Here is a 121896-nt window from a genome sequence, read left to right on the forward strand (position 1 = left end):
AATTTTAAAATAAAAAATATAAATTTAAAAAAATTATAATTATTATAATTTTATTTTTTTAAATAATTTAATAAAAAAAAATAATAATTTAATTAAATTCTTAAATTACTAATTTATTTTTTTTAATAAATAATAAAAAAATAAATTAATTTAATTTATTTAAAAATTAACTGAAATAATAAATTAATTTTATTTAAAAAAAATTTTAATTTATTTCATTTTTTTATATTTATTTTAAAATAATTTTCCAATTAAAAAAAGCAAAAAAAGGAAATGAAGCATTATTTAAACGTTAAAATTTATTCAATAAATTATTTTATTATGACTTTATTTCATTTTATGTTAAATTTGTCGTACAATCGTTGAAATAAATGAAGCAAAAATCCTGCACAGTAATTTTTAATACACAACAGTCACACATATGCGGCTTCAGTTCACATTCTTTTGCAATCAAAAAGGCAGAAAAACGACAAAAAGATTTTTGCTGGCAACAACAAAAAGTGCTCTGATTGCACATACACTGTTGTCACATACATCCATGAAAATTTTTCGTACGAATAAAATACAGAGGGAGAATAAATTCAAGAAAATTAACAGAATTTATTAGATTATATTTATGTGACATGAAAATTATGAACAAAATATTTTTCAGTATTTAAAATAAATGTGGGTCGTAATCGTAATTTGAATTGCTTCTGCATTTGTGTATTAAAAAATTATATAAAATATTTTTTTAAAAGGGAAATTCGTAGAATTGTTCGTAATTGAAATTTGAATAGTTTAAATCGCATTTTTTGATTTTTTTATCCATTTTTATATTTTTAATAAATTTTTATTTATTTTTTTTACATAATTTTATTTTATTTTTATTTCTTTTATCATTATTTTTTATTCTCTCAAAATCTAAAATTATTCTAAATAATTTTATTCTAAAAATTTTTCACTTAAATTTCAAATTTTTTTATTGAGTTCTTAAAATTTTTCTTTTGAGGTCTCAAACTTTTATCTTGAGGTCTTAAAATTTCTTCTTGAGGTCTTAAAGTTTCTTCTTGAGGTCTTAAAGTTTCTTCTTAAGGTCTAAAATTTTCATCTTGAGGTCTTAGATTTTCTTCTTAAGGTCTTAAATTTTCTTCTTGAGGTCTTAAAGTTTCTTCTTGAGGTCTTAAAATTTCTTTTTGAGGTCATAAATTTTCTTCTTGAGGTCTTAAATTTTCTTCTTGAGGTCATAAATTTTCTTCTTGAGGTCTTAAATTTTCTCTTTGAGGTCATAAATTTTCTTCTTGAGGTCTTAAATTTTCTTCTTGAGGTCTTAAAGTTTCTTCTTGAGGTCTTAAATTTTCTTCTTGAGGTCTTAAAGTTTCTTCTTGAGGTCTTAAATTTTCTTCTTGAGGTCTTAAATTTTCTTCTTGAGGTCTTAAAGTTTCTTCTTGAGGTCTTAAATTTTCTTCTTGAGGTCTTAAATTTTCTTCTTGAGGTCATAAATTTTCTTCTTGAGGTATTAAATTTTCTTCTTGAGGTCTTAGATTTTCTTCTAAATGTCTTGTATTTTCTTCTTGAGGTCTTAAATTTTCTTTTTAATGTCTTAAATTTTCTTTTTAAGGTCTTAAATTTTCTTCTTGAGGTCTTGAAATTTCTTTAAGATCCTAAATTTTCCTATTAAATTTTGTAATTAATTTCAAAGTCTTATTTTTTCGAGATAATCGGATAGATGAATACCATAAAAAAAAAATAAAAAATATTTTAAATACATTTTTAATATAAAATAAGAGCTTTTTCCCAACAATGCTCATCAACAAAGGCGGGCAGCTTATTTTATAAATTTAAAAATTGCTCAACAAGCAAAAATTTTTTTGTCATATGAGTTTCCTCCCTTTTATTCAAACCAGAAAAAAATATTTCGGTAAAAATATTTGGAGTGCTTTCTATTTACTTTATTTCATTCAATTTTCCAACAAGGCCCTCATTGTTCAACTTTATTACATTCATTAAATAGATAATGTTTGAATAATGATCCTCTCATTATTCAAATGTCGTACTCATTGTTTTTTCGGCTCTGAAGTGGGAAGGAGGGAGGGAACTCTTTTTTTGTGTACTTAACTATTTACTTTTCCAAATATTTTGACTGAATTTGAGATAAAAATCACAAATAATTAGTGCGTTGTGTATGTGACATCATTATGGGCACAAATATTTATCATTTTAAGTGCTTTCAATCAGAGCGAGAGAGAACGAGAGAGACTTTTATGCCGGAAATCAAATGTGATTTATCGGTTACAAGCGTGCCAAGCTGCTGTTGTCTTATCGACCATCGCATAAACTGATCGACTGGCGACGTGATTTTTTTTTCGTTCGAGTTATCGAACCAATCATGTCAAAAAAAATAAAATAAAAATCCGTTTATCTTTTATAATGAACTCTCGTTCGGTTCAGTGTGGCGTGGAGAGGAGTGAAGTAGTAATAAAAAAAGGTCTCTTATTATTATTATTTTATTTTATTTTATGTCAAGAGAGAGAGAAAGAGAAGCTGAGTGTACAAATGAATCAATTTTGTAGATTGCCGAGAAAAAGATACAAGAGCAACGATAAATATTTTGTGTTAAATGAACCGATTATAAATTTAATAATAATGTTCGGAGGAAAAGTGTGTATCGTTGACACATGTCACACAATCGACAGGCATTTCTCACGCTCCAATATACGAAATAATAAAAAATGATAATAATACATGGAACACGTACCGTTCTGTGACTGCGAGTAGAAGTAAAAAGCTTATGGTTCGTTTGCGCCAAGAAAGCTTGTCTAGCATCGCTCCCATGGAAACTTGATAAAATTTTATCAAGACATTTATATTGCTTTTCATTCTTTTTTTTTCATTTTGCTTCATTGTGATTCGAGTAGTTTTGTGATTATTTGTTACAACGAATGATTGGCTTTTATTGTAAAAGTGATGGAGATGACTGGTCATTTAATTACATTTTTCTTAATTTATTGTTTTTATTTATTTATTTTTTATTTATATTAAAAACAATGTTTTCATGATTTTTAACGAGTTTTTGCTCATTTATATTAAATAAATTCAAAAAAATAATAAAAATAATAATTTTTTATAGTTTTTGTTTTTAAACTGAATTAAATTCAATGCCATAAAGTTTTATGATCAAATTTTTTTAGAAAATTATTTAAAAAAAAAATTCAAAATTTATAAATTCGACTCAATATAAAATTACTAAAAATTTTTAAAAATATAAATTAATATTTTTTACCTAAATAAATATTTTCTTTAAAATTTTTTGAAATCTATGAATAATTTTATTTTTCGTGAATTTTTTAAAATATTTTAAATTTAAAAATTTAAATGAAAAATAAAATAGTTTTAATTATTGTCATTGGAAAAAATATTAATTAAAAGAAACTAATAATATTTTTAATTTTTTTCATAAAATATTTATATTAAAATTAAATTTAATAAAAAATTTAAATTTGTAGATAATAATTTTTAATTTTTTAATATTTTAATTTTTAAAATTAAATTAAATTTAAATTTAAATTAATAAATAATAAATATTTTTATTTTATTTTCTTATATTTTTATTATTTTTTAATTTAATTAAATTTGTTGAAAATATATCAAAAAAATTATTTGCTGTTCATATCAAAAAAATTACCTTAAAAAATTGAAGAATTTAAAACTAAAATTTTCTCAAACCAATAACATTAAACATCTCATTTACCACAATCCGCTTAAAGACGAGACATTCCTCATAATTATGCCGTAATATATGACAAAAGCCTCCCCTGCAACCGAACGACAAACGGAAACTGGATGGGAAGAGTCCTCAATTACTCCAGATGAAATATTTGCCTCACATTATTAATGATTTAACAAAAACATTCCCCATTTTATTTTATTATCATTTTTATATGTGCTTCATCTGCCATTTATTTCTGACGTCGTCTCCGTCGATTTCGCATCTCCAGTGTGTCATATCGCACAAAATCGGAAAAGCAGCAAGAAGACGCTTCAATAATTCATTTCGACATTTTTCTCTGCTTTTCCAATGCGAAACGTACCGATTTTTCAAAAAAAAAAAAAAGTGAAGTGTATTGTAAATAAAGAGCAAAAGAGGGAATAAAATCAAATGTTTTATTGTTCGGCTCTTCCACGCCGCCGACACAACGACAACAAGGAGGTATAAACAAAACAAAAATCACAATAAAAAGCAATAAAATTTTCTGTATCACATTCCTTTATAATAGTTTGCTTTCCTTTCATTTATTTTTCTCTCTTTTTCTTTTGTGCGAAGGAAACGAGAATTTTTTAATTCCTATTATATTATTATCGAGAAAGCCGGAGAAAAATATCGGAATAAACAATAAGAACGAGAGATGGGAAACGATAACGTCAATATAATTGATAACTCGGAGTTGTGATTGCATTGTCTTTGGCTGAACGAAGCAACGGCAGGAACAAAAGTTTTGAAAAGAAAAATGTGTCTATAGTTGGTAATAATTTATAATGATGAGATGTTGGGTAAGAGGTTAAATATTGTAGCATTATTTATTATTTTTCTTTTAAATAATGAAAAACATTTTTTTAAATATAATTTGTTCTTGATTTTTAAGAGCTTTTATTAAAAATTAAAAAAAAAATGAAAACAAAATTAAATAATAAATTTAATTTAATTATTTAAATAATTAATCTTATATTTATTTATTTAAATATATTTTTTTAAATGTTTTAAAAAAATTAATAAGATTTTTGAAAATTTAAATAAATATTTTGATAATGCAGAAAATCAAAAATTTTATGTTAATTATTGAATAAAAATATTTTTAGAAATTTAAATAATACATTTTTTTTTCACATACAAAAGTAAGTTTTGACGACAACAAAAAAAATAAAATTATTAAATAAAAAAAAAATTAAAAAAATATTATTTTGCAAAAATTAAATATAATTTTGCAAAAATTAAATATAATTTTTTTTATTATTTAAATTATTTTAATTTATTATTTTATTTTTTTTTAATTTATTTCTATTAAAATTTATTTTCTCTTTAAAAAAATAAAATTTATTTAAAAAATTAATTAAAAATTAAATTAAAAGGTTAAGAATAATAAAAAAAATATTTCTATTTATTTTTATTTTATTTTTGAATTTAATTAATTAAATAATTTATTAAAAATTATTTTAATAATTTTTTAAGCTATGTAAACTTTAATAAAGATTTATTTTTATTTTTATTTATTTATTTTTATTTTTGAATTTTACTTACATGCACTTCATAAAAAGCTTTTTAGTCTTATAGCTCAAACTATTTCTTTGTCTAAATCGCAGTCAATTGCCGCTACTTGACAAGCAAATTGACCCAGATTTTATCCAATCGAGCACCCAATGATGTATGAAACAACATTATTCCTCCTTCTCTCCATTTAAATCTCAATTAATCGCCCAGTGGATTTCGTTCTTCTTCCTCTTCACCTATTTGCCTCTTACGATGTTGTTTTTTTTGTTGATTTAATTGCATTTGTAAGTTGTCTGTTAATCTCTTGATTAGAAAATAAAATAAAATAGATTTATTTCGTTCTCTTCTCCTGATTGGAAATCTGTTTGAAGAGATGTGGTTTGCTTGTTTTAATTTATTTTTTTTACAAGACATCGAAACACAAAAAAAAAGTTAGTCAGCAAAATTCTTACAAAGTCCCGAAAAAATCCTTGGTTCGCTTCAATTGCTGATTAAAAGCAATCATATTTTTATTGCTTCACACATTTTTTTTTCGTTTCGTCAGCTAAAATAATCTGGCAGTATGGAGAAAATTACCTGTGGAGAAGAGGGATTATAATTAATGGATTTTCAACGTAATTCCAGATTTAATGAAGAAAATTCGTAGAAGAAACAAATAAATTGATGAACAAAAAAATAGCAAATTATTATCTGCTTCATATGAAGGATGGGAAAATAAATTATATTTAGGTCAATCACTTCTTGGATTTTTTGTTTTTTTTAGCTCATCTAAAAAAATAATATTTATTATTGGCAGTAGATAATTTTATATATAATTGCTATAAACTTTACAAAAAATGATTTTATGTCTTCTTATGATTTTAAGCGAAATTATTTTTTAATTTTTATTTTAATTATAATTTTTAATATTTATAATTATATTTTTATATAAAATATTATTATTTATTAATTAATAAAAAATACAAAATAAAATATATTTATTGATAAATAAATAAAATTAAATTTTAATTAAATAATAAGTTAATAATAAATTAATTACTTTTTTTATTTATAATTGATTAATAAATAAATAAAAAAAAATGAATAAATTTAATTAAATATTTAACCATTATTTTATAATAAATTTTCAAAAATAAAAAATAAAATAATTATAATTTGTAAATAAAAGTTTGCAAAATTTGTTTTTAATTAATTAATTTAAAATGTATAATTTAATGAAAATTTAAAAAAAAATTATGATAATATATTGAAAATTAAAAAATTGGGGAAAAATACTCTAAAAAATCATTTTCTTAAAATTCAAAAATATTTTTCCTAAAAATGTTAAATTTAAATATTAAATGATTTAAAAAAAAATATTAAAAAATTAGTAAAAAAAAATAAATAAAAAAAATAAAACAAAAATTAATAAATTAATTTAAAAAAAAATAATAAAAAAATGAAACTTATTAATTTCTTAAATAAAAAAAAATTATTGTCAGATTTCTCTCAAATTAACAATAAATATATTTTTTTTTCTTTCAAATGAACAACTATAATAACATATTACATGTAACTTATGAAAATTCACTGTAACAAACATATCTGTAATTACAAAATTGCAGATTTTCAAGTAATCCGATCATGTTTAGGTAAATTTTGTGACAAAATTCCGATCCGCTTATGCTAAAAGACACTAAAATTTTCCATAAAACTATGAGGTAAAAATAAAAAGGCATGTCTACCAGTAATTAGTGTAACTTACCATTATTACGTTCGGCAGCACACATAAAATCATTAGAAATTCCCATTTCCAAGGGAAAGTCTGCGGGGACACATAATTAAGTTTATTCATCCTGTCCTCTATGTTTTCGTGTGTGTGGCATGATGAAAATCATCAGATCTGAATCAAAGTAAATTATTGTATGTGTCTGATCTATTGATAGCAGTTATTGTAATGCCTCCTTTGAGACTGTGTAATGAGATGTTTAGTTTAAAATTTAATTAGAATTTAATGGACCGCATGCTAACTCTCTCTATCTCTGTCTCTGTGAGTAATTTTGCTGCAAAACTATTGAATCCAATAATAATTGCGAATATTGATTTGGTGCTAATGTAAAAGGGATTTTTGTTGCATCAGCAAGTTTTGCGCGTAGGAAGTAAATATTATTAATTTTGCATGAATGTGGCTTTCTAATGGACTTCTTTGAAGTCGATCGATTGCATTAGATTCGGGTTTTCTGGAAAAAAAAATCATGTTGAATCGAATATCAAAAACTAAAATGATCGAGTGAATTTCTGTGTGGGCAAAACCTTGACATATTATCTTATATATGACAAAATCTGAAAATAATTGATGTTTTAAAATGGAAATTCTCATGTTCAATTATATTATATCAATCTGAAATATTAGTCGAGAGACATACGGTTAGGTAAGGTAATGCGAAAAATCTTGTTCAGTATTCTATGTGAAGAGAAAAGAGATGAATTTTAGCCATCAAGAGATTAAATTAACATATTTGAGGTATTGTATGTCTTCTTATACTTTGAAAGAATTTTTTAGATCTCGATATTAACATTTTCGATCTCGAAACGAAATTTATAGATCTCGAATTGAAATTTTTTTAACCTCAAAATGCCTTTTTTGATCCAACTTGAATCATTTTTGATCTCAAAATGAACTTTTCAATACATTCATGGTTCATTTATGTCGAAATGAATTTTTTCGATCTCGAAACGATCTCGAAATGAAATTTGTGGATCTTAATTTGAATGTTTTATAACTCGAAATGAACATCTTTCATCTCAAAATGATGTTTTATGTCTCAAAAAAAGCTTTTTGTTCGCAATTAAACTTTTTAGATACCGATATAAATGTTTTCGATCTCGAAACGAAATTCGTAGATCTCGAATTGATTTTTTAAAATTCAACATGAACATTTTACATCTAAAAATGAACTTTTTTGATCTCAATTAAACCTTCTCGACTTGAAATTAGCCTCTCAGATATCGAACAAAAAATTTAGATCTCGAAATGAAATTTTTCGATCCCGAAATGAACTTTATTTAAACTCGAAATGAACGAAAATGAATTTTTATATTTCAAAATGAACTTATTTAATCATAATTGAACCTTTTCGACTTCAAATGAACCATTTAGAAGTCAAATAAAATTTTTAGATCTCGAAACGAAATTTTTCGATCTCGAAAAAAATTTTTAAAATGATCGTTTAACTTATTAATGACTTCAATTCACAATTTTTGAGTTAAAATTATGACTCAAATTCACTACTTTTGAGTTCTACAGGCAAAGAAAGCAAAAATTGAATAATGGAACAACAACTGGAGTACTTGGGAGATCACAGATATATTTTATTGATTTTAGAAATGTGATATTGCTGCGTTGCAATCGAGTGCAGGGGTGATATATCGTGTGCTACTACACGGACATTGTCTAAATAAATAAATATCCCCTTTTAAATGTTGTACACTCAGTTTTGCCCTCACACACACGTTACACAGAGCAAACTTTTTGTCTACGCCATGAAGAAAGTATCCTAAGAGGATTAAATAAAATCTAGTTTAAATTAGTTATTATTAATTTATTCAGTTAAGCCTGACTCTTGTGTTCCGGTTCGGTTTTTGCGAAACATGCTAAGTGTCTAGCTTGGACGACGTAAATCTAGGACAGATAGATAAATTTCATGAAAATACTCGGAGGACGACAAATGATAATATTAAATTTACGATACGATATTGCGGAACAGAAGGAGAACGAGTGCGGAGGAAGACGAGAGATAATATTTTTAGCAAAGAGCAGAATTCCGTATGAAAAGTGATATTCTGGAAAATAACTCGAGTAAATAAATAAAGAAATTTTGATTGACTCGAAGGTAACGTGTGTATGATGGCAGCAAAATTTTGATTGCGAACATGGGAAACAAATTTGCAGTTCATAGAAAAATATTTGCAGCTGAGTTTGTGCGAAACAAATCGAGGACTTGCTATGACAAACATTAAGCTTTGATTACGAAATTCGAATTCTGAGAAAAAAAACCATTTATATGAATTTTTTCTTCGTTTTGAAAACTTAAAAAAAAACTAAAGTAAGTCAAAAATAATTTTTTGTTGTCAAAATTTTTAACTTTTAATAAGAAAAATAAATAAATAATTAAAAAAAAATAAATAAAATTTAAATTTAAATTTAATTTTTAAAAATAAAATTTTTAATTAAATAAAAATAATAAAATAATTAAAAAAAAAATAAAAATAATAATAATAATTAAAAACTAATAATTAATATTAAATAATTATTTTTCTTAAATAAATTTTCTTTAAATTTTATTTTTTTTAATTAATTAAAAATAATTTATTAAACTTGATGTATACATAAAAAAATAAATAAATAAAAATAAAAAAAAAAATTAAAAAATTATAATTTAATGAAAAACGACAAATTTTCTCTCAAAAGAAATTATTTTATCAAATTACTCAATAAAAAAAAATTTTTTTTTTCAAAAAAAATTTAATCTCCGACAATTTTTCAACTATTTTCCTCATTTGCCATCTACCATTATAAAACACATTGTAACTTCATTGAATTGCATTGCGAGAACCCATTGAAATGTCTTCCGAGAACTCGTTATTAATGATCTGCCTCGTCGTCGTCCTCCACAAAACCTTTGCACAAAACGATAAAATATTATTGAAAGTAGTCCGGAGTTCGCTTTTGTGCACGCCGACAACGCAAATAAAGCCCCAGATCCAGAATGAATTGCCCGTTAATGAACGACGCGTCGACATAATAAAAGGGAAAAATATTGTGTGAGTTAGAAAAGTTTGTTTTTTTTTTCTTCGTGCCAACGCCTCGTAATTTCATTCGCAGAGGAAGAGAAGGAAAAACTTTGCACAAACTATAAATTGACTGACCTACAAATCCCTCGTGCAACGCGACGATAGGCGACGACGATGTTATTGGAGTCAATGAAGTTCACTAATGAATTGAATGAGTAATCAATGACTATTCATGGGCATAAAAAGCGAATGCAATTGCAAATTAATATTTGGACCACAGATTCCATGAAAAAAAAAATATGAACAGCGCAATTGACTGACAATTGGCAAAAATTCAAATTATTTCTTTGACGAAATGAAAAAAAAATCCAACCCAACCCCTTTTCGCGAGATAATTAAAAATATTTTGGAAAGAAAGTTCAATCATTACAGGCATTGTGGCGTATCTAATGAAAATTCAGGTAAAATTTCCCAATATTTTTTTTTTTCGTTTTCCTTCAAATAAAAGATCGAATTTCAGACAAACAAAAACTTTGTTAATTAAAATAAAATAAGGGGATCTTTTTCGTACTTTTTTTCGGAGTTTAAATGAAAAAGAAGGAACATTGAATGTAACTTTTTATTTGTGAAGAAATAGTTTTTCGTTTCTTTTTTGACTTTTTTCTGCAAAGAAAGACAAAAAAATGCTGCACCAAATTGATGGTTCCGAGAAAAAAGGCGGCGGTGAAGTTTTTTTTGGATGAAGAATAATTTATCGATTTTCAGGTGTATGAAAAGTTTTTCGTGGGTTTCTCGGAAAAGAGGATTGTTCTTTATTTATACCGAAAATTTTTTCGAAGAAGGTTGATAAATTTATCTTTTTTTATAAAAAAGAAATAATATGTAATAATCCGTTAAAATCCATGAACAAAAAAATTTTATATAGCTTTTAAGAATTAAAAAAAAATTGTGAAAAACATTTAATTAAAAAAATTATTAAAAAAAATAATTAATAACGAAATAAATATTAAAAAATAATTTTTTAGTTCAGGTTTAAAAAATATATGATTTAAAAATTAAATTAAATAGTTTAATTTAAATAATTAAATAAATAAAACTATTATATTAAATAATTTTCAAATAATAAGATATTAATATTTTTTTTCGTATTAATGCTACAAAAATTATTAATTTAATAAAATAAAAAAAAAAATAAATATAATATAAATTCAATCAAAATAAAAAAATCTAAAATATTGAAAATTAAAAAAAAAATTAAAAGAAAAACATTGTACCTACCTAAATAAAAAATTAAAAAAATATAAAAAAAAATATTCAAACTTATCTCAATGCACATTTTCATAAAAAAAAATATTTTTTATAAATTATAATTTTATTAAATTAAATCTCTATTATTTTTTATTTTTTTTAATATTCTTTTTTGTAATTTTTTTATATTATTTTAATTTTTTTTTCAATATAAATTTGTTTTAGAAGTTTAAAACTTCATTAAATATATTTTTTTTTAATTTTATATTTTATTAATTTTATTTTTTTATATTTTTTTATATTTTTATATTTTTTATAAAAATATTTTTTTTAATATTTTAATAATTTTATTTAAATAATTAAGCTATTATATTAAATAATTTTTAAATAATAAAATATTAATATATATTTTTTTTTGTATCAATGCCACAATATTTATTAATTTACTAAAAAACTGATTAAATCATTTATTTCTAAAAATAAATTAAAAAATTAAGTAATTTTTTGTCAAAATAAAATTAACAAAATTAAATATGAAAATTCATAAAATAAAATAATAAAAAAAAATAATATAAATTCAATCAAAATAAAAAAAATCTAAAATATTGAAAATTTAAAAAAATATATAAAAATTAAAAAAAATTGTACCTAAATAAAAAATATTTAAACTTATCCCAATGCACATTTTTATAAAAAAAAATAATTAATAATTCATTAAATTAAATTTTTATTTAATTTTTAAATTTATTATTAATTTATTGAATTTTATTTATTTAAATTTATATTTTATTTTATCTTAATTATTTTAATTTTAAATTTAATTTTAATTATTTAAGATAAATAAATAAAAAATCTTAAAAATTCTAAATTAAATGAAATTTCTAACGTATTATCCAAAATCCCTACATTTTCTTTTTAAAACTCTGAAACAAACCAGTCGCCTCCATTAAACGATCATTTGTCATTTTTACAATCATTTTGACAATTACATTCAAATTCGTACAATGACGTCGCAATTTCTCGCATTATTATTTACATCAAGGACGACATGACCTTTGTCATTCCATGTCTCAATTTAATTCCTTCCCACACACAAAAATCAACCAGAAATGACTTTTGAGTTCTCTTCAATTTCCAACAACAACAACATGCCAAAAAAAAATAACAACTTTTTAAACAATCAAATAAAAAAAAAAGAAACTTTGACAAATATCAAAATCAACCAGTTGTCGGCTGTCAATATTTTCGTTGTAAGCAAACCCATACGCGCGGAGCGATTGTGTAACGAGAGAAAAAAATTGTTTGGCATGAAATGTGCGTGTAGTTGTTTTTGTGTGTGATGGAAATCGGTAATAAATAGTATAAAAGGGCGCATGTGACATTTCCATCAGATTTTCGGCTTTGATTGTATTTTCCGTTCCATGACTCACACACACACACATGCAACAAAAGGCAACGAAGTGTGGCGAATGAATGGAAATTGCGTGGAACGATAAATAAAGGAGAAATTTCGACTTCCAGTTTTTTTTGTGTGTGTGCGAAGGATTTCGTGGAAATCTGGTTAAATCGTGTATATCTCAAAAATAAACAAAAAAATAATTAAAATTTATTTACTTTTATTCTTTTGGAAGACTCAATTATTTCAAAATTGACAAGCACGTTTTTCAACTAACTTGACAAGAAAATTAATTTTATCGCATTTTCTATGTCGTGCGACTGTTCTACGATAAAATTAAATGCCACAAACAATTTTTTCGTAGTATTTATTGTGCAACGTTATTATTTTTGTATTTTTTTGCTGTTTCCATATTATTGGACAAACAACGCAGAACCGAAAATCGGATCAGATTCAGGTGAATGTATGCACGTGATACTTTTGTTTGTTGTGGTTTTTTTTACTATTTATATTTATTATTATTAAATTTGTTATTGAATCGGAAGGAAAAAAAATGTTTTAAAATTACTTTGTATGCGAATCCAATCAAACAGTTGGAAAAATTTAAAAAGAAAAATCTAATCAATTTCTTTCTCCTTCCTTATTTTTATTTGCAGAAGTTTTCTTCGAGTTTTCTGTATTTTTTTTTTTTGTATCAAATGGAAAAAATTGTATAACATAAAATATAAATCAAAGTTGATGCACTCAAATTTTTCATTACTTTTCTCATTTCATTTCATTTCGCTCTGAAATACGTTTTTTTCCTATTTTCGTTCAAGTTTAAATCGATCGTTTTTTCTATGATGGAAACAGAAGCAAGTTGAAGGTATTCAACCACATTTATCAAAAAAATTTTTCGAGACATTTTTATGGAGTTTAATGGTATTTTGTTGATTGTGAATTCTTATAAAAAAAATAAATTAAATGAAAAAAATTAAAAAATCTTAAATTAAAAAAAAAATAAATTAAATTAAAATTTAGTTTATTTTAATTTTTTTTATTATATAATGAAACTTATTCTTTTTTTTTAATTTTAAATATTTTTGTTAAATTAAAATTATTTTTTTTATTATTAAAAAAAAATATTATTATTATTGTATTGGAATTTTTTACTTAAATCCTAAAAAATTCAAATAATTTGTTTGAATTATGCCTAAATAATTTTATTTATTTTTAATATTAAATAATATTTAATTTTTAAAAAAAAATAACTTAAATATTATTTTTTAATTATTCATAAAAATTATTTTTTTTAATTTTAAATAATTTATTTGTTATTAGTTTTGTTTTGTTTTTTTAAATTTTTTTCAAATTTTTAATTTTTTAATTTAAATTTATTAAATTTTGAAATTTAATTGATTTTTTTAACTTAAAAAAATATTTTATTAATTTTTTTTAAATAATTTTTAAATTTTTTATAATTTTATTTAATTTTTTAATTATATTATTTTTTCTAATTTAAAAAAAAAATTATTAAATTTTAATTGATTTTTTTACCTTAAAAAATTTTTTTATTAATTTTTTTTTCGATTTTTTATTAATTTTCTTTTAAAATAATATTTTAAAACTAAATTTATTTTTAAATCTTTTTTAAACAGTTTCCTCTGAAATACTTTCCAATGGTTTCACCATTTCCAAATTAATTTCCCTATAAGACTCTTCAATAATTTCATACTCCGCTCTTTCTTCAATTTTTTGTATTATAAAAATAACAAACATCACAATAACTACCACGACGAGAAATAAAAACATCGTGATCACTAAATAGAAAAATATTGTCACTACGTAATACGCCAACATTTCTCTCCAAGCCATTTCGAGATCCATTTTTAATCTTTTCACGACAACTGTTTATCACTGAATGATCAATTTTGAATTTTTTCTCCAAAACGAAACTTCAGCAATGATTCATCGCGACACCCTTCCATGACTTTTTTTTCGTTGCTGCAAACAACTCGATGAATAATGACTCAATTTACAAGTTGACAAGAACTAATTTCAGCAGGAAGTGCACTTTAGAAAAGTTGTCTAATGCTGTAACGTCGTTACACAAAATCTTTTGTTGCCTCGTGAATTAGATAGATAACTCACATTGCATTTAGATTTTGCGAGACGACAATTATTATTATTCCACACAATTTTCGTTTTTTTCACGCTAACTAAATGCTACATTAATATTATTATTTTCCAGAGAATTATAAATGCATTCGGAGTCAGATGTATACGGCAGCGAGTGAGAGATGACGAGCATACCAGTTGAAACTTTAATGGCAAAAGTTTAAAATGGTTCATTATTATTGTTGTCATTCTGTAGTGCTGTGGAAGTGCAAGAGTTTAGCAGAAATAATTGTGGTAAATTATTAGATATTTATTCATAGCGTGACCTCTGCTCTTCAACTTAAATGGGTTGGAATTGGAAAAAAAAGGTTTCCTACTGAGTACTTTTTTTTCCTTTTTTTGTAATTTTTTAAGGTAGATGAAAGTTTCAAATATGTTTCATTTTTTTTTATTTTATTTTTTTATACCACGTGACTTGAGAAATTTTCAAACCAAGAAAACTAAAAGATTTTTTTATTCCTTAACTTGACTTTAAAAAAATTTCAAACCACGTGACTTGAGAAATTTTCAAACCAAGAAAACTAAAAGATTTTTTAAACCTTAACTTGACTTTAAAAAATTTTTCAAACCACGTGACTTGAGAAATTTTCAAACCAAGAAAACTAAAAGATTTTTTAAACCTTAACTTGACTTAAAAAAATTTCAAACCACGTGACTTGAGAAATTTTCAAACCAAGAAAACTAAAAGATTTTTTAAACCTTAACTTGACTTTAAAAAAATTTCAAACCACGTGACTTGAGAAATTTTCAAACCAAGAAAACTAAAAGATTTTTTTTTAAACCTTAACTTGACTTTAAAAAAATTTCAAACCACGTGACTTAAGAAATTTTCAAACCAAGAAAACTAAAAGATTTTTTAAACCTTAACTTGACTTTAAAAAAATTTCAAACCACGTGACTTGAGAAATTTTCAAACCAAGAAAACTAAAAGTTTTTTCAAACCTTAACTTGACTCTAAAAAAATTTCAAACCACGTGACTTGAAAAATTTTCAAACCAAGAAAACTAAAAGTTTTTTTAAACCTTAACTTGACTTTAAAAAAATTTCAAACCACGTGACTTGAAAAATTTTCAAACCAAGAAAACTAAAAGATTTTTTAAACCTAAACTTGACTTAAAAAAAATTTCAAACCACGTGACTTGAGAAATTTTCAAACCAAGAAAACTAAAAGATTTTTTATTTAAAAAAAATTCAAACCACGTGACTTGAAAATTTTTTAAAAAATTTTTCAAACCACGTGACTTGAAAAATTTTCAAACCAAAAAACCTAAAAGATTTGTTTAAACCTTAACTTGACTTAAAAAAATTTCAAACCACGTGACTTGAAAAATTTTCAAACCAAGAAAACTAAAATTTTTTTTAAACCTTAACTTGACTTTAAAAAAATTTCAAACCACGTGACTTGAGAAATTTTCAAAAAATTGCTTCTACCTAAAAATAGGATAAAAATGAGATGATGAGAAAAGGAAGACGACACCACATGCCGTATAATAAAATATGATAATACGACGACTACTACCAGTAATAATCATAATATAACAATGATCATAATAATAATATAACATCAGCATCTATCTCTCGGACATCAGAAGTGGCGAGAAAAACTATGTCATATCGTCATCATCGTCGTCGTCGTTCTCGTCGGTATCTCATCAGATTAAAGTGTTGCAAATATTTTTACGGCTCCATTCAATTGATATCCTGCAGATATTATACATTTTTTTACGCATGTCGACCAGCAGCAACAGCAATACCGCCAGGATGCGTGTTTTCTGTCACATTTGGGAGACATCATTTCTTTATTGTATTGCCTCGAACGCGTCTCTTTTTTTTCTTTCTTTCTTTCGTTATTTATTGATGTTTGTCGTCGTCGTCTTGCTTGTTCCGGACAACCAGCAGCAATGCCGACGTCGCAGTATGTAACTCGACTCCGACAACGGAAGAAGAAGCAATAAAAATTTATTCATCATATTTGTGTCATGTCGCTGCGATGATAAGGAAAAAGGGACATCAACGACGATGGACCATTATGAAAAAAAGGGACTTGTTGTGGTTTGGTTTGTCATCAAACGACGACATCCGTTTGTTTTGTTTGTTGTTTGTCTGGCTGACGTTTGTTTTGCTTCCCGATCATGCGATGCACAAACAATGCAATAAGCCACGAACGAAGAAAGGAAAATCATTAGCAATCATCGTGTGGAATTGCATTTAAATTGATAAGAATCTTTTTTCATCGTTCTCGTGCCCATTACCGTCAACACAAATAACCGCCATAAAAGTGATTACACACGTATTCTGTCGCTCATTCCCTTATTGGAAGGCTTGCACACATCGATATGAGCATTCATTTTAATACTCATAAAAATTTATTTGTCTGCACAAATATCGATAGAGAGACAGAGAGACAGTGTCGAACAATTACAATGATTTTCATTAGTAGTAAAAAAACACAGTTGCAATTCGATTTCAATGCAATTTGGCATGTGTGTCTAGTTGTAGGGTGACGGCGCATGGAGGTAATAATGACAATTCGAATAAGGAAAAAGGGCTGAAAGGTGAGAATTATTACAAAATAATTTCATCAATTTTTTTTTAAATTAGAAAAAAATAATATTTATGAAAAAAAAAATTTTAAAAATATTTTTAATAAATTTAAAATTAATTAAATTATTTTATTTTTTTTTTATAATTTAAGTTTTAATTAATTATTTCATAATTTTATTTTATTTATTACAAAAATTCAAATTTTAATATATTTTTTTTTTTAATTTTTAATTAAATAATTTAATTATTTTAATTTTTTAAATTGTAATTTAAATTTAAATTTTAAATAAATTATCTCAAAATTTTATTTTACTTATTTTAAAATTTTTAATTGTAATTTAATATTTTATTTTTTTATTATTTATATTTTATTTTAAATTTATGAATTATTTTTAAATTAATTAGTTTAATTATTTTATAAATTTAATTAATTTTTTTTTTAATTCATTTTATTATTTTAATTTAAATTTAGAATTTGAAAAAATAACTCCATTCCAGATCAATTTTAAATGATTTCACATTTGTAAACTCCTCAACTTAAAGCTTTAAAAAATGCAAGAGGAGTACAAAATTGTGAAAATTTAACAAAAACTGCTTTATATTAAGTTTGAGCTTGTTTTATCTAAAAACTTTGAATCTAAAAATTATTATCTCAAAATTTTCCAAAAATTGCTAAAAATATAAAAAATTTCTAAAAAATATTTAAAAATTTAGTTAATTATTTAAAAAAAAATAAAAATTAAATAAAATAAAATAGTATAAAAAAATTAAAATAAAAATTAAAAAAAAAAATAAAAATTTTCTAATTTTTTTTTTAAATAATAAATTAAATTTTTAATAAAAATTTACTAGACATTTTAAAATAAATTAATTCTAAAATAATTTATTTATTTTTTTCTTCTTTTTGTCTTAAAAATGTAAATTTTTTTCATTTAAATATATTTTTTTCTAATTTTCACATTTTTGTACTCCTCAGCAATTTTTTTTTACCTAAAATTTAATTTTTTTATGTTTGATAACATGAAATTTTTTATTATTAATTAAAATTTCAGTTAATCCAAACCAAGCAAATCTAATAAAAATATTCCATGCAACCTACCTTCCAAACCTCATCGCCACGTATTATGAGTAACACAAAAACAATATTGTTGCAGTAGCAATAAAACCATGTTTGCATGTCCTTGTTCTCAGTTGTTGCTGTAAATATTAGTTATCTCGATATCGTACTCGTTTCGCATGTGACACGACAAAAAAAAATATTCGAAAGAAGGTCAACTCGATTTTCTTGTTTGTGCCTGACAGTCGCATGATCGAGAGAAAATCAAATAAACATTTCAACTTCCCTTATTAGACATCTATTGCGACTTTTTTTCTTGCCTGCCTTGATGGGGAATGCACGTGAAGTGTAAGCAAAGTGCAAATAAAGGAAAATCCTGTCACCGTTTGAAGTTCCAAACGTAAAAATAATACGAGTTGAATGTGACAGGTACACAATTTGTTGTAAATTTAAAAAGTTTTTCTCTATCAGTGTCGCGTACGAGAGGTGTCAGTCTCATGGCAAAGTGAGAAAAATAAAGTAAATATAATAATAATAAAAAAGAGAAACTCCTTTTCCATACTCGAATGTTGTTGTACATAATACAAGAAAAATATTTTCACAAAACTATTCGAGCTGAAGAAAAACGAAACGAGGAAACTTAGTCTTCGTTTCGTTTTTCTTCTTCTTCTTCTTCTGTATCGTGTTCTGTACTCGATATTGGCGAATTACATTTTTATTTAATAGTTGACTGTGTGCAAAGAGTCGTACACCTGCCTGGATCTAAATGGTTTTAAAAAGAAATTCTTACCTCGCGTTCCTCATAGTTTTCAAAGGAATTTAAAAAGTTTCGTATTTTATGGATTTTTCCTCTCTACTGCACGCACGTTATCGCCAACTTGAAGTTGAACTTGCCTAAAAGGACAGAAAAAACTTAAAGTTTTAATTTAAATGGAGCGTGGATGAATGGTTTGGGCAATTTCATGTGAAACGTAAAAGTGTCGCCTTGAGTCAGAGGTAAAGAGTTGGAAATGCCCACGAATTATCAGTCAGAATGACTTCGTGGAAAGAAAATAGGTTAATTTATTTTCTAAAACTTAAGCTTAAGTTCAAAAAAATATTTTAGACTTAAAAAAAAATTTTTGACTTAAGCTTAAGTTTGAAATTAAGTCAAAAAATTTAAAAAAAAAGAAGTAAAAATTTTGACTTTTGAAATATTTTTAAAACTTAAACTTAAGAAAAATAATTTTTGACTTAATTTTTTTAATTTTGACTTAAATTAGAAATTAAATTAAAAAATTTGAAAAACTTAAAATTTTTTACATCAACTTAAGCTCTTAAGATTTATAAGACTTCAGCTTATGAAAAAAAAATTTTTGACTTAACCTTAAGTTAAGAATTAAGTCAAAAGTCAATTAATTTGAAAATCATAAAATTTTAAGATTAAAATTAATAAGCTTAAGTCAAATAAAATTTTTTATATATTTTATAAAGTTTCTTAAAAATATAAACTTTTAATATTTTTAAGACTTAAACTTAATAAAATATTTAAAAAATTATTTGACTTAAGCTTAAGTTTGAAATTAACTAAAAATATTTGTGAATCATAATTTTGACTTAAGCTTAAGAGATTTATAAAACTTTAACTTAAGTAAAAATAAACAAACATTTTTGACTCAAAAAAATTTTTTACTTAAGGTTAAGTTTAAGATTAAGTCAATAACATTTTTGGCTTTTAATCAGATTTTTAGAATTTTTTTTTTTTTTTTTTTTTTTGAAAAAAAAATTAAAAAAGTAAAAATTCTTAAGCTTAAGTCGAAATAAAAAAAAATCTTAATAGAATTTTTTCTAAAGAAAAGTTAAGTCATACCTTAAGTCAAAACCTTTAAAATCCAAAGGGTAACAAAAAAAAACAAACAGAAAAGGAAAAGTTTTCGCTTATCCTTGTATTTTGTTTATATTTTACGTAACTTCAATTGAGCTTTACCACGAATTCTGAAATTCAAGACGACTTTTCCAACAAATTTCTTCTTACTTTTCAACTCACAGAACATTTGTCGATATTTTCAGTCAAATAATTCAAACCTAATTTTAAAACCATTCTCCTGAATAAAAGAATTATTTGCGAGAAAACTTTTTTTTTGTTTGACACACAAAATCCGTAATTCAGTGAATTGTAAGCGAGCAAAAGAGACATTTTCCTCTCTTATCATTAAATTATTTCGATTTTCACCAAAAACTAAAAAACAACAAAAAAAAACTGTCTCGTTAAATTATTGAACGACGAAATAAATTCACATTTCGCGATAACTCTTTGTGTCTGTGTTCGACAGATCGACTCGCTGTTCGCTCTCGACTCGTTTTTCGACAAAAATTGATAACCATAAATATTAGTATCTAGGATAATTTTGTGACTTTTTGTCATTTCATTTTTGGCGTGTGTGTATGCGATGCGAGAGCATAAAACTGTGATAATGAAAATGAAATAAAATAAAACAGACACATTTGAGAGTTTGCATAAAAAAGATAAAATCACCATTATGAGATATGTACGAATGTGACTTTTCGCTATTGTATTCGGTATGCTCGATAGATAGGTAGAGAAGACAGTGAAATTTCCAAAAAGTTTTGTTCGCCGCTGTTATCACTGACAACATCGATATGTGTTGCCGCTGTAACGATGCGAGCCTTTGTTAATTGTGCAGAGTTGATGTTTCGCGTTTGAAATGTCCTTAAATAAATTTTCCTCATATAATTTTCCTAAAATAAATAAATTAATTTAATTTAATTTTCTTAATTAAAATTCAGAAGAATAAAAAAATTATTGAATTAAAAATAAATTTATTTTTAAAAAAATAATTAAATTAATAAAATAAATTTGAAAATATTAAATTAAATTTTAAAAAATTTAGAATTAAAAAAAATAATAAAATAAATTAAATAAAATAATTATTTATCAAATTAAAAAAAATAAACAAATTAATTTAAAAAAAAATAAATAAATTAATCTTAAATAATAATTAAAATATTATTTTTTTTAAATTAAATTATTTTTAATTAATAATGCAAAAAAATTAATAAAAAAATAATTTTAATAAATTAAACAAATAAAATAAAATAAACTTAATTGAATTAAAATTAAATTCCAAAATTAAATAATTTAATTTTATTTCAATTCAATTTTATCGAACAAAATATTAGATAAAAAATAAATCAAAATTAAATTTATTTTAAAAAAATAAAAATAAAATATTAAAATAAATTAATTAACCAATTTTTAGAAAAAAATATTAAATATTTTTAACTAAATTAAATTAAATAATTAAAAATTATTATCAAATCAAATAATATTTTAAAATAATAAAAAATAATTAATAAAAATTTAAAAAAAATAATTAAATTTAAATTAAATTTAAAAAAATAAAAATTAAATGAAATCAAATGAAATAAATTAATTAAAAATAATTTAAAATAAATTATTTAAATAAAATTATTTAAAAAAAATATTTTCCCAAAATGTGGAATTTTCACAGCAATATTAAGTATATGAACACACGAAGCCATGTCATTTCACATATTGTTCTCGTTTTTCATTCAATTGCGAAAGTTTTGTGCCGTTATTATTATCATTTTATATTAAAAGTGTTATTATTTTCGAACATATGTACAATTGTATTTGAAAAAGGTACCACGAGTTCGCCGTTTTCTGCGCTGTAACATGCAAACAGTAATTTTCAGACAAAACTTTGAATATTAAAATGTTGTAAAGAGTTTCAATGGGAAAAGGAAGACCTCGTATGGCGGGCATCTTGATATCGAACTGCGAATTAAAGTTGAAAAAATTAAATTCTTTAAAAAAACTAAAATTTGAAACAAAAAAAAACTCGCAATTAATTTAATTAAAGAAAAATTATTTCAATCCACTCTAAAACTCTTATCTCTCATCCGGAATATATTGCGAGAAATAAAGATAAATTCAACCCCCCTCTCTTTGGTTTTAATGGAAAAATTATGTTATCTGAACAAAATTCCATTTTCATTTGACGACGCGTTCTCTAATTTAGCCCTAAGTACGAAATTGTTGCAAAATTTAGTGAATTTGCATGCAAATTAATGTCCATTTCGTCATTTATATGCAAATGTATATGACTGTTCTATTTTTGGGATATAACTACGATATCTATGACGACGATGATGATGAGAACGTAACAATTGTAAAATTTTATCCCAAAAAAAACGGGTTAATTCCAAATGTTGCGTCGACATAGAGATAGAATGCACTTTTAGCTCAAACAGGAATTGAAGCAAGCAATTAAGGCAGATTACAAACGTTTATTCTATTCATATTGTTGCTTCTACAGAAATATTTATGCCCTTGCTCGAATGAATATTCATCTGAAATCGAATATTTTATGCGATTTTGAAAAGTTTCACAGGAAATTTTCGACTAATGAAAGCAACTAACTTGATTTGGCGGAATATTTTGCACGTAAAATATAATTTAACAGCATTTTCTCTGATTAAGACAAATAAACAGCGAATCGTAATTGAGATGTAATTAGAGAGCGAAAAAAAAGAGGATTTTCGTGTCTTAACTGGATGTTTGTGGTTACTTTTATCTTTGGAGATGGAAAAAAATAAGAAATAAGCCAACATTAAAAGCTTCAATGGAGAAAATTAACTGAACCGCATTTTGAGATTTTTTAACCAGGTAAGTTTTTTTTTTAAATTTTATTACAGAAATTTTTTTTTTTCATTTAAAACATATTTCATAATTTTATTATTTATTTTTTTTAATTAAAAAAATTTCTTAATTCTTAATTTGATTAATTTCAATTAACATTTTTAATAATTTCTTAGTTTTTAAATATTTATTTTTTTTAAATATTAATTAATTTTTAAAAATTTAAACTTTTTTAATATTTTTGAATTTATTAATAATTTCTGAATTTTTTAATTATTTTTTAATTTAAATTTTAAAAAATCAAAAATTATTTAAAATGAGAAATAATTTAAAAATTCAGAAATTTTATAAAATTAAGAAAATATTTAAAAAATTAAAAATATTATAAAATTTATAAATATTTAAAAAAATAAAAATATTTTAAAATTAAAAAAAATTAAAATTTAAGAATTTATTTAAAAATAAAAATTGAGAAATTTTTAAAAAAATTAAAAAAAAATATTTATAAAATAAAAAAATATTTAAAAATAAAGAATTTATTCAAAAATTTAAAATTATTTAAAAATTGAGGAATTATTTAAAAATAAAAAAAAATTTGAAAATAAAAAAAAAATTAAAAATTATTTAAAAATTCAGAAATTATTTAAAATAAAAAAAAATTAAAAATTAAGAAATTATTTAAAAAAAAAATTATTTAAAAAAAAATTATTTAAAATTTAAAAAAATATAAAATTAATTTTAAATTTTAATAATTTTGAATGATGAAATTTGTTTAAAAAAATTAATATTGAAAATTTCAAAATTTTTTCAAAAAAAAATTCTTTTAAATAATTAAATAAATACAATTTATTATATTACATTAAAAAAATTCCAGACAACATGACGAGCAAAATACCGCAACCTTACCGAAAAACTCATCGAAATGCGGTACAAAAAAATACACAAGAAATTGGATTGCTAACAAAGGAAAGGATAATGTATCACATAAACACCTGCTCCAACTCTCATGCAATCATTTGTACGGTTTTGTACATTTGCTACAAACTACAGCTACAATTGTCGAAATGAGTAAAACTGAAATTGTTTTATTCACCAAAGAAAAACGACTGGAAGCAAGCAAGCAAAATAATCTTAATCTCGTTCTCTTTGTGCATGCAAAATATTATTATTATCATAATAGGGGACGACTCGTTTCCTTTTTTCCTCAGTCTCTTGTCTTTCAGGCATTTTAGGAGCCAAAGGGTGTCTGAGTTTCGCACTTCAGCATCTCGATCAACAGTTAGCCCGAGTTTCTCGAGACTTTGAAACTCACAATCACCCTTATTACGACGACGACGGTAAAAATAAGACGAAAAATGTTCTCACACAAATGCTCGGCTGTATAAATAAAAACAGATCCTATCCAACTGAACACTTATCAAAATAAATATAACAAAGTGCTTGGGCATTAATATAATATAATAATAGTAATAACAATAATAATAACGGTAGAGAACCGACCAGCAAGGAGAAATAGCATAAAACTAGATGGAAAACAATGAAAATGATTGAAGCACAAATGTATATTTTCTCCCAACTTTTCTCATTAATTTAGAGTAAAACACAAAAGTGAGTGAATGAGTGAAGAAATAAAGAAAAAAAAAATAGAAATACTTTCCCAGAGAAAATGGTTGGTGTTGGTGCTGTAGTTTGCCTACAAAAGGTACAATAACACACTGTTCAAAACTAAAGTAAGTAAGTTGTTCTATCTTCGTTCTCATTCCTGTTACCTCCTCTCGTCGCATGATGGATTTATGTTTCAGATAGAAAATAATTTGAAAATGCTTTCTTTTCAAATTAAAAATATCTTCTGCTTTTTATTATTCTTATTATTATTATTATTTGGAATGCGGCACAACTTTGTATCTGGGTTGGTAGAAGGGAAAAAAGGTATTGTTTCGAAACTTTTAAAGTAGGCAAAATTAAGGTTGGTAAAATAATACAACTGTAAAAAAGATGGCAAGAGTGCATTATTCCCATATTTTTTCACAATTACTTAAAAAATTGTAGAGAAAAAAAATTACTTCATGAAAATTGTTTTGAATATTTGAGCAAAAAATAAAAATCAATGTTGGGATTCATTTCCAAGAAGTCATTAAATTTCAATATTTACTTATTAAAAAAAATATTCAAAGGGAAATCAATATATTTTTTTTTTATTTTTTTTTATAAGCTTACAGATTTACCAAGAATTTTTCAATTGTAATTAAATTCATAATAATTTAATTTTATCTATTTGAAAGACTTTTTAATCAATTTTCATTGAGCGCATTTTTAAAGAATTTTCTAATAATAATTTTTTAACTTTTTTTTTTTAAATATTTTTAGGTATAATTTCAGATCAACCAAGGATCCCAGAAAAAATTAAAACTTCACGGTTTTTGATAAAAAAAAAAAAGGAAAAAGAAGCAGTAGACTTAAAAAATACTTGAGAGGCCAGAGACACTCTTCCATAAAATCTCGTTGCATCAGAATCTAAAATGATTTCATCAACTTTATCAACTTCAATGGACTTCAGAAAAGAATTGAAATTAAGAACGAATTGAAAAGCACTTTTTGACATATGAAAGGCGATATATATTTTTAAGAATTTGCGCTCATTTGTTTCGTCCTTCACGTTTTTTTTTATTTAACATGAAGCAAATAACTCGATTCAAATACCGTAATGTAGATAATTCTTATGGAAAAAAATCCGTTACAAATTCAAAAAATGCTTATAATTAATGGAACATCAATTTTGAAGTTAAAAGAACAATTTTTTTGAATTAAATTTTGGATTTTTTTTAGCAATTTTTTAGACAAATTTTGAAATATTTGTCATAAAATCAATAAATTAATTAATAAAAATTCATTAAAATAATTCATTCTCAAAAATTTTGTTAAAAATATTGAAAAATTTCGAAATTTCGTTAAAAATTCAAAAGTTTTACGTAAAAATGTTAATAGAACGAATTTCAAAACCTATTTTCGTTAATAGAACGGATTATTTTTTTTTCCATAAAAATTATCTACATTACGGTAATTACTTGAGCAAACTTGAAACCATCTATTAAAATTATTACAAGCAAAATTCGAAGCAATGTGGGAAGATTACCAAAACGATTAATTTTAAAGATAATCTTAATTCAATGCCAATTTTATAAATCAAAAACAGATTATCAAGCTAAAAATATTTACCAAAAGCCCACATAAAGAAGTAAATTAAATAACGAAAATTCGAGTATCTAATTTAGATCGAATTAAGCAAGAATTCGAGTTGTTTGAATAAATTCACAGACAGACGAACATCCAATAGAAGCATTTTTTTCTTTTAAAATTTAATTTAAAAAGAAATAAAAATTGTGTCATGATATTTTTGTCGTAACTTCTCAGAAAAAAATACTAATTTTTCAAATTATTGATGCATGCAAAAAGGTTAACTCAATTTCTTCAAACTTTTTTTTTCCCTCACAAAATAATATTTTCGAACGAATCATAATTTTTTTGCTTAACTCGACACATTTTGCACTATTATTTGACATTTTTTTAACATAATCTTCATTATTGAACAGATTTGAGATTTTTTCCAAGAAGTCCTCGCTTGGCTTTTTACTTTATTAAATCGATACCATTTCCATTCCTCCAAAAAAAAAAGTACTTTTTAGCAATTTCTTCCTCTTTGCTGGTTTTGTAACCACGAGCATCACACAAAGGAATGGAATATGAATAAAAAGTTTTTTCTTTCCTTTAGAAAAGAAATCCTTTGAACCTCGAACGTTCGAATATATTATGCGTACAGGAGTTGATAAGTCATTCGACGTTTATGGTAGAAAAAAAAATATATATCGATACAAAAAAGATTGAATTGAGGTATAAATTGAGTAGGATTCATTGCGCTCAATTTGCTTTATGAAAATTGAATGACTCAACTGAATAAAAAAAAATAACTGGTACGGATAATAATAGTAATCCCGTCAGTTTTGGGCTTTTTTTTTGTACAGAGCGAAGAAAAAAAAGTTTGAACAAGGAGTTAAATTGTATAAAACGAGAAAAAAGACATAAATTGCTAGATCAGCTTTAAACTTTGAGCTCTTTATAAGTTTATAACGACTTCTTTTCTGATGCAAAAGAGTTTATTTTGCGGGAAAGGCTGAATAATGGCTTTTCGACGAATGAATTTCTTTTTTCTCTTCTCTAGATAGATTGTTTTTTCTTGAATAGTACCGAACAACACGTGGCAGAGTCGCGTCGTTCGGCGAAAAAAATACATTAACTTCGCTTCATTGAGTTAATCCTCTTTTGCCGATATTTTTTTTTTCGCCATGATCCTTGGCGCCATTCAATAAATTTTCAATGCGACAACAACGACGCACAAAAAATATTTAAATTCAATTGAAAAAGTTCCGAAGCATTACAATCATTTACTAAATTTATGGATTTTGTTTCATTTTTTATTACATTTGCTCGATCCGACACGAAATGAATGTGACTCTTTGTTACAGCTTTATTTTAATGTCACAATGGTGCGGTGTCGTTAAAATAATTCGAAAAAGTGAGTACAATTTTAAAATTTATATACATGACAGTTTCAACTGTGATTATTATAGCCGAAAATTTTCGATTGTTCCAACAATTGCATTGTAATGCGATACGGCGCCATGGCCATAAAAATGTGTGCATGGAAAATTATAAAATTTACACTGTAATGGCATTTTCATGATAATAATATGGTTTAAGGGTATTTGAATTTAATGCAAATTTGTGTGGTTTTTAATCAAGTCAACATCCGACCATTTATGATTGTTTGAATATGTTTTTTCAATATTTTGACCAGATAAAAAGCCAGTAATTGCGAGTTACTGGAGCGTCATTCGTGCATGTTTTGCGGTAACAACCTGTATGTATTTTTAGAATTTTCACCAACATTTAAATAAAATTCCGCAAAATTAACCTGTAACATTACATATCTAAAACACACAAATAATTATAAGTTATTGGATTGGAAAAGTGAAAATTTTGTGTTTAATAATTTAAAAAAAATAAATTTAGAAAAACTTTTATTTCAATTTTTGAAAAATATTTTTATATTAAAAATAAATAATGGGAATTGTTAATTAAATTTAATTTTTTTATTAAATTAAAAATATTACTTATTTAATTTATTAATATATTTTTTTAATTTTTTATTTTTAATAAAAAAATTAGTAAAAAATAAAAAAATAAATATAAATAAATTGTTCAAAAAATTAAATTATTTTAAAATAAAATATTAATCAAATTAAAAAGAAATTAAATGTATATTTTAAAAAAAATAATATTTTATTTAAAAAATTAAATATAATTTAATTAATTTTATTTAATTTTAAAATAATAAAAAAAAATTATTTTAATTTTATAATTAATAAAAATAAATAATTCAGAAAAAAATACAAATTACATTATTAAAAAAATTTTAAAATTAATAATATAAAACTAAAGAAAAATAATTAATATAACTAATTATAAAAATTTAAAATATGTGCTCGCCGCTGCGTTCTGCAAAAATGTGTGGAAATAATGCATTTTATTAACTGTCAATGCTATTGTCGTCATGCGAAAAAAAAATTATTAAATTGTATCGTTGATAAGGAAAAGCTGAAAAAAATACACGGACAGCTGCAGGTTATTATTGCAATATAACTTTTATTAAATTTATAAAATTTTAATAAATATTAAATTTTATATAAATTAAAAATTCGAAATAAAAAAAAAATCAAAAAAATTAAACCAATAAACTTATTTTTAATTAAATTTAATTAAAAATTTTAATTATTTATTTAATTTAATTTAAATTTTTTTAAAAAAGAAATTTGCTTGAAAAATTAAAATATATTTTTTTTATTTGAAAAAATAATAAAAATTCACCAAATAAAATAAAATAAAAATTTTAATAATATAAAACAAAGTTACAAAATAATAAATTTCAATTAATTAATTAGATAATTTTACGTTTTTGAAGTAAAAACGATCAAACTTGCACACAAAATTGCCTTTTATCTCAAAATATGTTTTAACTACTTGCACACAAAGTAAAGACACCCTTTTGCTTCAACACAAAGGGTTGCTTAAACAATCCACTTGAGACAAGAATCCTTGGAAGCATCCTTGAGTACATCGATAAGTAGCAAAAGTGGAAAAACATCTTAAATCAGCCAATGATGACAAGCACGATGCCAATAAGGTCAAATTTTTATCAAACAACGATCAACAAAAGATAATATTTTAATAGTTTTTCGCTTCATTTTTCTTCATGGGAGACTTTGATTGTTTTTGAATTAAAAAAACGACGTCAATAATAATGATCAGCAACATAATTTATTTCATGCTGTGTTGCTGCTGTTTCGCATACCTGAACTCGTAAGATGAAAAAAAAACTGAAGCAGAAATGACAAGAACGGTAATAATAAAATAAAATATGTGCTCGCCGCTGCGTTCTGCAAAAATGTGTGGAAATAATGCATTTTATTAACTGTCAATGCTATTGTCGTCATGCGAAAAAAAAAATTATTAAATTGTATCGTTGATAAGGAAAAGCTGAAAAAAATACGACAGGAATACACGGACAGCTGCAGGTTATTATTGCAATATAATATGTTGCCAGCATGGAAAATTGAAGCGTCGAACTTATATTGCATGTCAGATGCACACGCGTCTTATCTAATAAAATAAATGTACGAAACATTTATCTTGATCAGGAACAATTTATTGAATTATTCGAAGAAAAGATGTATTTTCTGATAGAAAAAAAGGTAAAAAAATAGAAAACACGCATCTTTTGTTCCATTTAAGATTTTTGTGTTAAAAGTTTTGTTAAAAAAATATAAATTTTTAATTTTTTAAACAATTAAAACGCTTAAAACAATTTTTTGAATTTATTTTTTTTTAAATATTTAATTATTAATTTTAAAAATTTTTTCAAGAATTTTTTTATTGCTTGAAGTAAGTTAAAGTATTCATTATTTTTTTTTTTTTAACTGAAAATGATATTTTATAAAAATTTAATCAATATCTATTTTTAAACAAATTCTTAAAATTTTAAGTTTTAAGACACTTTTTTTATATTTAAAAAAAATTTGATAAATTAAAAAAAATCTATAAATTTGATAAAACTGAATTTTAGAAAAATTTTGAATACTTTTATACTCCAAAAATTGAAAAAAAAAATTAATACAAAAATTATATAAAATTAAAACTTAATTTGATAATATTTTTTTTAAATTTAATAATATAAAATTTATAATTTTTTTAAAATATTTTTTTATTAAAAAAAATATTTTTTTTATTTTTTCATTTTATTTTTTTAGTAAAAAAAATTAAAAAATTATTTTGTAGAGTATCTTTTAAATTTGTTTAATTTTCTTTAAAAATAATTATTTTATTTCAAAAAAATATATAAAAATCTATTCCAGATTAAATTCATCAACTTTTTCAATTTTTTTTTAACACATATTTTTAATAATTTAAAAATTATAAAAGCAATAAAAAAAACTTTAGTTCAGCTAAAATTTTCTAAAATTTTAAGATAAAGTGATAAAAAAAATCAAATTTGACATCAATTCTATTTTTATTGAATTTTAACAATTCAAATTTATGTTTGAGATAAAATTGTAACAAAAGACTTTTTTTCTCGAACGAAGCAATAAAAACTTGAAACCATAAAAATTTTGAGTTGAATGCGATACTGATAAAAATACTAATATGTGCACGGGAAAATCAAAATGCGACACAATATGCAAGGTATCAACTTTTTTTTAAACATTTTACGCCGAAAAAAAAGAGAGAAAATTGAATTTCACGTGTGTACTTAAACTCATTATGAGCATGCCCCACAAAGTAACGGGCGAACATAATTGTGTCAATTTCAAAGTTCATTAACTGGAAACCACATAGATTTCCATCGAAATATCGCAAATCACACCTGAGAGCATTCGTGTGGGTTTTGCGAAGGAAACCGTCTTATGTCTGTATTTCAACCGCTTATACCGGGACGAAATGGCCCCATGTTTAAAACATCATCATTAAAGATAATCGATGTCATTATACCCGTAAATGTATTCTCATTTTGTATCTCTGTGCTAATCCCTGTCTCTTATATGGAAACATTTTGCCAATCATTTTCTTCTGTGTGTGTTTGAGCATCGAGGAACGGAAAAGAAAGAACATTTTCGGATTTATCGTAGAAGGCGGCATTTTTCAAGCAGTTATTTTTTACGATGTGAGAAGAAATGCTCATTTGAGGATAATTTAAATTGATTAGCTAGATTTTTTCTCCGTGATGACTCGTTTTTTCATGCGGAAATGCCCTGAAGGTCATTTGAAGGACATGCATGTTCTAATTACACAAAAGTTACTTTAATCTGTAATCAATTCCGATAAATGAGTAAATATTTGCGTTTGGAATAAAATGACCTCCTAAAGGTATTCAGTTCACCGCAAAATAGTTGTTCGTCTTGATAGTAAAGTACACAAAGGTATTGATCAAACATCGTTTGCCTCATCCTCTTTGGCGTGTTCGTCGTCGTCGTCGCATGAGGGAGATGACTAACAAAATTTGCATTATACCCATTACGAATAATGCAATGGATAAATGTTTATCTGGAAAATCAAACACTCTAATGAATGTGGTAGCATGCAGACAAAGATAGCAATGCACAAACACAAATACACGGAGAAAGTGCAAAATTTTGCTTCAAGACATGTTTTGGCTCAATTCAATTGGAACATGCTGTGAAGAATTTATGTCTCGCATGAACTTTTATGAGTTATTTAAGGACCCGTTGAACTCGTTCTACCAAAGAAGCTTTATTTTCGTTTTCAAAGAAAAATAATTCCTGAAAGTATGCAATCAATTATTTTCAGGAATTTATTTTTCTTTGAAAAAATCTTATGAATAAAGCCTACTTTTTTAAAAATTTATTAAACATAAACCTTGAAAAAGCTTTAATAAAGACATTACAAAAAAATTTAAATAGATTCGTGAGTCAGAACTCGAGTTATTGCATTACAAAGTTTGTCTGGTTAAAAAATTACAAACTTTGTAACGCAATGACTCAAATTCTGATTCACGAATCAATTTCAAATTTTTTGTAATGTATTTATTTCAGATGTAAGAAGGTTTATGTCAAACAAAAATTGAGAAATACACATTTTTCACTACATGAGATTGCAAATTATCACAAAAAGAGAGAAAGAGATGGCACATGAGTATATTTTCCAATAACAACGAAATGAATGAAAAAGGTTTCTAGGTTATAAATCGAAATTTATGCAATTTATTGATCTATCTGGTTATGGCAAGATATTTCTTCAACCAAAATCAAATCAAATCAAATTTGCATCTTAAAAAGTCCCAGATATCTTCTAATGGGAAAATTACTCATACTGTCTATCTGTCAGTCAATTCTGAATAAATGCATGTCAAGAAATGAGCAAAATAGAGAAATTTTCGACAAAGCAAAATGCCATCAAAACTATTCTATTCAATCTATTCAAAATGGAAAATGTGGTCAACACCTAAGAATGTCTGATGCCAATTTTCATTTGATTGGAGCAGATATTTTGTCATTTGTGTAATGCACTTTAATTTGAATTATTGCTCCTTTTGTGGATGCAACTTCGAGGTTTAGTAGATTAAAAGCCCATTTTGCGATCAAATTAATTTACTTGGAATGGATTATGAACTTTTTGGGAAATTTTTGAGGAAGGAAATTCGTTTAAAAGACTTAGGTTAATTTTTTAATTAATTAATTATTAATTTTTATAAAATTTATAGAATTATTTATTTAATTAAATTTATTTTAAATTAATAATATATTAATTAAAAACAGAAAAATATTTTTTTTCAGTTAAATTTTATTTAATTAATTTAATTTAATTTTAATTTATTTTTATTTATTTAATTTTTTTTTATTAAATAAAAAATAAATAATAATTATTTAAAAAAATTCTTTCATTATAAAATATAGAAAAATTATTTTAAAATTTTATTTTTTTTATAAAAATATTTTTTTTTTATTTTTTAATTTTATTTTGAAAATTTATAAAAAAAAATTCTAAAATATTTTATAAATTTGAACAAAGTCCATACAAAAGTAATTTACGTTCATCTTTGACAATTTCCATTTTCTCCAATTTTTTTAAAAATTTTTTTTTTCTATGTTTTGGCAACATCTGAACCTGTCTTTATTTTCACATTTGTCCCTTTTTGTCACACATGTCACCATGTCGTCAATTTCTAGCCCATTCAGTCGTATTGTAATTTGGTCACCAAAAGCAAAAAAAACTTCATCTCCTTCTCTTGAATATTATTATTGCCAAACACACAGAAAAAAACACAGAGAAAAAAAATCGAGAAATATTAGAAATTATGTTAAAAAATTTTAAAAATTCTACCCACGTAGCAGTCAGGAGAAGTATATATCGACAAAAAATTGGCCTTCTTCATTATTGTCGGAGCAAAATGGACTCGATATTTTTCTATTGTTGTTCTTCGTATCCCTTCAAAGACCAAGAATTTCGCCAAAGAACGTTCTAAAGACTTGACGTTAGCAAAACGCTACCAACAAAAGTAAAAATTATTTATAATGAAAGCCGTTCATAAAGGATTTTCATGTCACAGCAAATGATTCCACATATATTTTATGCGTATTTAATGTGTCGCATTTTTCTCTTTTTTTTTTGGCTTTTCCATCTACTTCACAACTCATGAAAGCGAAAAAAAAAAGAAAAATTATTGATTGGAATTTGAAAATGATGATTATGGTAAATAAATGATGTGCTGTTCTGACAGCATTAACTTAGTTTTGGAATGTCGCATGCTTCACTTGATCGAATAAAAATTTATGAGGATTATGTGTTTTTAATAATAATTTTTTTTACAATTTTTTTTTCAAAAGAAATCAACTCCTGAAAGTATGCAATTGATATAATTTCAGAAAAATCGAAATTAATTATTTTGAGTTATGCAATGAACATTACATTTAATTTTATTAATTTTCTTCGAATTCTTTCACAATTTTCCGAATTTTTTTGTACAAAAACCTTCTTTAAAACAAAAGAAAAAAATTAGAAAAATCTTCAAAGATTTTTCAATAGCAGAACTTGAGTTATAGTATTTCAATCTAATTTTTTTAACCAAATTTTAAAAAAATTTTTTTACGAAAAAAACGTTAATATTGAAAAAAAATTTTCTAAACGTCTCATTATTAAATTAAACTTATTCCTTAATTAAATTAAGCATTAAAATTAAATATTCACGCTATTTACCATTCATCTCAAAAGACACAAATTACCATCAAATCAAAGACGACACAAAACGATATAATTTACATCAATTTACATCATCGCACGGCGCCGCCCTGATAATGATGTGCTTTATCGCACTTTAATTATACATTTTCCACTGATGCTTTTTCCATCAAAGTTGTATTTCATTTGCCGTTGTTGTTTAGTTTCCTCACAGCGAACATAATAGTGATATTTTATTACAAAAGACACAAAAACGGAGTGAAGAGTATCTCATGTGTGCGGATAAAGAGATCTTTGTGACAAAAAGTACGAGGGTTGTAATTGAAATTGAGATGTCGGGAAAATTTCTAAATAAAATTATAAAATTGGAATCAAAGGAAGTGCTTGTTGATTATATTTACGGTTTTGTGCATATCGACAAAAAAACAAAATATAGAGGAAGTCATTGTTCGACAAAGAATGAGAGAAACTGTAAAGAGATAGAGTTCAAAGTAAGTAAAAATTCTCGGAAGATGCTTATGGTGAAGTAACATGCAGTTTCTGAGAAATATTGATTTCAATATTTTTTACTTCATTTAAGCAGAATAATTTAAATTTAATTTAGAAATAATTAAAAGTTTAAATAAATAAATTAAAATAATTCATTTTTTAATATTTTTTTAAGCAAAATATTAATTTAATTATTTTTTTTAATTAATTAAAAAAAATAATTAAAATTTCAAAAAATAATTAAAAACTTTTAATTTTCAAAAAAAAAATTATTTTAATAAAAATAAAAATTAATTAAAAATATTTTTATTAATTAAAATTTAAAAAAATATCATTTAAAAAAAAAAAATAAAAAAATTAATTTAATTAAAAAAAAAATAATTAAAATTTTTTTTATTAAAATATTAATTGAATTATTTTTATTTAAAAATTAAATTATAATTAAAAAAAATAAATAAATTAAATTAAAATTTTTTTATTTTAAAATAATTAAATTTTATAATTAAAATAAAAATTAAATAAATAAAAAAATCAAATTAAATTAAAATAAATAAATTGAAAAAAAAATAATTTAAATAAATTAAAGCTGAATATTGTTAAAAAATTTTTTTCAAATAATTATTTTAAAAAAATTATTTACAAATTAAACATTTAAAATTAAATAATTATAAGAAAAAGAAAAAATAATTGAGGTAAAATTTTTTTTCGACAGTACCTACATAATGAAAAAAATAATTTGAACAAAATTTTAAAACTAAAAGCAGTAAGTAATTTTATATGTACTTTTTTTAATTAACCGCTACAAAATAAAATAATTAGATAAACCACAACCAATTAAAACACTGTTAGAAAAGTAAAATTTTAATTGCAATTCACTTAAATTTATACATTCTTATTATTTTTCAATTGTAAAAGAGACAATTTTGAATTTAACCCTAATTGACAGAATTACAGACAGACTTTTTATTGCCATTAAAATATTTTTGAATTTTCCATTTCTGAACTTAAAATTAAATTTCCCGCTTTTGCCGTTTCTTGCATCATTTAATTTCTAAATAGAGTCAAGCATGTCGTTTTTCATTTTGCACTAAAAAAAATTCAACTTTTATTTTCTCTTTTCTATGATAAATTTCGTACCTACTGAGCAAACATTTGAAAAAAAAAATGAGATAGTCGGAAAGGATTAATTTCTGTCACACCACAAACACCATTCGATCTACTTCGTTTCTAATTTTTGCTTTTTCACACGAAAAAAAACGTTCATTTAAATTCCTTTTCTGACCATTTAGCTTCACAAATGCTTCAATTAGGGCACTTTTGTATGGTTTTCGGTCATATTTTTGCACCGAACGAGAGACAGAAAGAGACACTTTTGATTTTGTTGACATTTGAATTTTTTTGTGCCTCAAAAAAAAATTTTTTTTTTCAAAGAGAGTGTTTCTAGCAAAATGATGCCAATTGAAATTTCACAATAAATCAATTGGTGAATATGAAATTTTTTGCAGTAAATTTTTTTACCTTTGAAAAAATTTTTTTTAAAATACTTTGAATAAACTGCGAGATTTTTTTCGTTTCACGACAAAAAAAAAACAAAAAAAAAGTTGTATTGATAACCTGATAAAAATGCTTTGTTCCGACGAATCCGCAACAAAACAATCGTGGTTCTATTCGTTTTTTGTGTATTTTGTGCGAATGTACTCCTCGTTGGTCCGCGTACTTCACGTAAAAATAATAATAATAAAATCAATGGTAAAATGAAAAACGGTCAGTATCTCCGTTCGATTTTTCGTTTCGCTTTTGTTATAAATGCAACTAGCCAGCCAGCACTCGACATACCGCGCGCACACACACAATACAAAATCATATCGATGTTGTTATTCGTACTTCCTAAGGGAAATAAAATAAAATTTATTTGCAAAAATAAACTGTTGCACAAAAATATTTACACGACAGAAACATATGCAAGCTGTTTACGATTTATATATTTTTCATTTATCTGCGAGGAGGATGGAAATATATGAGTTCCTCTATTTTTTTTTTTCGTGTTGCTTGGAGAGGAAATCGTTCTGTACAAAAAATAATATCAGAACTATTGTGTTTTAAGTTTGAATAAAGATTAATAGAAATTGAAATTTTTTTGAATAAAAAATCATTTTTCTTTTTTTTTAATTTTAAAATATTATTAAAATATTTAAAAAGTTTAATGAAATATTTTTATTAAAAATAATCTTTTATCTATTTTTCATGTAAAATTATTTAATAAATTCAAAAAATATTTATTGAGGGATTTTTTTTTAATTTTTTAACATCTGATTAATTTTTGAATTAACTGAGTAAATTAAGAATTTTATTAATAAAATAATAAATATAATAAAATAAAATTAAATAAAAATATTAAATAAAATATAATTTTTTTAATTAATTTTAATTTTATTTTTTATTATATTTATTATTTTAGAATTTTATTAAATTAAAAAAATTATATAATTTTTAAAATTTTGGTCCATAAAAAATCTAAATCCATAAAAAAAAATTATTAAATATAATATTAAATTTAATTAAAAATAAAAAGTAAAAATTTTATTAATTTGAAGATTTTTCAATAATTTACATGATTTCCTCATGTTAAATAATAATGTTAGAAAAAAATATTATCCGCAAATTTTCACTTATTTTTTAATAATTTTTTTTTCTAAGCGCTTAAACTAAAACATTACATAAATGCATTTAAAAGTTTTCGTTTTGTAATAATATTGAACAAATTTCCTCTAACAATATTACATCAAACCGTCAAATCCTTAAAAAAAATCGTTTGTTATCTAACAAAATTTTTACTTGATGCGTAATCAGCTTTTGTTGAGCTCCCGTTCACATTTTAACGAGAACCGAGAAATTTTTAATTGGACATTTTGTAGTTACCATTAATTACCAGTTCCTCACCAAAGCTTTGCAAAGTTAAATAAATCATCTTTTGGGTATGTCGTCGTTGTCATCGTCGTCATCGCTAACAAAGTTCAGAAGTTGAATTGCACAACGACGAATAACGAGTTAGAAATTCAGTCCCTGCGGTTTGAAAATGGAATAAAATTAAAAAAATTAAATGAAACCAATAGATTATTTTTTTTTCTTTGAAAGGAAAATTTTAAAAGTTGCTTTAAAAAAAAATTTAAAATTAAAATAAGAGTAAAAAATAAATAAAATATAAATAATTTAAAAAAATAAGTTATTGTTTACTTATTCGACATTTTTTTTTTAAATTTATATATTTTTTTAATTTGAAAAAATAATTAAAACATTTTTTTTTATAATTTAAAAAATAATTTATTTTTTTATAATTAATTGAAATAAAAAAATAAATTCATTAAAAGCATTTTTAAAAAATAATTAAAAAATGTTTTTCATTTTTTTAATTATAATAAATTAATTTATTTTTTATAATTAATTGAAATTAAAAAAATAATTTTTTATTTTATTTTATTAAAATAAATATTTTTTTCATAATAAATTAATTTATTTTCAATTTTATTTTATTTTAATAGAATTAATTATTTAATTTAATTTAATATGAATTTTTTCAAATTTAAAAGTCAAAAAAAATTTTTTTTTTATTTTTTATGATTTAAAAAAAAAGATGGATTTTTAAATCCACAGGGCACACACACATGTGAAGCACATCCTTTTATAATTTGATTAAATTGATCAAAGGCAGCTCTTCTTCCGTGCACATTTGTGTGTTTGTGTCATCACATCTATGCGCTCAGACGTTCGTTAATTAAATTTAAATTCATTATATTTCCTCTTTGACTTTGTCGTTGAAAAAGTCTGCTCGGCATGCGAAAAATACAAAGTACATAACTTGATAGATGGAATTAATAGCATTAGGTAACAAAATGTGTGTGTGTGCGCATAATATGCATCAAAGCAAAACTTTTTTTTCCTCCTGCTCCGATACTTTTAGTGTAATTAAATGTACATTTGTGATGTTCATCGACACTCGAGATCGCGCTCGAAACTAAGTGTAACTAATTTTTAAATTTAATAAAATTCCGTTTCGCGTGAACTCGAGGTGGTTATGATTCTCGTTTGGGAAAGGAGTGACATCAAAAGACATGTTTATGGCGATGACATGCTGCTGAAAAGTGCCTTTCGGGGGAAATATTTCGCACAGCAGTTCGCACGAAGTACAAATTATTTTCAATTGAGGGTCATTCAAGTGAAAATAAACATGAATTGATTTAGGTCATGCATGATATGTTGCAGTTTCCTACTATACTACTTGGATTAGTGCAACATTCACTTGTGGTTTAGATTTCTTTTTTTTTCATGTTAGATGAGTATTTATAAAAGGAAGTGACGTAATGTAGTTGAGGAATTTATATTTCCTTGTGATGGAATATAATTTTACATGAATTGAAATTTTTTACTTTAATTTTTTTTTTCATTTTTTATTTATTTTTTTAAATTTAATATTTTAGATTTTATAAATTGAATATTTTTTTTTTGAGTTAATTAAATTAAAATAGTTAATTTAAACAAAAAAAAATAAATAATTAATAAAAATCAATAAAAAAATTAAATTAAAATAAATTAATATTTTTAATTTTTTTTTTAATATTTTTAATATTTAATTAATTTTTTTTTTAAATACTTTGAATATTTAATTAATTTATTTATTTAATTTTTTTTGAATATTTATTTATTTTTTGTAATATTTAATTAATTGATCTTTGAAAAAAATTAATTTCATTTTAAACCTTTTTTCATTTTAAACTTACATTTTACAACAATTTTCCTTTTTTTGAGAATTTCTGTACAAACCTTGTAAAAATGAAAAAAAATATTAAACGTTTAAAAAAATAAATTGAATATTTTAAATTGAAATTAAAAAAAAAATAAAAAAATAATTATATTGTTCGATCTCATTTAAAATATTTTATTTTTAAACAAAATTTCTGCAAAAAAAATCTAAAAATAACTAATACAATCTATACAAAATATTTATTTTTAGAATAGAAAAATTAATTAATTTTTAAATTATTTTTTTAACAAGAAAAATTAAATAAAAATTATTTTTAATAAAATTTTTAATAATAAATTTTAAAAAATTATCATAAAAATAATCTAAAAAACAAAAATAAAAAAAATCCGCTCCCGGCTGGGTTCGAACCAGCGACCTTTCGGTTAACAGCCGAACGCACTGCCTGCTGTGCAACGGAAGCTGTTTCTCTACCTTACCGATTAACTCTTAAAAATCAAGGCTTGAAAATTACTCGAACGATATTTTCAGCGAAAAACCGTTTAAAACCCCATTAAGGAGCACTTTTTCATGGCAATTAACATAAAAACATCCCTTGACACAAGAGTTCAATTAAAATTATTGAATTTTTTCAACTCGAGGAGCAAAGTCACTTACCTTCAAGAGTTCCATTAAACGAAACGAGACGACGCAGTTACACAGCAAATTACATGTTTACGTTTTCCTCCCTGCTCCGCACACAACAATCACGAACAACAAAATAATTATTTACATTATTTAACAATTATCATCATTATTATTTTGCTACAATCGAGTGCGTGGTTCACATATGCGAGTAACAGATTTTACACAAAGTACGATATAATTTCCAATGTAAAATGATAATTCCGGCGAAAGAACTTGTAAAATTATGTTGTTGACAAGACTTCAAACAATAAAATTAGTTTATTTACGCCTCATTGGAACTTTTGCATATTTTATGGAGGAAAATTTTCATTTGCGCGATTCACTGAATGCATTTCATTTCATGACGTTTTTGTGCCAAACGGAAAATATTGCGAATTGACAAGAATTTTGCAATAACAAAGGCGGACCGCAACGCAACAATAATCAGCATTATCATCGACAAAGAGGGATCGCAGTGCGCCTTTGATTCCTTTTTTGCGCTGCAAAATATTTCATTCGATGTCGAAAAAAGAGGCAAATTCATACACAAAAGAGCAACGTGAAAAACTCACATTACTTTTGCGAATAAATAGTCTCGTTAGTGAAATATATTCAGTCATTCGTTCCGTTTTGCTCTAAAGAAGTTGCGGGAAATTTGAAATAAAAGGAAAAAAAATAAATTATTTAAATTTTTTAATTAATTTGTTTTTTTAAATCAAATTAATTAATTATTAATAAAAAAAAATAATTAATAAATTAAAATTTAATTTTATGAATTAATTAATTAATATTAAATAAAATTAAAATTTTTAATTAATTTTAATATATTTATTTTTTTTAATTAATTAAATAAATCTGTTTAAAAATAAAATATTTTACAAAAAAAATAAATAAATTTAAATTTAAAAAAAAATAATAATCATTAAAATCTTCATTTTAAAATATTTTTTTTTTATTTTTATTTATTTTTGAAAAATTTATTTTAAAATTAATTAATTTTAAAAAAAAAAATTTAATTTAATTTTTTTAATATTTATTTATTTTATTTAATTTTATTAATTTTTATTTAAAAAATAGAATTAAATTTTTAAAATCCAAAAATTTTAAGAATTTTCATTTTTTCTTTTTATTTCAGATTTCCCGCCCTCTCCAACGACAACATTATTGGAAAAATGAATAATGGCACTATGACATGCAAATAATAATAAAAATAAAGGAATTCCAATGCATCAAGTAATTTATCTTTTTTCCTCATCACCTACATGCACTTTTTTACTCATTGACACGCCATCCATTATTATGACCTTAAATGATTGTTTTCAACGTATATTGTTACAAAAGCGGTAAAATAATGAGTTTTTGGACGAAAACGACAAAAACAACACTTTTTGCGATCCGCTTGACCTGATACGGGCGAAAAAACACACGAGGCAACTTTGAGGCTGTGTAAACATTGAAAGGGAGGAACAATCGCGTTTCAAAGTGAATTGACTTTTTTTTGTATTTTTTTTTAATATTTAGTTTTGACGTAATGCGATACTTTTTGCGTTAGTCCCGTATCATAAATATTTTTGGTTGACAAAGCGGGTACTTTGACACATTGTTTTTTGATACTAATACGTTTATTTTTGGATTTATATGAAATTACCTTCGGGTAGAAATGCATCAAGTTTATTGTGAGCTTTTATAATATTTTTAAAAATATTTGATCATTTCCAATTTTTATCAGTTTTTATTTTAATTTTTTAGTTTTGAATTTCTTTCCATAAAAATAAAATTAATAATAAATTTAATAAAAAAAAAATAATTAATTTAATTTATTGATTTAAATTTAAAATAAATTATTAAATATTTTTAATTTATTAAATAATAAAAAAAAAGTTTAAATAAATTTTATTAATTAATATAATTATTTAATATAATATATTAATATTTATTAAATATAATTTTTAATTTAATAAAATTATTGAGTAAAAAAATTTAAAAAATGTAATTAATTAAATTAAATTTATTATTTTTTTAAATTATTTATTTAAATTGTTTATTATTTTTTTTAAAATTTATTTTTAATTTATTAACTATTTAAAATAATTTAATTTAATTAAAATAATTAATAAATAAATTAAAAAAAATATTTTAAAATTAAAAAAATAAAAATTAATTTTTTTAAAATAATTAAATTAAAATTGTTTTAATCATTAATTATTTATTTATTTTTATTAATTATTTTTTTAATTTTAAAATAATTTAATTTAATTAATTAAAATAATTAATAAATAAATTTAAAAAAATTATTTTAAAATTAAAAAAATAAAAATTAATTTTATTTAAATAATTAAATTAAAATTTTTTTAATCATTAATTTTTATTTATTTAATATTATTTAAATAATTTAAATTATAAAAAAAAAATTAATTTAAAAAATATTTAATTTTCAATTGGAAGATGTTAAAATACAAATTTAGAAACCTTAATATGGCTTCAAATTTCCCACAAGAAAGCCATTAAAGTGTTTGTTATTAAAGTCATTACAAATCCTCGTTCGCGCGAATTATGACTTTTCGACGACAAACACATCATCAACAACAAACAACAACCAGGTAACAACAAATCATAATAACAATGATTTACCTTTTGTCGGCTCGTTGTACGAACTACGGAACATTCTGTAAACAAACACAAACATCATGCATTTTGATATTATTTGCTTAATATGTGATAATAATCGTAGTTGAGTTAATATCGTATGAATGTAAATGTTTGTTTAATTTTGCATCATGGCTGAAATATGGCTCGAGTCATGTAAATAAATCGTTCGCAAGACTCGTTAGCATGCCAAACATCAACAACGCACTCTAAATGGCAACAAAAAAAATTATGGAAATTTTTCTCGCAGTGACCTTTCGTTCGTTCTGTGTGAATTGATGCGAAAGAAAAGCAAACAATTAACATCTTTTTAACCTTTGTCGCTGCGAATGACATTGCAAACGACAGACAAAAGCACTTTGGGCAAAAAAACAATCGTTTTATTATTTATAATAAACACTCGTAAATAAACGGGCGGGAACAGAGGGAAATTTTTCACGACCAGCGGCACAATTGAAAAGAAGAAGAAAAAAAGGAAAGTGCCGACCGAAAGTACTAAAATGCAGCTATTATTGCACTGGCGCCTCTTCTTACACTTGTTATTGTCACTAAAACATTACTCGAGACATTTCCTATTAAAATTGCACAACCAGAAGATATAAAAATTGTATTTTTTTGTTGTTAAAATTTTTTGCGTCGTTTTGCAATAAAAGGGATGGTCAAAAACGAGGTCAAAAATATTAAATTAAAATTTTTAGAAATTAAAATTAAATATTTTTTTAACATTAAAATTAATGTATTTTTAAATTAAAATTTATTATTTTTTAATTGAAATTAATTAATTTTTAAATTTTAAATTATTTAAATTATTATATTATATTAAATTGAATTATTAAAAATTTTAATTTTTTTTTTAAATTTTTTTTTTGTAATTTTTAAAAGGTTAACATTCAGCCTTTATTTAAAAAATATTCTTAGAATTATTTTTAAAAAATTTAAATAAATAAAATAAAATAGTTAAACCAAAATTATTTTTTTTTGTTTGAAACGTTTTAAATGACCTTTAAGAAGAGTTAGAACTACAAAGCAAAATATTGCCGTTTTTGTCAACTCTTTTTTTTTTATTTCTCGAGAAAGTACATTTTATGACACAGAATTGCTGTGCAAAATTAAAGTCTCGAAACTGAAAGAAAAAATTAAAGAAATAAGTTTTTTTTAAATTTCATTTTAATTCTCTTTAATTTAAATTAAAACTTTTAATTTAATTTTTAATTCTTTTAAAAATTTTGATTTGATTTTTAAAAAATTAAAAATAATAGAATAATAAATATTAAAAATAAATAAATTTATTTTTTAATTTTTTCATTAATTATTTTTAAAAAAATATTTAATTCTATTTAAAAAAAAAAATAGTTTATTCTATTTATTTTATTTTTAATTTAATTAAAAATTTAATTTTCTTCTTTTAGTAAATTAAATGTTTTTTTTTATAATTATTTTAAATTTTTGTTTTATTTTTTTTAAATTATTTTTTAATTTATTTTTATCGTTTATTTCTATTAAAAATATTTTTTTTTCATATATTTTTTTAAATAATTATTTTTTTTTTTAACCATATTGAATTTTTCGATTAATAATTTTTTCTCAATATTTAATAAAAAAATAATAATGAAAAATAGTAAATTGAATTTAAAAAAAATTAAAATTAAATAAATTAATTAAATTAAAAAATAAAAAAATTATTTAAAAAATTAAATTCACATTTGAAAAAAAATCTATTGCAAAACTTCATTTTCTGCAATAAGTACACATTTTCAGCTGTGAAGCAGACCAACATTACTGCCGTCGTCGCAGACATTCATTATTGTATTACATTTGTTCTCCAATTTTTTCTCGCACTGCTTTATTTATTTATGTTCGAGTCATAAAGGTGAAAATATTATGAGTTGGAAAATTGAAAAGAAAAGCGAAAAGTGTACGAAAACTGTGAATCTGCTGTTTGTGGCAAGCAATCTTTGTCACATTTTTTATGAACAAAGTTATGACGTCAACGAACGAGTGCAATTCTGTCGTCGTCATCGTCGTTGGTACAAAGCTGAGAGGATGAAAGTATAATTGGCTCTTGAAATCTCCCCCGACTATGAAGCAAAAATTTTTGTGAATGACTTCTTTGTGCAATTTTGTTTAAACAAGCGATGTTAATTGATGGCACTTGATCCAAATCAACGATCCGTTCGGCTCTCTCTTCTTTCTTTCAACGTTTTATTGAATTATGAATGATGCTTCATATCATTTCGACTTTTGAAATATTTTCCATCAAATTCTATTCATGTCAAGTTTGATTCACAAGATGAGTTTTATCATGTCGGATTCTGAAGTGACCACATCTGCTCGGATAACATTAACACGAGAATTTGTCCTGCATAAAATTAAAAAGTAATTCGGGACTCAACTCGATGATCGAAGGCATTAACGTAACATGTGCATGTGATTTGAAACCCTTTTTTTCTTGCACATTTTTTTTCTTCGTGCATTCCAACGAAAATTTTCTCTTATGAAAATTCTCTTTAGAGAAAAATACGCTTTGGTCCGTTTTTTTTTCAATTTTTACTCAAAAAAAAATTTTTTTTATACAAATGAGTGAATATTATCCCTTTTTTGTTCAAAAAAGCAAAAAAAAAGTATAAAAAAGTTTTTTAGGTTGTTTCTTGTATCTTGAACAAACTTACATGAAAAAAAAACAGACAGATAAAAAAAACGAGAGAAATCATTTTTTGTGCTTCATTAAACTCCGACCGAGAGATTTCCGATTGCATTATGATTTATTTTAACACTTTTTGTCGTGTTTCATGGCTTCGTTTGATGGCAACAACTGTTGTAACTTTTTTTTATGACAATGTTTGTTTTTCATAAAAACACCCGAAAAAGTTTTAACTTTACAGATATTTTTTTAAGAGACTCTGTGAAGAAATTTTCTGTGTTTTTGTCGTCGAGTTTTATTTTTGCGGTGATAAAAATAGAAATAAAAAGCAAAGTCATCTTGAAAGTACCGTAAAGTTGATAATTTTAAGGAAGGTGTTTAATTAAACATTAAAGAGAGGAAAAATTTGCGATTTTTTGTCCATCTTTTGATTTATTGACGTTTGATTTAAAAAAAATTTTTGATTTTTATCATTAAATAATATTTAATTATTTATCTTTAATGAATTTATTATTTTATTTAATTAATTTTATTTTTTTTTATTTTAAATATTTTGTTAATTTTTGATGAATTTTTATTTAAAAATAAATGATAAAATATTAATTTAATTATTTCTATTATTTTTTTTTTAAATTAAAAAAAAATATTAAATTCAAAACAAATAGAAGAATAAATAATTTTACAAAAATAAATAATTAAAAAAGAAAATAAAAATATTTTTGTTTTATTATTTATTTTGCAGTTTCTTTTAAATTAATTTTTTTTAAATGTAAAAAAATAATAAAAATAATTAAATTAATAAAAGAAATATTTTAAATTTTTTTTAATAATAAATTAAAAAATTAATATTATTTTATATTGATTTTATAAAATATTTTAAATATTTTAAAAATTAAGAAATAAAAATATTAAAAAAAATTAGTAATTTCATAAAATATTTAAAAATTATTTCTTATAAATTATTTTTTTTTTAATTTATACAAAAATTTTTAACATTTTTATGAATTTAAAATTCTCTATATAAGATTTCTGACAATTTCTCAAAAATAAAAAAAAATAAAAATATTTTTAATTATTTTAAAATTCTTTTAAAATTATTAAATTTACGGTTTTGTGTTGCAACATATTTTCGCTCCTTCAAAAACTAACACAAAAAACTTAATTTTGTTAAACTATCGCGAAAGTTGTTGCACGGCACTCATTAGGAAGTGTGACATAAACATATTTTCATTTAATTTTTGTCATACTTAGCAAAATCAGTACAAGATATTTGCATAGAAAAACGTAAAAAAATTAAAAGCAACAAGATCTTCATAAAAAGTTTATAGCTCATGACAGTTTTTCCTCAGATGAGAAAAAAAAAATAAAAAAAATTTTCAACAAAAAAATCCTGGCAGCGGTGGGATTCGAACCCACGCCACCGAAGTGACTGGTGCCTTAAACCAGCGCCTTAGACCGCTCGGCCACGCTACCGTTGACAAATACAGCGCGTAGAGACATTCAAGAACAGTACAATCGGTTTTTGTACTTTGACGAAAGACAAAATGTTCTATATAAGTGTCGTTGTGTGTGTGAGGTTCACGTGTTTCGCCAATGAATTGAAATCTTCGTACGTATGAGTTGTGTATCTATAGAAATGACGTATAACTATTGTAATGTGTTTAAATATAGATTAAACTACTAAAATTAGAATGATAAACAACTCACGGAAAAAAAATATTTTTTTTTTCAATTTAACATGAAATTTTGACATCAAATTTTTTTAAGTAAAATACTTAATTTTATGAGTAAATTTTTGAATTAAATTTATATTCAAATATTAATTTAAAAAAAAAATTTGACATAAAATTTTTTTTATATTTTTGGTATTTTGTTTCATTTTTAAGTCATTAATTAGGCATTTTAAATCAAAAAATTACTGATTTTTTTTATTTAATATAAATTTTAATTTATTAATTAATTTTATTTTATGTAAATTATTTTTTATTTGGTAATTTTTTAATTAAATAAACTTTTAAAATTTTTTTTAATGTAAAATTCAATATTTTGTTTGCTTTTAAAATTAATAAATAGACATTTTGAGTCAAAAAATTAGAAAAAAAAATTTAATTAATTAATTTTTTTTAAATATTTTTTATTTTTTTTTTTTATTAATTAATTTAATTTAATTAGTTTAATTTAATTAATTTAATTTAATTAATTTAATTTAATTAATTTAATTTAATTTAATTAATTTATTTTTTAATTATTTATTTGATTTAAATTATTTATTTGATTTAAATGAAATAAATTAATATGCTAAAAAAATTAAAAGAAAAAATAATTTTTCTAAAATTTTTTTTCCGTGTATTTTTAGAAATCTAAAATCCGTGAGGAGGGCAACGCGCTGCGTAAAGGTTCAACGGTAGCGTGGCCGAGCGGTCTAAGGCGCTGGTTTAAGGCACCAGTCTCTTCGGGGGCGTGGGTTCGAATCCCACCGCTGCCAGAATTTTTTTTCCGCCCCAACTCATCAACTTTTCCTCATCACACACAAGAAATGTCTCTTTTTATCTTGTCTCCTTTCTGCTTCATGTTTTCTTGTGTCTCTCATAATAACCGTAATTTAATAATTTAACGAGCGTATGTGTGTTTATGCCACTTTGTTTCACAAGTTTTTTATGTCAAAGTTAATAACATAAACTTTTGACAAAAAAAAAAAGTTGTTTCAACAACAAACCGTAAAACGTTGATGGATGTTCCCCGGGATTTTTCATTAGATAACACAAAACGAGATAAAAATCGTATAAAATTTAAAAGCTAAAAATGTTCAATGGACATTTTTCACGGAATTTTACTCAACAATGACCAAAGCAAGACAAAGTTGGCAAAAGTAGTAAAACGACGAGGATCATAACAATAAAATACTTTTCTTTCGTATTTTATTTTCGTTTTTTTTTGTGAATTTTATTAAACAACAAGAAATACGACAATAAAAAATGCCTACTGAAATACTTGTTTGTTCATTAAAAAACTTCTCCGTTTTATCGTTATCTAATTTTTCTTATTCAATGAATTTTTCGTGTACAAAACTCCGAAATTTTGTATATTTCTTGTTTATCGCTTAATTCCCGAACTCTCTCGAAAAATACTTTGTCATTGCGACTGTGTGTGTCTCTGACTGTGTGAAAACGACAAAATGTTACATGTTATATTTATTGTCACGGCAAGGCATGCAGAACAAATGCAATTATATATTTTGCTAAAATAAATGCACAGAAAAATCTCTCCGTTCAAAAATTTTTTGTGTGTGCAACAAAATTATAGTTTCAAATTTTGTAAAATTGTTCGAGAGAGAAAAGTAAATTTTTGCGTTGTTTATTAGAAATTGTTTGAAAATTATATCGTTTTTATATTCTCCGTTTCGCTCTTGCTTGTTACAAATAAAGCTCAATGGAAAGGATGTTCAATCCAGAGACTTTTTGACAAATTTCGAAAAAAAAAATCATGATTTCATTTAATTATTGCTTGGTTTGGATTAATTAGAATAAATTTTATTTTAAAATTATTTATTTAAAAATTTCAGAAAATTTGTAGAAAGTATTTTTATTTGAAAATAAAATCATTCTTGTAAAAATTTTCTTTGGTTGATATTATGAAATAAAATTATTTAAAAAAATATTATTTAATCAGAATTATTATTAAAATATTATTTTAAAAATTAAATTTTAATTGATTAAATCAATGATTTTTAGTTATAAAAAAAAAAAGTTTAAAAATAATAAAAAAATAAATTAAATAAGTTACTTAAATAAAATAAAAAAAATTTAAGGTATAATTAAAAAAATAATAAAAAAAATTAAATAAATTTTATTATAATTAAAAAAAATATTAATATTTTTATATTTTTTTCATTTAAAAAATTAAATTATTATTATTTTTTAATTAAATTTTAAAAATTTTTATCAAAAAAATTTAAAATTATAATTTTTTTATAATTTTTTACATTTATATTTTTATTGTGATTTATTTTTTTGTTTAATTTTTTTTAATTAAAAATTTAAAATTTAAATTTTTATTTTAAAAATTTTAAATTTTTTATTTTTTTTTTATAATTTTTTTTAAAATTATTTTAAATTATATTAAATTTAAAATTTAATATAAAATGAAAAAAAAAATTTTTTATATAAATATTTTTATTTATAATTTAATTTAATTTATTTTTTTTTAAATTTTTTAATTTTATTAAATTAAATTAAATTATATTTTTTACTTATTTTTTATTGATTAATTTTTTAGTTAATTAAAAATAAAAAAAAATATTTTTTTGTTAATTTTTAAACTATAATTAATAGAATAAAATTTTTAATAATTTTTTAAAAATTTATTTAAAATTAATTTTTATTATTATTTTTTATTCAATAATTTTTAATTTTTTACAAATATTTATAATATTTTTTTTTATTTTTTTAAATAAAAAATTTATAAAAAAAATAAAAAAATTAAAAATTAAAAAAAAAATAATTAAAAATATTAAAAAATTTTTTATGAAATAAAAAAATTATCTCTTTGACAGAAAAAAACTCACCTGATAAAAACTCCCAAATTGAACCCATCTGAAAATCATACAAAATAAATTTGCAGTTAAAAATGCTGGTATCGTTACTCTGGTAAGTATCTTCTTTTCCATTGCAAAGCAAATGAGTTTTCCATACATACGTAAATAAAATAAAAGCCGTACACTCATTATAGGAAAAACAACCAAAAAATATAGAAGCACATTAAAATTGTTCACATTATTTAATTTAACATATTACTTCCACTCTGTTAAATATATGTACATGCATTTATTTAAATTTCATTCCTTTTTCAACTTTTAAGCACTAAATAGCATCATTAACATCAATTGAACAAAGTAGTTGGAAATTCACAAGAAATTACACGAAAATTCAATTAACAACGTTTCTAGATTGCGCGCCGCCGCCTCCAATAATTGACTGGACATCAAATTTCAAAGTAATTTAATTTCGGGCGTTAAGTAAATTTATTTATCAGGAAGCAAATCTTATTACCAAAGAAAAATGATCAAAGCAATAATGAGCAATTAATTTTCCGAGAAATTCATTTTAAATTAAGTTGACGATATTTGATTGAAATTTCGAGAAAAAAGATTTTCTGCGAATCAAATAAGGTCATTTAAGGAAATTTTAAGAAATTTCTCAATTTTTAAAGCGAAATTATTATTTACTCAGAAAAATGATAAGAAGAGAAAAAAAAAGTATAATTGAATGTTTACTCACTCCTTTGTCAACATTTAAACTGCCTTTGTCCCATTTTTTATTAACTTTTTTCTGTTTCTTTCAACTTTTACGTCTTATTTGCTTATTTTTTTTTTGTCTTTCTTTTGTGCATAAAATTTTTAAATCTAAAATTCATGTCAGTCCTTCTCGAATTTTTTTCTCTACTAAAATTTTCACCATTCTTTTTTTTTCGTTTCTTTTAATTAATTTCTTCTTGTTTTCTTCCAACAAAGGTCATAAAGTTTATAAATACATCAAAATGAGCAACAACAAAAAATTTTTTTTTTTTTTTCATTGTACTAAAGGTGCTAAAACATAATACAAGACAAAAATCATGCAAATTGAATTTTTGCTTGTCCTAATTGGGCAAACGACAAACCATAAGTACGAAACAGAAAAAAAAACAAATTAATTCATAAGACATCGAAGAAGCGGTAGAAAAAAAAGAAACAAAAAAAAATTATGAGAAAACAAAATATAAAAGATTATAATCAGCAGCAGCAGCGAAAGGAACGAAGGGAGGAAAAAAAAGCGAAGAAAAATTTTTGTACAAATATAATTATGAATTTTAAAGCGAAAAATAATGAATGAGCAGCACCGAAATAATCAACGTTCGCAAAAAAAAATATGAATTATTGGATTAAGAAACTTAATTAATACTGAAGAAAAAAATATGGAATGGTAATAGAAACAAGGCGTCTCCCCTTTTTTAATTTTTTTTTCTATTTTTTGTTGTTTTTTAGACTTGTTTCCAACATCAAGGCTTCGCCGTTGTCTCGACAGCTAATTAGCAAAAATTTCGCCTAAAGATATTTTTTGCAGAAACTCTTTTTTTTTCATGGAAACAAAAAAAAAGTTTCGCTCGAGGGCTTGTACAAGCAAAATTTCGTTGTCAGTCAAGGATTAGCAGAGTAAAAAAAAAATAATTATTTTAATGCATTTCACAGTGACACCATCGACAATGATAATGGAATAATGAGATTCACACGCATTTGAGCAAAACCAAAAAAGAGAGCATCAAACCACATTTATTTGCATTTCTCGTTAGTTGTCTACTGCTACTGTGACATTGTTGCTGCTGCTACCATGGTTTTAGCTACTTTGCGATCGCCCGAACTGTCATGCGATGCGGCTCGAAATACATTAAAATACCTCGAATGCTGAAACCAAAAGTGCAAACGAATTGCATTGGAAACAATTTATTGGTTTATTCGATAACTTTTTTCCTTCCTGACAACTGATTTCCGTGTCTTTTGCAAACATTATCTTCTTTGCCTTTGCATGCGAGCGACATACAGAATTTTTTTTACATGATAAGGCAAGCAGAAAAATGTGCAACCACTTTTTTTTTACCATGTATTAAAGGTGCTTGAGTTTTTTTTCTGCTCGTTTGAAGTACATGTAAAAAATATATTTTATATTAAAGGACGATGCAACAGCGGAAAGTGATTCATTTTTGACTCAGGTAAGTTTTTGAATAATTTTTTTAATTTTTTTCAATTTTTAAGTTTAAAGACATTTTTTATAATTTTTGATCAATTTTAGGCTTAAAAGGCATCAAATACGCAAAATTTATCATTTTTTAACTCAAAACTGTTAAAAAATTTAAACTAAAAAAAAATTTTTCTTTGACATAGTTTTGTTTTAAAAACTAAATCAAGAGCAAAAAAACTGTGTCAAAAACTGTGTCAAAGCTATTTTTGTCAAATCTTGCTCCAAATGGATTGAAATTTGTCAGAGGGCTCTAATTTATCATTTTTAATCATTTTATAACTCAAAACTGCCAAAAAATTGAAACTGAAAAAAAATTTTTTCTTTGACATAGTTTTGTTTTAAAAACTAAATCAAGAGCAAAAAAACTGTGTCAAAAACTGTGTCAAAGCTATTTTTGTCAAATCTTGCTCCAAATGGATTGAAATTTGTCAGAGGGCTCTAATTTATCATTTTTAATCATTTTATAACTCAAAACTGCCAAAAAATTGAAACTGAAAAAAATTTTTTTCTTTGACATAGTTTTGTTTTAAAAACTAAATCAAGAGCAAAAAAACTGTGTCAAAAACTGTGTCAAAGCATTTTTTGTCAAATCTTGCTCCAAATGGATTGAAATTTGTCAGAGGGCTCTAATTTATCATTTTTAATCATTTTATAACTCAAAACTGCCAAAAAATTGAAACTGAAAAAAAAATTTTTCTTTGACATAGTTTTGTTTTAAAAACTAAATCAAGAGCACAAAAACTGTGTCAAAAACTGTGTCAAAGCCATTTTTGTCAAATCTTGCTCCAAATGGATGAAATTTGTCAGAGGGCTCTAATTTATCATTTTTAATCATTTTATAACTCAAAACTGCCAAAAAATTGAAACTGAAAAAAATTTTTTTCTTTGACATAGTTTTGTTTTAAAAACTAAATCAAGAGCAAAAAAACTGTGTCAAAAACTGTGTCAAAGCTGTTTTTGTCAAATCTTGCTCCAAATGGATTGAAATTTGTCAGAGGGCTCTAATTTATCATTTTTAATCATTTTATAACTCAAAACTGCCAAAAAATTGAAACTGAAAAAAAAAATTTTCTTTGACATAGTTTTGTTTTAAAAACTAAATCAAGAGCAAAAAAACTGTGTCAAAAACTGTGTCAAAGCTATTTTTGTCAAATCTTGCTCCAAATGGATTGAAATTTGTCAGAGGGCTCTAATTTATCATTTTTAATCATTTTATAACTCAAAACTGCCAAAAAAATTGAAACTGAAAAAAAAAATTTTTCTTTGACATAGTTTTTTTGTCAAAAACTGTGTTAAAGCTTTTTGTCAAATCTTTTGACTGCCATTAGTCTTTGACATAGTTTTGTTTCTAAATCAAGAGCAAAAAAACTGTGTCAAAAACTGTGTCAAAGCTATTTTTGTCAAATCTTGCTCCAAATGGATTGAAATTTGTCAGAGGGCTCTAATTTGTCATTTTTAATCATTTTATAACTCAAAACTGCCAAAAAATTGAAACTGAAAAAAAATTTTTTCTTTGACATAGTTTTGTTTTAAAAACTAAATCAAGAGCAAAAAAACTGTGTCAAAAACTGTGTCAAAGCTATTTTTGTCAAATCTTGCTCCAAATGGATTGAAATTTGTCAGAGGGCTCTAATTTATCATTTTTAATCATTTTATAACTCAAAACTGCCAAAAAATTGAAACTGAAAAAAAAATTTTTCTTTGACATAGTTTTGTTTTAAAAACTAAATCAAGAGCAAAAAAACTGTGTCAAAAACTGTGTCAAAGCTATTTTTGTCAAATCTTGCTCCAAATGGATTGAAATTTGTCAGAGGGCTCTAATTTATCATTTTTAATCATTTTATAACTCAAAACTGCCAAAAAATTGAAACTGAAAAAAAAATTTTTCTTTGACATAGTTTTGTTTTAAAAACTAAATCAAGAGCAAAAAAACTGTGTCAAAAACTGTGTCAAAGCTATTTTTGTCAAATCTTGCTCCAAATGGATTGAAATTTGTCAGAGGGCTCTAATTTATCATTTTTAATCATTTTATAACTCAAAACTGCCAAAAAATTGAAACTGAAAAAAAATTTTTTCTTTGACATAGTTTTGTTTTAAAAACTAAATCAAGAGCAAAAAAACTGTGTCAAAAACTGTGTCAAAGCTATTTTTGTCAAATCTTGCTCCAAATGAATAGAAATTTGTCAGAGGGCTCTAATTTATCATTTTTAATCATTTTATAACTCAAAACTGCCAAAAAATTGAAACTGAAAAAAAATTTTTTCTTTGACATAGTTTTGTTTTAAAAACTAAATCAAGAGCAAAAAAACTGTGTCAAAAACTGTGTCAAAGCTATTTTTGCCAAATTAATAGAAATTTGTCAGAGGGCTCAAAACTGCCAAAAAATTGCTCCAAATGAATTGAAATTTGTCAGAGGGCTCTAATTTATCATTTTTAATCATTTTATAACTCAAAACTGCCAAAAAATTGAAACTGAAAAAAAATTTTTTCTTTGACATAGTTTTGTTTTAAAAACTAAATCAAGAGCAAAAAAAACTGTGTCAAAAACTGTGTCAAAGCAATTTTTGTCAAATCTTGCTCCAAATGGATTGAAATTTGTCAGAGGGCTCTAATTTATCATTTTTAATCATTTTATAACTCAAAACTGCCAAAAAATTGAAACTGAAAAAAAATTTTTTCTTTGACATAGTTTTGTTTTAAAAACTAAATCAAGAGCAAAAAAACTGTGTCAAAAACTGTGTCAAAGCTATTTTTGTCAAATCTTGCTCCAAATGGATTGAAATTTGTCAGAGGGCTCTAATTTATCATTTTTAATCATTTTATAACTCAAAACTGCCAAAAAATTGAAACTGAAAAAAAAATTTTTCTTTGACATAGTTTTGTTTTAAAAACTAAATCAAGAGCAAAAAAACTGTGTCAAAAACTGTGTCAAAGCTATTTTTGTCAAATCTTGCTCCAAATGGATTGAAATTTGTCAGAGGGCTCTAATTTATCATTTTTAATCATTTTATAACTCAAAACTGCCAAAAAATTGAAACTGAAAAAAATTTTTTTCTTTGACATAGTTTTGTTTTAAAAACTAAATCAAGAGCAAAAAAACTGTGTCAAAAACTGTGTCAAAGCTATTTTTGTCAAATCTTGCTCCAAATGGATTGAAATTTGTCAGAGGGCTCTAATTTATCATTTTTAATCATTTTATAACTCAAAACTGCCAAAAAATTGAAACTGAAAAAAAATTTTTTCTTTGACATAGTTTTGTTTTAAAAACTAAATCAAGAGCAAAAAAACTGTGTCAAAAACTGTGTCAAAGCTATTTTTGTCAAATCTTGCTCCAAATGGATTGAAATTTGTCAGAGGGCTCTAATTTATCATTTTTAATCATTTTATAACTCAAAACTGCCAAAAAATTGAAACTGAAAAAAAATTTTTTCTTTGACATAGTTTTGTTTTAAAAACTAAATCAAGAGCAAAAAAACTGTGTCAAAAACTGTGTCAAAAACTGTGTCAAAGCTATTTTTGTCAAATCTTGCTCCAAATGAATTGAAATTTGTCAGAGGGCTCTAATTTATCATTTTTAATCATTTTATAACTCAAAACTGCCAAAAAATTGAAACTGTAAAATATTTTTTTCTTTGACATAGTTTTGTTTTAAAAACTAAATCAAGAGCAAAAAAACTGTGTCAAAGCTATTTTTGTCAAATCTTGCTCCAAATAGATAAAAATTTATCAGAGACATCAAATTCACGTATTTTTCTTTTTTCAAGCTTAAGACCCATCAAAATAACATTCAAATCAAAATGAAAATTTCGGATTTTCATAAAAATTTGAAACAAATTTCATTATTGTCTTAGCCTAATTTTTACCATTTTACGGTCTTTTATAAGCCTAACTTATACACGTGTGCACAAACGAAAAAAAAAACTCTACATCTTTTCCACATTAAGTCACATAAATTTTCACATTTGAAATTCAAACTTTTATTTTGTGTGTGTTTGTGTGCGATTTCTCTCAACATGCGTTTGAATGGGAATTTCTTGTTTGAAAGAGAGCTCTAAGTGGATATCGATATCATCGCACACGATACGAGACAAGAGCTTCTGAAGGTATTTACATTGAAAAGAAGTGAATATAATGAATGTTAACGTGTTAGGATATTTTTTTAAAAACATTCGCGAAAAAAAATTGACATTTACTTTGGAGAAGAAAAAGCTTTTATAACAATTATGATTTTTGTCAGTAACTCCTACAAGGTTAGAAATAACGATCAAAATGTTATTTTTAGCTCTCATTAAAAACTTTTAAAGCTTCTTATGCGAGTTTCATCTGTCATTTTTTGATTTTTTACATCATTTGTGCTAAAAATTTCTTACTTGTCCTTGACATTTGTTTGCTTTTTAATTTCAGCTTTTCAAAAAAAAATGTGAAGAAGAGTCAACTTGTTACAGCAGCGACAACAACAATAAAATGATATCATATCGCTGTGTTACATCAGGACACAAATGTAATAAACTTGGTATATGTGAAAACGGAGTAACGGAAGGAATTTCTCATACAACGAGAGAGGACTATATGCGTAAGTTTATGCGTTTGAAAAGCTATTTAGTCCTACAAACCCACAGACAACAACAAAAAAGCGAGAAAATAAAATATTCCTTTATGACTGAAACTACGCCAATCCTTATGTGAAAAATACAACAGATATGAAATAAGCGCGTATGGAGCACCAAATAAAATAATATGATAATATGATGAGAATAAATTTATGGATGAGATGGGAAGTTGACGCATACAAGCACTCATGGGGATCTACGAGTAAATAAATAGGTAAATAAAAAAGGTACAATCGCATAATTATTAGCCATATCTTTTACAGTTGATCACATTTTCTGATAATCAAAGAAGCCATAAAATGGATGTTTGGTTGTATCTTTTTCGGCTTGTGAGTGTGTACCAAAAAATTATGATCATCTGATAAACGATATTTATACCGGCATATTTATGATAGTTATTAACGATGGGAAAACGGAGTCTCAGACATTATGAGATATTGATGATGAGTTTCGAAAAAATAAAATGTGTTTGAAAACTAACGTGTCTGTCCGTAGGTAAGTTTTAATTTTTTTTTAATTAATTTGTTCTTTTAATTTTAGAAATGCTGAGCTGAGAAAAATGAGGAGATCATCATAGAAGCCAAAAATTATCTTTTGAGAAATTAACTCATTCAGTTTATTAAGATTCTTCGAGAAGGTCTTCTTTCATATAAATTTAATATTTTCTTATTACAAGCCGAGAACTTTAAAGAGCTTACTTTCCATATCAGAAGTAATCATGCAAGTTAACTTTTCCGTGAGCTCATGGACTGAAGCTGCATCCAAAAAATTTCTTTGCACTGACTCATATAACCAGATGATGAAAGAGAAGTAGAAATGCTCCATGAAGCAATTGTCAAACAACATCCAACGAATAACAGAACTGCTCTTCAATCCGAACTAAAACGTTTACAAGATTCATAGAAAAAAAACCATTTTTTCGTGAACTTCTATTAATTCTACTAAAGAACAAACACAATTAATGTGGTATGCTTAAAATAGTGAAAGTCGACGACATTCATCTTTTAGAAGTAGATCTTCTTGATCCATTAACATTTTTGAATTTACCTTCATATAATTATGGAGTAGATTCTGAAATTTCATTAGAAATTAATTTATTAACAACTGACCTAACGAAGTTTTCAAAAAGCCTAATTGAAACAAATTCTAATGTTTTTAACCCCATTAACTTCTAAAAATAAAATACGCTCAAGTCTCTTTTCCATCACTCCCATACAATACCAAAGTACCATTAAAAATAATATCCAATCCAATATAAACTACGTCACGAAGTAGCGCAGAAGAGACGATGCCATCCGAATACTGATTCGCCATTACGATTAAACAAAATTCGATGATAAAAATTGATTCTGTGGAATTAATCACGTAAACCATGGGCAACAAGAAAAAAAGAACTTTGTATCATTTTTCATAAACTCCTGCCAAAAATTTATCATATAAGCAGCAAAAGGACCGGAAGGGTAAATACTTCATTTACCTGATTTTACATTATTTACTCAAAATTAATGTCTACTATACTGCTTTCTGAAAGAGGTTGTTATTCAATATCCGCTATCAGAATATTTATCATCATTATTATCAATAAAACATTAGCAAAATTTTCCAAATCAAGCAAAATTTAAAAAGCAAAAAAAAAAATAAATAAACAAGAGACGAGCGAAAAAAAATCAAAATTTGATATATTTATGCAAATAATAGTCAAAGCTCGAAGCATTCATTTGAAGACAAAATAAACCGGTGTTCAAAGAAAAGCTTCACATAAAAGATGGAAAAATATATTTATTTATTCAAGAAAAATTTATCTTATTTTCTCATATTATTCGGGTAGTACATACACATATCTGCCTTTCGACAAAATTTTTATTTTATTTGCTCTTTATTTAGTCTTTGTGTGCAATTTAACAACAAAGTGCTGACCCAATATATGTAGTTGCTATATTTGAGTTAGCAGTAATAAATAAAAGTACAATTTTGTCTACATTTGCATCTTTTTATTCTTTTTGTGCATTTATTCTCATGTTTCGGAGGAAATTTTTGAATGGCAAGATATAATATGGTTATAAGAAGATTTTCTGTTGTCTTTGTGATTACCTTTGCATTTAACTTTTGTCCTTTGAGGGAGTTTAAACGTATTTTAGTTGCACAAACAAGAGGTTTAAGGCAAAATTTTCATTGTTTATCTTTTCAACTGCAGAAAACCTTTAATTATAATGTTGACATTTTTAACAAAAGTATTTTAACAGTTACAATTTTTATTAAAAAATTTCATAATAATTCAGTTAATTTTAAAAAATATTAAAATATAAAAAAAAATTATTTAAAAAAATTTTGACAACTTTTACAGTTTACAAATTTATAAAAAATATATTATTTATTTATTTATTTTTTTTTCTTTTGAACATATAAAGTTTAATTTAGAAAATAAATTAAATTTAAATAAACTCAAAAAGTTAAGTTAAAATTTTCGAAATATTAAAATTTATAAATAAAAAAAAAATATTTTATTTATTAAATTCTCTTTAAAAAGGTTTGAAAAAAAAATATTTAAAAAAATAAATAAAATTAATAATAATATTTTTTATTATTATAATTAATTAAATTTAATTTAATTTAAATTATTAAAAAAAATATTTATTAAAAAATTTAAAAAAATATCAACTTTGAAAGAAAAAAAAATAAAATTTCATTAAAATGATAGTAGAATTTTTTTTACTTTAAAAAAATAAAATTATTTTCAGAAAAGTTAAAAGAGAGTAAAAAAAATATTTTTATATTAAAAGAATGTTTACAAAAATAAATAAAAAGAAATACTAAAATGAAGCCTTTCTAAAGCAAGTTCATATCCATAAAAAGAACCTTGTTATGTTATGTTTCGTATAATTTTCTAGTTCTATGTTTTTGCTTTGTTTCTTTCCAAAATAAAAAAAAGTATCTCTGCAACATATGAGTTTGAGTACATGATCGCATAAAATATATATTTACATTTATTTATATTTTTTCTCTTTCTCTGAATATTCTTCTGTATTTTTTTTTTATTCACTGCAAAAAATCTTCTTTGAGCATCACACACAGAAAAAAGGCACAAAAAGTATTTCAATCTTTTTTTAGTGATGTGTTTGTTGTGCCGTTGTTGCTTGTGTCTGGGTTCTAGTTTGCATTTTTCTTTGCTGCCAAAATGTTCACACATACACACATAAATTTCCCATAAAATAAAAAGAGATGAAATGGCACATTTATGTGAACCCCATTCGAGTATAACGAACGAGACACGAGGATTCTCGTTTATGCCAAAATACAACAAAAAAAAAATTCTCACACAAGAGGAAAATGTGCAGAGAAACCACCAATATTATCATTATAAATGTACTTACTGAAAATATATATCTGTCCGTAAGACAAAGGCATGTAACAGGACTTTTATATGCAAATGAGAATAAATATTACATTGGATAGATGGAGGGAACAGTAATATTTTTTTAGGTAGCAAAGTAAGTGTTGTGGTAGGCCATTTGTAACACGTTCGATCTACAACTGAATAAATTGTGCCAAGTCAAGTGTCTCTTTCGGGGTAATTTATTGAAGTTTAAAGCTGCATGTGATTCTAATGTGAGGTAAACTGCCATCGTTAAGCAAAATTTTTTTGCTATTTTATTTTTTTATGCAGTTTTATTTTATTTTTCTTTAAAAATTTACTTTTTATATTTTTTTCATATAAAATTTTAAAAAATCCTTTATTTAATTTATTTTTTAAAAAATTCTAACGGTCATTTTTCGTTGCAAAATTTGAATTTTTTGCAACAATATTGCAATTTTTGATTTTGATTAAAAAATTAAAAAAAAATATTTTTATTGAAAAAAAATTAATAAAATAATATTTATTTAAATAAAATAATATTTTTAAAAAATTAATTTAAAATTTTAATTAAAAAAAATAAATTTTCATAAAAAAAATTTAACGAATATTCATTCAAAATAAAATTTCAACCAGAGGGCGCTACTGAAAATTAAATGTCAAAATACTTAAAAAGTCATCGTATCATGAAATTTATAACGAAAGCGCATTTTTGAACAAATTTTAAAATAAAATTAATTATTTTAAAAATTTCTTGAATTTTTTGAAGTATTTTATTAAATAAAAAATTGTTAAATATTTAATTAAAAGTTAAATTAAATATTTTTAATTAATTTTTTAATTTAAATTAAATTTAATGTCAAAATAATTCTTTACTGCAAATTATTGAAAAATCAAATTAATTCAAAATATTATTTAAAATTATTTAAAAATTTTTTAAAAAATATTAAAAATTAACATGAATTATAACTTTTTATTTAAATTTCAACGTAAACAAACAATTTTTAAACAAAATTTTATCAAAAATAAAACTTCACATGGTTTTCTTAACAGACAGACTCCCATTAGGATCCAAATTTCAATTCTTTGTTCATCCGGAACACCTCAAAACTTATCAAATAAATGAAAATACAGCAGTTTTTAGAATTTCCCGTAGAACTTTTGCAAAAATTTCGCGTCAAACTAAGAAAAAATCGCTTTAAAACACGATAAACTTGCAAACGAGCATCAATAGTGACTGACAAACATTCAATTTTCCCGAAATCTATGAAAAACAGTGAAAAATACAGCAAGAAAAAAATTTGCTTGTGTCTACAAATGTTTCAAAAAAAATATCCAACAACAGAACCAACCACAAAATTATCAAAATAAAAACTGAATTACGTCAAAAAGATGTAAAAATGTTCTAAAATTCATGAAAAACAAAGAATTTAATTGAAAAAAAAGTCGAAAAAATGGGAAACGAAACAAACTTTGATTCGGAAGCCTTCGAAAAAAGACTCAAAAACTTGAAAGACACGCAAGATGCCATCCAGGGATGTTCGGCGTGGTGTTTAATCAATCACGTTCATCATAAAAAAATTGTCACAGCATGGCTGCAGGTCTTGAAGCAAGGTAAGAAATCAATTTTTTTCCTTTCGTCAATAATTTTTTTTGGTTTTTCAGTCAAAGTCGAGCATCGTTTGGTGTTATTTTACCTCGCGAACGACGTCATTCAGCACAGCAAGCGGAAAAATTACGATTTTGTCGAGAGTTGGGGCACCGCATTGCAACGGGCGACGACGATGGTGCGTGATGACAAAGTAAAGCACAAAATTTTGCGAATTTTTAAGATTTGGGGCGATCGTTCCGTGTACAGCGACGATTTTTTGGCGGATTTAAACGGGTTGCTGAGTGCTTCTCTGCCAAAACCCAAACCGAAAGATGCCGATCCGGATGATTTTCAAATCCAAGCTGTCGTGACGAGCATTCGGCAATGCGGAAAGTTGCAAAATGAGACAGATCGAAGTCTGAAATCGGTGAATAAGCTCGCGACGCCCAAACTTCCGCCAACTTTCAAAGATCGTTCGCATTGTAAGGAAGTTGTGAAGCAAATTGACGAGGATGTGAGGAAACATGAGAAGTATGTGCACAATTTGAAGGCGGAAATTAGGGCCAGAACGGTGCTTGTCGAAGTTTTGAAGCAAGCCGATGAATTTTATCAAACGCAACGTGGCGAAGTCAAAGTTGTCGCTAATGCTTACAAGAATTTCGGGAATCGCATCAAAAGTTTGAAGAAAAAATTGGATGAATTGACGTCACAACTGCCATCGCCGATTCCGTCGCCGCCTGCAAATGCCCCCTCGCCCGGGCCTGATGCCGATTTCGAGTTGCCCAATCAATTTATGGGATTTTCCGCAAACGGATTCGTTTCGTCGTACATGGAAGGCGGCACTTTACCCTTCGATCCGATGGATTTCAACCGAAAATCCCCCCAACCGCATGTCAATTCGATCCAAGTCATCAATTCAAACGCCGCCGCTCCCGACACTTTGAACCCAAACAACAACTTGAACGACTTTTTCAAGACACTTTTGCCGCCTCCCGATCAATATGACCCCGCATCGAGTATCAATTTCAACGATTACTCAAACACGAGTTTTGGCGGAGTGCCGCCTCCTGTGCCCGCATATGCGCCCATCACAATGAGCAATTATGGCATGTCGACGGGAAGTGCTCCCGGATTTGTGAGGAATAATTATACGGGACAACCGGTGGTTCCGCCGCCTCCATTGCCGCCCATTGATGGTCCATCGCAGAATTTTAACAATTGGGATCCGAATTGGAATTCGCAGGAACGTCATGGAAATCCTTTGTTGGAGACGCCTCATTCGCCGCCGCATTACGAGAGAAAATCGGCAAATACAGCAGCGCCTGTGGAGTATAATGACATGGAAAATTCGTTGGAACAGGCGGGATCTGATGTCGATCATCGATCGTTGACGGATATTTTGCAATCGCGCGTTGCCGATATCGATCACAGAAATTTGATTTCGTTGACGGGATCGCCGCGAGATAATCAGAATAAAAATAACAAGAAAGATGGAGATGTGGTAAGAAATTTTTTACTTATTTTTTTTTTTTTTAATTTTTTAAAATTTTAATTTTTTTTAATTAAATAATTTTATTTATTTATTTTTTTTTATTAAAAAAATTAATTCAAATTTACAAAAAAAAATAATTTTAATAAAAAAAATTAAAAAAAAAAAATAATAAAAAAAATTATTAATTAATTTTTTTTCATAAATTGTATCGAATTAAATTAAATTGATACACAATAAATTATTTTATTAAAATAAAAAAAAATATTCAACTTTATAAATGAATTAATTTAATTCTTGAATTAAAAAATTTATTTAAATTAATTTTAAATTAAATTTTAGTAAATTTTCAAAATAAATTCATGAAAAAATATTTTATTGAAATAATAAAAAAAAAATATTTACCTTAATTAATAAAAAAAATAACTATTTAATTAAAAATAAAAATTATTATTTGAATAAATTTTATCAAATTTTTATTAAAAATTTTTTTTTTAATTAAATTATTTTTTTATTTTTTTTAAAATTTTATTTTAATTAATTTATTACATTAATTAATATTTATTTTAATTTTTTTATTATTTTTATTTTTCTTTTTTTTCAATTTTTTTTTTTAATTATTGTAAAAATTTTAATAAATTTTCATTCACAGGATCTGCGACAAACGTTGCTGAATTTGCAAAATCCTCCTCCGCCTCCCAGTACGGACGAGACAAAAGACGGCGGAGATGTTGATTTTCGATTGCCGCCTCCTCCGATCTCAAATCTCTTTCCAGCAGGCTTCAATCCGCTCGAATTACCTCCCGCTTTGGCACAAACCTCAATTGGAGATATTGCGAAATTATTGGTAAGGTGTTTATTTTCGTATTTTTGAATATTTTTAATGAAAAAAATATTTCAGGAGGGCACAAGTCATGATAAAAATACGTCTTCTGAGCCACAAAGAAAGAAACAAAAAGGAGAGAATGGAGATGATCATTTCGGATCTGAGGATATGGAAATGTCTGATGAAGATGAATATCAACCGGGATATAAACAGGGTAATTTTTAATTTTTTTTATTTTTTTCGAAATTAAAAGAAATTATTTTCAAAAATTTTTCAAAATAAATTTGTTAATTTATTAATTAACAAATTTATTTTATTATTTAATTTATTTTAAAATTTAATTTATTTTTGATTTTTTTTAAAAAATATTTTTAAACACTTTTATTATTTTTTTATAAAAAAAAAATATTTTTAATAAATTAAATTATTAATTAATTTGGAAAAGCAAAGCTTGAGAAGAATTTCTCATAAAATTAAAAAAAATAAATATTTATTTTTTTAATTATTTTGAAAAATTAAAAATCTTCAAAGACAAAAAATAAATAAAAAATTTTTAACTAAAAAAAATCTTACATTTTAGACTCCAACAATGGCAACGTTCCCCCTGGCTTCGACACAGACCATTTCAACGATGGCAACAATGGAGGTTCCGAAGGCGACGAAAATACCGATGATCTCAATAACGACGATCAGCAATGGAATCAAGGCAATGGAAACGGAAACTACAGTCTCATTGGACAACGTTTGATGCAACTGGCAAACCAAGATTCGAATGCCCCGCCATCGCCTTCTTCCAATTTCATCAGACCCTTGATGCAAATGAACACGTCTCGTCCTCCGCCGCCGCCGCAATATTTCAACCAAAGTCCGCAAGGAGGCTCACCCGGAGGAGGAGGACAAGGATTTCCCGGCGGAAGTCCCATGTTTAGACCTCGAGGAAGAGGCGGAAATCGCGGATCTCCCTTTTTCAGAGGCGGTCCAAGTCCGAGAGGATTTAACAATTATCGCGGAAATAATTTTAGGGGACAACAACGTGGGAGATGGTAAAAAAAATATTTAAAATATTTAAAAAATAAGGAAAAATCTGTTTATAGAAGAAGAAGAAAAAAAATGATTTTAAGAAAAAAAAATAAGAATGGTACAGCAACAAAAATGTCTAAAAAAAACTAAAATTGTAACCCAGTCAGTAAAGACATTAATTTAAAATTATTGTTAAAATCTTAGTTTTAAGGAGTGTTCTTGTTACTTCCCCTTTCATTTTATTTTATTTTCATATTTTATTCTTAAAAAAATAATTTGGATTGTTTTTTTAATAACAATCTTTTTTTCATTTCTCACGCTTGATTTTTTTCCTTTGCTTTTCATTTTATTTACAGAAAAATTAAGAAGATATTTAATTAATTAAAGAAAAAAAAAACAAAAAAAAATAATTAAGCTTGATATAAAATAATAAAATTAATCTTGATTTTTGGGATATTGTTCACTCTCTGTTTGAAGTTGCAGAAGAAGTTATGTCCAGCTTCTTTCTTCAGAATTTTTCTTGCGAGTCTAACAGACGAGACTTATTCGTGACGACTTATTTGACGATTTTCAATGACTTTTGAGAAGAAAATTTGACGCACTTTGATTTTTTGAAAAATTCTTTAAACGAAGGAATAATAAAAAAAATGTCGAAGAATTTTTTTGTGTCATATCGATTTTTGAGAAAATAGTTTTTTAATGGTTCTTGATGATTTTTTAAATTGAAATTTATCAAAAAGACTTCAAGAAGCCTCATTTTTTATTTTTGTTTAAAAAAAAGACATTCGAACGTTAAAGAATTCAAAAATTTGAAATGCATTAAATTTTTATTTTTTTCTTAAAAATTTTATTCACTTTTTTGTGTTTAAATGATTTTTCTTTTAAATCAAAGACTGTGTTAATAAGAACAAGACCAAACCCAAATCTATGACGTGAAATTATGAAAAGTTTCAGTATAGGAAAAAAAATTTTTAGACCAATGAAAATTTGAATCTTAATTTCTGCCAAAGAAAAATGTCTATATCTCTTTCGACGATCGACGAATGAAATTTTTTTTTTATTTCATATATATAAATCACGAGAAATACTTCGAATATGAGCAAAAAAATACCGGAAATTCGTTCGAACTGACCTACGGAACTGACTTACGTTTATAAGACTTACGAGCTTCAGTATTGAAATTCATAAGAAAATCTCAAAATCATTAAAGTCAATAAATAAAAATGTTTTTATGCCAAAATAAATTGAAAAATAATAAATTTTATGAGAAAAACGACTTTCAATTGCAAATTTATTTCTAAAAAAATTTTTTTTTTATTTTTAAAAAATTTCAATTTATAACTGGATATAAAGACTCAATATTAAAGATTTTTAATTTTCTTTTTTGACTTTTGAGATCCATGAGATCATTACAAAAATGTCAAAATTATTTTTTTGAAAAAAAAATTTTTTTTTCATTGTTTGATTGCTTCTTTTTAAGGATTGTTGTACGATTAATATGAAAAAAATTGAAATAAATTAATAATTTTTCAATAGATATTTAATAAAAATTGACCTATGAGACTGATAAAATTTTCATGCCAATCAGACCAAAACTGCCAGAGAAAAAAGACAACAATGACTTCAGAGACCTTTTTTGCCCATATTAATTTTTTATTGTCTGTTAACTCGCTTGAAAATGTCAAAATCATTCCCTCAAATGTTTTTTTTCTAAACACGGCTTCGTATTATTTTAAACCCATCTAATTTTTTTTACCAAAAACCTGTTGCTGTACCATTCTTCAATTTTTTCTTCTTCTTCAACAACAATCTCTCTAACATTTAACGGAGATCTCTTAAATAATTTTTTTTTTGACTGACAATTTTTTTTTTTTTTCATAACGTACCTCAAATAATAATTATAATTTTTAATTAGGACAAAAAATTTTATAAAAGATAAAAAAATAATGTTATCAAAATAGTCTCGAAACCTGTGATATAGTTCATAAGTACCTTGTAAGAAAAAAAATTCACAAAGTAAAACAATAAAAAATTTATATAATCCAATTCGTACAAAAATAAAATTGTAAAAAAATTAGAGTCAATCAAACAAGAAATTCTAAATTCGTTCTAGAATCTAGTCTAAGAAAATGCCGAATCTCACACAAATTAAAATTAATTGAATAAAAATTTAGTTAATAAAAAAAATTTATTAATAAAAAAAATTAATTAATAAAAAATTAATTAAAAAAAAATTAATTTACAAAAAAAAATAATTAATAAAAAAATAAAAAAATGCCTTTTACTTACCCATTAATTAAAAAAAATCTTCAAAAGAGAAAAAAAAAATAATTTTTATTTTTTAATAATTTTTATTTAATTTTTTTCAATTTATTTTTCATTTTTATTCTGTTATATCTTCAAGTATAATTTACAAAATAAACTCATTAAATTAATTTTTTTTTACATAATGTACTGACAGTTTTGATTCAAAACTTGAATGAGTAAATTATTATTTTAATATATACAAAAATTTAATTTCTTAAAAACTAAAATATTCGTAAATTATTTTTTTTATAAAATATTTTAAAAAATAATTAATTGTCAATATTTACAAAAAATTTTCTTCAAATTTTTTTGATTGATTATTTTGAAAATTGCCGCTTTTTTGATTAATATTAAAAATTCTTTGGCATTTTATGTACAAAAAATTTTTTTCATTTTAAAATTCTATCTTACATTATTTTTTATTTATTTCATTTTTTTTATTATTTTTCAATTAATTAAATTTTTTATTTAATTTTCAGACAGTTCTTGAGGTACAAATTCTATTAAAAATTATTTTTTGGGACCATTTTCGAATTTTTGCGATAACGAAGCCACATGAGATGCCGTTTTTCCTCCAGTTGCAGCAGTTTTTGTTACATTTCCAACTTTTCCTTTGGCAACAATGGCTTTATTTGCAGCGACAGTCGGTTTCGCAGCCACAATTGTTGGTTTTGTTGTCGTCACAGGCTTTGCGGGTTTCGTTTTGCTACTTATTACATCGGGTTGTTTCGTTTTCGGGATCAAATCGGGACTTTTAATGCCATTCGTGAGTGGTTGCTTCTTACTGGGCGACGGCGTTCGAGTACGAATTGTGGATTTTTTGTCATTTTCTTGCGTTTTTGCGGCGATCGAAGCGAGATAGGGACCCGGGCGATTGATTGTCGTGTGATACGGTTTATAAGTTCGCAGCGATTCGGGTTTGCTGGGCGTCAAATTCGCGCTGTTCGGACTTAATGGGCTCGTAAATGTGATATTTGACAAATCGCCGGGATTTGAGGGAGGCTGCGGGCTTGTCGGAGGACTTTTGAAGCTACTTACACTACTGCGCTGACTCGCATTTGAGGGCGGGGACGAAACTTTATTCGGGGCAACACGAGCAACGGGCGTCGCAAATCCCGTGGGACGCATATAACCACTCGACGTTGTGCTTGCAATGGATTTTGGGCTCGTATATTCCTCTTCTTCTTCCGTTTCTGACTCCGAAACGACTTCCGGCGTGTTTGCGTAGACATTTTCCGTGTGTTTTTTCGCATTTGGCTTGGATTTTCGCAATGTCGAGGCAATGTAAAGTGCATCAGAATTATTTTTCTTTTCCATTTCCGAGACAATTTCGCCCAAAAGTCCCATACTTTCGGTGCTCGTGGAATGCGTATGCGGCGGCGATGGCGATTCGGCAATTTCGTCGTAAATATTGTCGTCAGTCGGGGTCATGGGGGAACTTTCTTCGCTGATATGCGCCAACGGAGCGAGTTCAGGAGGCGATTTCATCGGGCTTCGTGTTGCGATGTCGTTAATTGTGACTTTTTTCGGGGGCGGCGGATTCGAATAAGTCACGGGAGGAACAGGAGGAGGCTTTTCATCGCTCACAGAGGTCTGACTTTTGACTGGAGATGGCGGTTTGGGCGGCGGAGGCAATGTTGGGCGACCTACGATGCTTTGAGGACGCTTTCCAGCTTGTCGCATCGAAGCTCCGTAATTATTGGGACGTCTTCCGAGCGTATTGGAGTCTCTCATGCTCTGCGTTCGACTGATCATGTCATCTTTGGGCGACACAGGAGTATCTGGAGCATCATTTACGATCGGGATAGGACACGAAATCTCAATTGTCTTCAATCTTTCGCGATCTATGGGCTTCCGGTGCGTTTTTAAGACAGGTTTAGAGTTTATGGGTTTGATATTTTCATCCGTTGTCTCAATTACGACGGGATTTTTCTCTTCTTTCTTCAAAAATGACGTTATTCTGTTCAATAATTGTCCTTCTTTGGGCTTTTTAACCTCATTTTCTTTCGTTTCAGGCTTTTCCGTGTTGACAAAAGTCGGATTTACGAGAATTTCGGGCACTTTTGGACTCGCAGCGCGTTGTTGCATCTTTTCTTGAGCAATTTTTGCGGGTTTTGGCGGAGCTGGTCTCGTTATTTTCGGTTCGCATTGCTTCACGGGTGAATGTACTTCCTGCCGATTGCACGTAGAATTCTCCAAAATGGGACTCGAGATGATGGGACGTCCCGTTTGCCCGGGATTCAGTGGCGGCAGTGCTGGTTTCTCGTCAATATCGGTACCTTTGGCGCCGATTACCTTGCCAACTTCTGTAAATTTGACGTTATTAGGAGCAGGTTTGACTTTTTTCGGGGACACAGGGTTCGTGAGTTGCACTACGGGAGGCTTCGGAATGGGAGGAGCTTTTTTCGCAGCTGGATTATTGTCACTCGCGTTATTCGTTTTAGTCACGGGATGAACGTAAGCAATGTTATTGGCACCCGATGCAGTTATGGGACCGTTTGTTTGTGCCAGAGGTTTTAGGGTAAAGCCACGGAATTTACCAAACATGTTAACGGTAGGCGGCGATGAGGCGTCTGTGTCGGTCGACGAGGATTTCTTGAGCAAAGCGGAGTTCATGTCGTCGGGCGAGTTGGGTGATGTGCTGCTGCCAAAACTGGGCGGCGAATTGAGACCGTTACTTGTTTTAAGTTGTTTCGGCCTGCAGATGAAATGAACATGAAACAGAGAAAAAACTTGGATTAGATGAAAATCACACACGAAAAATTTGACAAATTTTATGACAAAACTTACGTGCAAACCAAACCAGAACATGCCCAAAACACAAAAACCGAAAAACAGTTAGAAAAACTTAAAAAAAATTAGTTACTTACAAAATTATTTTAGAAAAATATTAGAATAGAAAAACGAGCCGTACATAAAAAATTAAAATTTATTAAAATTAATTCTGTTAAAAAAAATTCATTAATATTTTTTTTATCAAAATAATTATTTTTTTAATTATAAAAAAAATTATTCAAAAATATTCATGCAAGAAAATAATTAATATTTTATTTTTTTAAATTTAAAAAATAATTTTTCCAAAAATAAAAAAAATAAAAGAAAATATTTTTTTTTTCAAATTAAAAAAAACTAAAACAAATATTTTTTTAATTTAAAAAATATAAAAATTTTATTTTTTAAATTTAAAAAAAAATTAAATTTTTAATGCAAGAAATTGTTATTTAAAATAATTTTTTTAATTTAAAAAAAAAATTAATGCAAGAAAAAATAATCATTGTTAATTAAAATAATATTTTTTTTCAAATTTAAAAAAAAATTATTTAAAAAAAATAATAAATTTTCATGGAAAAAAATTAATTAATTTTTATTAAAATAATATTTTTTTTTTTATTTTTAAAAATAAATTAATTTTAAAATAATTTTTAATTTTTAAAAATGAAAAAAATTATGAAAATTAATTAATTTCTTTTTAAAATATATTATTTATTTTTTTTAATAATTATTGAAGAAAAATTCATGCAAAGAAAAAAATAATTAATATTTTTATTAAAATTATTTATTTAAAAAAATTCAAAAATTTTCATGCAAAAAAACTAAATTTTAAAATTAATGTTATTTTGTCCCATTTTCAATATTTTGTATAAAATCACATCGATTAGTTAAAAATTGTTGATTAGTACTGCCAACAAATTGCTTATCCCCAATCAAGAATTTTTCCCGTTTGTCACCTGCACCAAATTTATTGTTATCAAATGTAAAATTTTCGTTTGTCGTTCGACCATTCACATGATTATTAACTAAATTACTGTTAGAACTACTCTTAATGCTAGCATTACGTGAACAACTACTGAGACAAGAACAACATTCGGTTAATTTTTGAGATACGTACGGTATTGTTGGCGCCTTGCGGATCGGGATGAGATGATGATTCTTCCAGTAGTAGAGTAAAAAGGCGAAAATGACGACAGTTGGAACTACGCCGAGGAAAAATACGAGAATTAACTTGCGGATGCCGTTTCCTTCTGTGGAGTTAAAGAAAGTAAAAATGTTAGAAAATATTATTTTAAAAATTAAAATTAATTTTTTAATGTTGATTATATGCAGAAAATTTATCATTTTGGAGAAAATTTTTATTTTTTAGAGAAAAAATATTTATTTATAATTTAACTCACTAATAATTTTAATTCAAAGATTTTTTCAAATTTTTATATTTATTAATTTTTTTTAATTAAAATTCAAAATTTTAATTTTTATTTTTAAATATATTTTTTTAAATCTATAAAAAATTCGAGAAAATTTTCATTCATTATTATTTTTTTTTTTCTAAATTAAAGTAAATTTATATTTTTTCCCTATTTTGAAGAAAATATTTAATATTTGAATTTTAAATAAGAAATAATTTAAAATATTTTTAATTTTTGTTTTTTTTAATGATTTTTTTCTAAAAAAAAAAAATATTTCAAAGAAAAAATTCATTTTGGCAGTTTTGAGTTGTAAAAGATAAATTTTGACAAATCCATTTGGAGCAAAATTTGACAAAAATTGCTTTGACACTTTGACACAGTTTTTGATTTAGTTTTGCTCTTGATTTAGTTTTCAAAATAAAACTATGTCAAAGGAAATTTTTTTTTTCAGTTTCAATTTTTTAGCAGTTTTGAGTTGCAAAATGATTAAAAATAATAAATTAAAGACCCTCTGATAATCATCTTCACAAGAAATTTACTAATTTTGATTTTAAAAGAATTTTTTAAATTTAAATTTTTTTTGTTCGAATTGAATTAGCAAGAAACGATTTTCAAATTTTTAACGTTTCAAATATTTGAATTGAAATTTATCATATTTTTTTTTTCAAATTTCTAAAATATTTTAAATTTTATTTTTAGATAAAATTATCTATTTTTTTAATTTTTTTAGAATGTGTTTTAAAAAAAATTTTTTTTTTTTTTTTGAAAAAAAAAAAAAAAAAATCGAATAAAAAAATAAAAATCTTACCATCAGGATCACTTGCTGGCCCGCTATCGATCGATCCTCCAGGTCCCGGATGATTACAAAATGGCGGCGCAAATCCTACATCACAATGACAATTTCCCAAACTGTTACAAACTCCATTTCCATTGCAATTGTCCTTACACATGGCGAATCGCGAGTCTTTTTGCAACGTCTCAACCGCGATACAAGTTTGGTTCAAACACATTTTCCCTTCGCCGCATTTCGCTCCATTCGGCGTCAATCCCGGATCCATCGTTTGCAGCCCGAGGTCAACCATCGCTGTCCTACACGGAATTATGCTATTTTGATAGTTCATGAAACTATGCGAAAGTACCGAAACTGATTCCATTCCGAATTCCAGACGTTCATTCAAATGTCGACAATGAACCATGCCACACATCGCATCTTCCGGCTTGCATTTGAGATATTCGTTCTCATGGCGATTGTATCCGCAATTGCCGTGTCGCGTGCCTTCCGTATTTTTCGTGTAACATTGCTCCGTGGATTGACCCGAGGGACCCCAAAGCAAGCGACATTGATCCGTTTGACGACGACAACTGCCCTGATAGCAATAAGCTTTGTCATTTCCGCAAGATTCCGAGTCCCGCTTGAAAACATCGAACGGACAATATTCCGAATCGCCGTTACAGAACTCCGGAAGGTCACATTCGCCATTTGCCGCACGACACATCGTTCCTGCGGTTTTTGCACTGCACGTTGTCAAGTCGCAACATTCGCCCGTTGCGCAAGTCGCGTTCGTTTGGAGCTTACAAGTCGCCGCATCGCAACACAAATTGTCACAAAATTCGGGCAAACCACAATCGCACTCCTCGCCGGGCTCAACAAATCCATTTCCGCATGTCGGCGAGTCAAATAATTTCTGAGGCTTATTTTTCAAGCAATGATTCATGCCGTGATGAAATGCCAAATTGAGTTGATCGATGCTACATTGACTCCAATGACGCGGGGCAACACTCGAACTACTTGCCGACATGATGCATTTGTCATCGGCACATTTGCAATCCGCCGTATCGTGTTCCATGCCGAAATTATGACCCATTTCGTGAGCTACTGTCGTCGCAACAACTCCAATTGTGGGACTGTGATCGATTGAAACGCCTCCCGAATACTCGTACGTGCAAATTGGGCCTTTTAGAGCTTTGCCAACGACACCGCTTTCGAAAGTTTCCTTCGTCAAAAGTTGCGCATTGTCGTTCGGATGCTCGATTACGAGAATTTTCTTGCGATAATGAAGGAAATTTTTTAGAGTTGTGTCGCCATTGCTGGAGAGCTCGACTTCGTTCTTTTCGTTCCAAATGACGACCCCGATGAGAGCAACGAAGATGTTTAATGGGACGTATAAGCCGTTAATGATGTTCACAATGTCCTTGCAATGCTGATGCACGCGCTTGATGCTCTTGTCCATGTCGTTGTAGATTTTGTTGTCGATTACCATGAGGAGTTCCACGTAGCTGGAATGTTTGTTGGCGTTGTATGGTCCACGGATGTCGTAGTTGTTGGGTAAGGCACGTTTAATCTGAAAAAATAAATAATTGAAAAAAATGTTATAAAAAAACTCAAAATTTATTTTTTTTAAATTTCGACAAAAAAAAAATATTTTTATTTTATTTTAAATTTTTTAATTTAAAAAATTTTAACTTATTTTTTTTTTGTATTTTTTTTGTAATTTTTCATTAAATTTATTTATTTTATTTTTTTACTTAAATTTTTTAAATTAATTTAATTATAAAATATTATTTTATTTATTTTGTAAAAAAAATATTTTTTTTTTATTTATAAATTGAGATAAAGAATTTATATCATTAAAAATAAAAATAAAATTTTAAAGTAAAAAAAAATAAAATGAAACCTAGTTAAAAACTTTTTATAAAATATTCGTAAAATATTATAATTTTTAATTTAATTTTTTTATGATTTTTTTTTTTAAATTTAATTAACGTAATTTTTTACTTTATTCATTTTATGAAATTTTAATATTTTCAATATTTTTTCATTTAAAAAAATTATTTAAATTTTATTTAAAAAAAATCTTTTAAATAAATTACAAAAAAAAAACTAAAAATAAATAAAATCTAAATATCAAAATTATTTTTTTATAAATTAAAAAAAAAATTTAAAATTACAAAAAAAAAATTTTTTTTTTTCTTTTATTTAAAAAAAAAAAAATTTAAAAATACGAAAAAAAATAAATAAAATCTTAATATCAAAATTATTTAAATATTTTTTTTTTTTAATTTAATTACTTAATTTATTTTTTTTTATTTTATTTCAACAAATTTTTTACTACTTAACGTTTTTTTCTTAGGTTTTTAAATTTATTTAATTTAAATATTTTATTAATTATAATATAATTATTTTTAATCATTTTTTTCAAGAAGAATTATTATCTTCAAATTTTAACAAAAAATTAAAAAAAAAACATTAATTAAAAAATTAGAAACATTTTTTTATGAAAATTCTTTCAAATTAATTTTTATTTTAAATTTTTTAATTTAATTTTATTAATTTATATTTAATTTTTATTGTTTTTTAAAATTTTATTTATTTTTTAATTTTTTTATTCATTAATTGATTTTATTATTATTATTTTTTTATATGAGTCAATAAGCAATTACTTGAAAAATATTTGGAGTGTCGAAAAAAATCTTACCCTTTGCATTCTCTTGAACTCGTCATGCAATTCCGGATCGTGCGTCGCATTAATTCCGCCTTCATAGCCACATTTGTGCTCATGAGTCATATCCGAGTGTCTGAAAATTTGCAGCGAAAAAAAAAACAAAGAATTAATTTGGAAAATCAATTAATTCACAACTGACTGAATTTATTGCCGCGTGTCTCGTTCAAAGTGCGAGACACAATAAATCACACAAAGAAAATATTAAATAAACATTTTTGCAGCGACGACGGCAACCGCAGTTGTTAAAAGTCTATTTATTTAATTTAACTCCAGCGCAAGAACTCACCTATAAATGACATGCTCGGAATTTATGACTCCGTGCGGTCCGCTCTCAATGTAATACGTTTCATCGCCATCAAATACGACGCCTCTCACGCCGTTACATGTCGAAATGGCAGCATGTGAGTTATAATTATTTCGGATTTTGCCCTGTAATTATTTAAAATTGCTTGAAATTGATCTGAAAAAGTTAAAAAATTGGATTTCTTACCTGATAATGACACAAATCAACGTCAGTCTTTGTAAAATTCTTAATTACTTTATCACCGTTCGGTAGTTGGTACCGAATAAAATGCCCTTTTGGTATTAGATTATCGTTTAAATTCAAATCTATTATCACATTTTTTCCATGATGGACATAATGGAGTGCTAAGTGGCTCGCATGTAAGCCGCTCTGTAAAGAAAAAAAAAACGAAAAAAATTATTTCGCATGATGAAAGATAAAAATGTTACATAATTTTTACGAAGAAGCGGAAGAAGGACTTCATTAGCATGCAACCTTCGAATGAATTCGCAAAAATAAAAAATATTTCAGAATTTTTTTTTTATCTAATAATCGCATGTTAGTATCGAGTTACGCATTTTTTTCGCTTTACGATTCTTTTGTTACATGACAAGTTACGAGCTCGACGTGTTTATTACAGCAACTTCAAAAAAAAATAGTTGCGGAAGGTTTTCGTTGAAATTTAAATTATTTAAGCGGATTAAAAAACAAAAAAAAAATCATGTTTGAAAAATTGAGAAAAATTAAAATATTTTTAGTTCATTTTTTTATTATTTGTTTTTATTTATTTTATTTTATTTTTTTGATATTTAAAATATCATTTAGATTATTTTTTATTAATTTTAGAGAAAAATTCGTCAAATATTAATACAAAAAGAGTTAAATTCTAATTATTTTTTTAATTTAATTTAATAAAAAATTTTAAAAAAAATAAATAAATATAAAAAAATTTTGAAATCAAAATAAAATCATTTATCAAAATCATTTAAAATCATATAAATAAATTAATTTTTAATTTAAAATAAATTTTAATACTTAAAATATTTAACTTTAAATTAAATTTCAAAATTAGAAATTTTCTTCAGAACTTTGAAAATTTATTTTAAAAAAATTATAAAAATATTTTAAGTATTAAAATTTACTTTAAATTAAAAATAAAAATTGAATAAAAAAAAATTATTAAATAATTTAATTAAAATTAAATTAAATATTTATAAATTTTATTAATTATATTATTTTTAAATATATTTTAATAATTTTAAATTATTTATTTTTTTATTATTTTTTTTAATAAATTATAATTAAATTTAATTAAATATTGAATTTTTTAATTAAATATTTAATATTTTTTTATTTTTGTTTTAATTAAATATTAATAAAATAATTTTTTTTATTTCATTTTTCAAAAAATAAAATTATTTAAAAAATAATGAAAATAATAAAAAAAATATTTGGCTTAATTTTTATAAAATTCTCAATTTTTTTTTTAATTTTATAAATTATTGTTTTTTTTTCTTTTTTCAAAAAAAAATTAACAAAAAATCCTTCAAACCGGCTTTTAACTAAAATCCGCTCAATATATTTTTTAAATGCTATTTCTCGTGACCTAAAGCTCTTTTTTAATCTTTAAATTGACAAACAGCTCGAACCGTATTAACTTCTTGCATAAATAACTTTAATCCGTCTCATTCTTCAGAAAAACGTTCCACAGAAATTTTCACTTACATAATTATAGCATGGGAAATACTCATATCGTAATTTAAAACTACTCGAAAAAAAAAATAATTATCAGAAGAAAGCGCGTAAAAATTACGAGAATCGTGTGTGAACCAAAAAAAAATGAATAAAAAGTCACTCACCTCTTCTAATGTATGATTTAAGGCAGTTTTGTGAATTCCATGAAAGATTTTTGGTTTAATTATTGTATGACTACTAAAACTCGTGGAGCTTGGATGTGCTGATGATGATGAGGAGTGCCTTTGTAAAATATCTGAAAAAAATAAAAAAAAATTAAAAAATTATTTTTTTTGCAAATCAATAAATTTTCTTGTTGATTGACGCGCGCAACCAGTTCAACTTGTCTTTCCGTAAAAAAAAGTGAATAAAATAAATAAATTTCATCCAAATGCACGTCACGTTCCAAGTGCATGTCTCAATATCAATTTTCCTATTTTATTCTATCAATCGCAGTCTGCACACATTTTTTATTAAATATTTTACCATATTGTCCGTTTTTATGCCATAAAGTGGTTTTACCTGTTGTGATCGACAGTAGATGCATTCAAATTACAACAAAAGCAAGAAATTTTTTGCTGGATCCGTTTATGGCGTAAAATTTTTTAATTGGAGTTTGGTGAAAAAAGGAAATTGGAATTTATGAGTGATTTTATGGGAGGTCAATAAACTTCTAAGTGCCTGCCAACGAAGAGAGAAATGAGTGTGCACATGCAGATAACATCCCAAAAATGGAAATGACTTCATTGTTCTATTCTTCTTTGGCTTGTTCTTGTTACGAGATGAACAAATACCAAATATGGAACCCTACCCAAGCCACACGGAAGAGACAAAAGCAAAGACAACAAATTTTTGTTGTTGTTTTGAGATGTTCAATTAATTATTTTTTAAGCTTCTTTTATTATTACGCCTCTCTTTTTTTATCCAGATTTATTTTTTGGTCGAATATTCTGTGGGTTCATAAAAAATATCATTTAATTTTCGAAAAAATATTTTTTTCCTTGAAATTAAAAAAAAAATTTTTTTTAATTTAATTTAAAATTTAAATTAAATTTAATTTAAAAATTTAAAAATTTTATTTAAAAAAAAATTAATAATAAAATTAATAAATTTAAAAAAATATTTTTATAAATTTAATTTAAAATTTAAATTAAAGTTTTAAATTTAATTTAAAAATAAAATTTTTTAGCTTAAATTTAATTTAAAAAGTTAATTTTAATTAAATAAAATTAAATATTTAATTTTTTTAATTAAATTTAAATTAATTTAATTTTAAAAAAATAATTAATTAAATTAAAATTAAATTTAAAATTTAAAAAAAAATTTAAACATAAACAAAAATTGGTCCATTTAATTTAAAAAATTTTTTTTTTTTTAAATTATAATTAAATTGAAAAATTATTAAGAAATAGAAACAAATTAAGAAAAAATGTAAACGATTTGAAAAAATTCCATCATCTCTTAAGACTTACTTTATTAAAAAAATAAGAAAAAAAATCTCATGGATTAAATCGAACTACAAATATTTCAAGGAACTACGTGATGTCGCGTCGTCAGAGTCATTGCCCAACAAATATTTTCTAACGAAAATATTAGGCGCCACTCAACCAATATATATTTTTTTGGCAATCATTCAAATGAATATTGACCAAAAAAAAAATGTGAAGGCATGTCTTTTCATATCAAAACGAAAGTCATCTTCAGGAAATGATGAAACTTCTTTCTCACAACGCACGAAACTCGGAAATTGACATCCTGTTGCATCACCTGAACTATTTAAATATTTAGAATTAACAAGGAAGGAAGGATGTTTCGAAAAGTCCTTAACACAAAATCAAGAACGTCGTTAAAAATTAATTGTCTCGTTGACATTTTGTCACTGCTTTCTTAATTAATTCATAAAAAAAATCGCACAATGAAAAAATGAAACCGCTCAAAAATTAGAACGACCATGCAAAATTGACCTTGAAACAGATATATATAAATTTTTGCATTTCTTGGAAGTATCATAACCGAAAATAAAAACGATAACCATCCATTTTTATGTTATATGACATCCATTATAATTATTATTCTTCATACCAAGAATTTTTTTATTCCATTTTTGGGACGTTTTGATTCACAAGAAAGATAAAAATTTACGCGAATGATGAGTAATTGAAGCCAACCGTGTAAACTGCTGAACAAACAAACGATGAATGTTAATAATTATCGCATATGAAGTTTTGTTAAGACTCAATTGTTTTAAAAGTGAATTCCTCTAACCATTAACGTGTTAACGCAAATTAAAATTAAAAAAAAACCTTGCGGTGGTTTAACAATTGTAATGAAAATAATTACAACGAAACGAAAGCAAACAAAAAAAAATTACAAAAGAAAATTAATAAAAAATGAAGCAAAAGTTCACAGACAACAATAAAAAAAAGTGCATTTGACTTTGAGGAAATAAATTTCTTTAAGGTAATGTTAAGTGCATTCGTTTTGATTGCAGTGATAATTAAACGTTTTTGAGCAGAAATAATGCGGATAATAATTGTTTACGAGTCGTTAGGAATGCAAAGAGAAATTTACATAAAGTTACGTTGAATGCATATTCATGATTGATAACATAAAAAAATTCAATGGACCGCCTACGCCGGAACTGTCCTACAAACTTCAATCGTTATATATAGAGAAACTGTTACGATTTTTAAATGACGGATGACTAAATTACTTCTCTTGATCTTCGTATGATCATAAAAATCATCATAAACTAATATTTTAATCCCTTCCTATGAGTTTATGTCGCGTGTGAGGCAATAAATTTGGAAGTGCAGTAGCACATTAGACTTAATTTGGAAATGTTGCGTTGACAAAAAAAAATATTTTTAAAAATTAATTTCAACATGTTCGTTTTTTTTAAAGTTAATTGGGGTGACTTTGATGTTTTTGAATAATTAGTTTTTTATGCTTTAAGAATAAATTTTCATAATAGATATTTCATAATTTTTTTGACTTGTTCGATGTAATAATCAGTATTCCATCAATAGTAGGAACCTGTCAGTTTTTTATAAGATTTACGACTTTAATAATTCGTCATTGTCATATGTCTGTGGGTACTTGAACGTTTACTATATCCAGATAGCTTTACACATTAAGAGAATAATATTCAATCTGCTATATTGAGATTTAAATTTTTCCTATAAAAACTGAAGAAGCCATGATGAGAATGTCATCTGCGTAAATGAAGACGTTTTAAGAAAGGTATGGCTTGCTTTTAAATTCCATAGCTTGTACTTCTGCGCTGAAACGTTATAAAGTGCAAAAGACATAACTTTGATAAACACTGATGAAACTATTTTCAATTGTTGATGTCGTTCGGATCGTCCTTTTAACTGCAAGTGCTTGTTAAAAGGTTTTGTTGAGAGTTGACTTGTTAAAAATATTTGCTTCTCGGTTCAAAAAGAGCAGTTCAGAAAATTAGCATTTTTTAATAGTTCTTCAAATACATGATTTGTTGCATCGTCTACATCAGAAACCAGTTGATTTGTTGGCATACTTTTTAATTTTATAATTTTTTCGTAAATTATGATTTTTCTTAATTGAAAGCTGAACCTGTTCAATTATTTCATATTCAGAAAATTTATTTTTTGTAGTAAAATCCAAATTCTTATTGGTAAATATATTGGTATACATGTTAATATACATCAAGGCATGTTCTCATTCACCCCATTTAAGGGTACTTCCCCATTATAATATTATATTTATAATAATTATCAAAAAAACTGACTGCTGCCATCATTTAACTTGAATCTTTTCTCATAATATTCACTTGCATGCGTGTCATATTTTTTCTTTCAAAATCATTTAATTGCATTTTGTAACTTCACTTATTGTAACAAAAAAAAACTTGAAAAAAGATTGTCGCGCCTCTAAAAACACAACGCGTTTTAATTATGTATTTATAGGAGATTTTTTTCTCCATTTCACATCAGATCATTGTCATGCGGATTAAATGCATTTATTTATGTCACTCAACATGAGAGACAAAAAGTCAATGAAAAACATGTGTTTATCTTGTTCAAATTCTCTCGTGTTTTTGTATGCACCAAAAGTCTAAAAAGGTTAATGCAGTATACAAACATTTTTCGAGTTTCTTTTGTCTTGGGACAAAACGACATACTTTTTAGATTTATCTTTAGATTCAAATCCGAAATCACTTGAAATTTTAATGAAGTGACAAAGTCAGAGCTTTTTTTCGTGAAGCACTTAACTTTTAAAAGAGTTTGACACTTTTTATAACAAATGATAAAATAATAAAGTGAGACTTGATTTATGAACAATAAAGATGACGACAGATGGTTAACAGTTTTAGATTTCTATAGAAAGCCACACTGGAAGAAAGAAAGAAAATGAAATGTAATTAATAGTTGATGAGAAATGTTTATGTTTTAATAATACTTCCCTGATGTACCAAAGTCTCTCAAGTCAAGCGTCTTCTTGTGAATTATGATTATTATGGGAAAAAGAAAACAAAACATTTTTTGTTTTCCTCGTTGCTTCATCATTAACGAGAAAGAAAGTTCTTTCTACATATTTTCAAAAGATCATCATTACCACAAATGACTGAGATTATGACGATCGTTATCATAACCAGACTTTCATAGACAGAAAAAGAAACCTTGAGGTCTTTTTTTGTGATACGAAATGAAAGGGAATTATGACTCAAACTTGTAAAAAGATAAAAACCGCAATACTCACGCCTATAAAAGAACAGTTGCATTGATTACAGTTGCCGGAAGAATGCTACTGACCATTTATCATAAACTTCTATTGAGAATTCCCGTTTTGTTCTGTCTCTAAGTCATAAAAAGTCGTTATTCGTAGAATATCGGATTATGATTCTCAATGTTAATGAAAACTATGAATGTCCGGTATATATACTTAGTACATATATGTACAAATCGTCATCGTTGTAGGTTGCTACATTATCACAACTGTATTATGCAGTTCTGTTATAAAATAAAACAAAACGTTATCGCAGTAATTATATCTCTTGTAACGTTGTATTCTCGAGCTTCTACCAGCATCAAATGACTAAAATTGACACAAATTCAGATGATTAGGATTACCTTGGATCGTTCATTGAATGCAATTTGTTCGAGCAACCTTGATCTCTTTAACGAAATGCCGGTTCGTTGCCTCAATTGATTGATTGGCAATTCAATTCAGGATCAGTGAGTTTCAACAACGGAATTTACACCAAAACATCAAATAAAAGTTGTACAGGAAGTGCTTTAAATGCATCCTCTATTATTATTATTTTTATTAGTATTGGTATTGTACTCCCTAAAAATATCTCTTTTGAACAAAAACAAGGCAAGGCGATTACAGATACGAATCCCATATATTACAATAAAGATTAAAAATTTCTGAATTGAATGAAAGAAGAAACGTTCGTAGTAAAAGTGAGAAGAATAAAAAAGTGAATGAAAAACCGGTTTTAAAAAAATTTTGGAGAATAATAGATAAAGAGACATTTCTTCGTGGTATTCAATTTATCTTCGGACTCTACAGGTAAGTCTTTAAAAACCTTCTCAAGTATGTTTTTAGTGATAAATTATTGTCAATCAATCGTCTTGGAACGTTCTCGAGTATGCTCTCAGTTGGACACTCTCAAACTCTTGAGCAATTACCATAAAAGGAAATGTCGGTTCATACAAAAAGATGCATAGAGAAGAGCTTATTAAGACATCATAAAAGACATAATAATGAAGAAGAACACGAGAGGATTATAAAAAGTAAATAAGTTCGAAGAATGGGAAGGAAAGATGCGTTAAGTATCCTCTTATCGACTTTAAACTAACCAACTCTATCAATATATGGTTAATAAATGAATTGAACGTAAATTGAACGAGAGATAATTGGAATGAGAATGGGGAGATAATGAAGGACCACACTCAAGCTTAAGCAGTGAGAATTATATGTTTCTCGTTTTTAATGAGAGTTTCAGGTGAGTTTTAAATTTTTTTGAAACTAAGAGGTAAGAATTTATTTTGTCTTGTAAAAATTTTTAACTAATTTTGTTTTTTTTAGGAAAAAAAATATTTCAAAGATTCAAAAAATTTCAAAATGTAAGCAAATTATTAAAAAACTTTTAAACTATGATGAATGAGCAAATAAGATGGATTGTAGGATTTTTCACAGGACATGGAAAGTTTCGTTAACACCTAAAACGAATGAAACTAATAAATGATGAGCTGTCAAGAGGAAAAAGAAACAGTAGAACACTTGGTATGCGATTGTACAGAACTCTGTGGCAAAAGGAAAGAAATCTTGCTGAACTATTTCTTGGATCCTCCTGAACTTGAAGGACATCGGCTTAGAAAAATTTATAAGTTTTTGAATGAAATTGGATTGACTGACTGAGGTACATGATGACATTTTATCATAGCGATCACAATAGGTCTTCGAACCGCGGTGATGCATCCTCCAACCTAACCTAACCTAAAAGCTTATCAATAATTTGTACCTTCGGTAAAGCGATGAACTCTCGAAGAGATAAACAAATCGTTCGTTGATCGCAAAAGTTACCTTGATGTCAAAGATGAACTCAAATAATCAAAAGTTGAAGTTCACTCAAATATGTTAAGAAGCAATAATCTACTGAGACAAGCATTCAACCTTCAAAGCATTATCTTTTGCACAAATGGAAATGTTTACATCCTCTTTATGCAATTGCAACGACTTTGACACAATTTATAGCAAAAGGAAGAACGACTTTATCAAATTTGAGTTGCGAGACATCAACTTTTCACAAATTTTTATTAACCAATCCATGACGTCGTCAAAACTCGAACAAAAATCAAAGCAAAAACTAATGAATGAATAAAAACTTGACTTTTGACATTTTTCAACAAACATTAGTCAAAATCCAGTTTTACATTTTTCGTCGAAGAGATTCCCTGACGAATATTGATCGCGCATAACAAATCACTGAATCACCTGAAAACAACATTTTTTTAAAAAATAATAATCGATTCGCTTCATCATCCCATCCGGTTTAACAAATAACGATCTTGCTAATGTTCAAAAACAAGCTTATTTAATAGTCAAGCGACATACATTTAGCACATACGATTGCCAAAAGAGGCAATTAACCACCTAAACTATAAGGTTTATACAAAAAAAGAAATCAATAAACAGACGGTGACACGTTTTGCATAAAAAAATCTACCATATGAGCGAAACACGCAAAAAATTAAAAAAAAAAACATTAACGGATAATTAATAAATATTTATAAAGCTTCAGAATATGGCACCGAAAAGAGGCGTTAATTGCAGTTTTTAAAATTTTATTTTTTTTTAAATTAAAAAAAAATTAAAAAATTCCTGAACCAAAGGTTTCTTAAAAGAATTTTTTAAAAATTTTAAATTTAAATGGAAAATTTTCGATTTAATAAATATTTAATTGAACGTTCAATCAAAGCAACTATTATGCAATAAAATAATTGCATATTCTATTAAATAAATTAAATATTCAAGAATGTCTCAAACAAAGCTGTAAATAGCGCGGAGGAAGTTTAATGATAAATAAACAACAGCATCGAATTTTAACAAGCCAAGAAGAAGACAAGAAAGTAGGCGACAAGATTCTGCAAACAAGAAAAAATTGGGTTATTATACGAAGCCACGTATAACTGTTACATTATCGTTCATTTTTTTTCGGTTGTGGATTCTGTGTTACTGTGACAACTTTTTTCTCTTCTCTCCTCTTTATCGCCTCAATAGCCCAAAGGCACACTTTTGTACGGTAGACGGGAAAATTTATGTACATTATTAAACTATTTTCTGTGTTCAACTTTTTTTTTGCTTTTTTTTAGTATTTTATAGTAGTTTTGTTGCTATTGCTACGGGAAAAATAATAGCTATGGGCTTGCGCAAACTGTCGTCGTCAATTGTTGCTTTTTATCGGCAGACTTTGGTTTCGGCATCAACCAACAAAGAAACAAGGGAGGTGACTCATTGTTCTTTTCCCATATGAATATTTTAATGTATTTTTATTTTTTCGACGACGTCTGCAACTTTTCCCTTATTTTTCCACTTAATTAACATTAAAAGTGCACGGGCGATGCAATGTTGGACAACACGCATTTAGACGGGGAAAAAATGAGAAAAAGAGAGAGAGTTCATGAAACTTTTTTTTTTGTTTGTAATTCGTTGCTCGTTACGGTATTTGAGCCCACTAATGAGTTTTTTTTGTACTTTTTTTCAAGAGTCGAATCGCAAACCTTTGTGTGTTGGTACTACATGAAAAATTTCACTTATACGAGTGACTGTTACAATTATTTTTATAATTTTGGTGCAAACATCGGTTGAATGGAAAGACCGTGAAAAAATGCTTTGTTAAAAATGCACGCACTTATTTGCAAAACAAAAAAAAATATTTATTTGTTTTTATTCATTAATTTTAAGGTTAAAATAATATTGACAGTTGAAGTTTTTAACAATTTCAAAGCGCTGTATTTTTATTTAAATTTAAAAAAAAAATTTTAGCTCTCTAAAAATTTAATTTATTTTAAATTTTTTTTTTATTTATTTTTTTATTTTTTTTATTTATTTTTTTTAAATTTTTATATCTTATTTTTATTTTTAATTATTTTACTTTTAAATTTACTATTTTGAAGTAAATTCTTATGTATACATTAAAATTTAGTTTTTGATGAAAAATTAAATTTTTGCAAAAAATGTTCGTTTATTTTGAATTAAATAAATTAAAAAATATTTGAAAATTTTTAATTAATTGAGTCAAAAACTTAAAAATTTTAAACAAAAATTAAATTAATTTTTTTTTATATTTAGATCTTATCAAATTTTTAAGACTTTTAATTTAAAAAAAGTTAAATTAAATTTTTTCAAATTTATATTTTTTTTTTAATTTGAATTATATTTTGTTATTAAAAAAAATTAAAAATGAGAATTTTCACAATCAAATATCTTAAAAATTAAAATCTATTTAAAAATAGAAAATTTTCAATAAATTTTGCTTTTTCAGAATTTAAAAAAAAAAAAATAAAAATTAAATTAAAAAAAATTTAATAAATTTTTATTAAATTAAATTAAATTAAAATTAAATTAAATTAAAATTAAAAAATTAAAATAAAATTAAATTAAAATTTTTTTTTCATATTAATTTCTTATAGTTGACTCAAAAACACCTCCAATAAATTACTCAACCCATTTATGTTGAACTTTATAGCCCCATAAATGATCATAAAATTAACTTTCCAACCAACCTCATAGAAAAAAAAATTTTTTTTTTTCATTCAAAAAGTAATGAAGTTATGGTCATTTCACTTTTTTCTGTTATTTTCATGCCGCTCATGTAAAACTTTTTTTATGCTATAATAAATTATCGACCAACATACATTCATTCACATGCAAACCAAAAGAGAGAGATTCCAATCAAATTTGTATCATTTCAATTTGTAACTTTCCATTATGGCACAAGACCAATTTGTCAAACAAATATTTTTTCGCTGATCATCATAATTTTTTCTGACACAAAAAATGAACAATTAAAAGAGTTGTGATTATTATGCGTGTTACGAATAAAAAAAGAAGACGAAGAGGAATTACCGTTAAACATAAACTCGGAAGTAAACATCCTCCGTTGCATTTTACACGAATTTTTATTGTTATTATGACGAGTTGTGAGTCATGTAATAAAAATTTTTATTGTAATTATTTTAAACTGATTGAAAGTTTTAATGCGATGTAAAAATAGACCAGCAATTGAATTTTATTTTTCCGTTATCTTCATTAAAAAGCGGATAAGTAAACATTTACGACCTGCAATCCATTTACAAGTTTTCTATTAAAAAAAATTTTCCATGAAAAAATTCACTGATAAAAAAATTCTATAAATTAACCGATTATTGCCATTAAATTGCCGGAGAAACGTACTTTATCTCAATTGAGTGCAATAATAAAAATAAATAAAAACCGAATCAATGTCAAAAGTGAGTTCAATTCGACGACGACGTCAGGTCGTTAAGATAACAACAAAAGGTTGTAAATTGCTCGTTTTCCTTGTTTTGCGATTATTTCGACCGTTGTCCAGATATTCTTTGAACGTAAAAAAAAAAATAATAAAAAAAATTCAGACAAGACAAGAAGGGGTCTCAGCACGTGCAATATCAAATTTCTACGAGTACTGACGGCGTATGATGAACGACAAACATGACATAACTTTCTATAAATAAATTGAAAAAAAAATTGTACGAATTCTTTACAAGCATCATCAACATCACAACAACATAAGAATATAATAATAAAATAATGAATTCATACTTCGCATAAGAATAATGTTTAACGAATGATGTCTGCGCGTCAGATTAATTAAAATTCTGAAAGGGTTTAAACTTGTAACGAACATGATTTGAAACACGTTTTAGACTGATTTTAAAGCAAAATTTATTTTTTATTGTGTTAAAATCTGTCGTCTAAGACATTGAAAAGAGATAAAAATTGTATGAAAAATATTATGTTGATTTATTAAGTTTTGAATTTTTGTTAATCTCTAATTATTATTTTTTTAATTCCTCAAAAATTCTTAAAAATAATTAAATTAAAAATTTTTAATTAATTTAATTTTTTAATTAATTTATAAAAATTTTTTTTTTCATAAATTTTTAATTTTTTTTATTTAAAAAAGAATTATTTAAATAATTAAAAATTATTTTATTAAATAATTACATGAATTTAAAAAAAAAATTTTATTTTCTAAAAATTTTTCAAAATATTTAAATTTTAATTATTCAAAAAATTTATTTTAGTTATTTTTTGATGTGAAAATTAAATTTATATATTATTAAATAATAATTTAATTTTTTTTTATTTATTTTTTTTATGTTTTATTTAATAATTTTTATAATTAAAAATTTCTCAATTTTCGATATAATAAATTATTAGAATAATTAAAATTTAAATATTTTGAAAAAATTTTAGAAAATAATTTTAATTATTCTAATTATTTAATAAAGTAATTTTTAATTATTTAAATTTTTTTTTTAAATAAAAAAAAAATTAAAAATTCATGAAAAAATAATTTTAATTTATAAAAAAATATTTTTTTTTTGTTTTTTTTTTCAAATTTATTTTTAAACAAATTTTAAAATATGAGAATTCTTTAAATTTAATTTTCAAATTAAAAATTAAAGAAAAATTATTGGAATCAAACTTTATATTAATTTTTTGATAATTTATTTTTATAAAAAATATTTATTTTATTTTTTTTTTCAAAAATGTTATCAACTGTCAAAATTTCATAAAACTTGACATATTGATTTTTTTGTTTTAATTAAAACAAATGATGAATGACCATCACGCTCGTTAACGAAAATCAATTAATATTTATCACAAATAAACATTACACGAAAATATGCCAATAAAACCTTATTTCCGTACGTGATCATGTCGCCATGCCAAAAAAGTGTCAATGATCCCGAATCATGTCAAAATTAAATTTTTTGACATTTAATTTGACTTCCACGATTTTTGGATTCTGTGATGAAAAAAAAATAGATTTGTCGATTTGTTGAGAAAAATAATAAAAATTTCCCACGAGTTGGTCAAAATAATCGGTTTTTTGTCTATAATTAGTGCCACGTTAGAAGTGACTTGTTAAAATGACGCGTCACAGTCATTGATATGAATAATAAAAGTCGGAGAACGACACGTCTGGTTTTTGTTTTTTTGAGTTAAAAGTCACGTCTTTCAAACGCACACATTTTAAAGTTCACTTTTGTTTCCCATAATTTCGGTAGCTGCTTGGAAAACAAAAAAAAGAGCTTTTTTTACTCGCGTGGTAGCAAAGGCCGGCGGTTTTACGTGAGGAAGGAATAAACAGGAAATTTTTAATTAAAAAAAATTAAAGTTTTCGGAAGGTTTTAATTAAAATTTTTTTTTTAATAAAATTCATGCAATTTTTTTTAAATTAGAAAATGTATGTTTTAGTAATATTATTTATAAAATTGAATTAATATTTATTATTATGTGAAATTAATTTAAATAAATATTATTTAATTATTTATTTATTTTAAATATTCATAAAATTATTTTTGAAAATGAAAAATTAATTTTTAAAAATTATAATTTTTTTTTATTAATTTTAATTAATTTTTTTTTTTTTGAAAAATAAATTTCCTTATTTTTTTGTCTTTAAATTTACAAGAAAATTTTTTTTTTTTAAATTTATTACCATTTTCTGAAAATATTTGAACTCTAAAAACCAAAATTATTATTTTATTTTATTTTATTTATACATTTTTTTTTATTTATTCATTTTTTTTATTTATTTTAGAGTCAAATATTAAAATTTTCAAATAATTCAAAATATTTTCTTCATAAAATTATTTTTTTTATTTAAAAAATCATTTTGGTTGCATTCGAAGCAAAACAAAATTATTTTTAGTAAAAACTATTTCAAGATCATTCCACGAAAATGACAAAAATATATTCAACAGATGAGCGGAAATTTGTCTTACTCATCAACTTCATGCAAGATCATCCAAAAAACTTCAACAACAGATGTTGCCATATCGCACACTAACTCTCTCGCATTTTACCTGGCATTTCCGCCTTCACTTGAACTTTTGACGAAAATCTCCGAAATAAATCAGAATTACAATCATTCCCTATAAAAATCCCACATTTCTCTCTAAATTACAGAATAAATGCCATAAAACCATCTCATAGATCAGTGAAATCGTCACTTTAATGCACCAACACTCACACACAGATAAATGCTCTTTTAAAAGGTAATCCGACACTTACACGAGGCATGATGCCATTTTTTATTGCATTTACCAGCTGGCGTCGATATTTTGCCTTCTTTGAGTGGTTTTCGGAGTAACACGGTCCATTCAGAAGTCATTGTCGAGAGATGGCGAACAAGAATTAAGAAATGACACGAAACGTGTGTTGTTGTCAGATGGTACTTTATGAGACGAAAAAAAATAAAAGTATCAATAAAATACACCTACAAGAGATGCATTTCTGTTGTTTTGTCTTATTTTAAGCCATTAAAGCGAATGAGACAAAAAAAAACAGAAAAAGAGAATGAAGTGTGTCAAATGCATCTGGTTTTTTTGTGAATATAACTCTTCATTATAAAAAATTCATTTATCGCACGAGACATGAAAAAAAATTCAGAATGTGCATTGGGACAAAAGCTTAAAATGTGCATTGGGTCAGAATTTAAAAATGTGCATTGGGGCAAAGTTTTGGTTTGAGCATTGGGAAAAAATTTAGAAGTTACATTGGGGCATTCACATTTCATCCCAATGCACATTCTGAAAAATTTTCCCAATGCACATTTTAAAATTTTTCCCAATGCACATTTTGAAATTTTGCCCAATTCACATTTTAAGTTTTTGTCCCAATGCACATTTTAAAGTTTTGCCCAATGCAAATTTTTAACTTTTTTCCAATGCAAATTCTTAACTTTGCCCCTATGCAAATTTTTAAATTCTGACCCAATGCACATTCTAAAATATTTCCTCTAATTTTTATATCTTGTAGATATTTTAGCTTTCGAGACATTAATTTTTTACATTGTTCAAGTTAATAAGAAAGAGAGAGAAAAATGAAGCAACAGTTGCAATGAACGTGCTTCACTTCAATATTCAATTTGTTTCAAGTACACAATGGTCTCTTCTCGCTATTTATCGACATTTGTGTCAAGTACATTATTTCCGCTTGAAATGTGTCAATCTCGGTTACTTCGATCATTTCAGCTAATAAAAATTGTCCGTAATTCCCCTAAATTAGACCCATTAGACAATCAATCAATCGACACTTTTCCCTCCCGGATTTTTATTTTTGTCTCAATTTCAGTTCAAAAAGGCAAAAAAACAATTAAATGAGTTCTGTCAACGCCATAGATGGCAGTAATAAAAACATTATTAGCAATTAATTAAAGCAAAAAATTGTAGAGTTCACACGAGTGTAAAACGCACCCAAACAAAATTTAGAGTAACAGTAGGGACCACACCTCGACAATCATCGTTTCGCCAAAAAAGATACAAATTTGTTACACATTTTAATGTCTATTCAATATATCAACAAAGAAGAAGACAACCGGAGATCAACGCCTTTTAAAAACTCATCAACGTATTTTTTGCTTTTAAGACGTCTTTTGTGAAGTTGTAGACGAGAAAGTGTTAAAAAAAATGTTGAAAGCAATTAATGGCAGTGCAGAGGTTTGAACGATTTCAATGAAGTTGATTCAAAAAATGATTCAAAATATCCCAAAGAGGTTAGATTTTTAATAAAATTTAATTCTCTTGAGTCAAGTATAAATTAATTTTCTCGTAAAAATTAAATTTAAACATTAAAAAACATTTTCAACATATTTTTTAATATTTTTATTATTTTTTTATATTTTTTTTTTTTAATAAAAACATGAAATTTTAATTTAATTTTTTAAATAATTAATTTTTAATTTAATTATTATTTAATATTTTATGATGAATTTTATTTTTTTAATTTTTACTGTAAAAATTCATAAAATTTTTATATATAAAATTTTTTAAAAAATTATTTTCGTTCGTCAAAAATTTTTATTTTATTTTTTTTTATAATTTATAAAAGTATTTTTTTTTATTTTATTTTTTATTTATTGTTATTTTTTTAATCTTTTTTTAATAAATTTTGAATTTTTTTTATTGAATAACGAAAAACTAGAACTAATTTTTAATTAAATTAAAATAATCTATTTATTTGATTTAATTAAAAAAAATATATAAAAATTTCTGAAAATCGAAAATCATTTAAAGGTAAAAATTTCTTAATTTTTAACAAAAAAAATTTCTAAAAATTTTTAATTTTTCACATCTCTGCCTTTTTTGCATATTTAATAAAATCCATAAGTGACTTCTTATTCTTCACTAAAAACGCGAGAATTTATTGACTCATCGTGTAAATAATAAAAAAAAATGAACACGAAACGGAACTTATCTGGAGTCCAGATGTCGAAGAAACGCGTAAAAACAATTATTATTTTTTGCAACGAAACATTTTAAAATGTGTGAAAATAATTAACGAGAGTTGAAACCAACGAGAAGCGAGGCCATTGCAGGTCATATTTATACAAATTTTGGTTGAAACATCAAAATTAATTTCCTACCGGTATTCCGCAATTTTACGGACAATACGCTTGAAAACCCGTTTTAATCTCTTTTTGCTCTCCCCGTGAGTGAATTACCGAGAGCAAAAGTCAATTTGCTTCGTTCTATTTACGATTAATGCTTAATAACTGTTCGAGTCAAAACAACAACAGAACAACTTACCTACTTTGTTACTTATTATTATTTTAACTTTCTACTGCGGTGAGTGATGTACGACAAGAATGCAAAGCGAACACAAAGTTGAGCATTCAATGCAAAAAAAAAATATGAAATTCACTGCCCGTAACATAAAAGTCAGGTCAACGCGTTTTTTGCTGTCGTTTGGTGTATAACAAACAATAATTATGTTCTTTCAGCTGCTGCCGCTTATTTGTAAGCAATTTTCTCTCTTTTTATTAGTATTCGCAAAAAATGAAGCAATTTGTGCTACTAAACAGTTATGAGTTTTCTGTTTATTTTTTTTTGTCACCAAAGCCGTGATGGATTTATATTTAAGGCTTTTGAACAAAATTTTTCAAAAAAGATAAAAAAAATAAAAAAAAAATAAATAAATAAATATTTTTTTTTATTTTTTTCAACCTAATTATTTATTTTTTTTTAATTTTAAATTTTTTTTATTAAAATAAATAAAAAAAATATTTTAAAAAATAAAAAAATAAAATTTAATTTAAATAATTCAAAAAATAATAATAATAATAAATACTTAAATAAATAAAAAAATAAATAAATAATTAAAAAAAATAAATAATTAATTAAAAAAAAAAAATTATTTTATTAAATATTTATTTTTTTATTATTTAATTTATAATTATTTTTTTTTTTTTGATTTTAAATTTTTTTTTAACTTTTTTTTAAATTTTATTTGACGAAATTTAATTTGTTTTTTTTTTAATTTAAATTAAAAAAATTTAATTAATTTAAATTTTAATTTTAATTTATTATTTTTTGAATTATTTAAATTAAATTTTTTAAAAATATTTTTATTTTATTTTAAAATTTATTAATTTATTTTTTAAAAATTATTTAATTTTAATATTTTTTTTAATTTTATTAGTTTATTTATTTAATTATTTTTTTTTTTAATTTTTTCATATTTTAATTTTTATTATTTATTTATTTTTAGAAAGCCTCTTCCAACATGAGAGCTGTCAACACAAAAACCGTGACTTGCGTAAAAATTAAAACCTTTCTCTGCATTTCCCAACTCGTAGCTTTATCAATTACGGTTAAATCTGAATTTTTGCTCAGTCCATATCGCAAATTACAAAAGTTACTGCTACAAAATTCACAAATAACGATCTCCTCATCCTTAATTTCTACTTGACACTCGTCATTTTCGCGATCTTTCCACATACAGGACTTGTGAACCGTCACAAATGAGACATTTTTCGAGATTTTTGTGAAACAAGCTGCTCCAACGGGACACGAAACGCGTCTCCAATCACTTGGCGGGCAAATTTTCGCAGTTTCATGAGAATTTTCAACGAAATTAAACTCTTGATAGCAATTATAACAATCAGTTGGGCTTTCGTAAGAGATGCAAAAAGCTTCGAAAATGAGTATTTGAAGTAAAAACCAGAAGAAAATCATTTTAAAAATTTGACAACTTGAAATTTTTCATGACTTTCTTTGATCTTTTAATTTTTTTTTTTATTTAAAAATTAATTTATGAAAAAATAATAAACAAAACTCCCGAATTCCCATCAACAAGATACAAAAGTAAACAAAAAAGTTGCAGGAAACCACATTTCAATATGCATCCAGCAAGTAATAGGAACAAAGATAAACAAATAAATCATTTTTTTGTGTGTTTATCTGAGCAAAAAAAAAAATAAACAAAAAATTAAAGGAAACTTGTTGCATTCGAATCCCGACCTTTGCTCAAACTCCCATGAAATGTCATGAAATGAACGCTCTAATGCACAAAATCGGCTCGAATTCATTTTTTTCATGAAATTACGGGCCGGATGCATTCATTTTTTTTAAATTCTGATAAACATACAAAAAACGCTCGAAGCGAAAGTGTGTCTACAGCTGCCGAGAGCAGTTGCTTGCATAAATTTATAAGAACGCACGAAAAAAAAAGAGAACACACAAAGTCCGTCGAAGCAGCTCATTTGAATATAAATAATGTTGCACAATTCAATTGAGGTGAGATAATCTACTTATTGCATATATCGCATGTGTGGAGATCGCATTAAATTGGAACAATGGACGGTAATCAAATAAAATGCTACTTCGCATCCATAGAAAAGTACAAAAGAATTGAAAAATTAAATTCTTCTATATTTTGTCGAAACAATGCAGCAATAACGAATAATTTGCATTGAATTATGCTCGGACATGTGACGTCAAAAAACCAGTCAGCTGAGTAATAATAATTTCCGAGAAGTTTAGAGGAAAAAGGAGTGACTGGCTAGACAAGCCTTATTTTTTTGTCAAGTGTCAAGTCGTATTATGCTACTTATTGGATTTAGTGTGACATAGGTTCAATTCTTATAAAAAAAAATTAGGTTGGAGTAATTTTTAATTTTGTTTCATGAATTAAAATTTTTAATAAATTAATATTAAAAAATTAATTAAATTAAAAAAAAAAATTAAATTGAATAAAATTTTTGATACCAATTTTTTTCAATTTTACTTAATTTCTTAATAATTTAATTATTTATTTATTTAAATTAATTAATTTAATTTATTTTAAATAAAATTCATTTTATTAATTAATTTTTTTTTTTTGAAAATAAAATTTTATTTTAAAAATTTTCGTTAAAATTAATTTAAAAAAAATAAATTAAATAAATTAAATTAAGTTTCATTAAAATTTTATTTTAAGGTATTTAATCGAGTGTTCGATGTACAATTTTCTATAGAATTTTTAATATTTTTAGAAATTTAAATTTTTTAATTTCTTTTTTTAACTTAATCTTTTTATTTAAAATTGCTTCTAAAAAATGGCTCATTTTTAATTTTTTTACAAAAAAAATTAATTAATTTAATTAAATAAATTTATTATTTTTTTTTTTTTTAATTAATTTAAATTTATTTTTTTTAGTTAATTTAAATTTAATTTAACTTATTTTCTAATTAAATTAATTTTAAACAAAAATTAAAAAAAAAACAAATGTTTTCAAAAAATTTTTATTTTTCAATCCATAAAAAATCCATAATACAAAATAAATTAAAATATATTTTAAAAAATTAAATATTTAAAAATTTATATTAAATTTTTTTTTTAATTTGTTTTATTAAAATAATCGAATTGGATATGATTTGAACATTTTAAATATTTTTTTTTAAACTTTCATTTATTTAATTTTTTTTCTGAGAATTTCAAGATATTTAAAAACTTTTTTTTTTTCAAAAAGAGGAAAATTATCTTTTATAAATAATTTTTTTAAATATTTTTTAAAAATATTTTTTGAAAAATATTATTAGCTTAAAATCTCGAAAAATAAATATCTTCTTTTCATATCATCAAATAATTTTTTTTTTTACATTTTTAACTTTTTTTTTTTAAATTAACTAAAAATTAAAATAAATTAATTAATTTAAAAAATAAATCAAATTAAAATTTATTTTCTGATAAAAATTATTGTTTCAAAATTAAAAAAAAATGATAAAAAAATATTTCACAAAATATATATATATTTTTTTTTTTTCAATACAAGAAACACTTTCAAAAATTTCTTCATCCTTCAATTGAAAAAAATTACAGACCTTCAAGACACAAATTGGCTTAACGAACGTTAAGAAGGAAATTCTAACGAAATTTTGTGCCTCTTACTAAAAACAATCGCGTCTCTCTGTTCGCGATAATATTGAACCCAATCTATTTACTCACGACTTAGAAAAATGTCAACGCACACGACACACTTCAGTCCAGTCTTAAATAAACAAATAAAAAAACGAATGCAAGAACAAACAAACAATAAAATACAAGAGAATTACAGATGGGCCACCAACATGCAAGTTCTCCGTCCATTGTTTGTTTTTCTTGACACACAACTCTCATAATAAAAATATCTCGTCGTCGTCCTGCCAGAAGATGAAGAATGATGATGCAGACACAAAAAAGGCATGTACTTGAAACGAAACGAAAAAAAAGGTAAAAAATTGATGTCTTTTTAATGAAAACAGCATGTGACTTTGTTTAATTTTAATTTTCAGAGTGAAATGTTCTAAAAACAACGAGAATTTATTAAAAATAGAAGAGAATATGACGTGATGCACTTTGAGTACAAAATGTTGCACGATTCTACGTTAACCCAGTAAAAAAATAATCCGCCGCTAAAAATAGAATCGAAGCAAAAGAGTCACTTTTTAATGCAAGATAATTACTATTACACGCTCGAAGTACTTTTAAACTACGGAGATTAGCATTTTTCCCCTTATTATTACAAAATACTTGCCGAGTGGTTTTCAGGTGATGATTTGAAGTAAAAAAGTAGGCAATCCAGCCAAGTCCCGTATATCGAATATCGGTAAATTTTATAACAAGTTTTTTTTTTGATCGGAGTAATTTATTGTTGTTTAAACTGGAGTGAAATGAAATGCATGTAGTTGCAAAATATACGGATTAATTTACTGCGGGTTTATTGAAATGAAAGTTTTTGAAGAGTGTTTATTGCCAAATTTGTCTTCATGCTGCAAATTTTTTTTTTTAAATATGATTTCATCAAGTTTCATGAAAAAAAAATTATTTAGATCAAACTGAGATTAAAAATGAGAGTTTTATATGGATTAAAAAGAAATCGTAAAAGTGATTTATAACAGGGAAAATGTTAATTCTTAAAAAAAACTTTCTGGATCGGGAGAAATATGGAACAGAAGAAAAGGTAAAATGATTAAAGGTAAAATATCACGAAAGTATGAGTTAAAAGAAAAGTGTCACACCCAAGAATTGTAATTCTTTATCAACTATTCAGGTTTGCAATATTAAAGCTCGTTGATATTATTAAGTTATTTATTTTATCACAGATTAAATTATTGGCTAGAAGGATAAATCGCAAAACTGTTTTTATTTAACTTTTAATATTTAAAAAAAAGTTAAATAATTTTCAGAAAAATTTTAAATTTAAAAATAATTAAATTAAATTTATTAAAAATTGACAAATCTATTTAAATTAAAATTTGAAAAATATTTAAAAATAATTTTAAAAAATTTAATTGATTGAAAAAAATTTTAGAAATAAACTTAAAAAAAATGAAAAAAATATTTAAAAAAAATAAAATATGTAAATTTTCAAAAATCAAATATTTTTAAAAAAAAAAAAATTAAATAATGTTTAAATAAAATTAAAAAATATTTAAAAATTAAAATAAATAAATAAAAAAAAAAAATAAATGAAAATTCAGAATTTAAAAAAATTATCTTGAGCAAAAAAATAAAAATGTTTTAAAAATTTAAATTTTTTTTTATTTAAAATAATTTTTAAAAAATTAAAAAAAAAATAAATTGATTGCAAACTATTTAAAAAATCTTAAATGAAAATAAATTAAATAAAATTTCATAAAAAATCTATTTCATGTAAATTCATCAAATATTTTTTTTTTTAATATATTATAAAAAATTTAAATAATTAAAAAAAATTAATAATTAAAAATTAAATAATTATTATATCAAAATTAAAAATTAATGAAAATAATTTAAAAGTGAATAATTTAAATTCAGAAAAGAAAGTAAAGAAAAAAAAATTGTAAATTTTTATTTTTTTTATATTTTAATTGAAAACTGTGGAGATATTTTATCATTTTTATAAAAATTTTGAAAAAAAAATTTTTTTTTTATTTTATTTTTATTTTTCTTGTAAATACTTGTCCTCTTTAAGTCACTTGAATTCTTCAGGCGACACTTACTAACTTAATCTAATCTCGTACTTCAGATCAAAAACATTGCAACTGCTTTCCTTATTGCGCTTGATTGAAAAACTTCACTCTGCGACACTCTGTCTTATCAATCAACAAATATTTGTCAATTTATTTGCGTCTTATTACAACATAGGTGGCTTGTCTCTATTTGTTTCTCTTTATCGCCTTTTCCCCATATCATATCACACAGTTTGAACTGCTTGTAACTCGTATCGTAACCACAACAATCATTTCAGTAATTGCCTCGAAAGATATCAATTTTCCATGAATGACGTTTCCATTTTTTTTTTCGTTGTTTACGATTAAATTGAATACTTTGTTGTGTTCTGTGGCAATAATAACGGAAAGGTCGGCGACACATATCTTTTACACTAGTTTTATTGTTATTGTATTTCCACAGCAAGAGAAATGATTCACATCGAGAAATGGAATCCTTGAAAGTTTATTCGCGTTAAGTCGCGCCTCGCGCCTACATACAAAGACGTTAACTGTTATTTCAGCTGAACAAGTCGTAAAAAAATATCGAAAACTAAGACACATAAATAATGAAATTAATTTTATTATGAGTTTATTCAATGATGTCAGTCGAATTAAGCGCAGCCGGCAATCTTCTATTTGCATCTCGTGCAGCATTGGCGCAAAACGCAAGAACATTTGCATACAAATTTACGATAAAATAAAATAATTTATCAGTTTGTGTGTTTATTTACGTTGCGTCGCTACAGAACGAAATAAATAAAATTTTAACCGCGCGTAAATCGACGCGAGAGAGGTCAATGAACAAAAATGTGTAATACACGCAACGTAGTAAAAAAACGGAAAAAATGTGATTGTTTTGATTTGTGGTTTTTTTATTTTCTCTATTAAATTGAATTTGTGCCAGGTAATGATATGAATGAGAGGCAGGAAGGCAATGTGTGTCAATATAAATAAATTGTAAGTCAAAACAGCTGAGATTGACGACGACGACGATCCAATCAGATTTGTTTTCGGAAATTTAGCTGATAAGAAAACCAGAAGGAGATAACCTAACGAAAAAAAAATTCTTAGAAAGAAATTATCAAATAAATTATTATTTTGTTTGGGTGTTCGGAATACGTGTGGCCGGAAGTTTATATGCGCGAATATCTCTCGTACGACGTTTTATTTATTTATTTTTAAATTCAGTCAAATATTTTTAAACATGTGAGAAATTATTAGGTGATTAATGAAACAATGAAAAATTTTAGTTAACAAGAAAAATTTATGAAAAATGCGAATTTTTTGAGAATTTCTTTGTTGTTTGATTTAAGAGGAAAATAATTTTTTATAACTTGCAAGAAAAATTAGGCAAAAATGAAATATTTAAAATTTTTATAAAAATGATTAAATATCTACAGTTTTCAGTTAAAATTTAAAAAATCAAAAATTTTCACGTTTTTATTTATATTTTTTGGCTCAAGATAATTTTTTTTAAATTCTGAATTTTCATTTTAATTTATTTTTGTTTAAATTAATTTTCATTTTAAATGGTTTTTAATTTTTTCATAATTTATTTTTTTATATTATTTTTTTATAATATTTTTTTACATATTTTTATTTTGGTTCAAGAAAATTTTATTTAATTATTTTCCAATTAATTTATTTTTATTTTAATCAAAAATTCATTAAAAAAAAATAAAAAAAAAATTAGAATAGATTTTTCAATTTTTATTCATTTTAATTTAATTTTTTAAAAAATTAAATTTTTCTGAAAATTATTTTATAATTATTTTTAATTATTTTATTTTTATTTTTTGAAAATTAAAATTTAAATTTTTAAATTTCAAATAAAATTTTTATTTATAAAAAAATAAATAAAATTTAATTTTTAATAAAAATAATTGTTTTTAATTTTAATTAACAAAAAAATTTTTTTTTAAAAAAATTGACTTTCAAAAAATTTAAAGCTAAAAAATAATCAAAGCTGCATATTATTTTGCAATCTTAATATTTCTCAAAAAAAAAAAACAATTCTATCATAACCAAAAAATCTTAAAAAACTTGAACTTTATTCCTCAGAATAACTTGATAAAATTCTTCATAACTTAAATTGAGATCCAAATCTTCTAAACATTTTCGTGACTCAACTTTTAATAAAAAAAAAATCGTTTAAGGCTGTAACGACTTCTCAGGTACCAACTTCCGATAAAAAAAAACACATTGTCTCGCGGCTTTTATAATTAATAGATGACTAATTCCAATTCTAATTAAATCTCATCAATCTCTGATGGAGGCAATTCCATGACAAAAACACTTCTCGCGAAAAAAGATGCAAGTTGCCTCATGAATTTTTAAACGTAGTTTCAATAGAACTATTAAATCTAAATAAAAATGGCAAAAAAAAACAATTACACGAAGTCACACACGAGGCATAATTGTGCAGCGACAACAACAACAACAAAGTCCACGGAAACAGTAGTAAAATAAAATAAATTCAATTCAAACATGATCACGTTTCAATACTTCGAGCGTTCAGCGAAGGTAGAATACAAATTTATAAAGGATTGTAACAAGAGAGTGAATCATTGTCATGGTCAGATGAACAGAAAACGCTGGTTAAGCAGAAATTCGTTTAGAATTGTCTTTTAATCATGCAGGTGTAATAAATTTAACGAGAAACGAGAAGAAGAAGGTAAGACTTTTCACTTTTTGACACTTTTTTAAACACATCCAACCGTAAATTCATCGTTAAATCCCGGAATAGCGAGTCAAATTTCGAAAAAATTATTCATCATCGTTCAATTCATTTTAATTATTGCTACTTTAGCGGCGTACAAAATTTAAATTCATGAATCATCATACGAAATTTATTTTAATTTTATTTTACGAGCACTTGACTCTTTGGGTTTCTCTCAATTATCGATGATGATGATGAGTACTCACCATTGTTATGACTGCTGTCTCGTACAATTAATCCATGGGTGTATCCGAATTGTGTATTGCATATTATTCCGCATAATAATAACAACAAAAGGGAATTCATATTTTTTCTCGTATTTTTTCGATCATCAGCTGATTTTTCGTTACACTTTAATTTTTCATTATTTTTCAGATTATTTTGATTGCTTTGCCATTCAAATCGGCGCCTCTCAATATTTATTTTTGGCTCATTCATCTCGTTTGAACATTATTCAATCGATTTTCAACTACTTTTAGGCAGTAAAGTAGATATAAAACTACTAAAAATGATGCTCAATGCATTGATTTTTGCTTTAAAATTAAGCGGATTTACGGGATTTTTCTCTTTTTTGAGCAGAATCACTTCCAATTTTTTTTTTTCACCTTCTTGGTTTACTTTACAAAAATTTATTTTTATTTATTTACTCGAGGAAACTCGCGGAGATGCACGACTACTCGCTTCCGTGGTTCAGCTCAAACTGACGATCGAAATGGAATGAGGATGACAGTTCGGTAGGGAGAAGGTTTGTCGTATGCTGTACGAAGTGTGTGATGTGTCTATAGAAAATGCGTAAATTGAGGTTATGTTTGAAGATTTTTGTACTATTCTGTTTTAGATCCAGATTTTTTCAAACTAATTCAAAAATTTCTAATTTTTATTTATTGGATAAAAATATAAATTAAATTTTATGAATTATATATTAAATTTTAATCAATATCATATAATCAATTGAAGGTAAGTTTATAATTTAAAAAATTTTTAAATTTTCTAACCTTTAAATTTTTAATACTTTAACTAATTTATTTTTTAAAATATTAGAATTTTGTTAACTTCATTGTTGACTTTATATGAATAATTTTAAAATTATGTAGTAGGTACATATTCTAAAAAATTCAAGGAAGACGAAGAAATAGATAAGCCTGAAGGTAAGTTAAGCATCTTCATTCACATAGGAACAAAAATATTTGATATGGTTACAATTTACATCAGACAACGGAGCGAACATGATATTATTTTCCAACAGAGGATATATGAGATAAGTTTGGTCTGCCAAAAAAATATAGCTGAGCGTCACTTAATTTTCAACGCATACCGAAGAATAATACTAAAGTTGTGCTCGAGAAAAAAAATACCGAGATAAGTTGAGATTCTTAATATAACCAAGAAGTTGAAAGAAATAAAATTATAATAGCTGGAAAGAAGGAGCATTTCAGAAAATACTTGAAGGAAAACAAAACCCGTATGAACATGATGAAAGCATTATATCTTTAGAACCTGATGTTCTTTTTAGTTGTTCTGCTCAAACATTAATTTGTCAAAAATACTTTATTCGACTTATAAACTGCATATCACATATAATGGATTTTATCAGGATAGAACATCGTGAATTCAGGGATTAAGACAACAATCTATAAAATTATAAAAAGTTTAAAAAAATATTTTTGCAGCAATTGAACCTACGTTAAAAAAGATTTAATTTTAATTTTTTTTTATCTTTTAACTTTTTAATTGCTTAATTATTTTTTTTAAATCTTCGGAATTTTTTTCCTTTTATTAAATCATACACTTTAAATTTGAGCTCTTTGAAGTCAAAGTTGGTTAATGAATCACTTTTCGTTCCCCAATAAATGAGACGAATGAAATTGATAATCGAAATTTTAAAAAACGGATTTCATTTTCGTTACTTGCCTCCTTCTATGAGTTCCTTAACTTAAAATTTTGAATCTCTTGAACATAAAATTTTAAAAAAAATCCTTTAAATTTATTTTAAAATGTTTTATTTGTTAACTACTTTTAAATTTATTTACATTTCTCATTTGTCATCAGCGGGCTTTTCTTTCACTTCTTCCGTTTTTGCTTCACTCGGAGCCTCACTTTTAGCTGTAGTTTGTTCACTTCCCATCGCATGCATGTCCAACAAACTACAAAGTTGCGTTTGATGTTGCTGCAAATTGCTCACAACTTGTTGTCCCGCACTTTGAAGCAACGCCGCAAATTGTGCTCTTTGAGTTTGCAAATCGGGCATCGTTCCCAACGCAACTAACTCATTTTTACTCAAATACCGATCATACGCAATGCCAGCCATCAAAATCATTTGCGGATGCTTTTTAATAATTTTCAGCACTTGATTCACTTTTATCTCGGGGCTAAAGACGATGCAATGTTTCGTATCGAATAACGGGAGAATTGTTTCGTATTTCGATCCGCCAATTGCTAATTGAAGAATTTTCTTGCCATAACTCTTTAATTTCATGCCTTGCTTGTGAAAGGCAACTTGCGCATTGAAAAGGTCCTCTTGCGAGATGGGATTCAAGTGAAAAATGCAAATCATCTGCGAATGATCGAACCAATTACGGACTTCACGTGCGATAATGAGATTGTAGGGATTATCGACAACTTCCTTCATTTTCTGGTCACGCAACGCGTAATCGATGCATCGTTGGTTGTATGCGGGCTTTGGGAGAACTGGCATTGTAGCAGCGAGAAAACGAGCTTTTTCATAGGAATTCTTTTGGGGACGTTGAATGTTGATTTTTCCACGAAACCGCAGGAATTGAAGTTGAGGTGTGCTGGATCGGAGCAAAACTACAAAAAAATTAAAATTTAATTTAAAAAACTTCACTTGAAACTGAAAAAACGAACCTTTGGGCAGTACTTGAGACATTTTTCAACTTAAATTACGAAGACCTTCAATATAAAAAATTAATTTTTATAAAATTCGGTCTTCTGTTTACAATTTGCAGACCTTGTGTTTTGGGCAGCAATTTCGGAGGACTTCAAAAGCAGTGAGGGGTAAGAAATTTTTAAAGCGAAATTTTTATCGTTATTCAAATAATTTGATCAAAAATGTGAAAATTGATAAGCTATTTAAAGCTCGTTAACTTTTCTACTTTGACAAATTGTGAAAATACTCGCTAAGTAGATCGTTTGTTAGATAAATAATCGTCTAATTCCGCTTTTTGCTCATTTTTTCAGTTTTTATCCAAATTTTGACTTGACAACAGCTGAAAATGAGCTTGGCAACTTTTCGATTTGTAATTCTTTTGGTTGTTTTAATTAATTTTGCTCGTGCTGATTCACCTGTAAGTTCTTTTTTTAACTTTAAATACAATTTATATTATTTTATTTAATTTTATATTTTCTAAATTTATAATTTTTTGTAAATAAATATTTTTTTTATATAATTTTTTTAAAATTGATTATCGGTTTAATAAAAATATAGGATTCAAAAAAATCATAATTAAATTTAAAAAAAAATAAATTTTGAAATATTAATTAATTTTTAATTTATAATAATTAATTTCAATCAATTTTATTTTTATTTTTTATTAAAAATTAGTTTAAAATTTTTATTTCAATTTAATTAAATTTTATTAAATTAATTAAAAATTTTAAAATTTTTATTCTTTTTAATTAATTAATAATTTAAAATTTTTTAAATAATTCATAATTTTTCCAAAATTAATCATATTTTTTTTTATATTTTATGAAATATTAATTTTTTTAATTAAATAATTTTTTCAAATAAATTTATAAAATTTATTTTTTTTTTAAATTTATAATTGTTTTAAGAATTTTTTAAAAATATATATTTTTTTATTTTATTTAATTTAAGATAAAAAAATTAAAAAGAAAATTTTATAAATATATACATAAATTTTTTAAAAATTTCTATTTAATTTTTTTTATCTTAAATTTTTTCGCTAAATTTATTATTAATTTTAATTTTTTTTCTCTTTTCAGAAAAGAAAATTCTTCAAATTAGAGAAATTTTCGCCGTGTCCCAACGATAATTCTTTTCCAATTTCAATGCAAAACGCTTCAATGACTTTTGACAAAAATCTCGTAAAATTTTCCGGATTTTCAACTGTCAAGGAACTCTTGAGCCTCCTCTACAATTGGCATTTTTCCTGTATAAATGCGAAAGTATCAACGATCGTTGTGAACTCTTTACTAACTACACTTCTCCTGACTTTTGTGACATGGTAAAATCAACAAATGATGATTTTTTCGCAAATATCGAACCTCACTTGGGATGTCCGATGAACGCAGGAACTTACGATCTCAACAAGGCCGTTTTGAACTTGGATAAAATCTCGCATCTGCCGTTCGAGGGAAATTTGTGGCTTTTTGAGGCTCACATGACGCAACGAAACGACGAAGAAGACGACGTACGAATGCTTGGATGTATTCAAGCGCACGTTCGCGTCTTCTTAAGCTCGTTCAGAAAAAGCAATCGTGGCTAAAAAAAAAGACAAAAATTTATTTTTTTCACAGGAAACTGCGATAATTGACAAAAAATAAAAAAAAACCATCGGAAAGTGATTAACCGCGTCGTTTATTGCCATTCGGAAGAACTCGCACAAAAGCTCCAATGCACGTTATCATGCGTCTTTTTTTCGTTTCACGCGGCACCAAATAAAAATTCGCTTGAACATTCCATACGAAGCCGTCGATTGGTAGAGCGGAGAGAAAATCTAAATTAATTTCCGCATTGTTGGTCCTGTAAATGCCCGGTTTGATGGGACATTGCATCTCCGGAGTGATTGGCTTCATAAAATTGGCTCCGATAATTTTCGTGTCGTACAAAAAGTCGCACAAACGTTTGTACGTGTTGTTTTGAAAAGTCACGCAATCGACATTGATGCTTTTGCATTTCGTTAGGATCAAGTCAAATTCGAAGGTTTTGTCGATTGTGCGTCGAATGGTGAAATTTCCGCGAAAAAGTAAGGCATTTTTCTTGAAGAAAATTGTCAAATTTTGCGAAACGACGTCTTGGATGGTGTCGTTGGCACAGCGATCGAAGCGTTCCATTTTGAAATATTTTGAATTCTAAAAAAAATAATAAAATAAAAAGTAATTAGGTATCAGGTAAGTTCTTCAAATAATTTTTACAATAAAAATAATGAGATTTTTTTTAATCTTTAATTTTTTTAAAATTTTTGAAAATAAAAATAAATATTTTTTAACATCTATTTTTTTTAAACGTAAATTTAAAAATTCAACTGAAAAAATTATAATTGTTCTAATTTTTTTTTTTTAATTTATTTTTATTTTTTTTAATATTTATTTTTTGAAAAGATAATTTTTATTTTATTTTTATTATTTAATTTTTTTAGTTAATTATAAAAATAAAATAAAATAATGATTTAATGAAAATTATTATTTTTTATTTATTTATTTTATTTTTTATATTTTTTTATTCTTTTTGACTTTGAATAAAAAAATTGGCATTAAAAAATTTTTTGAGTTATTTTCAGGTAATTTTGTGATATTTTTAATTAAAAAAATAATTTTCTTATATTAAAAAGCCAAAAGTTAAAATTTAAATGTTAAAAAAAAGATAAAAATCTTACAGAAAATGGAACTGGAGCACCAACAAACCAAAGATAAATTACAGAATTCAAAATTATGATTGAAAAAACGTTCAAGTTCTTCGACATCCTGCTTAAAACTGCTTCGATCAAATTATTTTGTTTACGATTCTTCGTGATAACCTCAAAAATTTAATAGCTGAATAGATATAAATAATTAGTGACTGCATTAAATGATCCCGATATCCTGATAGAATCATCTTAATTTTTCGTAATTGATTAATTTTTGTGTAATTTTTTTTTTTTTTTTTTGGTGAAGAAAAAATTTTCATCCTTTCCTTTAATTAACCTCCTTTTCTTTTGACCCCTCCCTGAAGAACGCGAACATTTCCCGAGATACAAGCAACCATTCGACGTCCCTTGCCTTCCGCTACGTAAAAATTCGCGCCAACATTCCAGATGAATCCATCGATCGGTAACGCCGTCAAAAAATCCAAATTTATCTCTGCTTGGTTGAATTTGTACAAACCAACTTTCATTGGGCATTTGATCTCGGGCGTCATTTGCTTGATAAAATTCCCGCCAAAAAATTTTGTTTCGTACAAAATGTCGCACATGTGTTTGTACGTGTTATTTTGGAAGACGACACATTCGTGATTGATGCTTTTGCAGCGGATTAGAATTATGTCAAATTCCATGGGCTTATCAACGAGTTTTTGGATATAAATTGATCCGCGAAAGAGAAGCGCGTTTTTGCGAAATGACAAGATCGCGTTGCCAAGCTGAATGTCATTTTCGCTGTCGTTGGCGCAGTGTTCAAGGCGCTCCATTTTGAAGTATTTTGATTTCTAAAAGAAGAAAAAAAATATTAATTGGTAAGTTCTGAGAATAATTTTCACAAATTATGACAAATTCAAAATTCTATTAATGAAAAAAAAATGGCAGAAAAAAATTAATAATAAAAAAAATTAAAAATAAAAAAAAAATGTCAACTTTTTTAAATTAAAAAATTTAAAAAATTAATTTAAAAATTTTTAATTAAATAATTTTATTTAAATTTAATTATTTTTGTAAATTAATTTTTTTAATTAAATAATTTATTTTAATTTAATTAAAAAAATTTTTTTTAATTGAAATAATTTATTTTAATATTTTTAATAAAAAATAATTTATTTTTTTTTAATTTTTACAGCGAATGGAAATCCCCCATCTGCCAGCAAAACGATCGAAGTAAAATTGAGAAAAACAAAGAGGAGTGTCCTCATCTTTTGTCTCCTACTTTCCAACTGAAACACCTTATCTGAAAATTTCAAACCAAGCATAAATCATTAAATTTTAAATTGCTCAATTTTTGGAAAATTTAAAATAATTGAAGCGTAAAATTTTCTTAAAAACAAAATATTTAAAAAAATTTCATTAATTAACTTATCCTTGAGTTTTTTTTTTCATGAGAAAGCTTTAAAAAAGAAAGAAAATTTAAAAAATTACTAAAAACCTTATTTCTCAGATTTTTAAAAAATAAACAAAATAAAAAAAAATACAAAAAAAACAAAATAGGTCAACAGATAAAAATCTTCATATTTTTTTTTTTTTGCGAAAAAAATATTTATTCTCAATTTGATGAAAATTTTTATTTAGTCTCGATCGGAAACATTTAAAAATTTTTAAATTCTTCATCAAATGACGTCAACGGCCTCCTCGTTTGCGCGAACTGCCCTCCATAACGCGTATATGCCCGTACATGCAAGCAACCATTTTTCTGCCACGCGTTTCGCCTTGATAAAAATTCACCATGATATGCCACAAAAATCCATCAATCGGCAAAGCAGTGAGAAAATCCAAATTAACTTCGGCATTATTCATTTTATAAATTCCCGTTTTTACGGGGCATTGAATTCTTGGTTCAACCATTTTCAGGAATTTTGGTCCGAAGTATTTGGTTTCGTACAAAATTTCGCACATGTGTTTGTACGTGTTGTTTTGAAAAGTTTGGCATTCAGTATCGACAGTTTTGCAGCGATTTAGGATGATGTCAAACTCTAAAGCGGTAACGGGCTTTCTGATGAGAACAGTTCCTCCGAAAATTAAGGCATTGTTTCGACGAAAAGTGAAAGTTAAGTTTTTAAAAGCAACATCATTGAGGCTGTCATTGGCGCAAAATCCATAATGTTCCATCTTGAAGAATTTGGCTTTCTGAAAAAAAAATTAAAAAAAAAATATTTTAGATTTTTTTTACATTAAAAAAAATAAAATTTTAGTTTTAAGAAATTATTTTTTTTTAATTTTTAGTTTTTTAATTTAATTTTTTTATTTTTTAAAATTTAAATTTTTTGTATCAAAAAAAAGTTTTATTTTTTAAATTTAAAAAAAATATATATAAGAAATAATGTAAAGAAAATTTTTTTTTTTTTATTTTTTAAAAATTTTTTAAATTTTTTAATTTTTTTTTAATTTTTTTTTTAATTTTTTGTTAATTTTAATTAATTTAATTTTTTTACTATAAAAATATTTTTTAAATTTATTTTTTTTTTATTTTTAATTTAAATTTAATTTTTTTTTTAATTTTTAAAATGATTTTAAAATTTTAATTTTTTTAATAGCGAAAAAAAAATCTTTTTATGTTTTTAAAAAAAATGTTATTGAAATAAATTTTTTAATATAAAAATATTTTTTAAATTTATTTTTTTTTCAAAAATTTAAATATTTTATTTGATTTTTATCAAATTATATTAAAAAATTAAATTAATTTTTAAAAAGTTAATTTTGATAAAAATCAAATTAAAATTGTACAAAAAATGTTAATTTTTATATTTATCTAAAATAGGATCTAACAGTAAATGGAAGTCCTCCTTCCACAAATGTAGCCAAAAAAATTATTTTAATTGAAAAAATTAAGATAATGTTCATTGTTTCTCTTTTGAAAGCAAACTGAACTTCCATGTTCGTTCTGAATTTTATTTTTATTCAATTTCTGCAAAAAAACAAACAATTTCCAAACAATTTTCTGAAATTAAAATTTTTTAATCGTTCGAAGCAATTAAAGCAAATTAATGTCAACCGCCTCGTCTCGAACTGCTTTGCGTCACCCGAATATGACCTTCCATGCAAGCTACCATTTTTCGCTTTTTATTCTCCGCCATGTAAAAATTCACCTGAACATGCCACAGAAATCCATCAATCGGTAACGCCGTCAAAAAATTTAAATTCACTTCGGCATCATTCATCTTATAAAGTCCCGTTTTAAAGGGACATTCAACTTTTGGCGTCACCATTTTCAAAAATTTGGGTCCAAAAAACTTGGTTTCGTACAAAATTTCGCACATGTGTTTGTACGTGTTGTTTTGGAACGTTTGGCAGTCTGTGTCGACACTTTTGCAGCGTTCAAGGATGATATCGAACTCGAGAGCGTAAAGCGGTTTTCTAACGAAGACAGTTCCGCCAAATATCAACGCGTTGTTTTTGCGAAAAGTGAAGGTCAGATTTCCAAAACCAGCGTCTCCTAAACTGTCGTTGGCACAAAATCCGTAACGTTCCATCTTGAAATATTTTGCTTTCTAAAAATTAAAAAAAAAATTAAAATTAAAATTAAATTTTGGAAAAATATAAAAAAAAAATTTTTACGGAAAATGGCAACCCAACAGATGGCGCGATTAAAACGACGACGCAAAATAATTTTATCGATAAAATGAGGAGCAAGTTCATTTTGATTCTGGGTAATTTTTGATAATTTTTTTGAGTTTTTATAAATATCTTATATATAACAGGAAAAGAAAAAAAATAATGCGCATCAAAAAAAAAAATTAAAAAACATTTTTTTTCTACTTTGGAATTTATTTAATTTTTTAAAAATTATTTTTTATTATTTTTTAATTATTTTTTAAAATTAATTGTATGTTATAAAAAGAAAATTTATTTTATTTTTCTTCTTTTATTTCAAAATTAATTATTTATTCATAAAAAAATAATTTTACAATTGAATTAATTTTATTTTATGCCTTGACAAACCTAAAAAAAAATTATCAAAATTCAATTGAATTAAAATTAAATTAAAATTTATTTTAAATTAGGCAATAAATAAAAAAAATTGTAAAAAATAAAAAAAATATATAAAATTTTATTTGAACCCGCAGAAAATATTATAAATTTTAACAAACGGAAAAAAAATTTTAATAAAAAAAACTTATAATTTTTAATAAAAACAAAATTTTTATTTAAAAAAAAGTTTTTAAATTCAGAACCTTTGAAAACTTCAATAAAAGCATATTTTAAACAATAAAAATTATTTTTTCAATTGACGGATAGTTTTTAATTGCTTATTTTTCTCATTTTGAAAATAATCTCATTCTGGAAAATAACTAATTATTTCAAAGTTCAACAATAAAAAAGAGATTTTATGACTTAAAATAATTTTTAAATTTTAAATAAAAATTCCATAGAAATTTATTTCATTTCATTTCAAATTTTACCCTCAAAAAATTTAATTCAACTGAAAAATATTAATTTTATTATTTTTTTTCATACTTTATTCAAAATTTAACCTCCCTTTTTCTTCGAGCTGCTCTTCAAAACTCGTACATTTCCTCCGAAACACGCCAACATGCGTCTCATGGGACTATTTTTCTCAACCGTATACCATCCAACCATAACTTCCCACAAAAATCCCTCTATCGGAAGTCCCGTGAAAAAATTGAGATCAATTTCAGCGCCATCTACGACGTATTTTGCCTTTTTAACGGGACACTTGAACTCTGGCTTTACCATTCGCACGAGATTAGGTCCAAGCAGCTTCGTTTCGTACAAAATTTCACAAAAATTCTTGTACGTGTTGTTCTGAAAAAGTTCACATTCGTAATTGACACGAACGCATCGTCGAATAATGAAATCAATTTCCAAGGCGCCCGTTATTTTCCTTTTTACATCCAAAAAGCCGTTGAATTTTAATTTGTTGTCTTTGAAGACCATTGTGATATTTCTTGTGGCACAGTCCAATAATGTGTCATTGTCGCAATAAGTGGTTCGTTCAAGTTTGAAATATTTTCCTTTCTAAAAAAAAAAAAAAAAAAAAAAAAAAAATTAATTAAAAAATAAAAAAAAATTGTTAAAAAAATTTAATAAAATAAAATAATTAAAAAATTAAATTTTACGAAAAACGGAAGTCCAGCAGATTCTATCGCATAAATGAAAAAAAATAATTTCACAGTAATTTCGATAAAGTTGTTCATTGTCTCAAAATCCGGAAACTACTGTTTCAATTTCAACAAAAAAATATAAAATAAAAAATTATTGACGTACGAAATCTGTTGAACAAAGAAAAATTACTATAATTACCCATTATTATTTATTTTTAGCAATCTTGTAATTTTTTAACAATTTCCCATATTTTTTTATTTAAAATTATTTTTAGTAATATTGTAATTTTTGCTAATATCCCAATTTTTTATTTTTAAAATAATTTTTAATTTTAGCAAATTTATAATTTTTACCATTTCCCAAATTTTCCGCATTTCTTAAAAATTTATATTTTTTTATTTACCAAATTTTTCCTTTTTTAACTTTTTTTCAATATTTTTTTATTTATTTTCAAATTATTTTAAGCAAAATTTTAGTTTTTACCAATTTCCCAAATTTTCAAATTTTTTAATAATTTTTTTTAATATTTTTTTTCAATTTATTTTTTTAATAATTTATAATTTTTTTTTTTTTAAATTTTTTACCCATTTTTCATATTTTTTTATTTATATTTTTTTCTTTTTTTTTTATTTCACTCCACAAAAAATTCAACCTCCTCTCCTCTTTGAGCTACTTTGCAAAACTTTGACATGTCCTCCGATGCAAGCAACCAATTGTCTCGTCGCACGATCTTTCTTATTCTCATAAAATAATGCCGTTACACTCCACGAATATCCATCGATGGGCAAACTTGTCACAAAATCCAAGTCAATTTCCGCCTTGTCGACGTTGTAAATATTTTTTTTGATGGGACATTTCATCTCTGGCTTGATATTTCGCATGAAATTGGCTCCGAAAAATTTCGTTTCATACAAAATGTCGCAAAGCTTGGGATACGTGGTGTTCATAAAAACTTGACAATCGCCATTTAAAGTGCAACGTTTCATAATGATGTCGAATTCAAAAGGACCATAGACCGTTTTGTGAACTTCATAAGTTCCGCGGAATTGGAGTTTGTTGTTTCGAAAGAGCATGGAGGTGTTGCGGAATGAACAAACCAATTCACTGTCGTTGGCGCAGTATTCGGGACGCTCCATCTTGAAGTATTTTGATTTCTAAAAAAAAATTAAAAATATTTGAAAAATTAATTAAAATTAAAAATCAAAGATGAAGTATTTAGTTTTTATTTTTTATATTTTTTTTTTTTTTTTTTTTTTTTTTTTTTTGTTTTTTTTTTTAATTTTTAAATAAAAAAATAATCTTACGAAAAATGGATTTCCAGCAGATTCAATTTCAATAAGCCAAAAAGCATAAAAAATAATTGAAATTAAAATAAATTTCTTCATTTTTTCGACCTCTCTTTGACAATACCAAAATTGAAATGTTCTCTCTTTATGAAAATTTTTCATAAATCACTCAATTCAAATTATTTTTAATAACTTAATTTACGTCACATTGTCATTTAGATGATTTTTAATCAGATTTATAAAAAATTCGCTAATTATTGTATTTAAACACAATTTTATGATGAGTTCATGGAGAACCAAAATTTAGGGAAAATTTTTTAATTTACTACCAGTTTGTTTTTATATTCGATTTCATTGAGAACTTGTGAATTAATATTGAAAAAAAAATTTAATAAAAAAAAAAATTATAAAATTGATTGATTAAAAATAAAGAAAAATAATTCTAAAAAAAATAAAATTTTAAATTAAATGAAGTTTTTTTTTTTAATATTTAATTAATCAATAAAATAAATATTTGTAGAAAGAAAAAAATAAAAATTAAAAAAAAAAAAAAAAAAATTAAATAAAAATCAAATAAATCAAAAAATCAAATAAATAAAAACGTTTAAAAATAAACTAATAAAGAATAATTAAAAATAAATAATTTTGGTTTTGTAGAAAAAAATTAACTAAAGATTAAAATTAAGCTTAACAATAAAAAATTCAAAATAAAATAAATTTTAGGAAATTAATTTAATTTAATAATTTATAAAAAAAAAATAATTTTTAAAAATAATTACCTAAATAAATAAATATATATAAAAAAAAAATTAAACATAAAAATTCATCAAAATTTGAATTTAAAAAAAATTTTTAAAAATATTTTTTTTGTAATATGTATATTTTGTTAAACTTTCAATTAAATAATAAAAAATAAATTAAATATAAAAAAATATTAAATTATTAAAAAAAATAATAAATTCATTAAATAATTATACTAATTTTTAAACTTTAAATCAAAAATATTAAAATGTTTGCATAAAAATACTTGAAATCCTCACTTAACGACTTTCACATTCAAAAATTTCCAACTTCTCCCGCATCACTAATGAATCACTCCTGAAGCGCATCCATCTTTCCCTCCGAATCATATGTCAAAAAGCAGCATTGCCTCAAATTTCGACAGACAGGAGAAAAAATTATCGCTGTTCACGTGGAAAGTCGCAATATTTTCATTGGATTTTCAGCCAACACGGCAATAAATGCTAAAAATTTTGCTAGAATGTGCAGAAAGAGATCGCAGCAAAGCAAAAGTCAGTCACAGAAATAGAAAAAATTGCAAAATTCCATTAATACGCAGTAGACGACATAACCTTGTGAAATCATAAGAAGAGAAATATAAAAATAAATTAATCACATAAAAATTACACAACGATGTCGATGATATCGGGCAAGACCGAATTGACGAGTGCGTCGTCGGTGTTGCGGAAATACAGTGCAACGTCGCGGGACAAAATAAAAACGCTAATTTCCAAAGTTCAGTTTGAGACGCATGTCGAGCGACGAGTCGAAACGGTGCTGGATCGTGTCGAGACGGAAGGCGATGTGCAGCAATACGAGAGATTTTTGACGTTGATCAAGGAGGAGGATTATGACGTGAGTTTTTGATGAAATTTTTCTGAAAAAAAAAATAAAAATTAATTTTTTAAATTTTTTTTCTTGATTTTTTTAGGACGTGGAATACCTGAGAATCATCCGAGAGTCAAAAAGTTGCATTCCCCGTCTAAAACCGCATTTTCGGGCATTTGTCGAAGTCATCACGGGTCTCAATTGGCTCTCACGCTCCCCCGAGGTCCATCAAGAGTACCAATCTTTCATCGTCGACTTGCTCGTGGCACACAACAAATACACAAATATCGTCGTTTCTCGCTTAATTTCCTTCTTTGTGCCCAAAGATGACCTCGCCACTTCATGGAAACACGGAAAACCCTCAGACGAGATAAAATCAAAACTCGAGACTGTTCACAATCTCATCCACAAATTACTCGATGTGATCCCGATGATGTTCCAAATTTTGTTGCAACAAATTTCTCAATGGTTTCCGTACCACAAAAAATCTTCCTTCATTTACGGCGGATTTATCTACAATTTGCTCTGGTTAACGGAATATCGGCAAATTTACAAAGAAGATATTTTGCATTTGATAGTGTTGAAATTGTTGGAACTCGATGTGAGCATTTCGCGACATGAAATAGAAGATGCCGAAGATGAGGAGGAAGATGGCGAAGGACTGGATGGCGGTGCAGAATCGATGTCTTTGAATGCTAGTCAAGTAATGAAGGAATTTGCGGAAGATGAGATGAGACATCCGCTTGCCGAGACACTGGATATCGGGTTGGAATTGATTTTTGAGTACATTCAGAAGGAGTTGGAGACGCTGAAAGGAAATAATTTGAAGAAAAGTGAATTTTTTGCGATTTTTATGAGGATTTTTGAGACAAATATCTTGCCGACGCACAATAGTCATCACGTGCAATTCATCATTTTCTACTTGTGTCATTTTGAGGTGAGTTTTTTCAATGAAATTTATAATTTTTATAAAAATTTAATTTTGAAAAATGTTTTAAATTTCATCGTTTTTAATTTTTTAAAAATTTCTAAGTATCATAATTAACATTTTTGATTTTTCAAGCCTAAAATTAATTAAAATCTTCTGAAATTTTTTTTTATTTTTTATTTAATTTTTCTTCAATTAAAATTTTCAAATTTAATATAAAAACATTTTTTAAATTCAATTTTATTCATTAAAAAGAAATCTAATAGAAGAGGTCAATTTTATTTTTTAACAATTTTATTTTATTAATTAATTAATTAATTTTTTTTTAATTTATTAATTTTTTTTATTTATTATTTATTTAATTTATTTTTTTAATCAATTTATTTATACTATTTTCCACACGATTTATAAAGTTAATTTAAAAAAAAATTATTTAAGAATTTATTTGAGAATTAATATAAAAGATGAAATTTTAAAATTCATTTTTTTTTTCATGAAAAAAATATTTTAATTTAATTTTTCTTTAATTAAGAATTAAATTTTTAAATTAGCAAATTTTAATATAAATAACTTAAAAATGACAAAAACTATAAAATTTTTTATAAAAAAATATTTTTTTGAAAAAATTAACTTCGATTGTATTTTTAAAATTTTTCAAAAATTTTTTAAAGTAAAAAAAAATAAATATTTTGTTCTTTAAAATAAGATTAAAAATAATATTTTAAAAATTTGAAAAAAAAAATAAATTTTGTAAAATATGGGTAAATTCTTTTTTAATTGCATTTGCCAAAATATATATATTTTTTTTTATTTTTCATTCAAAATAATTTAAAATTTTATTATTATTTTTTTTTTTAATTTAAATTATTTTAATATTTTTTTTTAAACTTTAAATCTAAATTAATTTTAATTAATTTTTTTTTTTTTTTTCAAATTTTTTACAGAATACCTTCCTTGAAATCCTTCTGGACAAACTTTGGTTCAACGCACGCGACTTCAACTTGGCACCTGCCCTACGTCAAGCCTCTGTCGGCTATCTCGCAAGCATTTTGGCACGTGCTCGCTTCATCCCCTTCCTCCTTTTACGAGATTTTTTGGCGCAACTCTGCGACTGGGCACATCAGTACATCCAACGAAGTGATTCCGTTTCGAACAATTCCCTCAAGGCTCACACAGTATTCTACTCCATTTGCCAAGCCATCTTCTACATTATCGCGTTTCGCAGTCGTGAACTAACTGCCGACAAAAAAGGCCTTATCTACTTGCAATCCTTGCAACTTTCCTCTTTGGTGACGTCACACTTGAACCCGTTGCGTGTTTGTTTGCCTGCCATTGCGACAACTTTCGCGGGCGTCACACGAGCCCATCAACTCGCCTATTGTCACACGGTGCTGGAACGAAATGCGCGACGAAAACTCGCGACAGTTTATTCGAATGACGCGCAAACCCCGGACGAGTGTTTGGAGACTTTTTTCCCTTTTGATCCGTATCTCTTGAAGAAATCTGGCGGAAAAATTCAGGATTTGTATTTGCAATATCAAGCGGATGATCATCATCATGAGCAACATCATGATCAACTAAATAGTCCCGAAGTTGGGCAAAAGAGACAAAGATTGGAATCGTTTTCGACGATGAACGAGGAAGATGACTTTATTGGGATGCACGAACAGAAAAAGCGCATCCGACATTTGTCGAAATGTTTTGAAGATGAAATTCATTTGCCGCTGAATGGAACAGTCGTTAAACCATAAATTTTTATGAATAATTTTCTCTTTTAATATTTATTATTAGCTGACGTTCAGTGACTTTTTTGTGATTTAATACTATGAATAAGTAGTTATACTATTGAGTTACATTTTTTATGTAAAATTATGTAAAAAAAAAGCTTTGAAATAATATAAATAAAAATAATATTGAATTTATTAAATTTTGTTTGTTTTAATTTTAGTTTATCTAGTTATCTAGTTTATCTGTTTAAATTTATTAAATTTAAATTGTCGCAATCAAAAATTAATTTAAATTTAATTTTTTTATTAATTTTTTTTTAATTAAATTTTTATCAAACGAGAAATTTTTGAAAAATATACTTTTGAAATAAAATAATTAAAAAATAATATTATAAAGAATTAAAATTTCAAAATATTAAATTTATTAAAATTAATTCGTTTTGAATTTATTATTTTTTTTTTTTATTTTTTGTTTATTTTAAATTTAATTTTTTTATTAATTTTTTTAATTAAATTTTTATCAAAAGAGAAATTTTAAAAAAATATGCTTTTATAATTAAATAATTTAAAATATTAAAAAAAAATTAATTGTGATATTCAAGGTCAATTATAATTTTTTCTTAATTTTTTTTATAAAAAATCGTAAATTTTTTTTAAATAATTTAAATTAAAAATTAATTAAAGAATTAAATTATTTATTTACATTTATTTTATTTATTTTATTTTAATTATTTTATTATTATTTTTTTATTTTATTTAATATTTTTTTTTTGAAAGTTTATTAAATAATTTTTTTAATTAAAAATTTTTATTATTTTTATTTATTTTTTTATTATTTTAAATTATTATTATTATTATTTTTTTTTTTTTTTTGAGCATTTCTAAAAACTTTTGCTTAGTTATATTTTTTTTAAATTAAAAAAAAATCATTATTGTACCAAAATTTCTTGAAAATTTTTTCTGCTCCAAATTTATTTTCTTAAATTTAACTTTTATTTTAAATTTTTTATAACAGAAATTTTTATTTTAAAAAAAAAATTCGAAGTCGTTCAATTATCGAATGAAATCCACGCATTTTTCTTCGAGTAAACGTCAATATTTTCTATTTGCAACAAAAATAATCTCTTAATCTCAATTTTTCTCGCAATTGATCGGAATGTCATCTCATGTTTATTTCGTGAAAAATTCTCTTGACATCCAATGTTTTTCAAAATTTTCACAATTTTTCCTTAAAAATTATCATAAAAAATTTACAAAATATTCAAAAATTCAAAAAATCTTAAATTTTTTAAAATTTTAAAATTTTTATCAGAAAATTTGAATGAAAAATCGCCCAAAACATGACTTGATAAAGAATTTTCTCTCACTCTCTTTGATCGCCTTGACAAATATCAATCTCGATCTTTGAAATTTTCATGTTTTTACACTTCTCACCGAGAAAAGCATTTTGAGCGAATTCTCACTCATGTTTTATTTTCATTCATCTCATGTTTTTTTTACTGTACAAGTGTCGATTGTGGAAAAGTAAAAAATACATTTTTTTAGATAGTTTTCTTCCATGGTTAGTTCGAAATAGACGTGAAAAAAAATTTTCTAAAAATTTTCAAAATCGCTTGTTTTATTTTCTCATCAAATTTTTACTTGAAATTTAAATTATTTTTTAAAAAATTTTAAAAAAAATCAACAGGTAAGAAAAAAATTCAAAAAATCAAAAATTGAAGGACATTAAATAAAAAATGAAAAATTATTTGATGAAAAAACAGGAAAAAATCTACTTTCGATGAAAAGTATTACATGATTAACACCCACAACATTTCTTTTTTTTGCGCAATGTTTTTTGTCGTGTTTCGAGTTTTTCGGAGATTTTTCCTTTGATCCTTCGAACAAATCCAAGATCATTAATTCAAAAAGTTATTTTTGATGAATTTTCATAAAATTACCGTAAAAAAGTGAAGAAATTTCGGAAATACACGAAAAATTCAAGCGGTCATTAAAAAATTTTCACGTCAGCCATATTTGATTTTTCGTCAAATAAAAAAATTCAAATTTAAAAATAAAAATAAATACTCAGATAAATGATGCGACACTACAAATATATTCTCAAACCTTTTAAACAGCGTCGTTGTCGTCGTCATTTCTCATGTTTTTTACTCGTTGCTTTGTTGTTGTTTCGGTTTTAGTTGTCTATTTTTAAAGAATTTTTTTTCTATTTATTGTTCATGTTTTTTTTTTTAATTTAGTTAAATGAGAGTGAAATTTACTAATTTTTACTTTTTTCATGTTTTTCCGTGCATTTAGAATATAATGGAGAGATCACGCCCGGTACGGAATCGAAGACAAAGCAGGTGAGTTTTTATAATTTTTTTTTTTAATTTTAAATAAATAAATAATAATATTTAAAATATTTTTTTAAATTAATTTTATTACCAAATGTATATATTTTTTTTAATTTAAAAAAATATTTTTTTATTTATAATTTTTTTAAATTAATAGTTCAATTTTATTTTTAATTTAATTTAATTATTTAATTTATTTTTTTTATTATTTAATTTTATTTATTATTTAATTTTATTTTTTAAATTATTAATTAAATTAAATTAAATTTATTATTTAATTTATTTTAATTTTTTTTAATTAATATTTTATTTTTTAATTAATTTATTTGAATTAATAATTTTAAAAATTTTTATTAATTTAAATAAATTTTTAATTTTCTAATTTTTTTTAAATATTTTTTTTAGAAAAACATGGCCCAGTGACATGTTACATCGTCCCCTGAAGAGACTTTTCACGCCCGAAATTAAGCGAATGCTGAAAGATTGGCTCGTGCGACGTCGCGAAAATCCCTATCCGTCACGTGATGAAAAGAAGAAACTTGCTCAGGACACGGGACTCACGTACACGCAGATCTGCAACTGGTTTGCGAATTGGCGGAGAAAGTTGAAGAACTCCGGCAAGCAAAAGTCGAAGAAAAACTGGGGAAATTTGATTAAAAACTACAATACGAGTGCACGGGGAAACGTGGAGCAATTTAGCATTTGTTCGAGTGATAGTATCTGGGGTGAGAATAATTGTGATGATGGCATCGACGATTTCGAGGAGACAAATGATGGCGGATTGGAAAGTGATACAAATAGCGCGGCGACACAAAAAATGTATGAGTTACCGAAAGTTTCGAAGAAAAGGGCGAAACGTCCTGTGAAAAGTTCTCGCGTGAAAGATCGACGAAAGACAATTGGCTTTATGGGATACAAATCGGGAAGTTCGTTGTATAATAATAGTTATGGATCGAGTTCGTATAGCAAGTCGCCTTGTTATCAGGTAAGAATTTTAAATTTTTAAAGGTTTTCGAAATTTATTTCAAATTTTCGAAAAAATTTTTCTTTATAAGTTTACAGTTTTTTTTATCATCAAAAAACTTAAACTTCGAATTATAAAAATAAACTTTCAAATTTTCGAATAAATATCTTTCAAATTTTCGAAAACAAATTTTTTCGAAGAAATTTTTTAATTAAATTTTCGAAAATAGGTTTAAATTTTCAAAAATATGTTCAGATTTTAGAAAAATATCAAAATTATCTCAAATATGCAAATCCCCGATTTCGAAAGGAAAAATTGATTTAAAATCTTCGAAAAATAAAACTAAAATTTTTGAAAAGGCGATTTCTTTAGTTTTCGAAAAACTTTTTTATTTAGACTTTAGAAGAAATTTTTGAATTAAATTTTTTGTTAAAAAAAAGTTTTTGAATTTTATTGATTTTTTATTTTTCTTGTTTTTTAATTAATTAATTTTTTAATCTTCGAAAATCTTTCAAAGCAAAATCTTATTAAATTCGAATTTTCGAAAAATTTAAAAAAAAATTTAATTCTTCGAAAATTCGAAATTCTTAATAATAATTAAATTTTCGAAATTAAACATAATTTCAAATTCTATCTTTTCAGATTTGTTCTACCGTCGATCCAAACTTCGACTTCAAACCAAACCAAGACACATTTTACCCGCAAACGCAAAAGTTCAAAAATCACATTATCGAAAAGTACCTTCGTGGATTAGATGAAAGCTCAAACCTCAAACCTCCAACTGATCCATCATTCACTGACAACAACAACAACCAATTCTCTTACGTAAATTCAGAACAAACGACAATTCTCACAGGCCCTCAACTCTCCAAATGGCTCGAATCAGCGGCAAATTTCACACCAAGTCGCGAAAATTATATCGAATGGTATCGCATGGAAAATGACAACAACAAACAAAAGACAAATGACACTCATCACACGGAAGAAATCGAAGCAGCTGAGGCTTTGACAAAACTCGCAATCAACTTCAGAAATCGCCTTGAAACTGCAGCTCATTAGCAAAAAAAAAACTTAAGACGTAGAAGAAAACAAGCTTCGCTTTGCTTAGTTTTCCATTCCAATCATAGGCAATTATTGATTTTTTTGTGTTTTTTGTATGTTTTTTCGCTGAGATGATTGGCGATCAATTTTTCGTTGGAATGTCAAAAAAAAAATAAAAGGTTGTGATTTTTATTAAAATCTTCAAGGGTTTTCGAAACACTTTAAGGATGAATCTTCATGAACACGAAGAATTTTTCTCTTCTGTACACGACTATTTCCTCCCCTTCCCCGTTGAATTTCGACCATCATTGATACGAATTTCAGCACCATAATTTATTTTATAGTCAAC

General features: G+C 24.9%; 5 protein-coding genes and 3 non-coding genes across 9 annotated transcripts; 4 read left to right on the forward strand and 4 right to left on the reverse strand.

The window, feature by feature from the left end:
- Window positions 1–40022: 40022 nt before the first annotated feature.
- Window positions 40023–40095, reverse strand: Trnan-guu (transfer RNA asparagine (anticodon GUU)). Its single transcript has one exon. It is a non-coding gene; the product is annotated as a tRNA-Asn (tRNA).
- Window positions 40096–46976: 6881 nt separating this feature from the next.
- Trnal-aag (transfer RNA leucine (anticodon AAG)) lies at window positions 46977–47058 on the reverse strand. The gene has a single exon. It is a non-coding gene; the product is annotated as a tRNA-Leu (tRNA).
- A 930-nt stretch (window positions 47059–47988) lies between these two features.
- On the forward strand, window positions 47989–48070 carry Trnal-aag (transfer RNA leucine (anticodon AAG)). The gene has a single exon. It is a non-coding gene; the product is annotated as a tRNA-Leu (tRNA).
- A 13404-nt stretch (window positions 48071–61474) lies between these two features.
- On the forward strand, window positions 61475–67287 carry LOC134830081 (regulation of nuclear pre-mRNA domain-containing protein 2). Of its 2 annotated transcripts, XM_063843445.1 has the most exons (6): window positions 61475–61931; window positions 61983–63409; window positions 64050–64244; window positions 64299–64437; window positions 64804–65266; window positions 67159–67287. In XM_063843445.1, the coding sequence occupies exons 1-6, from the start codon at window positions 61772–61774 to the stop codon at window positions 67202–67204; spliced, it is 2430 nt and encodes an 809-aa protein (XP_063699515.1). In that variant the 5' UTR covers window positions 61475–61771; the 3' UTR covers window positions 67205–67287. The 2 variants fall into 2 exon arrangements, with proteins under 2 accessions (XP_063699515.1, XP_063699516.1); XM_063843446.1 differs by lacking the exon at window positions 67159–67287 and having other exon boundaries at window positions 64804–65793.
- Window positions 67288–67726: 439 nt separating this feature from the next.
- Window positions 67727–101674, reverse strand: LOC134830669 (disintegrin and metalloproteinase domain-containing protein adm-2). Its single transcript, XM_063844222.1, has 8 exons — window positions 101197–101674; window positions 77380–77510; window positions 75728–75910; window positions 75524–75666; window positions 75211–75310; window positions 72543–74076; window positions 71440–71572; window positions 67727–70248 (listed from the first exon to the last, which is right to left on the reverse strand). The coding sequence occupies exons 1-8, from the start codon at window positions 101426–101428 to the stop codon at window positions 68061–68063; spliced, it is 4644 nt and encodes a 1547-aa protein (XP_063700292.1). The 5' UTR covers window positions 101429–101674; the 3' UTR covers window positions 67727–68060.
- A 1318-nt stretch (window positions 101675–102992) lies between these two features.
- LOC134830736 (large ribosomal subunit protein uL10m) lies at window positions 102993–103975 on the reverse strand. The gene is made up of 2 exons (XM_063844304.1): window positions 103856–103975; window positions 102993–103798 (listed from the first exon to the last, which is right to left on the reverse strand). The coding sequence occupies exons 1-2, from the start codon at window positions 103875–103877 to the stop codon at window positions 103026–103028; spliced, it is 795 nt and encodes a 264-aa protein (XP_063700374.1). The 5' UTR covers window positions 103878–103975; the 3' UTR covers window positions 102993–103025.
- A 10119-nt stretch (window positions 103976–114094) lies between these two features.
- Window positions 114095–117348, forward strand: LOC134831086 (RNA polymerase I-specific transcription initiation factor RRN3). Its single transcript, XM_063844729.1, has 3 exons — window positions 114095–114578; window positions 114655–115488; window positions 116424–117348. Exons 1-3 carry the CDS (start codon window positions 114357–114359, stop codon window positions 117228–117230), a joined length of 1863 nt encoding a protein of 620 aa, XP_063700799.1. The 5' UTR covers window positions 114095–114356; the 3' UTR covers window positions 117231–117348.
- Window positions 117349–119510: 2162 nt separating this feature from the next.
- Window positions 119511–121630, forward strand: LOC134831966 (homeobox protein Mohawk). The gene is made up of 3 exons (XM_063845820.1): window positions 119511–119551; window positions 119948–120527; window positions 121149–121630. The coding sequence occupies exons 1-3, from the start codon at window positions 119511–119513 to the stop codon at window positions 121563–121565; spliced, it is 1038 nt and encodes a 345-aa protein (XP_063701890.1). The 3' UTR covers window positions 121566–121630.
- Window positions 121631–121896: the final 266 nt, after the last annotated feature.

The sequence above is a fragment of the Culicoides brevitarsis genome, chromosome 2, assembly GCF_036172545.1.
Source record: "Culicoides brevitarsis isolate CSIRO-B50_1 chromosome 2, AGI_CSIRO_Cbre_v1, whole genome shotgun sequence".
Taxonomy (NCBI): Eukaryota; Metazoa; Arthropoda; class Insecta; order Diptera; family Ceratopogonidae; genus Culicoides; species Culicoides brevitarsis.

Excerpts from the sequence above, each read along its gene's own strand:
- LOC134830081 (XM_063843445.1), top strand. The coding sequence starts at position 61,772 with ATGGGAAACGAAACAAACTTTGATTCGGAAGCCTTCGAAAAAAGACTC. Across the intron at positions 64,245-64,298 it reads GAGATATTGCGAAATTATTG|GAGGGCACAAGTCATGATAA; the intron begins GTAAGGTGTTTA and ends AAAATATTTCAG. Across the intron at positions 65,267-67,158 it reads GGACAACAACGTGGGAGATG|GACAAAAAATTTTATAAAAG; the intron begins GTAAAAAAAATA and ends ATTTTTAATTAG.
- LOC134830669 (XM_063844222.1), bottom strand. The coding sequence starts at position 101,428 with ATGAATGAGCCAAAAATAAATATTGAGAGGCGCCGATTTGAATGGCAA. Across the intron at positions 75,667-75,727 it reads TTGATTTGTGTCATTATCAG|GGCAAAATCCGAAATAATTA; the intron begins GTAAGAAATCCA and ends AAATAATTACAG. Across the intron at positions 74,077-75,210 it reads AGTTCAAGAGAATGCAAAGG|ATTAAACGTGCCTTACCCAA; the intron begins GTAAGATTTTTT and ends TTATTTTTTCAG.
- LOC134830736 (XM_063844304.1), bottom strand. The coding sequence starts at position 103,877 with ATGTCTCAAGTACTGCCCAAAG. Across the intron at positions 103,799-103,855 it reads GTCTCAAGTACTGCCCAAAG|TTTTGCTCCGATCCAGCACA; the intron begins GTTCGTTTTTTC and ends ATTTTTTTGTAG.
- LOC134831086 (XM_063844729.1), top strand. The coding sequence starts at position 114,357 with ATGTCGATGATATCGGGCAAGACCGAATTGACGAGTGCGTCGTCGGTG. Across the intron at positions 114,579-114,654 it reads TCAAGGAGGAGGATTATGAC|GACGTGGAATACCTGAGAAT; the intron begins GTGAGTTTTTGA and ends TGATTTTTTTAG. Across the intron at positions 115,489-116,423 it reads TCTACTTGTGTCATTTTGAG|AATACCTTCCTTGAAATCCT; the intron begins GTGAGTTTTTTC and ends AATTTTTTACAG.
- LOC134831966 (XM_063845820.1), top strand. The coding sequence starts at position 119,511 with ATGGAGAGATCACGCCCGGTACGGAATCGAAGACAAAGCAG. Across the intron at positions 119,552-119,947 it reads CGGAATCGAAGACAAAGCAG|AAAAACATGGCCCAGTGACA; the intron begins GTGAGTTTTTAT and ends TATTTTTTTTAG. Across the intron at positions 120,528-121,148 it reads GCAAGTCGCCTTGTTATCAG|ATTTGTTCTACCGTCGATCC; the intron begins GTAAGAATTTTA and ends CTATCTTTTCAG.